The sequence below is a fragment of the Cryptomeria japonica genome, chromosome 2 (assembly GCF_030272615.1).
Source record: "Cryptomeria japonica chromosome 2, Sugi_1.0, whole genome shotgun sequence".
In the NCBI taxonomy this organism is placed as follows: domain Eukaryota; kingdom Viridiplantae; phylum Streptophyta; class Pinopsida; order Cupressales; family Cupressaceae; genus Cryptomeria; species Cryptomeria japonica.
The window spans coordinates 64,642,769-64,786,947 of NC_081406.1; the positions used below are offsets into that span (position 1 = coordinate 64,642,769).

The 144,179-nt window shown below is 36.0% G+C and overlaps 1 protein-coding gene across 1 annotated transcript; it reads left to right on the forward strand.

Moving 5' to 3' along the window:
• Positions 1-105,798: 105,798 nt before the first annotated feature.
• LOC131060521 (protein PIN-LIKES 2) lies at positions 105,799-108,104 on the forward strand. The gene has a single exon (XM_057993760.2). The coding sequence runs from the start codon at positions 106,416-106,418 to the stop codon at positions 107,772-107,774; it is 1,359 nt and encodes a 452-aa protein (XP_057849743.1). The 5' UTR covers positions 105,799-106,415; the 3' UTR covers positions 107,775-108,104.
• Positions 108,105-144,179: the final 36,075 nt, after the last annotated feature.

The window sequence follows — 144,179 nt, forward strand, 5'->3', positions numbered from 1 at the left end:
TTGTGTCCTCAAGGTTTTTATACCCCTCTACAACTACTCCCAACCAAAAAAAAGAGGTTAGAGCCATTGGAGGAGTTAAACCAACAAAAATTCAAAAAGTGGCACAAAAGTTACTCATGACAACTTTTGACAAAGTTGTCAAAAATGTCATTTCTTGCACCCGAATGACTTGGGTCAAGAATAACACCTCTAAAAACCCTAGAAGCACATAAAACAACTAAAATCACTATGAAAAACCTATTCTAAGCATATTTAGTCCCCTTCTGTCCAAAAGTCCTAATTGGCTTATCAAGATACCAAAATAGGAGTTGGGCTCACAAGATGGGGTCTTTTATTAGAAACACAAAATACATAATTGAAAACACTAGGAAAAAATCCTAAGACATGTTTAAGGTCTTATCCTTCCTCCTCTAAGCCTGAATGATCATGTTGAAGGGGTGCCCCTACACCAGTGATACTTAGAATTACTTGGTGAACTTTGTTTTGCTTTGTAATCTTTGGTATCCTTGATTTCATGACTCATAGTGAAGGGAAATTTGCTACTTGCAATCATGGTTCTCCCCTTCTTGATCTTCCCTTTTACTTTGTCAATCTAAGTTGTAAGATCCTAATTCCACTGGGGGCTTGGCGCATCTTGCCTCCTTGACGTGGTAAAAGTCTTTCAATCTTATTTCCTTGAACTTTACCAATAGTATTGGTGTATGCTTATAATATTGCTAAAGTGGGGGCTAAATGTAGTGTCATAAAATTGTGACCCTAGCAATTTTTAACTGCATTAGGGTCCTCACGCATGCGAGTTCAAATCCTCTAGCCTGATCAAAGACCTGAGATTGCTCAACTTTCAGAAACAACTTCTTCCTTGGCCTCTACATAACCCTATTCACACTTTGCCCTAGAGAAAGGGGTAGGACAGGGGTGTGGTGCCCCTTTCCTTGCCCTATTTTGGGGTAGGACCGTTCCTAGGGTTGCATGGTTGATTGTGCATCAGGCAGGAAACTCCCTTGATGTTGGCTCATGACAAAAATTGGATCAACTAAGATGTATTTAAGGGGACATTTGTCCTCTTATTTGACATAAGTGGGAGTGGTTGAATTTGGATAGATTCAAGTTGCATAAGCGATTAAGCATTCAAGCCTTCTTTTGTAGCATTGAGCATTCTCAAGTCTTCCTTCAAGGCTAAGTGTTGCATTCAAGTCAAGGATTCAACCATTGAAGAGGAGATTGATTTCAACATACAATTCCACACAAGCATTTCTATCAACATTTCTACTACAACCTCCCTTGAGGTGATTTACAATTTAGTCTTTCATTTACATCTACTTGCAAGTAATTTCTTTCATTACTTGGTTAGTTCCAAAACTGAGGTTTGACCTAAAGGAAAATCCCCAATCCCAAACCATTTTCCTCTCTTTTCTATGTGTAGGTCGCAGGTGTACAACTGTAATTTCAGATTTGGGCTCTATTTGCAGAGGTAGAAAAATGCTTTATGTTTTGTGGATTCTTTGAAGGACTGTGTACGTTCTCGCCATGGTCCAGATAACTTTTCCTCAAATTCGCAGGGTGACTTCATCTCAACATATTACTACCAGATCTAGGTGCACAACTTCATCCCATATTCCGATCTCAAGTTATAATCAGTTCTTTGTCACTTTTTCACTACATAATTCAATCAATTTCCTTTCTATTTCAAACAAAGAAGAGAGGATCAACTTAACATTCCCAATTAATTAAAAATTCAATCTACCATCTTCATGTGGAGACACTAAATCTAGTGAATTATCCTCTCCTCTTCATAATGTAAAATAATGAAAAGTGTTTGAAGGGTAATCAATAACAAAACTCTCATCTTTCTTTGAGGGAAAGGGTAGTTTCTTTCTTGATCTATCATTCACCATTTTCCCACCATTACAGATTGACACATGCTTAGTCTTTGAATGTTGCACTGGATTTTTTGACATGTTAATAGAAGTGGAATTATCATAGTGTATAATAGTAGGTTCATCATAAACAACTCTGATATCTTTTAACATTTGCTTCATCCAAACTACCTGAGTGCAATTACTAGCAGCAATAATGTACTCATCTTCAGCAGTAGATAAGGACACGGAATTTTGTTTCTTACTAGCACATGAAACCAACTTCTTACCCAAAAAGAAAGCTACACTAGTAATTCTCTTTCGGTCATCAACATCACCAACCCAATCATCATCAGTGTAGGCACATAACATGAAATCATCATTACTCGGATACCATAAACAATAATCCACCATTCCCTTTAGATATCTGAATATCCTCTTAACAATAATGACATGACTCTCTTTCGGATCAGCTTGATATCTAGCAACCATGCACAAATGTCCAGTCTAGTCTGAGTAAGATATAGAAGTCCACCAATGATAGATCTGTACAAACTTTGATTAGCTTTCAGAGATTCATCATTCTTAGACAATTTACAGCCAGTCACCATAGGAGTTCCAACCGGTTTTGAGTCATCTAACCCAAACTTCTTTAGCAATTCCTTCACATACCTAGTTTGAGATATGAATACACCTTTTCTAGTCTATGTAATCTGCAAACCTAAGAAAAATTTCATCTCACCAACCATAGACATCTCAAATTCTTTTTGCATATCATTGGCAAACTTCATGCTCAAGTCATCATCAACAAAGACTTCAACAATCAGGATGTTTTCATTTTCTATCTTAAATTATATATTATTGTCAGAAGCACCTTTACTAAATCCCAATTTCAACTAATATTTATCTAGTCTAGCATACTAGGCTCTAGGAGCTTGTTTCAATCCATAAAGAGCTTTCTTCAACTTACATACCATGTCTCCATCATCTAATAGTGAAAATACATCAGGTTGCTCAATGGAAACTTCTTCAAGATCGTCATTCAAAAAGGCAGATTTGACATCCATCTGATATTCCTTAAAATATTTATAAGCAACATAAGCAAGCAACAGTCTAACAACTTCAAGTGTGGAAACTAGAGCAAAAGTCTCCTCATAATCAATTCCTCCTTCCTATGAGTATCCTTTGCAGACCAATATAGCTTTATTTCTGACAACTTCATCTGCTTCATTCAATTTGTTTCTGAATACCCATTTAGTACCAATAACATTTTTATCCTTAGGTCTAGGCACAAGTTCCCATGTATTATTCTTTTCAATCTGATCTAGCTCTTTTTTCATAGCTCTCATCCAACTTTCATCTTTACAAGCTTCAACAACATCTTTAGGTTCAACTTTAGAAATCAAGCATACTTCTTCATCAACTAACCTTCTTCTAGTTATTACACCTTTATTCTTATCCCCAATAATCTGATTTTCAAAATGATTCAATCTTACATACCTCAGAGTCTTCTAATTGTTCTGATTCTCAAGTTCTTGTACTCCTTCACCAAAAACAACAACATTCAAATTGACTATCTCTACCAGATCATTCTACTTAGGCTCTTCAGGTTGAATAGGGGCTAAAACAATATGTTGTCCATCATCATAACCACATCCTCTGATCTCCTTCCCAAGGTTCGCATCCACCTTCACATTTGGACTTTCTACTATCTTTCTCAGTCTCTTACTATATCATCGGTAGACCTCGCTCTTTATAGAATATCCCAAGAAGATACCTTCATCACTTCTAGCATCAAAATTTCCTATATCCTCATCTCTCTTAATATAAAAATTGCTACCAAATACTTTGAAATATCTCACAGTAGGAACATGACCAAACAATAGCTCATAAGGAGTCTTACCATATCACATTTTATGTGAACTTTGTTGAATGTGTAAACAACAGTACTAATAGCTTCTCTCTAGTAAATCTTCAGAACATTTCCTTCAGTCATCATAGTCCTTAAAGAATCCAAGACAATTTTTTCCTTCCTCTCTACAACTCCATTCTGTTGTGGGGTTCTAGGAGCAGATAATTGTCTTCTAATCGCATGCTTCTCATAGAATGAATTGAACTCATCAGAACATAATCCTCCACCTCTGTTAGACCTCAGACACTTCACCTTCAATCCAAATTCAGTCTCTACTTTAGCTTTAAATATCTTGAATTTATCAAATGCTTTTGATTTCTCCTTCAAAAAGACAACCCACATCATCCTATAATAATCATCAAATAGTAGCATAAAATATCTATCACCTTGCAAAATTATAACATTAGTAGGTCCACATAGGTTAGTATGCACAAGATCTCGCAGTCCATCAAATGTATATTATTTTCTCTTGAAATAAATCCTTGTTTTCTTACCCAACTGGCATTCCTTACATACCAGACTAGCAGGCTTAACAAACTTAAGCGGATCTCTAACAACATGTGTAGAACCAATCTTGATCATTGAATCAAAATTTACATGACACATTCTCCTATGCCACAACCAACTCTTAGTCTTAGTTCCAGATGCAATATCTATATAGGAGGAATTCAATATCTTACATTTTACATTCTTGAATTGTATATCATAACCTTTATCAACCATCCGTCCAACACTCAAAAGATTATGTTTCAAAACTTCAACATACAAGACATCATCAGTGTTATACTTACCATCAAAAGAAATAGAACCTCTCTCATGGATCACACATGCTTTTTTATCTCCAAATCTAACTATTCCACCATCATACCTTTCCATACTCACAAATTTTCTTTTATCACTGATCATATGTGTAATGGTGGAAAAATGGTGAATTGTAGATCAAGAGGAAAACTAACCTATCCCTCAAAGAGAGATGAGAGTTTCACTATCGATTACCCTTCATACACTTTTTTTCCATGTTACATTTGGAAGAGAAGAGGATAATTCACTAGATTCAATCTCTCCACACAAAGATGGTAGATTGAATTCTAAATGAAATGGATGGGAATGATAAGTTGATCCCCTCTTCCTTGTTTTAAATGAAAAGGAATTGATTGAATTATGTGGTGCAAAAGTGACAAAGAACTAATTATAAATTAAGATCCGAATATGGGATGAAGTTGTGCATCTAGATCTGGCAGTAAAATGTCGAGATGAAGTTGCCCTGTGAATTTGAGGAAAAGTTGCCTGAACTGTGGCAAGAACGTACATGGTCCTTCGAACAATTTGCAGAATGAAAAGGGTTTTTCCGTCTCTGCAAATGAAGCCTGAATCCGAAATTACAGTTATGCACTTGCAACCTACACATAACAAAGAGAGGAAAATGGGTTGGGAAAGGCAAACCCAAGTTTTGGAATTAACCAAGTAATGAAAGAAATTACTTGCAAGTAGATGTAAATGAAAGACTAAATTGTAAATCACCTCAAGGGAGGTTGTGGTAGCAATGTTGATAGAAATGCTTGTGTGGAATTGAATGTTGGAATCAATCTCCTCTTCAATGGTTGAATCCTTGACTGAATGGAACACCTAGCCTTGAAGGGAGACTTGAGAATGCTCAATGCTAGAAAAGAATGCTTGATCGCTTGTGAATTTCCCACTCATCCAACTTATGCAATGAGAGGACAAATGCCCTCTTAAATACATGTTAGTGGATTTGATTTTCATCACGGGCTGACATCGAAGGAGTTTTCCACTCAAGGCACAACCAACAATGCAACCATAGAAAGGGTCCCACCCCAAAATAGGATAGTGAAAGGGGTGTCACGCCTCTGTCCTACCCCTTTGTTCAAGGTAGAGTGTGGATGGGGTGTTGAAGAGGCCAAGGAAGAAGCTATTTCTGCAAGCTGAGCAATATCCGGTCTTTGATTAGGCAAGAGGATTGGAACTCACATGCGTGAGGACCCTAATGCAGTCAAAAATTGCTAGGGTCACAATTTTATGACACTTCAATTTAATGTGAACAACCACTATCAATTACCCATTCATTTTTCTCTTCGACTTTAGCAGCTAAAGCTTTCTCCTCAATAGTATAGCTAGTGGAATCAACAGGTACGTTTCCATCTTCCTTAATGGAAAGGAATACAGCTTCATCTCCTTTTGATTCTTCATATATAATACCTTCATTGTAAACATAATAATAGTTTTTCAGATTCATGTACTTTCAGTTAGGTTTGTAAAACTTATCATACTTCTCATATCTATCATTCCTATCATGCATATCAAGCATATCATGTCTGTCATACTTAGCCATTCTCTTTGGGAATCTAGAAGAAAAAACTGATGCAGAGGCCTATCTAAACTCCTAGAGACAAGCCCAACCAAGGTTAGGCTAGTGACCCCCCTAACTACACACAAGGGTCCTGCAAGGAAGGACTCTACACCTTGGATGAAACTACACACACATTCACTATGCTTAGGCCTACTCAAGATGAGTAAAAGGCCTCAACTCCTCAAACATGCTTTACCGGTGACCTCTACTCCTTGGGATTTTGAATTTTGCCAACACATGTCATCTAAAGACTCTTTCAAACACTAGCTTTCATTTAGCGAACCAATTCCTTATACCTCCTTTGTAGCCCTATTTGACGATAGAATGGACCTTAACTTAAAAATGTTCCACACACCCATAAATTTTTTTTAGCATTTCAAACACCCTTTTGGAAGTTGTATTGATCCCCAAAATGGTTTTTCCATATCTATAGATACAATGTATGTTCCCTTCAGAGGCTAAGAGACCTAATAGGGGCAATTAGCCCTATTTTCCAAAGCAACTACCTTTACTGGTACACCAAATGGAAAATCAATTCTATGGGAATGTGGGGGGTAGTTAGAAAACTCTAATTTTAGGGTTACATGCCTAGGATCCACCTCTATGACAACTTATGATGATTGTCCTAAAACTTGTCCTAGGTAGTTATATAGAGATGCCTACCTAATCTTGTTCTTTTCTCCACACAAAAAAGTTTCCCCTACTACACACCATGAAAAAACTAAATTAAAAAGGCTTATCCTGCATCCCTCTAAAGGAATAGTCTCCTAATAGACTGGAGTGCAAGATAAGGTCATTTTTGTTCAAAACCCTCTCCAAACCCTCAATTTATGGGTTACAGTCAGAATAATGGAGGGTTCTCTCTACTCCAAAATAGTTAAGACCTCAAACCTCCACAAAAAGAAATATATTTCATCTCTCTATCTACTCCATGGATGGTGGGGTTCTAACCAATTCATACAGACATCTACAACTCCTGCAAACACAGAATTTCTAGGAAAACTGTAGTATTTTGTGTATTATTGATTCTCAAACTCCCACTCCAAAAAAAACAACCTTGGGAATTATGCCAACAAGGCTTATAAAACTCTCCATTTTTTTCCCACCAAAATTGGAGTAGGTTGGATCCATTGAAAGGTTTCCCCCAACCAATTTACAAAAAGTTGCAATTTTGCACCAAAAGTTGCATTTTTGCAATTGTGCAAAAAAGTTGTCATACTCTCTAAGGTTGGGATCCACATACATGGACCAACCAAAGACACATAAAACATTTCTAAAACCTATCAAACACAAATATAGACCATCTATTACCCCTTTTTTACCACATTGTCCCAATTGGCTTCTCAAATTACCTAATTGGTGACATGGGCTTACATGGTGGGGTTTATTGCATACATGAATCAAAAAACACACTAAGACACCCTAATGATCCTATTCTTCATACTTAGGGTCATTAATAGCTTGTTGATGAGGTTCTCTTGTACCATACTCCCTGAGAGAAGAGATCTCAAGCCCACTTGAGATTAGAGTTTGTAAATCTACACCATGATGAGATATTTGCTCACTTGTCATCCAAAATGCCTCAGAATCTGGTTTGTCCTACCAAGCCACCAAGTACTCAATGTACTCCTTGTTCCTTGTCTTCTTTGTGACTCTAGTGTCTAACACTTTGATCAACTTAGGTGATTCTTGCCTTGGAATTTCATTGTCTACTGCAGCCTACATGGGTTCTTCTTCTTCATTGCCATCACCTTTGAAAAGTGTAAGATAGCACACATCAAAAATGGGTGATAATCCAAGATAAGGAGGAAGTTGGATCTCATAGGCATTCTATCCACACTTCTTCAATATCTGATGTGGTCCAATCTTCCTCTACATGAGTTTGGTGTATTTGCCTTTTGGGAGTCTCTCCTTCTTCAAATGTACCCATACCAAATCCCCAACATTAAACTATACATATCTCTTCTTCTTATCAGCATGAACCTTATACTTCACTGCAGATTGTTGGAGATGAGACTTGACTTGTTCATGCACCTCATTTATGGCTAATGCAAAAGTTTCACCATCTGCACTAATGGCTTCTTCATTGGGTAAATCTCTTAACTCTAACACTCCCCTTGGGTGGATTCCAGAAACAATCTGGAAAGGAGATTTACTGGTACTCCTATTTGTGGTGTCATTGTATGAGAATTTTGCCTATGACAAAATGTTATCCCACTTCTCTTCATGTTGCCTTTTCAAACACCTTAATAGGTTCCCAATGACCTATTGACAAATTCAGTTTGCCCATCCATTTGAGTATGGTAGGCTGATGAGAAAGCTAGGTTATTCCCCAACTTCTTCTGAAGAGTCCTCCAAAAGTGACCTATGAATTTCACATCTCTATCTGAAACAATGTTTAGGGGCAATCCATGTATCCCCACTATCTCTTTGAAGAATAGGTCTGCAACATATGATGCATCACAAGAAGTCTTACATGGAAAGAAATGAGTCATTTTACTAAACCTGTCCACCACTACAAAGACACTATCAATTCCTCTCCTTGTTCTAGGCAAACCCAACACAAATTCCATACTTATGCTCTCCCATGGCTTAGAAGGAATGAGTAAGGGCTGATACAAAACTACATTTGTAGACTTCCCCTTGGCTTTCTAACATATAACACATGTCTCCACAAACTTTCTTACATCTACCTGCAACGTAGGCCAAAAATAATGTCTCTTCGCAAGGTCTAGGGTCTTGTCAAGGCCAAACTAACCTGCCATAGCTCCACAATGCTTCTCCCTAACAATATTCAACCTCATGGAACACTTAGGAATACACAACTGCACTCCCTTGAACAACAATCCATCTTGTATGAAAAATTCAAAAAACTCAATATGATACCGATCACCAAAAGTTTCACATACCTTATAGATTTCTCCAAAGTCTTCATCATCAATATACATACTCTTCAAGGAATCAATACCAAAACTCTCCATCTTAATTTGGTTGACGGTTAAGACCCTCCTGCTCAAAGCATCTACAACTTTGTTCTTGACTCCCTTCTTGTTTTTGAGGGTGAATGTGAAGGCTTGCAGGGTCTCTACCCATTTCACGTGTCAGTGGTTTAGCTTCTCTTGGCTATTTATGAAAATGAGTGCCTGATTATGAGTAAAAACTATAAACTCCTTAGGCAATAAATATTGCCTCCATTTCTTCAAAGATTGTACTAGAGCATACATCTCCAAGTCACAAGATGAGTATCTTTTCTTAGCATCATTTAGATTTTGACTAAAAAAATCAATAGACCTTCCTTCCCGACTGAGAACTGCTCCAATAGCCATGTGGCTTGCATCACACTCCACTTGAAATATCTTATTGAAGTCTAGTAAGGCAAGGACTGGTTGTTTTGCAACCTTCTTCTTCAATGTCTCAAATGAATCATTTGTCTCTTTGGTCCAACTGAACTTGCACTTTTGTCCTCCCTTTATCGTGTCAAGCATGGGTGCACAAACATGACTAAATCCTCTTATGAACTTCCTATAAAAAGTTACCAACCCATGGAAACTTTGAACATCATTCATAGCTCTAGGTGTAGGCCAAGACAGTATAGCACTTACCTTCTCTTGGTCTATTTTCAACTCTTCTTGTGAGATAACAAAACCCAAGTAGATGATCTCCTCCTGCATGAACAGACACTTATCCAAATTGATCATTAGTTTCTCTTCATGTAACCTCTTGAGAACCATATCTATGTGTTTGAGGTGCTCTTCCCTTGTGTGACTGAAGATCAATATATCATCTAGATATACTATCACAAACTTTCCTATGAATTCCACCAAAACTTCATTCATTAACCTCATAAAGGTACTAGGGAAATTGGACAACCCAAATAGCATGACTTTCCATTCATACAACCCTTCATTAGTTTTAAAAATTGTCTTCCATTCATCCCCTAGCCTTATTCTAATCTAATGGTATCCACTTTTTAGATCCATTTTTGTAAAATACTTTGCACTCCCTAAGCAATCAAGTAAATCCTCTATTCTAGGGATTGGGAACCTATACCTTATGGTTATCTTGTTGATGGCTCTTGAGTCTATACAAAGCCTCCAAGTGCCTTCTTTCTTGGGTGCAAGAACTGTCGGTAATGCACATGGGCTTAGACTCTTGCCAATTAGTCCTGATTCAAGCAACTCTTCAATCTACCTTGCCATTTCTGCATTCTGTTCTAGGGTGAGCTTGTAGGCTGCTCTGTTTGGCAATGTAGATCCAAGGATCAGATCTACGCAATGACTGATGTCCCTTACCAGTGGTATGGACCTTGGCATTCCATCTGAGATGATGCCTTGATGCTTATCAAGCAACTATCTGACTATCGTGTCTAGGTGCTTTGGTCCTCCTTTCTCATCTGCAAATTCCTTGTCACCTTGGGACTAGGCATGAGGGCATAGCAAACTACACCTTTCTCTGCAATCTCCTTCATGAACTATTTACCTTCTACTATTAGCACTCGTGTATCTTTCCCTTTTGATTCCATATCTTCCTCTATCAGAGGTAAGATTTTTATCACCTTCCCATCTTTGGTGATTGAGTAGGTGTTTCTCAACCCATCATGATGAGATTTCAAGTCATACTGCCATGGTCTCCCAAACAAGAGATGGCATGCATCCATTTTGGCCATGTCAAATAGCAATCTATCCTTGTAAGATCCAATCTGAAACTCCACCCAAGCCTACACTTCCACCACTACTTGTTGACCTTGGGTGAGCCATGAGACCTTATAGGGATAAGGGTGAGGTAGCTTCCTAAGTTTAAGTTTTTCTACCATTTCAAGTGATACAAAAATTTTCAATGGATCCGGAGTCTATTAGAACCTTGCATACCTTTCCTCCTACCTTGTAAATAGTTTTGAAAAGAGATTTCCTTTGTGTAGGCTCCTTATCATGTACCTTCATGGTTGTTACTTCTCTCCTCATCATCAGAGCCTCTCGTCTTTCAGGATAGCCATAGCTATTAGGAACATTAACACTTTGATAAGTGTTTGCACTTGCCACACTTTGACAATCGGATTCATGCACCAAATTACTTCTCCTTTCTCCCATGGAGATAGAAGCCTTCTCTGGATATCTATTGGACATGTGCCCTTCTTGATTATAGTTGTAGCACCTAGGAGGTCCTCTGCCTTGGGATCTTCCTCTAGAGGGTGGTCTCCTACCCCTAAAGCATCCTCTTGGATTGTAGCCCCCTCCTTGGTTGTAACTACTCTCTCCTCTATTTCCTTCTTGGTTAGAGTCTCCCTGGTAACCAAAACCATTTCCTCTACCTTTGAAAGGGCCTCTTCCTCCTCTCTATTGTCTCCCTTTACCTCTTCCATTTTTCTCCTACCTTCTCTTTAACTTCTCCTCCACCTTGAGTTCCAATTGAAAGGACTTTTGGACTATCTCCGGGGTGTGGAGATTCAAGTCTTCTTGGATTGTAAATCTCAACCCATTGAGATACCTTTCTACCTTCTCATATTCACTCTCTTTCACCCTATTCCTCACACACTTCATGAACTCCTCGGTATAGGAACTCACGTCCATCTCCTTTTGTTTCATATTATGTCTCCTCCTATGCAATTGGATATTGTAATCCATTGGGACATAGGCTTCTTTCACCAAAGCCAACATCTTCTTCCATGTAGCTACTCTTCTCTTTCCCTCTTTCACCCTCTCATCCTAGATGAAAGTCCACCAAGTTAGTGCAGCCCCTTTCATCTTGGATTGGGCCATCTTCACCCTCTAGTGGTCTAGTATGTCTTCACTATAAAAAATATTATCCAAGGAGTCTATCCACTCCATCACTGTATCAAGTTCCATCTTGCTTGCAAATACTAGCAGATCCATCTTCACATCCATTGTTCTTCTCTCCATGAACTTAAGGACACTCATCAGGGGTCTCTGGTCTGCAAGTACCTCTAGCTCTTCATGCATACGAATCTCCTCTTCATCCCCTTCTTCTCCAAATTATCTCTCTCCCCTCTCCACTTTGTCTTTCAACCGATCCATCTCATTTCTCAAGGCCTGATTCCCAGCCCTAACTTCTCTTTTCTCTTCCATCTACTTCTTCACCAGGACATTCAATTTTGCATTGGTCATTCTAGAAGGTGCCTCATGGGATCCTTCTTCTTCTGATATCTTGTCTTCTCCTTCTCTTCCAAAGGACACTCCTTTGCTCTGATACCACTTGATGCAGAGGCCTACCTAAACTCCTAGTGACAAGCCCAACAAAGGTTAGGCTAGTGACCCGCCTAAATATACACAAGGGTCCTTCAAGGAAGGACTCTACACCTTGGATGAAACTACACACACATTCACTATGCTTAGGCCTACTCAAGATGAGTAAAAGGCTTCAGCTCCTCAAACATACTTTACCAGTGACCTCTACTCCTTGGGATTTTTAATTTGGCCAACACATGTCACCTAAAGACTCTTTCAAACACTGGTTTTGGTTTAGGGCACCAATTCTTTATACCTCCTTTGTAAACCTACCCCCTCGACTTGTAGCCCTATTTGACGATAGAATGGACATTAACTCAAAAATGTTCCACACACCCATACAAAAAATTTAGCATTTCATAAACCCTTTTTGAAGTTGTATTGATCCACCAAATGGTTTATCCAAATCTGTAGATACAAGGTCTGTTCCCTTCAGAGGCTAAGAGACCTAATATGGGCAATTAACCCTATTTTCCAAAGCAACTACCTTTAGCAGTGCACCAAATGGAAACTCAACTCTATGGGCATGTGGGGGGTAATTATAAACCTCTAATTCCAGGGTTACACACCTAGAATCCACCGCTCTGACAACTTATGATGACTGTCCTAAAACTTGTCCTAGGAAGTCACATAGAGATGCCTACCTAATCTTGGTCTTTTCACCACACAACAAAGTTTCCCCTACTACAAACCATGAAAACAATAAAGTACATAGGCTTATCCTACATCCCTCTAAAGGAATAGTCTCCTAATGGACTGGAGTGCAAGATAAGGTTATTTTTGTTCAAAACCCTCTCTAAACCCTCAATTTCTGGGTTACAGTCAAAAGAATGGAGGGTTCTCTCTACTCCAGAATAGTTAAGACCTCAGACCTCCACCAAAAGAAATCTATTTCATCTCCCTATATACTCCATGGATGGTGGGGTTCCAACCAATCTGTACAGACATGTAAAACTCCTACAAACACTCTCTGCACAAAGGATTTTCCAGTTTGCTCAGCACAGGCAATCCTCTAACTGCCTTGATTACTGGCTTTCACAATGTTGTCAAAATTTACATGTTAGAGTCTCCTATGCCATATCCAGTTAACATCAAACTTAGCCATAAGACATGTACTAATATTTGCATTCAGCTGAAATAGGTTACCTTTGGTCTGCATATCAGTGGCCATCAGTTCACCATTCTTTCCTTTAATTTTGCACACTCCATTTTTGAATTCTAGAGTGAGTCCATTATCATTCAGCTTAGCAACACTCAAAAGGTTGTGTCTGAGACCTTCTACCCAATACACATTATCAACACTACTTTTTTCATTCAGAGAGATGGACCCTCTACCTTTTACCATACATGGTGTATCATTACCAAAACAAACCACACCACCATCATACTCTTCTAGAGATAGAAACTTACTCCGATCACCAGTCATATGGTGAGAATAGCCACTATCAATAATCCACTCATTGGAATTATCAAAGTGGGAGACAAGAGCCTTTTTGTTTGACACATCTTCCTTAACTGCTACAAACACAATGTCTTCGATTTCTTCATCTTTTGATTCCTCATCAGTGACACCTTCATCAATTGCTACAAAATAGTTTCTCTGATCCTTTGAACTTCTTGAACTTTTCCAGTTTGTCCTTATTATAGTCATTAGGACAGTTTACAACAATGTGTCCTATCCTATTACAAGAAAAGCATTTCAAAGGGAGCTTACCTCTATATTTATCGGTTCCCTTAGGAAGTCTCTTGGCAAGAAGAGCTTCAAATTCCATCAAGATCTCCTCATCATCCATTTCTCTACTTTGTCTTGGTTCACCACTAGTACTAGCTTCTTTGCCCTTTCTAGATAGTGTAGCAGATGCTCTAAAGGCTGATTCAGTCTTCTGAATACTACCATCATAATTATTTAGCTCATATGTGGTCAAATTTGCAATGATGGAGTCCAAGGATACCTTTGTCTTGTCTATAGACCTCAACTCCTGAATAGTAGCAACCATTATTGCATAGACTGGTAATAAGGATCTCAAAACTTTGCTAACAATAGTGGAATCTTCTATTTTACCACCTACACTCTTGATGTCTCCAACAATAGTTTTGATTCTTATTCCATATTGTTGAATGGTCTCTCCTTCAACCATCCACATGTCTTCAAACTTTCCCCTAAGGCTTTCTTCCTTAGCTTGTTTCACATACTCATCACTGCCATAGATATTCTCAAGAGCATTCCATACTTCTTTGGGATTCTCTTTATCCTAAACATCAATAAACTCAATGTCAGATAAACTGTTGATTAGGGCTTCCATGACTTGCCCATTCTCCTGAATCTCTCTCTTTTGATCATCGGTAAGAGTACCGGTAGGGATAGCATAGGCATTCTCAACATAGCTCCAGTGTTGAGCGCCCATGCTTCTGATGTATATCTTCATTTTGTCCTTCCATATTTTAAACTTGTCTCTGTTTAACTTTGGACCTTCCCTCTTCATCATTAGAATAGGATCTTTTCCTCAAGCAGATAAGCTTACAACACAGACGACCTAGAAGATGCTCTAATACCAATTGATGAATAAATGATAAACAGTTAGTACCAAACTGATACTAAGAGGGGGGAGTGAATTAGTACAGGCAAAAACACTTTTCCTGAACCGGTTTGACTGCAAACAATGCACTTTGACTAGCAAGCACTAACACCGGTCTAAACTAGATTACTACCGGTAAAACACAGTAAGAATGTCAAAGACATAAACCTGTAACACTTAGCTTTCCATACAATCTAATACCTCATTTCCTCTTCACCCTTATATATAAACAAGTAATCTATCATTAGAAATATAATAACTACTAGTTCAACATATTTTACCAGTTTGACATAAAACACTAAACCATCACATGGAAGGCATCACACATGACACACTGATTTTTCACTTGGAAACCCAACTGGGAAAAACCACGGTGGGGATGAATACCCACAAGCTATTCTTGAACTCTTTTTAAGTCCTCTCTATTAGGAGCCTAGTCCGGTTAAAGACTTTACAATAGGTTCTGTTAGGAACCCATCCTGCTAGGGATCACCCAGTTAAGGGATGGCTAAATACCTGGTTAAAGGTTCAAACCATGTTAGAGGTTACCTCGCAAGATGATTTTAAGAACTCATTGAATTGAGTCACGTTGTTAAAGGATTTACACAAAAGCCTATTAAAGCTACCCAGTTAAGGGATTTTCCAACTGTTGAAGTGGTTAGAGGTCAACAGGTATTACAATGATCTGGTAACAACACTCAATGCCAATGCAGATCCACTTTAGTTCCTTCCTTCTGTAATCACACTCTGTAGGTATCTATTCTCTTATCTGGTCTGGAAAGAATCACGTATCTCTGCACTTGGATACACACACACAACATTTTCCAACAACCTCAACATGAAAAACAACATCGACCTTATAGGGAACAGATAGGTTGGTAGCATAAACCCTAAACCCTAAACATTTAGGTTAAGCAATTCAGTCGGTTCAATCCTAACCATTGAACACATTGCATTGAATACAACAGTCTTGAATAGATCTCGAGACGTTCTCCAATGTTCATTCTTCACCACTTCTTGGAGGTTGCTAACCCATCACGTGTTCTCCACCATTTATGGAGACTTCGCACATTCCCAAGGTAGATAGGATCAATCTCCTTCATGCAAGATCCTTCACACGCACAAGGTAGACATGGCAACACGATCTGTTCTTCATTACAATTCTAACTCATCACATGATGTCATCAGTTGAATCACACAAGCTTGGAACACTTCAACCAAAAACCCTGAAGCTTAGACTACCAACCAGTAGTCATACCATATGAAACCTTGATACAAAATATTCCATATACCGGTTCACATTCCAGCATACCGCTTCATGTTTTCACATATACCGGTTCACAACATCATACCGGTTCTCTTGCAAGTTGCTTACTTCAATATACAGGTTCACTCTTCAGCATATTGACATCAATGACAACATACAATATCATCATGTCATCATACTCTACACATATGCCAACAATCTCCCCCTTTGGCATTGATGGCAATATACAAAGATATCTTTTTGCTTTCGCTTCAAATCTTCTCCCCAATACTACAGATATCTTCTCCACTTCACATCTTCTCCCCCTTTGACAACAATGCCAAAGTGGAGGCATACACATCTATGTTCCACTATGCTACTCCCCCTAAGGAGTAGCATCCTTCAACACACCAATCCTGAAAAAGATTTATCCATATTGTCTAAGTGCAGTTCTTGAATGCTGCAACATATTCTGCTTCTGTTGTAGACTGAGAGATACAACTCTGCTTCTTACTCATCCATGAGACTAGTCTACCACCAAGAAAGAATGCACCACCAGTTGTGCTCTTCCGGTCGTCCACATTACCAGCCTAGTCAGCATCTGTAAACACTTTCACGTTGAAATCATTGCTGTATGGATACCATAATCCAAAGTCAATAGTTCCCTTCAGATATCTTAGAATCCACATGACTGCTATCAAGTGGGATTCTCTTGGGCTTTTCTGGAACCATGCAGTAATGCCTGCTGCATGTGCAATGTCCGGTCTACTATGTACTACATAGTGCAATTTACCAATCATTGATCGGTATTCTTTCTCATTTACCAACACTAAGTCATCCTCTTTTGATAATTTACAACTGGTCACCATTGGTGTACCAACTGGTTTGCTATCTTCCATGCCAAAGGTCTTCTTTAGTCCAATGAAGAACTTAATCTCCCCTATAAGTAACATCTCAAATTCCTTTTTCATCTCATCTGCAAAATCATGACTCATCTTGTCATCTCCTCCAAAAATTATATCATCAACAAATACCTCACAGATTAGAATCTAATCTCCTTCTTATTTCAAGTAGATATTGCTATCTTCACTTGTTCTTTCAAATCCAATTTTCACTAGATGAGAGTGCAAGTGTTCATACCATGCTCTGGGTGCCTGCTTTAGTCCATACAAGGCTTTATGTAGCCTACACACCATGTCACTATCTTCTGATAGGGAAAACCCATCTGGTTGCTCTATATACACCTCCTCTTCTAGTATTCCATTCAGGAATGCATATTTTACATCCATTTGGTATACTTTGAATCCCTTGAAGGCTGCATATGCAAGAACTATATGAACTCCTTCCAATCTGGCTACTGGAGCAAAGGTTTCTCTATAGTCCTCTCCTTCTTCTTGAGCATATCCTTTGCACACTAGTCTGGCTTTATTTCTAACCACTAAGCCATCTTCATTCAGCTTATTTTTGAAAACCCATTTGGTTCCTATGACATTTTTATGCTTAGGTCTAGGTACCAAAGACCATGTACCATTCTTTTCTATCTGGTCAAGTTCCTCTTCCATTGCCTTGATCTAGTCTTCATCTTTATGTGTCTCTTTGAATGTTTTAGGCTCAAATTCAGAGATCATGCAAGAGTTTTCTCTAACCTTTCTTCTTGTAAGAATTCCTACATCATTTTCTCCTATGATCTGCTTTGGATCATGATTTAGCTTTACATACCTAGGAGTGATCTTAGTTGTTTCCTCTTTCTTTTCTTCTTCATCCTCATCTTTAGCATCAGCATCTACCGGTGTAGGAGCACTACTACTGGTGCTAGGCTATTTTGCAACCGGATCCCAGAAGGTTACTATCGGTTCATCTCCTACTTGCTCACTGACGGTTTCCTTAGGTTTCTCAGAGGTTTCATCAACTCTAACATTGATGCTTTCAACAAATCTCTGAGTTCTATTATTGAAACATTTGAGAGCTTTACTCTTGGTGGAATACCCTAGGAATATTCCCTCATCATATTTAACATCAAACTTTCTTTGATGTTTACTCCTCTTGATATAACATTTGCTATCAAACACTCTAAAGTAGCTTACCACCGGTGTCTTACCGGTCCAATACTCATAATGTATTTTATCCTTACCCTTTTTGATGAGTACTTGGTTCATTGTGTAGACTGTAGTGCTCACCACTTCTCTCCAAAAGGTGTGAAAAACTTTTCCTTGGATCAACATAGTTCTAGCTGCTTCAACCATAGTTTGGTTGTTCCTCTCTACTAGGCCATTCTGATGTAGATTCCGGGGGGCAGACAGTTGCCTCTTGATGCCATTCTCTTCATAGTATTTATTGAATTCACCGAAAGTGAATTCTCCTCCTTGATCAGTTCTAAGGCATTTGATTCTCTTACTGCTTTCTCTTTCTACCAGTGCTCTGAAGGCTTTGAACTTTCCAAAGGCTTTAGACTTGTGCTTCAAGAATGTGACCCACATCATTCTTAAGAAATCATCAGTAAGAATCATAAAATACCTATCTCCCTACACACTCCTAGTTTTCATAGGACCACACAAATCAGTATGCACAAGATCAAGTAAATTGTCTGTAGTGAAAGATTTACCTTTGAAGGTTGAAGAAGACATTTTCCCCAATTGACACTCTCTGCACAAAGGATTTTCTGGTTTGCTCTACACAGGCAATCCTCTAACTGGCTTGATCTTACTGGCTATCACAATGTTGTCAAAATTTACATGGCGGAGTCTCCTATGCCATATTCAGCTAACATCAAACTTAGCCATAAGACATGTACTAATATTTGCATTCATCTCAAATAGGTTACCTTTGGTCTGCATACCGGTGGCCATCAGTTCACCATTTTTTCCTTTAATTTTGCACACTCCACTTTTGAATTCCAAAGTGAGTCCATTATCATTCAACTGAGCAACAATCAAAAGGTTGTGTCTGAGACCTTCTACCCAATACACATTATCAGCACTGCTTTTTCCATTCAGAGAGATGGACCCTCTGCCTTTTACCATACAGGGTGCATCATTACCAAAATGAACCACACCACCATCATACTCTTCTAGAGATAGAAACTTACTCTGGGCACCAATCATATGGTGAGAATAGCCACTGTCAATAATCCACTCATTGGAATTATCAAAGTGGGAGACAAGAGCCTTTTTGTCTGACACATCTTACTTAACTGCTACAAACACAATGTCTACACTTTCTTCATCTTCTGATTCCTCGTTAGTGACACCTTCATCAACTGCTACAAAATAGTTTCTCTGGTTTCCTCCTTTGAACTTCTTGGACTTTTCTGGTTTGTCCTTTTTTTTTTCAAAACAAGGTGGCGGTGCCACTTAATATATTTTATTATATAAAGTTGATTCAAAGAGCTCCCAGAGAAAAGAACCAGTAAGAAAAACTCTAATCCTTGCTCTACAATACATAGAAAGGTTATGAGATTTAAATCTCAAATATGCCAAGAAATACAATATCTTATAGTGTCTAGAATAGTGAGTGCCATAAAACATCCCCCAGTATTGAATATTTTTTGGAATGTATTGAACAAGATGCAATCTAAACCAAAACATCATGAGAGTTGTGCACATTTACATAGCAATCCACAATCTGTCTCACTTATGACTTTATCCAACTTAAAAATCTGGCACACTTCTCAAATCAATATCCCTTCACAATATACAGATGCAGCAAAACCATAGGACCCTACACTTATAATATCACACATACCAATTTATATCATTATGAAAAACACCATTGTATAGCTATATGTAATATTATCCTATACCCATATCCTCCAAAATTTTTGCCTTAAGAATTGGATAAGAATCAAAATCACAATTCGGACCCATCATATTAAGTTCCTCCTTGGAACTTCCCATATTTGCCAAATGATCTGCAACCCGGTTCCCTTCTCTATACACATGTGAAATGGTGAATTTTGTAAATGTATCAATTAGTGTCCATGCTTGTTCAAGTAAATATCTTATCTATCAATTATCAATATTTCTCTTTATGCAAGCATTGATTATAATAGCTGAATTGCCTTCAATGTGTATATATGAGATGTTCAGTTTTTTTACTAGTAGAATACCTTCAAGTAAAGCATATGCCTCTGCAAAGTTGTTAGTACCCGACAAAATAACAGCAGCTTTCAAAGCTAAAACACATCCTGTGTGATCCCTTATGCATACTCCTATCCCTGCATCACCTGGGTTCTCTTTAGAGGAGCCATCAAAATTTAGTTTGAAATGCATTGAATCCGAAGGACACCATTTCACTTTATTTCTATCAATTTTACTAGTTCTCACTCTCGGAAGACAAGGTGATACAGGAATAGAGATGCCCTTCCAGCAGTTAATAATATGACCATCCCAAGAAGTAAATTCCCTATTCGAATTGAACTGATTTGAAACTTGAGCATTAACCAATTCTGATACTAATTTTTCAAAATAATTGAAAACTTCAAAAAGAGGAGATGTTTGCTTTCTAAAAATACGCTTATTTCTTTCCCACCAAAGTGACCATACTACTATGGATGGGATCACTTTCCAAATACATGCAAAAAGAGAGGATCAGTATAAGACTAGCCATGACTAGAACAAATCCCATACATTATCTGGAAGAGGTGTGTTAAAGGAAATCTTATCAAGCATGAACATCCAACAATAGTGAGCAAAATCACATTAGAGGAGGAGATGATCTAACGTTTCAGTGTGTTCACCACAAAGTACACAAGCAAATGGATGTGCAATATTCAATTTAACAAGTCTCTCACTGGTGAGTATTCTTTTATGTAGAGAAAGCCAAGCAAACATCCCTACCTTGGGAAGAACACTATTATTCCAATAGAAATTGTAGGCTCTTTGTGAATAGGATTGAACAGACATTTGATGAATTGCCTTATACCCTTCCTTGATAGAGTACTTTCCATTCTTCATAGGGAACCATATCAATTTTTCCAAACCATTAGAGATAAAGATAATACGGTTCTTGAGAATCAAAGAAAAATTTACCTTTTGACCCGGGGGGATTGGGAGTAGAGTTGGCTTCTTCCAAATGACATGATTTGAAATCTTCTCAAGATCATCTATGTAATCATAAAGGTGTGAACCCCAATGAGTAGTAAATATAGGGATCACATCTACTAGGGACTCCTCCAAATTAAGAGGGGGGATACCACTCCATGAATCATGCCAAAAGTTGACTTCTTTCCCATTATGTACTTGCTATGATAAGTATCTAGTAATCACATTCCTAGAGTCCATCATGAAGTTCCAAACTGCAGATCCTGATGGAGGATCAAGGATAGTAAATATACGTGAAGGGGTAGGAGTATCTAAATACTTTGCTTGCATAATTTGACACCATAAAGCATGTGGTTTCTCATACATATTCCAAACTAGCTTTCCCCCAAAGGCCTTATTCCTTTTTGACAGATCGTGCAGACCCACCCCGCCCGTAGATTTGCTTGCCGTCATTTTGTTGAGAGACACAAGTGGGATCTTTTTCTCTTCTGAAAGATTACCTTTCCAAATAAAATTCTGAATAATTTTCTCTATATGAGAGACAATAGATTTCGAGGCTTGAAGGACTGAAATGTAGTAGTTTGGAATTGTAGCCAAAACAATTTTGACAAGAAGGATTCTCCCTGACAGAGATAACCATCTAGCTTTCAGTACAAAAATTTTTCTTTTTAATCTGTCAATCACAAAATTCCAAAAAGAAGGTTTCCCTACTCCCATAAAGAAAGGGATACCCAAGTACGATGATGGAAGATAATCCACTGGAAAGCCCAATGTCTAGATAATGTTGTTAGATACCATTTCAGAAGTATTGAATATGAATAGTTTAGATTTTTGCACACTGATTTTCTGTCCAGATCCAGAAATATATATGTCCAATATTTTCTTAATATGCCTTGCTTCTTGTATATTGGAACAGCCGAATAAAAGTGTATCATCTGCAAATAAGGTGTGGGTGATAGAAATTGAGGTATTAGGGATGCATACCCCTTTCCAAAAACCCAGACTCAACAACTTATTGACCAATCTACTAAAAGCTTTTGCCATGATAATGAATAGAAAAGGTGATAGCGGGTCACCTTGTCAAACCCCTTGGGTGGCTTGAAAAAAGCTAGAAGGATTACCATTAACAATAACTGAAAAATGTGCCCCAAAGAGGCAATTTTTGATCCATTTGCACCACTTATCCGAAAAGCCAAACTTTTTAAGCACTCTCAAAAGAAAGGACCAACATACTTTATCATATGCTTTCAACGTGTCTAATTTAGCTATAAAAGTAGGGGACTATGAAGAGTTAATTAAGTGCAGAACTTCATGGGCCACAAGCGCACCTTCTGATGTTTCCCTGCCAGGAACAAAACCTCCTTGTTGAAGAGATATTACTTTAGGTATCAAGGATTTTAACCGGAGATAGATAGCTTTTGTAAAAATCTTGTACACTGAATTACATAAGCAAATAGGCCTAAAATCTGGAAAAGATTGAGGGTTATTGGATTTGGGGATAAGAGCAAGATGGGTTAAATTGAAGTTCTTGAGAATAAAATCTTTTTGTCTTGACTCCTCCAAATCCATTAAAAGATCAAAGCCTAAAACGTCCCAACACTTTTGAAAGAATAGCATGGTGAAACCATCAGGGCCTGGAGACTTATCAGGAGCTATAAAAAATACCACCTCTTGTAATTCAGCAAGAGAGAAAGGTTGCATCAAATAATCATTATCACGTTGTGAAATCAGACAAGGAATGGAGTCTAACAATATGTCGACATTGGAATCCTCAGAAAGAAAAGGAGGAGAGGGAACAAGAAGATATTTATAGAAGAGTTCACCCTCTTCCCTAATTTCTTGTTCATTAGTTAATTTTCCCCCCGAAGAAGAAGCATTTATAGAAAAGATAGTAGATGTAGCTTGCTTAATCTTTGCAGAAGCCTAGAAGAATTTAGTATTTTTATCTCCTTCTTTTAGCCATAATTCCCTTAATTTTTGTCTCCAGTGTTCCTCCTCTCTAGAGCATAGTTCTTCCCAGTAGCTTTGTAAATGCTTCTACTTTAAGAAAATTTCTGGATTAATCCTAGTAGAAAAGATAAGTTCATTGACGTCCTTTAATTCCTTCTCTACCTTTGTTTTTTCTGCAAAGATATTTTTGAATACTTTCCTATTCCAGACTTTGATATTTGCTTTTACAAACTACATTTTCATATAAAGTTGAAACATTTTGTTCCCCCTACAGAAGGGGGCACTCACCCACCATTGACACAGTAGAGCATGAAAATGTGGGTGTCAAAACCACATTCTTTCAAACTTAAAAGAAGATCTATGATGAGAAACTTCATGTTTATCTAGACATAATTCGATAGGAAAATAGTCAGACCCAGAGAACGACAAAATTTTAGAGCTGAAAGTATATTTTTGAAGGATCCATTCATATGAAGTGAAAAACTTGTCCAATCTACTTGCAATTTGAAGGGAAGTTCTCCAGTTTGTCCATGTAAATTGACCATTAGAAGGTGAAATGTCAGAGAGGGCGTTATCAGACACAAAAGATCTAAAGTCTTTAATCACCTTAGGTGTTGTAGGATTGCCTCCCTATTTCTCATTTTGAGACAAGATGGCATTAAAATCACCTTCGAAGATGATTTTTTGAACTCCCTGTTGTTGGATCTAACAAGTTATAGTATTCCAAAGAGCATGTTTCTCTTGAGCAGTTGTTGGGCCATAGATATTAAAGAGAACAAAGGATATATCAAATTTTTCAATAAGAATAAGATGCCAATTTGTCCCTTGACTCAAAGTTTTTGCTTTGATTGTCTTAGTATTCCACAAGATCAAAATACCACCTGAAGCCCCTACTGTAGGAATATGTATGAAATCCCATAAAGTCCATTTTAAAAAAATCTTTTGAGTGGCTTCATCTAAAAGCTTTATTTCTTGTGGTAAAATGATGTTTGCTTGGGAGGAATCCAGCTGTTGCTTGATCCGCCCTCTCTTGTCAGAGGCATTCAAACCTCTGACATTCCAAGATAAAATCCTCATTGCATCCAAGAAGAACAACATGTCCTTCTTGGTCTTGTGTGGGGTGAAAACTTATCTACAATTGTGATCTGGATACTTGTTGCAATCTCTTCTTGGGTTTTAAGAATATTTGGCTTCCGACCTCTTTTTTTAGGTGTTTTATATAACAGAGGAGATGAAGAAATTGTTTGAACAAGAGAGAGGTGTTGAGCAAAATCAAAGTCAAGCTATGTGGAAGGCTAAAAGGTCTGATATGAATTATCTTCAACCACAAGGTGTTCAACATGACTATATTCTAACAAGGATGAGGGAATGGGTGGTGAAGTATTGAGAGCAAGAGGCATAGCATCAACAACAAGGACACCCTAAATTTCTAGTAATTCCTCAAGAGCAATTTCATCTATCAAGTTTGATGCAACAAAGATAAGGATATCATGTACCATTAATTCAATATTTGGAGAATCCAATGAGGATCCAAGAATGGGAGGACTGCATTGAATCACATGGAAAGGTTGGCAATTAAACATCAAGTTGTGAATCAGGTTGACCTTTGCATTCTGTGATATATAGAGCTCCCGGAGTTGAGTATCTGAGTTTCCCATAGAATTTAAACTCAAAAAAGAAGAAGTGGGCTGCCTAAAGAGAGAGGAAGCAAATATTTTCTTGTACAACCAATCAACTAGGATTGAAGAGCAATGGATCGTAAAAGATACTTTCTTGTATCTGCCTCCAATTTTTTGCATAGAACTTAAACTAGAAATAGCAATCTGATAGTGAGGATATTTCTTCAAATTGGAGGGCTTTGTTCTTTTTACTGCTGGAAGTAAAGCATCAGTCATAGAGCCCAAAAAGGATTGAGAGAGGATCAGAGAGAAAGGAGAAACATCTTGAAGCGACTGAGCACCCTAGAAAGCTCTTGCAATATTATCAACAATGTTTAGAGGTACGGAGCTCTCTATTGAGTTAATTACACTTGTTTTCCCATTTGTTGTAGAAGGAGGAGATGGAGTAGATTGATAAAAGGAGCATTTATGGTAATCAGTCACAAAATCCTTGCAGACCCTAACAACATCAATGCCCGAACCTTGACACTGCGAATTAAAATGACCCAATTTATCTATATGGTCATCAATATCTCTAGTACCCTGTATGCAAATGTCTTGATTCCATTTCCCTATGGAGGAAGTCATTATAATGGACTTGGGAAGTGGCTTTGTGAGGTTTAGCAGTAAGCATACCCTGACGGTTAAATGGGCAAGTTCATATGGGATAAGATCATGCTTGATAAAAATACCGATTTGGTTAGCCAAAATTTCCACAATATCTAGATAACAATATTCAAGAGGGAGCCTTGGGAGAGTAATCCAAAAAGGCATGAAAAGAGGGGGAACTGACTCCATGCTAAAATTTGGAACCCACGCCAAAGTGATAATACCAATACCCTTACAAAACCATCCCTTAAATCTATGAACACAATTTTTATATTCTTTAGAATAAAAAATGGCAATAAAAAAGAGAGACTGCTTATCCATCAAAAAAATATCCTTCAAGCCCAACCAATTTTGTTTAGCCCATAATGAAAGTTTCATAAAGGAAATAGTAGAATGAAGTTTACCAATGAGGGCTGTGGCGCGTAGCAGATCTATTTGAGGCTGAATAAGGTGGTCCGGTAAAACAATCTTATACACACCTTCAGATTTGCCTGATTTTTCAGTGTTAGCAGCAATCTTGTCCTTTGGTGAGACTAAAGCCTGACTACCCTCTTTAGCTGTTTCATTTAGACATTGCCCATTACCTTCTGCATCCAATTTAAGTCCTTGTGGATTGGCAAGTAATGTGGAAGGGGTTTTCTTTCTCCAACTCTGTGTAATTTGTTTTGGTTTGAAGGGTTCTCCTTGACGCAAGTTGTTTATTGGGAGTTTGTTTGGGGTTGAAAGGAATTTGGGGTTTGTCAACTGGGTATTGTTTGGCCAAGTCACATATGATGGAAGATTAGCAGGATTAGCTTGTGATTCAGATAAAGATTGATGTGAGAATGGTGGTGTCCCCTCACAAATGTCAAATGAGGGTTGTGGTGTTCGATCTAGTCAGCATGCAAACCAATGTCGCAGGAATCTTCTTTCTCTCCCCTTATCCTGATGCCTGCCTGGAAACTGCTGGACTCCATCAAAAGTGTGTCTATTCTTTAATATATCATCATGTAGCTGCCATGTAATCCACCTAACTCCCACAGGTCCAGGTCCTAGTAACCCTGGTTACATGTTTTGCTGCATCACTCTGAGTTACTCAATGCTCAACTTCCTCTCACGGTTTGCCCTTGATTTTTCCAGTTTCCTGTTGCATTGATATCGGTGCTTAATGGCTTCTCCAGTTTGGGTTTTTGTGCCTTCATCGTTGGTGCTAGGTTTTTGATAGACAATACAACTTATTATCTTCTGAATGTCACAATAAATCAACATCTTTCTTCTTCTCTTTCCTTTGTCTTCTTGTCATGCCACTTCACTCTTCAAGTCCTGGTGCCACTTCTATTGAACCCGAGTCTCAGTAGATCAGACCCTAAATTAGGGCTTGTAATACTTGAAATAAAACAAACCCTAAATAGGGTTACCAAAAGCTCTCAAATGAGGGCATTTCTGAAGCTCCAAAAGTAATAAAAATGAAAGCGCTGCCTCTTGGATGCTTCTAACCAGCCTCTACTTATTGCATATGGGTGTCTGAAAATCTTGATTTGCATGCTCCAGAACAAAGAATAGGATCGATCTCCCACCTGATATATTTCTTGATCCTTTTTTTGGCTCTCTCTTTCTTCGCAACCAAAGCCCAACTTCTCCCAACTAAAGCTCCACCTGAAGCCCCCCGATCCTCGCTCCACTCCCTTGGCCGAACCCTTCCCAGCCTCTAATGCAACTGCTCACCCCCGCCACGCCTGCACTTCCCTCCCCCCTTTTCCGGTTTGTCCCTATTATCATCATTAGGAAAGTTTACAGCAATGTGTCCTATCCTATTGCAAGAAAAGCATTTCAAAGGGAGCTTACCTCTGTATTTACCGGTTCCCTTAGGAAGTCTCTTGGCAAGAAGAGCTTCAAATTCCATCAAGATCTCCTCATCATCCATTTCTCTACTATGTCTAGGTTCACCACTAGTACTAGCTTCTTTGCCCTTTCTAGATAGTGCAGCAGGTGCTCTAAAGGTTGATTCAGTCTTCTGAATACTACCATCATAATTATTTAGCTCATATGCAGTCAATTTTGCAATGATGGAGTCCAAGGATACCTTTGTCTTGTCTACAAACCTCAACTCCTTAATAGCAGCAACCCTTATTGCATAGACCGGTAATAAGGATCTCAAAACTTTGCTAACAACAATGGAATCTTCTATTTTACCACCTACACTCTTGATGTCTCCAACAACAATTTTGATTCTTGTTCCATATTGTTGAATGGTCTCTCCTTCAACCATCTGCATGTCTTCAAACTTTCCCCTAAGGATTTCTTCCTTAGCTTGTTTCACATGCTCATCACCACCATAGATATTCTCAAGAGCATCCCATACTTCTTTGGGATTCTCTTTATCCTAAACATCAATAAACTCAATGTCAGATAAACTGTTGATTAGGGCTTCCATGACTTTCCCATTCTCCCAAATCTCTCTCTTTTGATCATCGGTGAGAGTACCGATAGGGCTAACATAAGCATTCTCAACAAAGCTCCAGTGTTGAGCACCCATACTTCTGATGTATATCTTCATTTTGTCCTTCCATATTTTAAAGTTGTCTATGTTGAACTTTGGACCTTCCCTCTTCATCATTAGAATAGGATCTTTTCCTCAAGCGATTAAACTTACAACACAGAGGACCTAGAAGATGCTCTGATACCATTGAAGAATTAATGATAAATAGTTAGTACCAAACTAGTACTGAGAGGGGGGGGTGAATCAGTACAGGAAAAAACACTTTTCCTGAACCGGTTTGACTACAAACAGTGCACTTTGATTGGCAAGCACTAACAACGGTCTAAACCAGATTACTACTGGTAAAACATAGTAAGAATGTCAAAGACATAAACCGGTAACACTTAGCTTTCCATATAATCTAATACCTCATTTCCTCTTCACCCTTATGTATAAACAAGTAATCTATCAGCAAAAATATAATAACTTCTAGTTCAACATACTTTACCAACTTGACATAAAACACTAAACCATCACATGAAAGGCATCACACATGACACACTGATTTTTCACGTGGAAACCCAATTGGGAAAAACCACAGTGGGGATGAATACCCACAAGCTATTCTTGAACTCTTCTGAAGTCCACTTTGTTAGGAGCCTAGTCCGATTAAAGACTTTACAATAGGTTCTGTTAGGAACCGATCCTGCTAGGGATAACCCGGTTCAGGAATGGCTAAATACCCGGTTAAAGGTTCAAACCCTGTTAGAGGTTACCTCGCGAGAGGATTTTAAGAACTCATTGAATTGAGTTACCCTGTTAAATGATTTACACAAAAGCCTGTTAAAGCTACCTGGTTAAGGGATTTTCCAACTGTTGAAGTGGTTAGAGGTTAATAGGTATTACAATGATCTGGTAACAACACTCAATGCCAATGCAGATCCGCTTTATTTCCTTCCTTCTGCAATCACACTCTGCAAGTATCTATTCTCTTATCTAGTCTGGCAAGAATCACATATCTCTGCACTTGGATACACACACACAACATTTGCCAACAACCTCAACATGAAAAACAACATCGGCCTTATAGGGAATAGATAGGTCAGTAGCATAAACCCTAAACCCTAAACATTTAGGTTAAGCAATTCAGTTGGTTCAATCCTAACTGTTGAACACATTGCATTGAATACAACAGTCTTGAACAGATCTCAAGACATTCTCCAACGTTCGTTCTTCACCACTTCTTGGAGGCTGATAACCCATCACGCATTCTTCACCATTTACAGAGACTTCGCACATTCCCGAGGTAGATAGGATCAATCTGCTTCATGCGCATAAGACTGATGTGGCAACATGATCTATTCTTCATTACAATGCTAACTCATCACATGATGTCATTGGTTGAATCACACAAGCCTGGAACACTTCAACCAAAAACCCTGAAGCTGAGACTACCAACCGGTAGTCATACCATATGAAACCTTGATACAAAATATTCCATATATCGGTTCACATTCCAACATACCGCTTCACTTTTTCACATATACCAGTTCACAACATCATACCAGTTCTCTTGCAAGTTGCTTACTTCAATATACCAGTTCACTGTTCAACATATTGACATCAATGACAACATACAATATCATCATGTCATCATACTCTGCACATATGCCAACATTTTGTGTATTATTGATTCTCAAACTCCCATTCCAACAACAACAACCTTGGGAATCATTACCAAAAGGATTATACAGCTCTCCAATGGTTTCCCACCAAATTTGGAGTAGGTTGGAGCTGTTGAAAGGCTTCCCCCAACCAAATTACCAAAAGTTGCATTTTTGCAATTGTGCACAAAAAGTTGTCATACTCTCTAAGGTTGGGATCCACATACATGGACCAACCAAAAACACATAAAACATGTCTAAAACCTATCAAACACAAATCTAGACCATCTATTACCCCTTTTTTACCACATTGTCCCAATTGGCTTCTCAAATTGCCTAATTGGTGACATGGTCTTACATGGTGGGGTTTATTGCATACATGAAACACAAAACACACTAATACACCCTAATGATCCTAGTCTTCATCCTTAGGGTCATGAATAGCTTGTTGATGAGGTTCTCCTGCACCAAAAATATCCTATCTTATTACAAGAAAAACATTTTAAAGGAAACTTTCCATCATACTTATCGACACCTTTAGGAAATCTCTGGGCAATCAGGGCTTCAAGTTCATCCATCTCTCTTTCTTTCTCTTCCATCTCTTTTCTCTCTATCTCTCATATCTATATATTTTGCACTCATCAGGATCATATTTCTGCTTACCAGATAAGATGCGAATGCTCTAAATGTAGTCTCAGACTTTCCATGTGATTCTCCAAACTCACTCAACTCAAATATAGCAATCTTTCCAACCAATATATCTCTTGTTATTGTAGTCACACTCTGGATCTCATCAATAGAAGCAACCTTATTTTTATAAGCAGGAGGCAAAGATCTCAGTACCTTAGCAACAATTTCATCTTCCTTAATGGTTCCACTGACACATCTAATATCTAGGACAAGATCGTTCACCTTAGCCATGAAAGAGTGTATGTTCTCATCATCTCCCATCTTCAATGTCTCATACTTTCCTTTTAAACTCTACAACTTAGCAACTTTCACTTGTTTATCACCTTCATATAGAACCTCAAGATTCTCTGAGACCTCATGAGCAGTTTGAAGTATCATCACATTTGTCATCTCAAAATCAGTCAGGGCACTAAGCAATGCTTCCTTCACTCTAATATTGTTTTCAACTTCCTTGATCACATCAGGAGTAGATGGTCCAATATGGGGAACAATATAGGTATTCTTTGTAATCTTCCAACAATCTTCACCAAGACATATCAATGCACTTACATCTGGCTCTTCCATATAGCATAGTTACTTTCATCAAATCTCAAACTATCCATCTTAAAGATAATGCCTTGAGTTGTCATCCCACATCTCCCCAAATGGTTAAGCTTCTACTAGATGATAAGGCTTTGATACCAATTGTTAGCAGCAATCAAGAAGGAAGACTGAGAGGGGGGGTGAATCAGTCTTCACTGGAAGACCAAACCTAATCACAAAGCATAGATCTGATAAACTATAGTAATAAAATAGATAATAAAATTAATAGCACAACACACAGCACCAAGATTTTGACATGAAAACCTTAGTTAAGGGAAAAACCACGGTGGGAACCTACCCATAATAAGATGATACTTTGTAGTAGTATGTGTAAATATTACAATGTGGAATGCACATTCTTTCAGACACACTTCCTAGAGCTCACTACTCAAATATAATGGCTCAAAAGGCTACAACCCTCAAGGAAGTCTCACTGACTTACAACAAGATTCAAACTACAATCTGGAAGAAATGAACTGAAAGAATAACATCTCCAAATGTCTGATTATAGTTCTAGTTAAGCACATATTTCTTCCTTGCAACATCAATCTCACCTCAAACTCAACACCGAAGGATAAATCACTTGTTCGCACATAAACCTCTCTCTAATAATGCAATCACAACATCAACACCCAAATTACATGAATATATCACCTATATATACAAGTCATCAACCTTGAGAACAAGATCGACTAAACCCTCAACCCTTAATTTCCAAAATTACATCACATGATACAAAGATCGACCACTAGACCAATATAATGATCTACATAGCATAATATGGACCTAAATCAAATTCCCAAATGCTCAACTGCATCAGAAATCACGCCAAGATCAACCGCATAACATGAAAATCATCACCAATTGATAAAAACTTGCACAACGATCAATGTGAATCACCAAAATAGATAGGACATGACTAGGAAACACCAGCAAGCACATTAGAATAATCGAGAACAATTAGACCAACACCACTTTTCAAACCTTCATCGGTCAACGTTTGAAAGCTCAAGAACATAACCAATCAGCAACTGTCACAAAGAAAGATAAATTTCAGGGCATCAAATCACAAACCATCTGAAATGAAGATACACAAGACCATCCCAAGAAATATCCCAAAATCTTAGCACAAGATTTGATCACACTGGAATATATCAAAGGATATACCAAACTCTGCAAAACAGTGATCAGCAAAATAACACTACAAACCAGATCATAAGATCTTCCCAAAATGCAATCACTGGAACAAATCACGGGAATATGTTGACATCAATGACAACAAAATATAAAAAATATATATACCCTTCAAACTACTTCCTAAGGAACACATAAAAATATATATACCCTCAGGAACACATCCGAGTCGGCCATAATAGGTTACATTTACCAAGAAAGGAAAATGAAACGTGTAAATAGGACGGCCCCAAAATGAAAGGAAAATCCTCCGAAAAATAACAACCAAGAAGCATGGATCAAACAGCAGGTTGACCAAGGACTCAAGAACATTGAGCAAGGCACCATGTAAATCCGCAAGCCAATAAATTTCTTTACACGAGAAGAAATCACCAACTAGCCGTTAAGCTCAAAAAATGCTTTGGGAACCAAGAACAACCAATCCAGAAGCAATAACTCACCAGAAAAGAATCCAAATGAACTTAAAAATCAAGAATGATGAACAAAAGCAAGCCTTGAAACTGAAAAATTGGATCCGCAATGAAAAAGAACCAGCTACCAAAACACACTAAAAGATCATAGAAACTACAATACTGAACTGAACAAGAACAAAACTGAAAGAAAATATTTTTGGTTGATGCAAGATTGCTCATAGACTGGGGATGCTCCTGTATCATAAACATGAGACATACCAACTTATATCTTGATGATCTTTGAACACTTGGACTACTTAACCAGTGTCTTTAAACTCGGATCTGCCAAGTGTGTAAAATAATGCCTCCAAAGACAGAAAACACTAGTATACACACAAATGTCAGCAATGAATGGAAAAGTTATAGGCTGAGATAATCCAAACTGTCCCACCATGCCAACTACTGAGTAAACTTAGCAATCTAGTGATGCATGGGAACATTATCAGGTTGTGGGTAACCTGCAATGAGAATGAACTATTAGAATTCATGAAATGTGAATCCCATAAGCCCGGTTATCTTCTGCAAGAATACCTATCACACAATAAGAGAAAATTGAACAACAAAGAGAACTAAAGACAATTAACAATAATTGAATGTATTGCTTTGAAATTTCTTAATTACAATGAAGGATATGACATCCTTATAAAGAAATCTAACTCTAAAGATAGAAATCCTAAATGGTGAAGTCTACAAGATAGACTGAGAGTTAAAATAGAATGCATGAATCAGTCATGTATGCACAAAAAATATAATAGACTAATTAATGCATGAAACTCTCAAAATTCTAAACATAGCTTCCTTTTCCTAGTTTGCATTATTCATGGAGATAAATATTAATTAATTATTCATAATTAATTAATTAACTAATAAATTCCAATAATTAATTACTAACTAAGGCATCGATTATTTAGCGAATTAATGCAATTAAGTGAATAATTAATATATGAATTATTTATTTTAACACCCCCCCCCCTAAATGCACAACTGGGAGAGAGACAAAGATATAGGAAAAAAACATGCAAAAATGAATGCATGATGGGTCTCGACCTAAAGCCTGATGAGGTACCCATGAACAAACATGCAAGTTTCTCAAAAATAGAGCAAAGGAGAAATTATTGAATGGGAACAAAACTCCTCTCCAAAAGAGAAATAAAAGACAAGAATGAAGGAACATGAAGCATGAAGAAGCTACAAACACTGTCATAGAATGACTATTATGATGCTTTAAAAAGAACCTCCAAAAATAGGAATGCTAGAGTGTCGATATGGTAAGTATTCCATCTCACTAACAATGCATGGGTAAATGGTCATGATGCATCTCATATTACATAGGAATAAATATGTAAGTGATCCATCTCATAGATAATGCATGGGTAAATGGTCCTGCATCTCCTAGTACATAGGAACAACTACTGAATACAAAGAACACTCCAATACAAAACCAAGGAAGCATTAGAAAAAATAGTAAAAACCCCTCATAATTCTGACAAGGGAGAGGTATGATAGGTACACTGAATCTGAATGCCATTCTCTATGATGAAAAAAAAACAAAGAGATTTGTGCCAAAAAGATGGAGCTTGGATCACATGAGGATAGAATAGGGCCAAGTAGGCATTGATTAATTAAGCAAGAAGAGACAGTGGGTTGGAAAGCAATCTGCAAAAATGGACCTGAGATCTAGATAGATTTGTGAATCACCTTTTCGACGATATCGCGTTTGCAAAAAATGTAGTGCGGATGCACAAGATATGCCCCCGGGATTGCAAACTATAAATTTTGACTTCAACTGGAAAAAATAACTTGCAAAATGAAAAAAACAGAAAAATATACCTCCATCTCTGGATTGGGCTCGAAAAGAGCTTCCCAACGGTATATGGTTTGCCCAATTTCAACTTCGTATGACCAAGTTATGGCCAAAACAAAAAAAACACCTCTTTTAGGGCACAAAGAGGGTCAAAGAAGGGCCATGCATGCTGACTATACTACTAACGTCAGCAATCAAAAATCAAAATCCCTTAAAAAAAAAAGGTTCAGTCGTACGTATTTTCATACCTCAAAAAATGTGCTAATGAAAAATCATGCCCCTGATGTCGAAAATAGGCAAATTATTTATCAAAATTCATGGAATGGACCTTCTGAATCCAACCATGAGGTCCTTTTGAGCCCAAAAAGCTCCAAATTTTTAGGTACCCTCTGGAATAGAGAAAAACCCTCGAACTTTGAACCCTTGCAAAATGGACTATATATATCGAATTTCAGTGAAACAAAAAGCAATCCTGACTTTCTCAAGCCTTTTGAAATTGATGGTGAGCTCCAAATTAACCCAAGGTGAACAATTTTTTGTGTAAATGCAAATAATCTCTGAAAAGGTGAACAAGAATCTTCAGAACTGGAGCTCTGATACCATGTTAAAATTCATGAAATGTGAATCCAACTAGCCCAGTTATCTTCTACAAGAATACCTGTCACACAATAAGAGAAAAATGAACAGCAAAAAGAATTGAAGACAATTAACAATAATTGAATGTATTGCTTTGAAATTGCTTAATTACAATGAAGGATATGACATCCTTATAAATAAATCTAACTCTAAAGAAAGAAATCCTAAATGGTGGAGTCTACAAGAAAGACTGAGAGTTAAAATAGAATGCATGAATCAGTCATGTATGCACAAAAAGCATAATAGACTAATTAATGCATGAAACTCTAAAAATTCTAAACATAGCTTGCTTTTCTTAGTTTGCATTATGCATGGAGATAAATATTAATTAATTATTCGTAATTAATTAATTAACTAACTAATTAATGTCAATAATTAATTACTAACTAAGGCATCGATTATTTAGTGAATTAATGCAATTCAGTGAATGATTAATATATGAATTATTTATTCCAACACCCCCCTGAATGCACAACTAGGAGAGAGGCAAAGATATAGGAAAAAAACATGCAAAGATGAATGCATGATGGGTCCCGACCTAAAGCCTGATGAGGTACCCATGAACAAACATGCAAGTTTCTCATAAATAGAGCAAAGGAGAAAATCCTGAATGGGAACAAAACTCCTCTCCAAAAGAGAAACAAAAGACAAGAAAGAAAAAACATAAAGCATGAAGAAGTTGCAAACACTGTCATAGAATGAATATTATGATGCTGACAAAAGAACCTCCAAAAATAGGAATGCTAGAGTTTCGATATGGTAAGTATTCCATCTCACCAAGAATGGATGGATAAATGGCCACTATGCATCTCATAGTACATAGGAATAAATACGTAAGTGATCCATCTCACAGAGATGCATGCGTAAATGGCCTTGCATCTCCTAGTACATAGGAACAAGTACTAAATACAAAGAAAATTCCAAGACAAAACCAAGGAAGCATTAGCAACAATAGTAGAAACCCCCTCATAATGTTGACAAGGGAGAGGTATGATAGGTACATTGTCCGAATGCTATTCTCTATGATGAAAAAAAAAACAAAGAGATATGTGCCAAAAAGATGGAGCTCGGATCACAGGAGGACAAAATAGGGGCAGGTAGGCACTAATTACTTCAGCAAGAAGAAATAGTGGGCTGGAAATAAATCTACAAAAATTGACTTGAGATCTGGATAGAGCTCTGAATCACCTTTTTGACAATATCTCTTTTGCGAAAAATGGAATCCGAATGCACAAGATATGCCCCCGGGAATGCAAACTGTAACTTATGACTTCAACTAGCAAACAAACTTGCAAAATTAAAAATCAGAAAAATATACCTCTATCTTTGGATCGGCCTTGGAAAGAGCTTTCCAACGGTATGTGGTTTGCCCAATTTTCACTCCATATGACCAAGTTATGGCCAAAACAAAAAAAACATCTCTTTTAGGGCACAAAGAGGGTCAAAGAAGGGCCTGTTGGCATTTGCAAGAAGATTGCATTAATGATATGTTATATTGTCATTGATGTCAATTAACCAATAATGATATTGTTGTAATGATGTTTTGTAACCGGTAGGAAGAGCTAGTGAAGGAAACTATAACCGGTAGGAAGAATTTGTGGAGTGAACCGGTATTGCTATGTATTGGAGAGCTTAACCGGTAAACCCTACCTATTGATTTGATAAACCCTAACTGATTAAGTTTGGTGAATTGGTTATATTGATTTATGATCTGATAATGAGCGGTAATGATTATGAGATGTAATATTATTGTATGAAAAGAATTTCAAAGTGATTTTGGCGCATTTTTTAAATGGTTTTTGTCTAGGGAATGAGCAAGTATATTGCATGTAATGCAAAGCGCGTGATGAGTTACTGAGTTTTATGAAGCGGTGATCAAGGAGAGATTGAGGTTTTCTTGATTGATGTGTAGATATTTCTATGTAATCCAACGGTCATACTTGAACTGACTTGTTTGTAATCTCTATGAGAGAAATAGGTTTTTGTTGTGTTATCAACCTAAATGATTTGTTTATAAGGTCAATGAGTTGTTTAGTTTCAGAGTTGGCAAAGTTTTAGTTGAGTGTGTGGTTGTTGAACCGGATGATGTACTTCATTTTGAGTAAAGGCAAATAGGAGCATGAAAAGGATCTGAACAAGCAAGTGTAGTGCTATTCAAACAGATCAGCAAACTCCTGTTGTTTTCTAACAATTATAGCAGATTGAAATCCCCTAATCGGGTAAGCTTTAACAGCTTGGTGCTATTCAAATCCTCTAACCTGGTTATCCATTAGCTTGGATTTGAAATCCTCTATCGAGGTTACTCCTTACAAGGTATTTCTTCTAACAAGGCATTATAGTCAATCCCTTAACCGGGTGGTCCCTAATAGGATCTGTTCTTAACAACACTTTTGTAAAGCTTTAACAGGCTAGGCTCCTAACAGGGAGAACTTCATAAGAGTTTAGATACTTATCTTGTGAGTCTCATCTCACCGTGGTTTTTCTGATTTGGGTTTCCACGTCAAAAATATTGTGTCAAGTGGTGAATGTTTTTGTGGTTATGTTCTTATTGTTGATTTTCTTAACTACTCAATCCACTTTGATAAGTCATGATAACCAGAAGCATTGTGAAATGAAGTTTTACTTATGTCAGTAAAATGTTTGAGTTTGAAGTTATTTATTGTTAGTTTGTTGTAACAGTCAACCGATTTATCTTGAGATTTTTTATCTTGACGGTGATATTGCATTGATAGTTCTAAGTTTACTTTGAGGGATTGATTTTGAGATTGGTGAAGTTAGTATCAGTTTTTCTATCTACTGATTCACCCCCCCTCTCAGTAGTTGACCAAATTCTTATTCTTTCATCATACCATCAGGGCCATGCATGTTGACTGTACTGCTGATGTCAGTAGCTGAAAATCAAAATCCCTTAAAAAAATAGGTTCGGTTGTACATTTTGTTGTGCCTCGAAAAAAGTGCTAATGAAAAAATCATGCCCCACATGCCCCTGATGCCAAAAATAGGAAAATTATATATCAAAATTCATGGAATTGGCCTTCTGAATCTAACCATGAGGTCCTTATAGGCCCAAAAATCTCCAAATACTTGGGTACCCTCTGGAACAAAGAAAAAGCCCTTGAACTTCGAACCCTTGCAAAATGGAATTCATATATCAGATTTCAGTGAAACAAAAGGCAATACTGACTTTCTCAAGCCTTCTAGAATTTATTTTGAGCTCCAAATTAACCCAAGGTGAACAATTTTTTTTGTTAATACAAATAATCTCTAAAAAAGTGAACATGAATCTTCATATCTAGAGCTCTGATATCATGTTAGAATTTGTGAAATGTGAATCCCACAAGCCCAGATATCTTCTACAAGAATACCTGTCACACAATAAGAGAAAATTGAACAACAAAGAGAATTGAAGATAATTAACAATAATTGAATGTATTGCTTTGAAATTGCTTAATTATAATGAAGGATATGACATCCTTATAAAGAAATCTGACTCTAAAGATAGAAATCCTAAATGGTGGAGTCTACAAGATAGACTAAGAGTTAAAATAGAATGCATGAATCAATCATGTATGCACAAAAATCATAATAGACTAATTAATGCATGAAACTCTCAAAATTATTAACATAGCTTGCTTTTCCTTGTTTGCATTATGCATGGAGATAAATATTAATTAATTATTCATAATTAATTAATTAACTAACAAATAAATGCCAATAATTAATTACTAACTAAAGCATCGATTATTTAGTGAATTAATGCAATTAAGTGAATAATTAATATATGAATTATTTATTCCAACATGAACCTCCAGAGAAGGTTGGCTTCCTCTTGATACTTCACCTAAAAACTACTCAAAACTAATTTTTTTAGAGGAAAAGGTAAGAAGGACAACATGAAACTGAAACTCTAGATCTAAAGTGATGCACCAAATAATGGTTTGAGACTTACACAACTGACTTAAACACAATAAAACTAGTAACACAAAGGTTTTCTTGCACAGCTCAATGATTCATAATCTTTGCATCAACAATTTATAAGAAGGCTAAATAATCACAATCCTGATAGGAGAAAGACTTTTCTCACAACTTAAGACTAATTTTATAACTAGCACAACTCATAACCTGAAAATATGTATGCATTCTTGTATAAAGATTCCAATGTGAGATACAATTACAAGGATAAGAGACATCACATGAAACTACATCAACATTAAGCATACAATATCAGAAAAATGAGAAGGCATAAACTGCTTATTACTAATAAAAAGGTGTTAGAATGTATCAATCTCTAAAAATGAGTTACAAACTTATCACTTCTACCAAATAACTTTGAAAAATTACAACTAGCATGAAATGACTGTTAGACAACTCAGATAACCGGTGAACAACTGAGACGGGGGGGTGAATCAGTTGTTAACAAATTATAGAACTCTAAGCATTAAAACCTTATTACCGAAATAGCAGATATAACAATCAAGCACAAATATAAACCACAAAACATTTACCAACCATCCACAAAAGATAACATCGATATTTATACATGGAAAACCCGGTAAAGGGAAAAACCATGGTGGGAAGCCTACCCACAGTTAGATAATACTTCTGCAATAAGTATGTGATTACAAAAAGAGGGGCCTACACATGCAGGAAGGCCAAGAGACTAGAGCGCACTACCCATCACAAAAGAAACCTCACTAACTACAAAAGAAATCCAAACTACAATCCGGAAAGAAGAGTGAATTACAAGAATAACATCTCCTATGCCTGAATATAGTTCTGGTTAAGCTCAATACCAAAGGTCTGAAACCTCTTTAACCAACCCATTTTGATCACCTGTGATCAACCAAAACCTTTGTATATGATTACAACCTTATTCGCACACAAATAATCCTATATCCCAAAAACCCATGATCTACAAAGAGATCTTACTTCATATTTATACTAACCTGGGACCTAAACAATTAGGTTGGCCACCTAAAAGATAATACAATAAATTCATAATATAAACCCACAATCCAATGATCAACCAAGTCAGCCTAATATCTAAACAACATAATCCAATCAATAGATCCAACTGGAAACGCATCGGGATCATCCATCAACACATTACATAAACCGGTCCATAACCTAGTAGAATACGATAGCATTAGGTCTAGTCTGAAATGCAACACCACCGATCAACAGGAACACGTACAAGATAACCAATAGCATCCTGAAATCATCTAGAAGCTGCAGCAACACCACTTATCAAGTGCATCAAAATATATTCAACAAAGCTTCACCGGTAAAACCCTTACCAGTGACCAAAAGGCTTACTAGAACAAATGATAGCTCCTGAGTCATCAAATCCCAAACCAAATGATCATGATACACATCTGAATAGCATGAATGACATATCCAAACCAATTCCACAAATCGAAGCATACTAGAGCATACCATATCAATATCATAATCCAACTACTCTACCGGAACCTACCAGAAACTAGTAAACAACCAAAACAGTCGGTGTTGCCATCAATGACAAAACATCAATGCAACACATAATTAATTCCACCAATTTGTCAACAATCTCTCCCTTTGGTATTGATGGAAAGACTAGATGTGAAACACATCCAAGTGGCAAGAAATGCCAAAAAAGTCTCCCCCAAAGGAAGATAACCAACAATCTCCCATAAGATGATATTACAATGAAGTTAACAAACTCCCCCTGTGAATGATATCCTTATTAAGCTCTGATCTCACTTTGACTGATATTTTGTTAAGCTCTTTTTTTCACATATATCTCTCCCCCTTTGACATCAATGCCAAAAATCTGACATAAACATCAAAGAAAAATCATAAATCCACTGAACCACACAGTTGACTACCCCCCTGACTAGTAGCACCAGCACATCAATCCGGAAAGAATAGTAGCTCTATAAATGCATATAGGACTGATGCCAATCAACATCACTCGGGTCTCTACTAGAAGGGCAGAAACCCCCAATCTATCTCTAAAGTACTCAAATGATTCCTTAAGCAAAGGTTTAGTGAAGATATTTACAATATGCTCTTTAGTGTTCACATAAATCAGTCTGACTTCATTTGCTTCCGTCTTCTCCTTCAAAAAGTTGTACTTGATAGATATGTGCTTTGTCTTAGAATGAAATATCAAATTCTTTGATATGTCAATAGCAACAAAGTTATCACGGTGAATAACTATTAGTTCATTACAATCCACCCTTATATCCTTCAACATTTGCTTCATCCATAAAACTTGTGTACAGTTAGTAGTAGTAGCAACATACTTAGCTTCAGCAGTAGATAAAGAGGTACATGATTGCTTCTTGTTGATCCATGAAACAAGTTTCTTTCCAAGAAAGAAAGCTCCATTGGATGTGCTCTTTCGGTCATCAACATCTCCAACCCAATCTGCATCTATATATGCATATAATGTAAAATCATCATTTTTTAGGATACCACAAACCATATTCAGTTTTTCCTTGCAAATACTCGAAAATCCTTTTCACCGCACTCTCATGATTCTATCTAGGATCACTCTGATATCTTGGTATAATATAAATTGCATTCATTATATCCGGTCTAGTCTAAGTCAGATATAACAAACCTCCAATCATAGACATCTCAAATTCATTCTTCATATTATGAGAGAATTCCATACATAACTTATCCTCACCTCCAAAAATGATATCATCAACAAAGACTTCAGCAATCAATATGTCATCATCAGTGATCTTATAATATAAATTACTGTCAGCATTACCTTTAGTGAAACCAAGCTTCAAAAGATATTTATCCAATCTTGCATACCAAGCTGTAGGGGCTTGTTTCAATCCATATAATGCTTTCCTTAACCTGCAAACCATGTTTTTGTCATTTGAAAGTGAAAATCTATCAGGATGCTCAATGTAAACTTCCTCTTCAAGATCTTCATTCAGAAATGTACACTTAACATCCATCTAATAAACCTTGTAGTTCTTATGGGAAACATAAGCAAGAAATAATCTCACAACTTCAATCGTAGCTACCAGAGAAAAAGTCTCATCATAATCAATTCCTTCCTTCTGAGAATATCCTTTACAAACCAATCTAGCCTTATTCCTCACAACTTGTCCATCTTCATTGAATTTATTCCTAAAAACCCATTTAGTCCCAATTACATTCTTATTTTTAGGTCAGGGAACTAAATTCCATGTATTATTCTTTTCTATCTGATCTAATTCCTCTTCCGTAGCTTTTATCCAACATTCATCTTTGCATGCTTCAATTACTGGTGTTGGTTCAATTTGAGAAATTAAACATACCTCATCAGGTTCCAACCTTCTTCTTGTTGTCACTCATTTATTCTTATCTCCAATTATCTACTCTTCTGAATGATTTAACCTAACATGCTTAGGAGTCTTCTAATTTTTTGTTCCTCTACTCTGATCTTCAGTTACTGTTGAATTTTCTAATACTGTCGGAGTAACTAGTTCAACATTTTGTTTTGGTGTAGGTGCTACCGGTTCAGTTATGATCATTTCCACTGTCGGTTCTCTCTCATAAGTTCTGATTTGACTTCTGTTCAGCTCATCCACCTTGACATTAGTTCTCTCTACAATTATTTGCAATCTTTTTTTATAACATCTATATGTTTTGCTTTCATTATAATAACCAAGAAATATCCCTTCATCACATCTAGGATCAAACTTTCCAATGGAATCATCTCTTTTGATATAGCATTTACTACCAAAGATTTTGAAATACTTAATTGTAGGTGTGTGACCAAATCATAACTCATACGGTGTCTTACCAGTGTCTCCTTTGATATGAACTCTATTGAATGTGTATATCACCTTTCTCACAGCTTCCCTCTAGTAGATATGAGGTAGCTTAGCTTCCATCATCATAGTTCTAGCTGCATCCAAGATAGTTTTTGTTCTTCCTTTCCACAACTCCATTCTGTTGAGGTGTCTAGGGTGCAGATAATTGTCTCCTTATCCCATTCTTTTCACAATAACTGTTAAATTCATCGGATGTGAATTCTCCACCCTGATCAGACCTTAAGCATTTAATCTTCAATCGCGTCTTTGTCTCAACTTTAGCTTTAAAGATTTTAAACTTTCTGAATGCTTCATATTTCTCCCTTAGAAAAGTAACCCACATCATTCTAGAATAGTCATCAATGATTAGCATAAAATATCTATCACCCTAAAAACTTTTGATTCTAGCAGGACCACACAAATCAGTATGAATAAGATCAAGAACATCATTATATTTGTCTTGTATACTCTTAAAAGAAGTTCTGACTTGCTTTCCCATTTGACATTCCTTACATACTAGATTATAGGGCTTCACAATCTTAGGTATATCTCTAACTGCCTTAGTAGAACTGATCTTTACAATGCAATCAAAATTCACATGACACAACCTCTTATGCCATAGCCAACTCTCATCAATTTGTGCAATCAAACATGTCTTCTCACCAAAGTTCAAATAAAAGATGTTAACTTTAATTTGAGTACCAGTTGTAATCTCCAATCTAGATCAGTTGATAATCTTGCATTTTCTATCCTTGAACTATAACTAAAATCCCTTATCCACCAATTGTCGTACACTCAAAATATTACACCTTAAACCTTCAACATATTAAACATTATTAGTATCATTCTTACTATCCAATGATATAGTTCCTCTTCCCTTGATCATGCATGCTTTTTCATCTCTAAATCTAACCAGACTGCCATCAAATTCTTGCAAAGATAGAAACTTCCTTTAATCTCCATTCATATGATGTGAACATCCACTATCTATCACCCATTCATCCTTGTCTTCAACTTTAGCAGTATGGGCCTTTTCTTCAAGTACTGGATCATCTTACTTGATAGCCAAGAATACCCATTCCTTTCCAGTGCCAAATCCACTAGCTGAATCTTGTGTCGGTTCATCATCAAAATCAATCACACCTTCCTCATCTACATAGTAACATGATTTGTCTTTGTTCCTCTTGTACTTATTCTTTTTCTAATAATCATGGTTAGGCCTAAAATATCTTCTAGCTCTTTCCTCAAATCTTTAATTCCTTTCAGGACATCTAGATGCAAAATGACCTATCTTATTACATGTGAAACATTTAAAAGGTTATTTTCCTTCATACTTACTTCCTATCAGACCTTTAGGCACTCTTCTAGAAAATAGGGCTTCAAGTTTCTCAAACTCTTCATCTTCTTTCTTTATTTCCTCCAGTTCCTTAGCATATAAGGCTTTCCAATCACTCTTGTCGGTAGATGATGTAGATGCATGAAAAGCAAGTTCAGATTTTGTAACTCCAAAAGGACCAAATTCCTCAAGATCAAAAGAAAATAACTTCCCAATTAAGGTATCCCTATTAACAAATATTTTTTCCATTATTCTCAACTCATTAATTGTAGTAGCCTTCATCTTATAAGTTGGTAGCAAAGCTCTCAATACTTTAGAAACTACTTCATCTTCACTCAGAGATCCACCACAACACTGAATTTCCAGAACAATTTCATTAACTCTCTCCATAAAAGTAGTAATGCTTTCATCTTCTTCCATATTCAGGTTCTCATATCTCACTTGGTAACCATCAAGTTCTCATTCAAAGTCTCCAGTTTATCCCATATAACCTTTGCAGTTGATTTGTCAGTTAGTCACATAACTTGTTGATTAGAAAGTGCACACGAAAGGGCTTCTCTATCTCTACAATCATTTTTAATGTTCTTATCCAATCCTGTCGGAGGAGGATTGCCAGATGTCGAATTATGAGGTATATATCCTTTCTCACTAATCTCCCAAATCTCCTTACCAAGACATCTCAAATGAATCTCCATCTAAATCTTCCATACTCTATAATTTGTTCTATCAAGCCTAGGAATTTCTCTCCAAAAAATAACTGCAGATGAACTTGATGAACTTGAACTATTAGAAGTCATAGGATCTTCCTCAAGGGGTTAAGCTTCTGTAGAGAGAACCAAGCTCTGATACCAATTGTTAGATAACTCAGATAACCAATGAACAACTAAGAGGGGGGGTGAATCAGTTGTTAACAGATTATAAAAATTTAAACACTAAAACCTTATTACCGAAATAGTAGATATAACAGTTAAGCACAAATATAAACCATAGAAAATTTACCAACCATCCACAAAAGACAACACCAAGACTTACGTGGAAAACCCGGTAAAGGGAAAAACCATAGTGGGAAGCTTACCCACAATCAGATAATACTTCTCCAATAAGTATGTGATTACAAAAAGAGGGGCCTACACATGCAAGAAGGCCAACAACCTAGAGCACACTGCTCATCACAAAAGGAGCCTCACTGACTACAAAATAAATCCAGACTACAATCCAGAAAGAAGAGTGAACTACAAGAATAGCATCTCCAATGCCTGAATATAGTTTTGGTTAAGCTCAGTACTGGAGGTCTTAAACTTCTTTCACCAACCCAATTTGATCACCTATGATCGACCAAAACCTCTGCATATGATTACAACCTTATTCACACACAGATAATCCTACATCCCAAAGACCCACGATCTACAAAGAGATATTACATCATATTTATACCAACCTGGGACCTAAACAATTAGGTCGGCCACCTAAAAGATAATACAATAAATTCATAACATAAACCCGCAATCCAATGATCAACCAAGTCGGCCTAAGACCGAAACAACATAATCCAATCAATAGATCCAACCATAAATGCATCAGGATCATCCATCAACACATTACATAAACCGATCCATAGCCTAGTAGAATAAGATAGCATTAGGTCTGGTCTGAAATGCAAGACCACCAATCAATGGGAACATGAATGAGATAACCAACAATATCCTGAAAGCCATCTAGAATTTGCACCAACACCACTTATCAAGTGCATCAAAATATCTTCAACAAAGCTCTATCGGTAAAACCCTTACTGGTGACCAAAAGGCTTACTAGAACAAATGATAGCTCCTGAGTCATCAAATCCCAAACCAATTGATCATAATACACATATAAATAGCATAAATGACAGATCCAAACCAATTCCACAAACCGAAGCATACCAGAGCATACCGGATCAATATCACAATCCAACGACTCTACCAGAACCCACCGGAAACCAGTAAACAACCAAACAACTGGTGTTGCCATCAATGCAACACATAATTAATTTCACCAATTTTCCAACAATGACTAGCAAGAACTAGCTTCCAAAATGAAGTTTAAACAATACGTATGCTTTTTCAAGACAGTTGCATGAAAATAGGAACTCAAACTTCTTTGGTCGAATGCAACAAAGAATCCTATTTTTAAGCCTCCCAAAAGACTCCAAAATGAAGAAAAGGTCAAGTTTGACCACTTCCATCATAAAGGCTTTCAAAAATGCATTAATCTCCCCAAACTAACTTCAAAACAACCCCTATATACCCTCTACATGTTTTCCAACTATTTCAACCTCCCTATATAAGCATTTTCAAATTTTAGATTAAATGCATAAAGGGAACTCAATATAAAGAGGATGAAATAAAACTAAGGCAAAATCCTAAGTCATTGAACACTTAGGGTAAATAAAACCTTAAATTGAATCAAGGAGATTCATTTGCATTCAATTTATTTTCAGTTTCCTCTATCATTGCTCCTTGTTGCCACCACTCTTGGATATCTGCAGCATTTTTTTGGACATTTTCTTTGGCAGAGACTTGCCACTACTCATGCTGCCACATGTAATCTTTTCTTCATAAAAAACAACTTGGTTTCAGACTGCTTCATGACTGGTAAAAACATGAGTAACATTGCTACTCTCTATGTGTTTCTATTTCAACAACTCAAGCTACATTACTGAGCCATTACAATCGAAATATGATCTCATCTTTGTATATTTTGTTTCTCAATATGTTATGCATTGAATTGTTGGACTTGAAAGAATAAAACACAATCTTACAGCCTCTAGGCAAGTCGTGATTCTTCCATCAGGTTTTTGATGGATTACTCATACCCTGGTTCTAACTGTGATAAGTCTTCAGGATGCCATGTAATCACTGTCACTTTGTATTATGGTGACCATTATTGCTCTAGACTATACACAATTTTATCTATTCATATCATGATGGCAATTTGATGTTCTTAAAGATTTGAGAATGCCCTGCGATTGTGCTTCATTTTAGTGTTCATGGAATCATTGTCCTTCTTTGGAATTCCACATACTTCTCTATCATTGTCTTTAACCCAAGAGTTTTCTATTTCAACTTACATTAAAGACTCATACTCCTTGAATCAAACCCCTTGTTTCAATTAACCTTGATTCATCTTCTTATTATTACGACTGTGACATCATCATTAGGTGCAAGAACTCTTACTACACTCTTTTTTTTTTTGGTTTAGTTGAGCAAGTATTTACTCTGTGCTTGTGATTATGAAAGAATAATCTCTATCACTATTTTAAGGCTCCTTATTCAAGTGACTGTAGCTTCATCACTTCTATGACTTTCATGAGTTGTTTTATAAAATCTATGTCATTTGATCTCTTAAGAAGATTGCAAAAGCTTGATGTCTTTAGTACACTACTTTGACAACAAAAAAGATTAATCTTAACTGATTCTCATTGTATAATGGATCTAAAGTCCACCCACTGTGATGAAACCTTTGTGTTTTGATGCCGAAGATTGGTGCTAAAAGATCTTGAGTTTGGTCATGAACGATCTCTACATTGCTCCACATATCTGCCATAATTATTGAACTTGTGAAAGGTCCTCAAAAAGGATTTTCCTTACACAATATCACTTGATCATTTGGTTAAAAAGTTGTCATGACTCTTTTATGCATCGTATCTTAGGCTCATGATAAGACATTATACCATTGGTCTATGGCCCATAAAAATAATACTTTCCCCATCCATGATTGCTCATTGCACACTAGTTTTTTACTGTCAAAGCTCTTTATGGTTGGGGCTGCACTATGATCTTCACTTGTTACTCAAAGTCTTTTTTTTTATCAATCTATGTTCATTGTTTATCATTATCTATATCACCACCATTTGAAAGTATCATTGTATGGTTTTCCTTATGTCATCATAGTTCTATTGGGCACAAACTTGTTATCTATAATAGTGATCTCATTGGCTCACTGTTGTGAATGATAAGTTCCTGCTTGATGAAGCAATAGTGACATAAAAGCATGTTGAGATATCAACCCTTGTGGGAACCTCATTTTACTCCACATGCTGTTATATCTGACATATCAATATGAAATATAAAGTATTCCAAAATGAACATGAAACCTGTACCTGCAATTTGAAAGTATCATTGTATGATTAACCTTATGTCATCATAGTTCTATTGGGCACAAATGATCTATAATAGTGATCTCATTGGCTCACTGTTGTGAATGATAAGTTCCTGCTTGATGAAGCAATAATGACATAAAAGCATGTTGGGATATCAACCCTTGTGGGAACCCCATTTTACTCCACATGTTGTTATATCTGACATATCAATATGAAATATAAAGTATTCCAAAATGAACATGAAACCTATACCTGCATAGAGAACAAACACATTAGATAAAAATAATGAATTCTTGACTTATTTTCTGCTTTCCTTTCTGGTTCGTGTAATTATTACATAGTTGAATTGGTATATCATGAGAGTTAAATATGCATTTTCTAACTTTTCATATGGATTAATGAGGATCCCTGAACTCTAACCATCTTCTCTCTTTTCTTGCAGGCAACCTTGGACAACGAAGACACTTCTGGAGCTGAGGAGCTTAAAGATGCTAGCATTCAACCAAGAATTCATCATTTTAGGCAATGACAGGTCCCCTCCTCTTTCTATATGTCTTTTCTATAAATATTTATTTACTTTTTATAATGTACAAATTTAGTCATTCCTATGGCTTGTGTGGGAACTTGTACAATTGAAATTCATGAATAAAGAAAACAAACTTTTGATGCAAAATTTGTATAATTTTCTGTTGTAAATCATTTGCATAATAGATCTAAAGTTCATTTGATAAAATCTCTTGTACAAATGCTTAGCATAACAGATATGTACCTTTCATTTTTCAATGCAAATGCTCTTCCAACTCTAGCTAATTGAGATGGAGGTTAAGGTGTAAAAGTTGTTGAAGAAAGGATTGATCAAATAAATGTGAAGTATCCTTAGTACTAGTACCAAATAAGGATGGTTAATGAATGATTTTTATATGCTCTGGAGCAATCAATAAGATCACAATCAATTGTAGATTCTCATTACCAAGGATTGATGACAATGAATTTTTGAGTGGAGCATGGTATTGTACAAAGATTAATTAGAAGAATAGTTATCATTATATCAAAATCAAAGGAGGCTCATAGAATAATCCATTAATATGAATGGAGGACTATATGAATGCTTGGTGGTTACTTTTGGGTTGACTAATAAACTGAATATAATTATGAGGTTGATGAATGAGGCTTTGAAGCAACTATTGAAAAAAATTTGATTTATTACTTGGATACAACTTTTTTTTAGTAAGATTATAGAGGAACATAAAAAACATATTAGACTAATATTGAAAATATGGAGAGAAGAAAATTTATACATAAATATGAAAAAAATATAGTTTCATTAAGATATAATTAGTATACTTGATATTTTTAATCTTATCTAAGTGTTTGAAAATGGATCATAAGAAGGTAGGATCTATTATTGAGTGGTCTACACTAGTGAATGTTGAGGAGGTAATATTTTTCATGATTTGGATTTTTTTTATAAAAATGCATCAAAAAATTTAGTGGTATTTGTATACCATTAATTGACACAATTAGAGAAGACAATAAATAGTTTATATGGGCATTAGAAGAAAATGTGAGGTTTAAGTTATTGAAGAAGAAAGTAACTAAACAACTAGTGTTAACATTGACATCTTTAAACAAGATATTTTAGGTTGATTGTGATATGAGTGGAAATATAACAGGAGAAATGTTGAGCCAAGAATGAAGACCAATAATATATTTTAGTGACAAGATATGCATTGCGTCAAGTTCCTGCCTATAAGTATTAGATATAGTAGTTATTGTTAGGTAGAGTAGCTGATTATTGTTATTAGATTTGTGGAAACATAGAGCATTAATGTATATGGTTAGTCATCTAGTTGATTGATCTTTGTTTCTAGCTCCCTTTTTTTGGTGATGTGTAGGAAGGCAAATGTTTGTAGCAATAAGAAAATTGAGCATAGAAATTTCATCCATCTGATTTTCAATCAATTTGGTCTACTTAAATGCTTTTTCTTTAAAGTGTGTTTGGATAGGTTCATAATTGTGTTCAAGCAATCACATTAGAATTATTAAACATGGACTATCAAAATTATTTACAGCATATTGCACCCCATCTTCGATGCAAAAATAATAATTAAAATAAGTTAATATAAGTAGTAAAAAAATTATTATTGTTTGGAGTTATTATATGTAGATTTTAAATATTTGTATCTATTTTTTTATACAATAACAATGTATTGTATATTATACAAATAATAGATACAAGAAAAAAATTGAATAAAGTATTAAAAAACAATCAAAACATTAAATATGATTAATTGTTAGATAGACAATACATAAAGTAGGTAAGCATTTTTTAAATTATATAATGTAATATTTTTTTAAAAACTGTATATTTAATTAGATAGATATGAACGACATCACAAATGTCATTCAAGGAGATAACATAATGCTAAAGTTAACATTTGTATTTATTATGATGTATATAACATTATATGTACCATTCAAGTCATTAATTGAGCTCACAAAATTTAAGGAAAAAATAAAAAATAACTTGATTTTTGCAATGGCTAATTCCCAACATGAATCAATAGAAAAAAAGATAAATGACATTTTTTAATTATTAAATTAGAAAAAAAAAATTATAAACTATAGAAATGTTGCTCAATTTTTTTAATTCTAGATAATGATTGGTTGAACTATTAAAAAAGTTGGATTGAATGAATGCATTAGTATCCTTCCATAGGCAAGTGGGAACTAATAAGTTGAATGATACAAAAAGGAGATACTTGGTCTATGATCAATACTTTTATGGCGTAATTCAAGCATTGAAGAAATGGAGACGTTACTTATTCCCAAAAGAATTAATGTTGTATATAAATCATCAAGCATTATAATATTTGAATAAACAAATTATTTTGAATTAGAAATGCATGAGGTTGAGTTTATGCAAAGCTATATCTTTGTGTTGAGCCATAGAAGTGTAAAATATAACAAGTTGTTAGACTCTTTGAGTAGAAGATAATGTTTTAAAAAAATAACAATACAAATAATTGGATTGGATGAATTGAAGATATTATATAATGAAGATCCTAATTTTGTAAAATAATAGAAATAATCAAAGAACCAATGTAAGTGTGGATATAGTTGAATGTAATGATCATTTGATTTAGAATTGTTTGTTGTTCAAAAACAATCAAATTGATTATTTGATTTAAAAAGATATATGTTCAAAGGTAATTAGTTATGTATTCCAAGAAACTCAACGAGGGAAAAAATGATTAAATAGAAACACAACAAAGGTTTAATACATAATTAGTAATAGATAAGATAGTGGCATTGGTGAATGAGAATTTTTTTTTACCACAAATATATAAGGATGCAAGGAGACTTCTTCAAAGTTGTGAGACTTGTCAAGTTACAAAGTAGAGATGTTTGGTTGTATCAACCATTACTAGTGTTGGAAAATCCTAACGAGTATGTATTAGAGCTGTCCAAAATAGGAGTAAATGACTATAAATTTGTAGCTATGAAAAAAAATTCTAAGCTGATTTATTTCATTCTATGTAAGAAAAACATTGATTTGGTACATGTGGCTAATTTATTTTTTGAGGAAATTATGAGATTACATGGGTTGCCAATAACTATTATTTCAAATAAGGAGATTAAGTTTGTTGGATACTTTTGGATGCCATTGTAGAAGAAACAAAAAAAAAACTTGAAGTTCAATTCAACATACAACCCACATACCGATGGACAAAGATAAGTTGTGAGTAGGAGTTATATGTAACTTATTTGAGATATTTGATTGGGCAGAAGATGAAAAATTGGATATGGCTTTAGTGCAATAAGATTTTGCATCTAATAATTCACTAAATAGGAGCATCAGAAAAATATCATTTATGGTTGCATGTGGTAGCAATGCAAGGAATGCATTTGAATTAAGGGGCATTAAGAATGAAGAGAAGATGAGTAGTGAACTAAAAGAGTTTTCATAACACACGAATTATATACTAAAATAAAAAAATATTGAGAGAAGAATGATAAATATAAGGAGAAAGTTGATGAGAAAAGTAGACATAAGAAGTTTTCAATTAGAGATGAAGTGATGGTGTATCTTAGAAAATAAATATTTATAGCTAGGACACACAATAAATTAAATCTAATTTGTTTTAATCTTTTCAAATTTGTCAAAAGGTTTAATTCAATAAATGCATGTATGTAGTGGAGTTACTAGAAAGTTGGGGTATATCACTATTAGTTAGTGTATACTGGGTTAGGTCTCGGAGACAACTGAGAGGGGGGGTGAATCAGTTGTCCAATAAATTCAACCAAAATTAACTTAACCAAAACTTAATGCTTAATACCAGTAAACCAAACTTTATGCCGGTAGACAATTTTATCAGTTAATTGCAGTATTGATAAAGATTAATGCTTGAAATAGAAAGACAATAACATCCACTACACATAACACAAATATTTGTACATGGAAACCATGTAAGGGGAAAAACCATGGTGGGAAGCCTTACCCACAATCAAGTGATACTACTACAGATAGTATGTGTGTACAATATAGATTCTGCACATGCAGAAAGGCCAGCTGCCTAGAGCTCACTTCTCAAACACAAAATGAGAGTCACACTGACTACAATTGGATGGTTAAATCCAATGATAATGTACTGCATAAAATAGCATCTTCATATGTTGGATTCAGTACCGGTTTAGTTCTGATTGCCTTCACAAAAACCTTCCTTCAACCTTCAAATGATGTCTGTGTGTATAACTCTGCTTATTTTTGCATATACCTTACTACAATTCCTTTTTCCCAATCGCATATCAATCTCATAAATGAGATCTTACATTTATACCATAACCTAAGACCAATTGAATAGGTCGGCTCACTAAAAGATATTACAATAAAATCAATTACAAATAAATTAATATCTGATGCATGATGTCAGCTTAAATGCATTTACAATAATAATAAATCATCTCCATAACGTGTCATGCTGATCTGGAATAGATATGCATGCTGGTGCATATCCTGGACCTATTTGTCGGTAACAGCAAATATGCAAACCTGAATAAACAAATAACCAAATCACCAAAACCAAGTGATCAAATAATGTCTTTGACTAATCAAGTAGTCTCCAAGTCATTCAAAGTGTTGGTGAACAATATAATCTGTTGGTGAACCAAATACCGATGAATGTGCATAAGTCTCTGACTTGCCTGTGAACATAATCAAAGATCTCCAAGTGTTGATAAGTGTAGACAAGTAATGACAGGTGTTGACATCAATGACAAAACCATATCAACATATCCAAAATACCAACAATCTCCCCCTTTGGCATTGATGGCAACACAAGATGGAAAACCATCAAAGTGCCAAAACAGAAATGCCAAAAACAAAAAACCAACAATCTCCCAAAGAGATTGTTAACCAGAAATGAAAATACAAATACAGAGAGTAATCAATCTCTCCAACAATTTCTCCCCAAATTAACAATATCTCCCCCAAGGGATAATGTGTTTTTCCATATCAATCTCTCCCCCTTTGACATCAAATGCCAAAGCATTACAAAAACTAGATTAAATAAAAAATACCAGCTCATTATACCAACTACTCCCCCTGAGAAGTAGCTCTCCTCATCAAAGCCAGAATAAAAGATTTCTCTATTAATTATGTCGGTTGATGACAAACATCAACTGTTTAAGTCTCTACCGGTGGGAGTAGGACTCCAAGTTGCTCTCTAAGATATTCAAAAGTCTCCTTAGTCAAAGGCTTTGTAAAAATATCTACAATCTGCTCTTTAGTATTCACATAAACCAATTTCACTTCTTTTGCTTCAACATTCTCTTTTAGAAAATTGAATTTGATAGAAACATGTTTAGTCTTAGAGTGAAATGTCAGGTTCTTTGATATATCAATTGCTACCATATTATCATAGTAAATATTTATAGGTTCCTTGCATTTTACCTTTATGTCCTTCAACATTTGTTTGATCCATAATACATGTGTACAGTTAGTTGTTGCTGCAACATATTCTGATTCTGTTGTTGATAGACTTGTACAACTTTGTTTCTTTCTCAACCATGAAATTAGTCTGCTACCAAGAAAAAATGCTCCGTCGGTGGTGTTTTTTTTGTCATCTACATCTCCTGCCGAATTAGCATATGTGTATGCACATAAGTCAAAATTTTCACCTCTAGGATACCATAAACCAAGATTTGTAGTGCCTTGTAGGTACCGGAAAATCCTTTTCACTATTAATTCATGTTTTTCTTTAGGATTACTCTGAAATCTTGAAACAATACATACTATGTTCATAATATCAAGTCTTGTTTGTGTCAAATACAGTAAACCTCCTATCATAGACTTGTATCTAGTCGGATTAACATGTGTTGATTCATCCTTCAAAGATAATTTGTCAGTTGTAGTCATAGTTGTGCTTACTGGTTTACAATTTTCCATGCCAAATTTCTTTCATAATTCCTTCAAGTACTTAGATTGACATAGGAATATACCTTTATCAGTCTGTGAAATCTGCAATCCTAAACGAATTTTATCTCTCCAATCATAGACATTTCAAATTCTTGCTGCATTTTGTTAGAAAAGTCTTTACACAATCCATCTTCTCCTCCAAAGATTATATCATCAACAAAAACTTCAATAACCAAGATGTCATCATTAGTCACTTTGTAGTATAGATTGTTGTCAGCATTACCTTTAGTGTATCCAAGCTTCAAAAGATATTTGTCCAATCTAGCATACCAATCTCTAGGAGCTTGTTTCAATCCATATAAACCTTTCCTTAACCTGCAAACCATGTCTTTGTTATCTGTCAAAGAAAATCCATCAGGTTTTTTATATTAACTTCTTCTTCAAGATCTCCATTTAGAAATGCACATTTAACATCTATTTGATATACTTTGTAGTTCTTGTGTGTTGCAAAAGCCAATAAAAGTTTGACCGCCTCAATTCTAGCTACCAGTGCAAAGGTTTCATTATAATCAATCTGTCTTTCTGTGAATATCCCTTACATATCAATCTTGCTTTTTTTCTGTTTACCTTACCATCTTCATTAAGCTTATTTCTAAAAACCCATTTAGTTCCAATTACATTTTTGTCTTTAGGTCAGGGAACTAATGACCAAGTGTTATTCCTTTCAATTTGTTTCAATTCATCTTCAATTGCTTTAATCCAATATTTATCTTCACATTCCTCATTAATTGATGTAGGTTCAATTTGAGAAATAAGACATACCTCTTCATTTGCCAATCTTCTTCTAGTCATAACTCCTTGAAATTTGTTTCTAATTATCTAATCTTTAGAATGATTCAGTCTTACATACCGGGATGTTTTTACTTGCGGTTGTTCTTCAGTAACTGTTGAATCTCCAGATGATGCCGGTGTAACTAGATCACCATTCTGTATTGGTGTATTCATAGTAGGTTCATTTGTGATTATCTCTGTTGTTGGTTCAGTGTCTGTGTACCTTGAATTTCCTCTAAACTGTTCATCAATCTTCATATTTTGCACTCTCAACAATTTTCTGCAAACTCTTGTTAAAACATATATATGCCTTGCTCTTAGATGAATAACCAAGAAATATTCCTTCATCACTTCTAGGATCAAATTTTCCAATATACTAATCTCTTCTAACATAGCATTTACTTCCAAATATTCTAAAATATTTAAGACTAGGAGTATTACCAAACCATAGTTCATGAGGGGTCTTACCGGTTTCACCTCTAATGTGAGCTCTGATGTGAACTCTGTTGAATGTATAAATTGTTGTATTGACCCCTTCTCTCCAATATATATGAGGTAGATTTGCTTCTGATATCATACTTCTGGCTGCATCCAAGATAGTTCTATTTTTCCTTTCCACAACTCCATTCTGCTGGGGTGTCCGGGGTGCTGATAACTATCTTTTAATCCCATTCACTTCACAAAATGTATTAAATTCCTTAGATGTGAATTCACCTCCTTGATATGATCTCAAACATTTGATTTTCTTATCGGTTTCATTTTCTACCATCACCTTGAATAATTTTAATTTCCCAAATGCTTTAGATTTTTCCCTGAGAAAAGTAACCCAACACATTCTAGAATAGTCATCAATGATTAGCATAAAATACATATCTCCTTGTATACTTCTAGTTCTTGTTGGACCACATAAATTAGTATGAATTAAATCAAGACCGTTGTTAGACTCCTCCGAAATACTCTTGAAATTTTCTCTAACTTGTTTTCCAAATTGACATTCCTTACATACCAGATTGTGAGGTTTAACAATCTTAGGCAAATCTCTTACCGCCTTAGTTGTACTGATTTTCACGATGCAATCAAAATTTACATGACAAAGTCTCTTATGGCATAACCAACTTTCATCAATATGTGCAATCAAACATGCTTTCTCATTGTTGTTCAAGTGAAAAATATAACCTCTAGTCTAATTACCTGTTGCAATTTCCAAACCAGTTTTGTTTAAGATTTTGCATTTACCATTCTTGAATTGTAACTGAAATCCTTTCTCAACTAATTGACCAACACTCAAAATATTATGCTTCAAACCTTCAACATAGTAAACATTATTAGTATTGTGCTTACCGTCAAAAGATATAGTGCCTTTTCCTTTGATTAAACAAGCTTTATCATCTCCAAATCTTACTAGACCTCCATTGTATTCCTGAAAGGTTAAGAATTTACTCTTATCACTAGTCATGTGATATGAACATCCTAAATCAATAATCCATTCATCCTTATCTTCAACTTTAGATGCCAGGGCCTGCTCTACCAGTTGAAGAGTAGGTGTCGATTGATCTTCTATTATAGCAACAAAATCCCATCAATTGTCTATCAGATCTTCATCAGAATCATCAATAACTCCTTCATCAGCATAATAACAAGATTTGTCTCTATTCTTCTTAAACTTTTATTTCTGATAGTCAAGGTTAGGCTTATATGTTCTCTTAGCTTCTTCTCTTAATCTTGCATGTCTATCAGGACATCTAGAAGCCATATGACCAACCTTATTACAGTTAAAACATTTAAAGGGTTCTTTACCTTCATACTTACTTCCAATTGGACCTTTAGGCATTTTCCTTGCAAATAGTGCTTCAAGTTCTTCATTTTCTATCCTTCTTTCTTCAAGTTCTCTTGCATAGAAGGCTTTCCAATCAGATTTATCAAATGATGATGATGATGATGATGTTGCAGATGATGATAATGCCTTGAAAGATAGATTTGTCTTAATAGTAGTAACAAGACCAAATTCCTCAAGCTCAAAAGCTGAAAGTTTTCCAACCAAAGTGTCTCTAGATACTGATGCAATAAGGCATTGTTTTCAATTCATTTATAGAAGTAACTTTCATTTTATATTCTGGTGGCAAATCTCTTAAAACTTTAGAAACAATCTCATCTTCACTTAAGGTTCCTCCACAACATTGTATACCCAAAACAATTTCATTTACTCTTTCCATAATTAAGAAATTCTTTCTCCTTCTTCCAATTTTAGACTTTCATACCTGACCCGAAAGCATTCAAGTTTTGCAATTTTGACTATGGAATCTCCTTCATTCAATGTTTCCAGTTTATCCCAAATAGCTTTAGCAGTAGATCTGTCTAACAATCCCATGACTTGTTGATCTGATAATGCGCTCAAAAGTGCTTCTCTTGCTTTGCAATCATTTTCCTCATCTTTAGCCAAGTTAGGTGGAATAGGTTGACCTTGAGTAGGAGCATTATAGCCATTCTTTGTAACATCCCATATGTCCTTTCCAATGCAATTCAAATGTGTCTCCATCCCGATCTTCCATATGCCATAGTTAGTTCCATTAAGTTTCAGACTGTCCTTCCTGAAATAGTCAAAAGACATTGGATCTCCTCAAGCTGTTAAACTTCTGCAAAAGACGACTAGGCTTTGATACCAATTGTTAGGTCCCAGAGATAACTAAGAGGGGGGGTGAATCAGTTGTCCAATAAATTCAACCAAAATTAACTTAACCAAAACTTAATGCTTAATACAGGTAAACCAAACTTTATGTCGATAGACAGTTTTATCAGTTAATTGCAGTACCGGTAAAGATTAATGCATGAAACAAAAAGACAATAACATCCACTACACATAACACAAACATTTGTACGTGAAAACCCTGTAAGGGGAAAAACCACGGTGGGAAGCCTTACCCACAATCAAATGATACTACTGCAGATAGTATGTGTGTACACTATGGATTATGCACATGTAGAAAGGCCAGCTGCCTAGAGCTCACTGCTCAAACACAAAATGAGAGTCACACTGACTACAATTGGATGGTTAAATCCAATGATAATGTACTGCATAAAATAACATCTTCATATGTTGGATTCAATACCGGTTTAAGTTTTATTGCCTTCACAAAAACCTTCCTTCAACCTTCAAATGATATATGCATGTATAGTTCTGCTTATTTTTGCACATACCTTACTACAATTCATTTTTCCCAATCGCATATCAATCTCACAAATGAGATCTTACATTTATACCATAACCTAAGACCAATTGAATAGGTCAGCTCACTAAAAGATATTACAATAAAATCAATTACAAATAAATCAATATCTGATGCATGATGTCGGCTCAAATGCGTTTACAATAATAATAAATCATCTCCATAACGTGTCATGCTGATTTGGAATAGATGTGTCTATCAGTGCATATCCTGGACCTATTTGCCGATAACAGAAAATATGCAAACCTAAATAAACAAATAACTAAATCGCCAAAACCAAGTGATTGAATAATGTCTTTGACATAACCAAGTAGTCTCCAAGTCATTCCAAGTGCCGGTGAACAATATAATTTGTCGGTGAACCAAATACCAGTGACTGTGCGTAAGTCTCTGACTTGCCGGTGAACATAATCAAAGATCTCCAAGTGCTGATAAGTGTTGACAAGTAATGATAAACCATATCAACATATCCAAAATACCAACAGACTGTTGGCAATTGACACTCATTGGATTCATCTGTTGTCATTGATGGCAACATGGTTACTTGGCAACAAGATTCATAAGGAATCTTACACCAGCATACACTGACACTAGGAGGCATTCACTGATAGACACCGGCATTGGAGTATCCAGGGTTACACTGGCACCGACACCGACATCCAACACTTCAGTGAAGCCGACATCAAGCTTGGACCCGAAGAAAGTTTTATTTGTAAAAATCATTTTGTAATTATTGTATAAAGTTGACATTATATATCTTTTATAATACATTGTAAGCCGGCATAAGGCTTATTGTTTGTAAGGGTATATAGGTCAAACTGCTAGGTCATTTTTAATCGAGTGACATAGGATAATAATAGAAGAATTGTATGATGCAAAGAATATGTATGTAGATCATTTGTATATTAATGTTATATCATGCAATGATATGTAGATAGTTTGAAAAAAATTCTTGGAGGAGAAGAGATACCAGTAGAAGTGTTCAGGGTTTATGAACCGGTACAGAGCAGAACTATAACTGGAACTCTTTTTGGCATAGCAGATGCATTTTGTGAGTTCATTATTACTATTTTATTTCAGCATAAGCTTGTAGTCAGTGAGACTCTTTTGTGATGAGCAGTGTGCCTTCCTGCATGTGTAGACCCCCATTTTATGTAATATCCTTTCATATGGCCAGTGAACTGATATTGTGGGTCACAAATCCCACCGTGGTTTTTCCTCTTTGAGGTTTTCCATGTATAAATTATGTGTGTTATGGTGTTCGTTTATGTGGATGGTTTATTTGCTTCAAGTTATATGTTTCTTCATTTACCGGTTTATATGTGTATGTTATAAAAGGGTAAAATCATATCTTACGGACAGAATACTGATTCACCCCCCCGCCCCCCCTCTCAGTGTTCTTGGATCCCAACAATTGGTATCAGAGCCTAGTTCCTCAGAAGAAGTTTAACAACTTGAGGAAGATCTTGAAACTAGAATCATTGAACATGGCTATGGAGAAGCAACTTGAGATGGCTCTTGAGGATTATGATGATGAAAGGATGAAGAAAATTAAAATTGCAAGATGAATTGAATTTTACTAATGAATTCATTCTTGTCCTGCAAGAAAGGTTATAATTAGCTCAAGCCAAGAGAAAGGAACTTTTGCAAAAACCTAATGATGAGGAGAAAAATGCACTTAAGGAACAATGTTAGAAACTAAGTCAAGCAAACATGCTCATGAAGAATGAAATGCAAGACCTGACTATGAGGTTATCAAAAGATATCGAGGATAGAAAGAAGAAGGAAGATAATCTTGTTATATCTCTGAAGAAAAAATTTGATGAGAGTGGCAGATTGACTTATGAGAATAATCTGTTGAGAACTAATTTGGCAAACTCCCGTAACAATGAACAAGAGCTTGAAAGACAAATAACAACTCTGGGAGATGATCTGACTACTACAATTGAAAGCTCCAGTACTGCAAATGAAGATCAAACAACCAGTATGCAGAACTCATCAGACCAAAGGAAACCAGTAAGGCAATCTAATGCTTATAAATTAAATGGTAGATGCTTTGTTTTGTAATAAATTTGGGCATATGCCTAAACAATGTAGAAATAGAGAAAATCAAAACTACAATTTTGTTCCCAGTCAATGCACAAATTGCAAGAAATATGCTCATAGATCAAAAGATTGTAGAATGAATGTCAAATGTCACGCACGTGGAAAGTTTGGTCATTTGGCTAATCAATGTAGGATATATTAAAGCAATTCAAAAGAACAATGTTACATGTTATGCATTAAACAAAATAGGTCATATTGCTAAGTACTGCAAAAGCAAGACTCAACCAGTTAGCAATGATAAAGCAAATGAGAAAGGAAAGTAGAAGGTAGATGAAATACAACAAGATTGATGAGCCTAAATAATGGCTCTATTTTGATAGATTTTTGATATAATACTCCTACCTAGGTCTTGTGATTAGATGACATTTGGATTATAATACTCTCCTAAGTTGATACCTTTTAAGTATTTTTGAAACTGGTTTGACTTATACCTAAGGATGTCATTTAATGGTTTTAAATGATTTATCTATGCAAATATCTAAAATCAATTTTAAATATGGTTTACATTATATCATGTTAGCATTAGTATATACACATGTTTGTTGTGCACACTAATATCATGATGCGGGGTTAGCAAAGGTGAAGTAAAGACTAAATGGCGGTTTAAAGGAGCACCAAGTATATAACCGCAATTCAGACCAAGTCAGAGGAATGTAGTAATGATCGAAACCACTTGACTGGTTCTTCAACAGACTGCTTTATGAAACATTTATAACTATTCTTAGTGGAGCTTAGATCCAGGAAGTGAGTCATGCTATATTTTCTCAGTAGCAGGACAGATGTTGTTCTGTTTTCCTGCGTTAGCTTCTTCTTCTCTTGTTAATAAATCATGTTCACCTATTTTGTAGGAATATGGTCAATCAGTTAGAAGTTTGTTATAAGTTTTCTTATAAATAAAGGGATTGCTCTCCTCTTGGGGATAGTAGAGAGCGACCATAATATTTGTAATACGCAGTCTTTTGGTATTTTATGTATTTTTCATAGTCAAGATGAAATAAAGAGATCAATATGATTTTGAATGCTTAAACAATTGTAATCTGAAGTTTTGGAGATACTCACTCAAGGGGGCCCACTTGGTGAGTAATCCTTTGTATGTTCCAGTTAGTTTTCATACTTCTGTAATAGTTGTTTCTGCAATTGTTTGTTCCTGCAGCCACAACAACAGAGTAGTTATTGGTGCTCGCCAAAACTTTATCATTTACTAGTAGTTGTTTAAAGTAATTTCCAGTTGTAAGATTAAGTATTAGTTCATTGAGATTCCGCATGTTTAATTTAGAAGAATTTACTTTCCTACAGTAATATAGAAAGGTTGCAATATGAACTTGGTGCAGATACAGTGCTGGCCCATTTCAAGTTTATGTCCCTGGTTGATAAATAAATTAGACTTTACCACAGGAAAGTTAGCTATTCAAGGATATTCAATCTTTGAATTGTGTTTTATTACCTAGTTGTCATTCTAGTTGTGAGGACCAACATTTTTGGTGTTGTTATCAGGGATGGTGCCAAGCTAAGAACCTATTGTAACCATTAGTTTCTATTTTTTCTTAATTAACTCTTATAATTTTCTTCATTAATCTGCATGCATAGGAGGAGAAGAGATGCACTAGGAAGATGTCTTCTCTCACATTCCACTCAAGATATAAGATCATATCAAGCACCTGAAGTAAACCCTTTTGCAGAAACTTATGTGCTAAATATAGGTGTCTTTAATTTGTCAGAAGGAGACCTAGACTTCCTGAACGAATCCCCTGAACAAAACATTTTACCTCTAGTCATTTATTAGGAACCAATGGCAGCAAATCTTCCACCTCTGCCTGTAAACCCAACATTTGAGTTTTCCATTCTTGACCAGCATGATAATGCAAATTTCAAAAACATGACAACTTCTTCACTTCCAAAATTCATGGATTGGTAACAGAATATCCAGATACCTTTTTGTTTGAATTTGATATCCTTTGCAGAAGTTATGATTATACCACTGACTCTCATAAACTCAAGTTATTCCCTGCTACTTTGAAAGAAGCTTCCTTGAGATGGTTTATGAATTTAGGAAGAGATGTAATCACTACCTGGGAGGAGATGAAGACAAACTTCTTGGATAAGTATAAAGACTATTGCAGGGGAATGGACCGACATGGTGATGATATCTTCAAGATGACACAAAAAGAAGATGAAAGCCTGGAAGACTATTTGGAAAGGTTTTTATTTAGTGTTAGGAAATCCAAGCATAGTACTCTAAGTGAAGATTCTATGAAGTTTATCTTTCTAAGTGGAATCAATGAGGATTGTGTTGACTCCTTACATCTAATTGGAGGAGGAGATATTACTCAAGTTCAATCATCGAGATGACATCAAATAAATCTGTCAAAAGTACTCCAGAGCTGTAGCCAAAAGGGAAGACACTATAGGCCTGGTTCTTCAATTGCAAAGTCATCTTCAACAATTTCAATAATGGAAATAACTCATTTGTTGAAGGATTTTAAAGAGGATATAATTAATAATATGGCTACCCAATTGGATACACTTCAGGCAAAGAAGAAGCATGAGGAGGTAGAGGCTATGCTTGTTGAATTTTGTCCTCACTGTTGACTGTCCACCCCAACTATAATGATAATAATAATACCTCTAATTGAAAACTCAATCCAAAGTTTGGACATTCATATGGTAGAGTTTACTATTTTCATGGCTGGTGTTCATTTAGTTATCAATCTAGGAACATAAAACTTGAAATGGGTCTGCAATATATATGCACTAAGCTCCTTAAATTATTATTCTACATTACTGCAGTAACTAAAATTATGCAGAAAGGAAAGGCAGAAATGGAAATCATAAAAGACTACATGAAAGCTTCACAAAACACTGTTGGAATGATCTAATGAAAATAACAGAAATCACACCGTTCTGTCTTGGCTGTAGGAACAGTCAGCGGATCTATTTCCAGTGGTTGCAGGAACAATCTAGTCATGAACTTCTACTACAACTAAGTAAAAACTAACTTCAATGATCATAAACATAGGATCACTCACCAAGTGGGCCCCCTTGGATGAGTGATATCAAACTTCCAGCAAAATACTTTTAACAGATCAGAACAACATATTCTTTATTCATTTCTTCCTGAAAATGATTACTTATTCTAAAAGAGAAAATTCAGAATGCTTGTCAAAACTCTGCTCAATTCCTTTCCATCTTGTCTAACTCTAAGAAATAAGGAAGAGCTTATTATAAAGAAAAGATCAAATACAATGGACAACTCAAATTACGCCCAGAAGAAGAGGTGGATTATTTCAGATGAAGGAGATAACTGAGAGCTTGGCTGCAGGAACCGTGGATCCTGAAACTGAACCACAATCTTTGCACGCCAAAGCAATATTTTGCAAATTCAATATGCACTAGAGTTTAACTTCCATGGTGAAGTACAACTACTCTTATTATGCCATACATTGCGCTTGCTCAAATCCCCTTTAGTTTGACCTCCAATTATCTGAACGTGATTCTCCAGTCCTTAGGCGCAAAAGAAAATCATCTACCGCAGCATCAATTATTATCTGTACTAAAACAAAAATAACATACAAGGACATGCATATGTATCTTACTCAATTAATACATTCATTAACTCACATATGACATTATCCTAAATAATCCGTATATCATAGGGACAAATCATTTGGCTACAGGAATAAATTGGCATGGTTGCAGGAATTAACCGAAAAAGTTCAAACATGATTTCATAAGTTCAGATTTAAAACATGGATTACATATAGTCAATTCACAATACTTTACTATCACAATGCAACCCAAAAGATTCCAAAAACCTAAGAGTCATGATAAAAAAACATGTCAAAGCATCAACTTATCATGCCCCCCAACTATAAGGGTTTGCTGCTCCTGCAACAAAAGGAAAATTTCTGATTTTTGCTGAAACTCTGAAATCACCAATAGTGTTTTGTCTGGTTCCCTTGGAAGGCAAATTCCAATAAAATCCTTTCATTTTCTGCAACCTGGACCATCTAGTTGTTTCTTCTACAATTGCATCATAATTTTGTTCTATTGGTTGGCATGCCAAAAGTGGCCACATAAGGATCGGAGGCTGAAAGATCAATGGCAACCAGTTGTTGGCTTTCTCCCTGCCTAGCTGTATGTATCTAGAGACTCTTTGTATGGCTGCATGAAAAATCTTTAATGAGTAAGGTTCTCCTAGTTTTAAATGACCTGGTAGATTATTCCAGCATTGAGTTAACCCTTCTAGTGCGGTTGTCCTGTGGGTCTGAACCAAATGTTCATACGCTTGATAGACTTCCTCTCTCATTGGAAGTACTATCTTACTAACATCATTTCTTATTAGCAACTTTTTCCAATCATAATATAGAACCCTGGGTGCTTTTGATTCACTTCTCAATGGTAATGGACAGTCAAGCTCAAATTTTTCAAACTCCCTGGCTTGTGGTCCTATGATCATCTCATTTTGGATCCATGACATTAAAGCTCTGAGATGGATATCCCCAATATACAATAAAGGATTCCATTCTCTGTCTTGGGGTACAACATAGTTATGTAAATATAATTTACATAACAAATTCCTTATAGCATGTGGAGAGGTTTGATAAGCATGATAGAATTCTTCAGGTGTTTCCAAAGATGGATTAAGATCCCTAACAATGCGGTTTAGTCTAAAATTCAAATACCGCTCTTCAAATGTACTACATAAATTCTTGGGGGTGCCCTACACTACATCATCTTAGGAACCATACCATAAATCACTTCTACCTTAGCTTCTAATTCTTGAATTCTATTATCTATCTTTTCAATCTCTTTTTACTGCTTATTAATTATCCCCTGCAACCTATCCTTCTCTATTTCCCATTGCCTAAAAAATGTTAAAGCAATTGATAAACTACTTAGGGATGAAGGAGGTCTAATAGGTCCTACCTTAGACCGTGGAATTTCTTCAATAAACTCCTCATTCTGAGTTGACATATCTCCCACATTTTCTTCAGGTTGTTGTAGAACATCATCAACACTCTCTTCACATTGCAATGCCACAGAAGAAAGATTTGCTAGCTTATCCATTACAACTTCTTGCTGAATTTCTTCTTGGATTTCTTCTTCTACAGGGTTTTCTTGAATTTCCTCTTCCACGGGGTTTTCTTGCATTTCTTTCTCTGCAGCATCTTCTTCTTCTGAAGTTTCTACTGCAATAACCTTTGCTGGATTACTCACAGGTTGAGTCCTTTGTGTCCTCCTTCTTGTTCTCCTTACATAGACTTTTGAAATGGTTGCAAGAGTTTTTGTTTTTGTTCGACGCCTCTTGGTTGTAGGAGGAATCTGCGTTTCCTACGGCTGGATAACAAATTCTTCATCTGATTCATCATTTTCCAATTCTTTTCCTTCCCTTTGCAAAATAGGTGAATCTCTTTGAAGAGAAATAAAGAGTTGTTCTTCGATTGACTCTACTTCAATATTTTCTTCCATAATAATTGTGGCTCCTTCAGCAACCAACAAACCCTCATCTTCACTAGAAGGATCTTCTGTAACAATCTCTTCTTGAGTCGACGAATTATTCGCAATAGGGGCATCATCAACCCTAAATTGCAGAATATCCTCAAATACACCCCATTCTATTTGTGAAACATCTCTCAGGGACTGTTGTACAAGCAACTTAACCAGTCCATGATGGCTAACAGAGCGATTTCCATTCTTTCAAGTCTCCTTAGCACTTATAGAAATGAGATGGTATAAGAAATTAGGGACATTAACTCGTCGGCCATGACGCAAATGACTAAGTAACTTAAAATGAGGTGAATGTAGATTTGAATACCGCCCTTCACATGTAATATATTTCATAACATACAAAGCTACCTGAGGCCAATGTGCTGGTAAAGAAACCCTTCTATTCCCTTGTCTATCCACCATTAAGGGTCTGTCAGTGGGAATTGTGAACTCTGCCCTGGCACTCTTTGCGTCTTTTGATTCTGGAAAGAATTCTCCTTCCTACAGCAACCCTGTGACCTTTGCAATTCGCTGCTCCGTAGCAATTACCCTCAACCCTTTAACTGTATCTTCTCCTTCATCAAAGGAATGCATAAATTTTGCAACTATTTCATCGTTGTAATCCCTGATTTTCAAGAAATAATCCAACCAGCCATGGTTTCGGAAATAATGCTCATAGACAACATCCTATAGCAACCCTTCATGGATCATTGGCTCATGGAAAATTAGATCAACACCCATCTTTTACTCTGATACTTCTGTAGCTTCACCAAAATGTTTGACAGTTTCTCAAAAAACTAAAATCTACATATCTTAATTTTGGCAACAAACCTTATTATTCACTTGCGTGAAATAATAATCATCATAAGTAATGTCAGTTAGGAAATCAATTTGGGGTATCAAAAAACTTATAATAAATCTTATTGCAAAAAGGACCCTGAAGTACCCCCCCCCAACTTAACCTAGCACATGTCCACACAGGCTGACGAGATTTCGGGTTTGAAGCGGATTTAAACAGGATAAAATCATAATGAACTAATAAATGCATAATTAAAATAAAGTACAATATACACGTACCTACAATTGGGTGAAAATGATGGCGAAATGAAATGAAGTGATAGGTAAGAAAGTGGAGTGGAATGTAGTGGATGGAACTTTATGTACGGAGAACAATATTCCCATGGAAATATTTTATTATGATACGGTAAATAAGTTCACTGCAGAGGCTGCACGAACATCACCTTTATCAATATGCTTCAGTGCAACAGGAAGCTCATGAATTGATACCGAATCATTGGCAGTTGTTGCAGGAACCTTGTCATTTGCTGCAGGAACTTTTATTTCACTTTGTGGAGCAAACTGCTGCAGGAACTCTTCTCTTGTAGCTAGCTTGTGATAAAGTCATAGTCGGTGTCCATTCACTAAGAGTTTAAATCGAATAGGATCTATTGTGGACAAATGGACTGCTCAATTCTGAAAAACTTCTTCTACCTCATAAGGACCTAACCACCTTGTTTGGATTTTTCCATTAGCATCTTTATATCTGGAATCATACAGGAGTGCCCAGTCACCAACTTTGAATTTATTTTCTCTGATATATTTATCATGCCATCTTGCTCTTTGGTTTTGAATCAATTTTGTTTGTTGAACAACTATCTTCCTCCATTCATCAAGAGCATTTAACTGTTGAATGTGTTCCTTCTATGCTTCAGACAATGTCATATTCAGTTGTAGAGTTGTTCTCAAGGTTTTATGCTCAAATTCAATAGGCATCATTGTTGTTTTGTCATAAAGCATCTCAAAAGGTGTGAATCCAATTGGTGTTTTCCATGTTGTTCTATATGCCCAAATTGCCTCTGAAAGTCAATGAGACCAATCTTTCTTGTGGATAGACATTGTTTTTGTAAGAATAGTCTCAAGCTCTCTATTGGTAACTTCTACTTGTCCATTAGACTGTGGATGATATGGAGTAGATTTCCTGTGTCTTATATTGTATTCATTGACCAAAGCTTTTATCAATGTTGATGTAAATTGAGGTCCCTGGTCTGAGATAATTTCCCTTGGTACTCCATACCTTGTAAATATTTCTTCATAGAGAAAATCAGCCACCTTATTATCTCTTGCATGTTGCATAGCTCTAGCTTCTACCCATTTTGTTACATAGTTTTTAAATACCAAGATATAAGATTTGCCATTAGAAGGTAGATCAATGGGGCCAACAAAATCTAATCCCCACTTGTCAAATGGTGTAACAGATATTTGAGGATATAGTGGCATCTCATCAGATTTTGTAGGTCTACCCATTCACTAACATCTGTCACATTTTCTTGTGTACTGAGTTGCATCCTTGTGTAATGTAGGCCAATAGTATCCGATATTGAGTATTTTTAGTGTTGTCCTTTTGGCAACAAAATGACCTCCACATGGCTCATCATGACATGCATGCAGGATGTCATATGTTTCATCTTCTCCGACACATCTTTGCATGACTTGGTCAGGTCCAGTATAAAATAGACAATCAGCAATCCATGAAAAGTTAAAACTTTTTTGGACTAGCAACCTTCTTTCCTTAGGAGAAAAAGAAATTGGCATCTTAGCTGCAGCTAAATAGTTGGCAATATCAACATACAAAGAAGTATGAGCATGTATGAGAAACAAATGCTCATATGAAAAAGTGTCATCTATCATTGTAGAATCTTCCTAAAATTGAAGACATGAAAGATAATCTGCAACAACATTAGACTTCTCTAGCTTATCAACAACTGTGATATCAAATTTCTGCATCAACAATAACTAGTGAGCCAGTCTACCGGTGATTGATGGCTTATTCATGAGATATCTAATTGTAGTATGATCTGTATGCACAAATATGGGATACCCTATAATATAGTGTCTAAACTTGTTAAGGGCATATATAACAACTAGCATTTCCTTTTTAGTAACTGTATAATTCAATTCAGGTCCTTGCAAATTCTTGCTGATATAATATATTGCATTTTCCAACTTGTCAACTTTTTGTCCCAGCACTGCTCCTACAGCATAATCAAATGCATCAATATGGATTTGGAATGGTAGAGACCAATTTGGTCATTTTAGAACTGGTGCTTGAGTCAAAACATGCTTAAGCTTTAAAAAAGATTCATTGCATGCTGAGGTCCATTTAAATTCTGCATCTTTAGTAAGCAGTGAATATAAGGGACTTGCAATTTTGCTGAAATCTTTGATAAACCTTTTGTAGTATCCAGCATGACCAAGAAAACTTCTCACATCTTTCTGCTTCATAGGGTCATTAATATGCTGAATAACCTCAATCTTTGTTGGATCCACTTGTATGCCTTGTACAGGTATATGATGACCAAGGACTATTCCTTCTTCCATCATAATGAAACACTTCTCACTATTTAGAGACAAGTTGTAGTCTTCACACTGCTGCAAAACTTTCTTCAAATTACCTAATGCTTGATCAAATTCAGAGCCATAAGTTGTAAAGTCATCCATGTAAATTTCCATAATATCTTGAGAAATATCAAAAAAAAACACTAATCACTGCCCTTTGAAAAATGGTTGGAGCATTACACAACCCAAAAGGAAGAACAGAATATGCATACATGCCCCATGGGCAAGTAAATGTTGTTTTCTCCTGATCCTCGAGAGCTATATGTATCTGGTTATAGCCACTAAATCCATCCAGGAATGAAAAATATCTCTTACCAGCAAGAGAATCCAATACCTGATCCACAAATGGCAGTGGAAAATGATCTTGTTAGGAAACTTACAGATACTGAGAGGGGGGGTGAATCAGTATCTAACCGGTATTTAGAATTTCTTAACTTAAAACATGCAAAACATATTGTAACAGTGTACTGGTATGCAAGAAATAATGCAATAAACAGAAATAAAAGAAACCACATGAAAAATCAAACCATAACACAATGATTTAACAAGGAAACCCAGTGTGGGAAAAACCTTGGTGGGATTTGTGACCCACAATATTCACTTACTGGCCAATAAGAGAATATTACTTACAATAGGGGCTTGCACATGCAGGAAGGCCAACTGCCTAGAGCTCACTGCTCAAATGGGAAGTCTCACTGACTTACAATGTGGATTATACAAATCCAATAACTTGTACTATTTTACAATAGCATCTTCAATGCCAGATTCAGTACCGGTTCCTACTCTGTTCTTTACATATACCCCTTAACCTATATTTTGCATAATAGGTCTGCTTAATCTTTTCTCCTTACTTTTTCGCTTACATGATCACTTACTTACAAAATGTCTACAATGATCTCTTTTATATATAAGAGTCATTTTACAATGATAGCAAGTCGGCTTACAAAGTTTTTCAAATAATAAACAAAATATAATATATCAAAAATCCTATCGGCCTCTATGCCGATATGCTTCCTTTCTCTGTGTCGGTGCCGGTGTCCTGAGTGCCGGTGTAATGTCTTGCCAGTGTAGTGCCTTGCCGGTGCCATAGGATTGTGAGGTTGCCATCAATGACAAAACCTTCAATCACATACAATGTCTCATTGGAGTGTGCATATGCCAACAATCTCCCCCTTTGGCATCGATGGCAACACTCATGAGAAATTTCAAAAGTGTATCAAAAAATGTGAAGTCCAAAAATGTTACCAAAAATGTGTGCTCCCCCTGAGCATATGATTCCTGTGATATTTGAATTTTCTTATACCACTACTCCCCCTTTGGCATCAATGAAAAAACCTTCAATCACATACAATGTCTCATTGGAGTGTGCATATGCCAACAGATCCTTCCTTGTGGCTAAGTTCAAGGCTCTATAATCAACACATACTCTCCATTCACCTCCCTTTTTAGGAACTATCACCAAAGGTGGTACACATTGATTGTCAGAGATAGGATAGATAAACCCAGCTTTCAACAATTTCTGCAATTCTTCTTTAACTATCTCCTTCAAGGCAGGGTTGACTCTTCTTTGAGGTTGTCTGAGGGGGAAACACTCATCCTTTATGTAAATACAATGAGTACAAACTGATGGATCAATTCGATTCATATCCTTGTAATCCCATGCAAAAGCATTTCTATGGAGTTTCAGCAAGTCCACTAGGCTATCCTTTTGAGTATCTGCTATATTCTTATTGATGTTCAAATATTTATTCAATTCCACCTCTATCTTGATAGTAAGATCAATTTGATTTATATCATAAAAATGAGAATAAGACAATTCCTGCGGCAACAAGGTATGCAAGATATCAGTGGCTATAGGAAAGTCCAAACCTACAATATTCAGAACCAATTCCTACAATTCTTGGTCTTCTATTAATTCATTTATCAAGACCTTATAAAGAATTGATTCTTCATCATATAACTGCATGAGTGGAACTCGATTAATCATCATAAGGTGATTAATAGAGTCAATTTCTTTAGATTCCTCTCCCAAAATAGGCCAAACAACCTGCTGCTGCTCAAGCTGAGGTTGTGTTGGGAATACAAGGCTAATGTTTTTGTAGAACTACCATCTAAAATAGTCATGTCTCCTGATCTACACCCAATATATGCATCAGCTATGGCAAGCCATGGTCTTCCCAAAATGACTGGATATCCCCCCAATGTTGCTTTTGGAGATAAAATCATAAAGTTTGTAGGATATTCTCAGGAATCTAGAATAACTATTATATCTTCTATGATACCATCGGGTCTTACTACAGAGCCATTAGCAAGTTAGAGAACTGTGGGTGTAGCCCTTAAACTATCAATCTCTAGATGTTTCATTACTTCCCTTGTCATTACATTAATGGCTGCCCCTGGATCAACTAAAACATTTTTTATTTGATCACCATTAATGACTATACTCACAACAGGACTACCTGGATCAGAATACTTTGGAATAGCAATTTTTCCTAACATAATATCAGCCAATTGACCCATAACATGAACCGTTTGTGGATACTTTTTCTTTCTGCCAGGTTTCTTTAGGCATGCTTCTCTTAATGCCTTACCATATATAGGGACATCCTTTATTGCTTGCAACAATGGAATTTTAACACAAATGTGCTTCAGTTGATCAAGAATATCAAAGCTTTGTTGTTGTTCAGTGGAAACTTCTTTGTCTTTCAATCTATGGGGAAATGGTGGTAATATTTGATTTTGAGGTATTATATCTTTAGGATCAAAGATTGGTTGCTCTTCTTGTACCTCAGTAATAACTGGATGAGAGGGATTAGGTAGAGTTTTTTAGGGTTCCCATAGATACTGAGAGGGGGGGGTGAATCAGTATCTGACCGGTAATGAGATTTTCTTAAAATTGAATATGCAGAACATAAAGTAACAGTATACCGGTATGCAAGAATTAATGTAAATAACAGAATCAGAAACATCCACATGAAAAGAACACCATAACACAAGATGTTTAATGAGGAAACCTGGTGTGGAAAAAACCTCAGTGGGATTTGTGACCCACAATATTCACTTACTGGCCAATAAGAGAATATTGCTTACAATAGGGGCCTGCAGATGCAGGAAGGCCAACTACCTAGAGCACACTGCTCAATAAGAAGTCACACTGACTTACAATGAGAATTATGCAAATCCAATTATCTGTACTACTTTACAATAGCATCTTCAATGCCAGATTCAATACCAGTTCTTGCTCTGTTCTTTACATATACCCTTGACCTACAATTTGCACATTAGGTCTGCCTTATAATTTTCTTTATGCTTCCTATCCATATCATACAAATGTCTACAATGATCTCTTTTATATACAAGAGTCATTTTACAATTTGCCAAGTCGGCTTACAATAATAAACAGAATATTACATATCAAAAATCTTGTCGGCCTCTGTGCCGATATACATATTTTCTTTTGTGTCAGTGTACATATTTTCTTTTGTGCCGGTGTACATCTTCTGTGCCGGTGCCGGTGTAGATTGATCTTGCTAATGTCGGTGCACTGTCTTGTTAGGTTGCTTATGTAATGCTTTGCCGGTATAATGTCTTGCCGGTGCCATAGGATTGCAAGGTTGCCTGTGTAATGCTTTGCCGGTATAATGTCTTGCCCATGCCATAGGATTGCAAGGTTGCCTGTGTAATGCTTTGCCGGTATAATGTCTTGTTGGTGCCATAGGATTGCAAGGTTGCCATCAATGACAAAACCTTCAATCACACACAATGTCTCATTGGAGTGTCCATATGCCAACAATCTCCCCCTTTGGCATTGATGGCAACACTCATGAGAAATTTCAAAAGATATCCAAAAAATGTGTAGACCAAAAATGTTACCAAAAATGTGAGAGCTCCCTTTGAGCATGTGATCCCTGTGTTTTGAATTTTCTCATCCTACTACTCCCCCTTTGGCATCAATGACAAAGGTTAGTAGATTTTGTAGTTGCACCAATCCATAACCTCATCCTTGTAGTTAGGTAGTTATTATCTGAAGAATATCTCCCAAAATTAAGTTTATACCATCCATAAACTTCTTGATGTCTTTTATTGCTATCTCAGTTCTGTATACTGTACCGGTGAGATGTTGCAAGTGCTCTACCAGTGTTTTGCTTCCCTATGTTAGTGCCTCTGAGACTTCCTTCCGCAGAGATGCTAAATAGTCCAATCTTGGACTTAGTTTAGATCTCAAGAATTTTGCCTTGTTTATTATTTTCTCTTTCTCTCTTTCTAATTTGAGCAATTCTTCCTCAAAATTTGTTATCTTTTCCTCAAAAACTGATAATGTATCGGGTGAGTTAACAAAATTATCTGCAAGTTTATTGATCTCTTCCTGTACCTTGCTCATCTTTTTGTCTACATCTACGGTCAAAAAGTTTGTCTTACAGGTGTCTTTGTACAGAGTTTTGTACTCTTTCAATAAATTGCACAATTCCGGTAGAAGTGTGTCAAATTCCTTGTTACACTTCTTTATTCCTTCCTCAAAGAATTTATTTTTCTCTTTTTCTAAAATTTCCTTTACCGATTCTACCTTTGTTTGCTCAAAATTTCTAGAAATATATTTACAAAGTGTATCCAACTAGCCTAAAGAATCTTTATTGTCTATATTACAATTAGGAGCTATTGATTTCAAAAATGGAATTGAATCATCTATCACTTTATAAGCTTGTGAACTATAATCAGTTATTTTCTTGATAGATTCAAGTAATACCTCAGTCACATTTGATGGTGACCCAACAAACTGAGTGCCGGTGGAAGTGACCATGCTAGTATTGACCTCTGGTAGGTCTATTTGTGTCTGCATTTCTTTAAGCACTGGTTTTTCTGCTTCATTTCTTACCGGTGGCATCTATTCTGGAGCCTTTAGCTCTGTTGGTTTCTCTATTTGTGTTCCAGATTCCACCTTTTTCTCTGTATCTGCTGCCGGTTGCTCTATGTTTCCTGTTGTCGGAGGCTCTTTGGCTATACCTGATTTATCTCGTGTATCCTTATCTACCACTATGTTGATCTTCTGAGTATCAACATTCACAGTATATAGGACTTCAGGATTAGGATTATTATCCTCTGTATCCATACTCTCAGTTGTCGGTTGATCTTCTGTAGTTGTTGTTTTTACCAGTGGATTATTTAAAGGAGGTGGGGGTAAGTTGTCTCTAATCTTGATACTTGGTGGTCCACCAACTTTACCTTTCCCTTTGTCCTTCTGATATACCAGAATGGGCTTAGGATTCCTATATTCTTCTTGTTTTTCTTTTTCAATCAAGAATATATCCCAACCATTTTCTGTTTCCTTTGAAACTTCTATAACTCTACCTGCCATTAGTGAAATTTGCTGGTGTGCAGTGGAAAAAACTGTCCGGTTGGCCTGAGCTATCAGATCATCAATTTCCTTAGGTGAGTTAACCGGGTATACTGCAAGTAATTTTTCTATTTTAATTTTCTTATCCAACTCAATTATTCCTTGCCTTCTGGCCTCAAGTCTTTTGTATAGATCATCAAGAATTTCATTTAGGACTTGCATCAAAAACTTTTTATACATGTCCATGTGTAATATAACACTCTCCTCAACTTGTCCTTTCTCATCATCTGATAGGGTGTCATAGATTTTCCCTATGTTTTTGAATTTACCTTCCTTTGTGATCTCATTCAGTAATATGTCAAGAGGGGCCAAGTCAGTTTTTGTCTTCTTCTTCTTTTTGGGGATCAGCTTCTTCTTAGGTGTGACTTTCTTGACCAAAGATCTCATGGCTTGTTGCTTTTGTCTTGTCCTTCTAGGTGAAGGAGTGGTTGCCAGTGAGGGGTCTCTTTTCCTGACAACTCTTTTAAAAGTTGTTGGCATATCTCCTTCTGAGGAAGTATCTACTGGTGATAGATGAGTTTCAGGTTGTTGGGTTGCCAACTCATCTTCAGTTATGCCAGTTTTCTTTAATACATCTTCCTTTATGGCTTTTGCTTGTCTGGATCCTTTTCTCACAAATGCCTCAACCTTTTTCACTCTCTTCTTAGATTGAATTTGACTTTCTATGGTCTCAGGACTACCAAATACTTCTTCCTTTGGTTCATTGGGGGCTTCCAGAAGTGCTTTGGCATAAGTTTCCACTATGTGGTCATCTGTTTCATACCCCATCTCTGTTACCCAGACTGTCCTTGGGATGACTGCTTCCATCCAGATCTCATCCTTTTTTATTACAAAACATATATCATCCTTGTATTTGTTGACAATTTCCTGTGATAGTCTGATTCTTTTATTCATTCTGACCTTTAGTGCTTGAAAATACTCATTGATATTCTTCTCTCTGTTTTCACCCATGTTGAATAAGTCAAATAATTGTTTTCCTACCGGTATGTCAAATCCAAAATCCTTGTTGTCTATACCGGGAGCCTGTTTGGTTATATGTAGCATTAAGCATACAAGTAAATTTCCAAATCTAAAGGTTCCTTTCTTATCCTTCTTGTTTTTTGCTAAATTGTCAATTAACTCATCCTTTAACCATTCACAGATATCAATTTTTACATTGTCCTTAACCATGTCATAAGCACTTTTTATGCATAAACTGGAAACTGAGTTAAGCCTATTAGCATGAGTTGCTTTGTAACCTAAAATCATGCTAACAAATCTAACATTTGTATCGGTCACATCATTAACCCTCAATGATCTCTTGTCGGATGTTGCACCAGTTAAGTTTGTTACTAAGTCATTGGAGACCTTCTTGGTTTTGTCGGGTCTGCTACCGGTGGAGGGTAACCCTGTTACTGCTTTCACAGCTTCCTTTATAATTTTATGCACTGAGTCAAGCCAAAAGAATGAACCATGTACCCTGCTCAGAACTATCCTAACCACTTCCTTGGGGAATTCAGGAATGTAGAGGATTTCAGTGAATCCTAGGGTTTCAACAATTTTATGTTCAGGTTTCACATTTCCAAAATTGTCACATATAACAGTCTTATACATGTTTTTAATTTCTTCATCACCTAATTCCTCTATGTTGCAATGAATATACATTCTAGGGTCTTCTGCATAAACAACACCTTTTGGAATTTGGGAAAAAGCACCTGTATTGTCATCTTTCTTAGCTACCTCAGGAACTAGCTGAAACACGGGCCTAGGTCGTTTTATAACCTCGACTATTGTAGGGTTTGCTATGAATTCAGGTGCAGAGGAGGATGCCATGATGATAAATACCTTTTTCTGCCTTTGGATGGATTGATTGCTAAAGTGCTTTGCCTCTTTGCTCGGAATGCCTTAGCTCGGAAATCTTCACGCTCTCTGAAAGTTTAAATTCACGGTGAAATGAAATGGAGCCAAAACCTTATTTTATAAAGTCTTTTATGCTACCTACCACATTAATTGCTTGCCGGTAATGTATTAGCTCAACTTTATTTGTCGGTAATGAATGATTTTCAACTTCTTTTCTCTAACCGAGGGAATAATAGCACGTGTCATTAGATTGCCAAACCCTCAAGATAATTTTCTTCAATTTAATGAAGAACATCCTGCCGGTGGAGCATTGCTCTGTCCTGCCGGTGGAGCATTTGTTGGTTCTACCAGTGGAGGAGTATCCCCAATATTTAGATCACCTTTTCTAATCCATTGCTTTGAGAATTCTTGCTTAACCTCTTCAACCTTTTCTTTACCTTTCAAACTAGTACTTTTGTTATCTACCGATGTACCTTTACTTCTACAAAATTTAGCAATATGACCAATCTTGTTACATGCATAACAAGTTACATTATTCTTCTGAATAGCTTTCCCATAACCTATGCTAGTTTGTGTCCTACATTTATTTGATAAATAACCAAATCTTCCACAAACATAACATCTTACATTCATTCTATAGTTTTCAGAGTTATGACCAATTTTGTTGCATTTGGAGCATTGACTGGTGGGAGGATTGATATTCTAAAAATTCCTAGATCTACATTCATTTTCCCTATGACCATATTTATTGCAGTTAAAGCATTTTCCATTGAATTTGTAAGTATTAGAAGGTCTTACCGGTTTGCTGTGATCCTGGGTATTTGCAGTACCGGAGCTTTCTCCAAATTCAAATCCAATTCCAGAAGTGTCACCTTTGGGTTTTTGATTCTTCAATAAGGTACCAAGTTCTTCTGAGCTTTTCTTGAATTTTTCTTTGTGTTGATTTGCAGTTTCCAATTCCCTTTCCAAGATTTCTTTTTGTCTCATTAGTTCATTCGAGTCATTCTGAGTATGCATCAGATCTGTTTTCAACATGTCATTTTCATAGCTAAGTCTTGTGTTCTCATTTGCTGCATCACTTAGTCTTCTGGTCAATTCTTCTTCATTCTTCTTTCTATCCTCAATCTCTTTGCAAAATCTCATAGTCATATCCTGCATTTCATTTTTTGTTGTCATGATCTCTTGTTTCAATTTGCTTATCATATCATTTAGTGATTCCTTTTCATCATTCTCATTTTGCAATTTTTCACAAAGTTCTCTTCTCTTATTTCTTGTAACAGTAATATTTTCTTGAAGTGCCTGAATAATGTCCTGAGCTGCTTTTAAATCATCTTCTAATTTGATATTTTTCAACTTCTCTGCATCATAGTCAGTAAGAGCTCCTTCAAGTTGCTTCATCAGATTTTCCATCTTTACCGGTGTCAAGATCTTCCTCAAGTTGTTAGGCTTTTGAAAATAGAGGACCGGGCTCTGATACCAATTGTTAGGGTTCCCACAGATACTGAGAGGGGGGGGTGAATCAGTATCTGACCGGTAATGAGATTTTCTTAAAACTGAATATGCAGAACATAAAGTAACAGTATACTAGTATGCAAGAATTAATGTAAATAACATAATCAGAAACATCCACATGAAAAGAACACCATAACACAAGATGTTTAACGAGGAAACCTGGTGTGGGAAAAACCTCGGTGGGATTTGTGACCCACAATATTCACTTACTGGACAATAAGAGAATATTACTTACAATAGGGGCCTGCACATGCAGGAAGGCCAACTGCCTAGAGCACACTGCTCAATAAGAAGTCACACTGACTTACAATGAGAATTATGCAAATCCAATGATCTGTACTGCTTTACAATAGCATCTTCAATGCCAGATTCAGTACCAGTTCTTGCTCTGTTCTTTACATATACCCTTGACCTACAATTCGCACATTAGGTCTGCCTTATAATTTTCTTTATGCTTCCTATCCATATCAAACAAATGTCTACAATGATCTCTTTTATATAAAAGAGTCATTTTACAATTTTCCAAGTTGGCTTACAATAATAAACAGAATATTACATATCAAAAATCCTGTTAGCCTCTGTGCCGGTATACATATTTTCTTTTGTGTCGGTGTACATATTTTCTTTTGTGCCGGTGCCAGTGTAGATTGATCTTGGTGATGTCGGTGCACTATCTTGTTAGGTTGCTTGTGTAATGCTTTGTCGGTATAATGTCTTGTCGGTGCCATAGGATTGCAAGGTTTCCTGTGTAATGCTTTGCCGGTATAATGTCTTGCCGGTGCCATAGGATTGCAAGGTTGCCATCAATGACAAAACCTTCAATCACACACAATGTCTCATTGGAGTGTCCATATGCCAATAGGGTTGTCCCAGATCGGAGGTGAATATCATCTAGTGATAAAGAATAGGCTGGGTATTGATTAGCATCAACTGAATAAGCTTGTTGTTGTTGCTAAGATTTGATATTTGGATTAGGCAATGGTTGAGTAGGCAACTTGGCTTAGGAGGTGTAGTTGTAACCGCAAGAGGAGGCATTAAAGTCGGAGGTTGTGGCTGCTAAGAAAGGGGCTGATATCCAGAAGATTGGGATGGCCATGATGGGTTTCCCTTCCATTGAGAGGTAGGTTACCAATTCCCTTGAAACTAGTTCCCTGGACCCTGAGGTGGATACCAGTTTCCCTATGGCTGCTGCCACTAGGGGATTTGATTAGCAAATTATTGTCCTTGACCTTGTGATCCATACCAATGTGGATAGTTACCAAAATTTTGAGAATACTATGGTTGCTATTGTTTATTTGGTGCATAAGAATTACCACTAGAACCATAAAAGGAAAGTGGATCGGGTGGCATACCTTGTCTTTGAAAATTTGGTCTTCTTTGACCAACATAGAAGACTTGTTCATCCTCACCTTGAATTGGTTTGAAATCAGGTACTTCAACATTTGCAACCATCTTACATCTGCAATCTTTCTTCTGCTGCTTACAATGAGGATAGAATTCTGCAAGAAATGCATCAGCTTCCTCATGCTTCTTCTTAGCTACCAATGTATCCAACTGAGTAGCCATATTGTTTATAATGTCCTCCTTGAAATCTTTTAACAGATGGCTAAGTTCCAATCTAGAAACTCCAATTCCAGATGCTGATGATGGTGCCCTTGGCTTAAATCTCCTATTCTTCTTAGAAGTAGATCTGGAATACTTCTTGCAAATTTGTCCTATTTCAGCCCAAGTAGATTGTGTAATGTCACCTCCTCCCATGAGATCTAAGGAATCAGTGCATTCATCACTGATACCCCTCAAGAATATCAATTTGAGGGAATCTTCATTCAGAGTACTATGCTTGTACTTCTTGACACTAAACAAAACTCTTTCCAGATAATCCTCAAGGCTCTCATCTTCAGTTTGTGTCATTCTAAAGATATCATCCCCATGATGATCAGTGCCTCTACAATAATCTTTGTATTTTTCAAGAAACGATAGTTTCATCTCATCCCATGTGTTGATTGTGCTACTACCCAAGCTCATAAACCATCTTAAGGATGACTCCTTCAAAGTGGTTGGAAAAATTTTGAGTCTATGGGCATCTGTAGTATAGTCAAAACTCCTGCAGAGAACATCAAACTCAAATAGAAATGTATCTGGATCCTCTGTCACCAACCCATAGAATTTAGGAAGTGAAGATGCTGGAATGTTCTTGAGGTTAGCATTATCATTCTGGTCAGAGATGGGAAACTCAAATGTTGGACCAGGTGGTGGTGGTGGATTATTCCCAACAGAAGGTGGGTTCCCTCGCATTGGACTTGTGGGGGTTGTTACTATAGGAAATTCTTCTTCTTGTGGACTAAAAAGGAACTGAAGACTACCTTCTGGAGATTCAAACTCAGGGTGATTCAAATTTTGTGGGACTTGATATAGTACAGCAAAAGGGTTTATATCTGGGAAATTATCTTCTGTATGAGTAGGATGAGTGGGCAAAAATCTACCTCTGGCATCTCTTCTTCTATTATGCATGCAAATTCATGAAATTTCAAACAATTAACTAGAAACTAAAATAATCATAAAAGGTTCTTAGCTTGACACCATCCCAGGCAACGACACCAAAAATGTCTACCCCAACTATAATGATAATAATAATACCTCTAATTGAAATCTCAATCCGAAGTTTGGACATTCATATGGTAGAGTTTACTATTTTCATGACTGGTGTTCATTTAGTTATCAATCCAGGAACGTAAAACTTGAAATGGGTCCACAATATATATTCACTAAGCTCCTTAAATGATTATTTTGCATTACTGCAGTAACTAACATTATGTAGAAAGGAAAGGTAGGAATAGAAATCATAAAAGACTACATGAAAGCTTCACAAAACACTACTGGAATGATCTAATGAAAATAACAAAAATCACACTATTCTGTCTTGGCTGCAGGAACAGTCAACGGATCTATTTCCAGTGGCTGCAGGAACAATCCAGTCATGAATTTCTACTGCAACTAAGTAAAAACTAACTTCAATGATCATAAACACAGGATCACTCACCAAGTGGGCCCCCTTGGATGAGTGATATCAAACTTCCAGCAAAATACTTTTAACAGATCAGAACAACATATTCTTTATTCATTTCTTCCTGAAAATGATTACATATTCTAAAAGAGAAAATTTAGAATGCTTGTCAAAACTCTGCTCAATTTCTTTCCATCTTGTCTAACTCTAAGAAAGAAGGAAGAGCTTATTATAAAGAAAAGATCAATTACAATGGACAACTCAAATTACACCCAGAAGAAGAGGCGGATTATTTTCAGATGAAGGAGATAACTGAGAGCATGGCTGCAGGAACCATGGATCCTGAAATCGAACCATAGTCTTTGCACGCCAAAGCAATATTTTGCGAATTCAATATGCACTAGAGTTAAATTTCCATGGTGAAGTATAACTGCTCCGATTATGCCATACATTGCGCTTGCTCGAATCCCCTTCAATTTGACCTCCAGTTATCTGAATGTGATTCTCCAGTCCTTAGGTGCAAAAGAAAATCATCCACCGCAGCATCAATTATTATCTGCACTAAAACAAAAACAACATACAAGGAAATGCATATGTATCTTACTCAAATAATACATTAATTAACTCACATATGACATTATCCTAAATAATCCGCATATCACAGGGACAAATCATTTGGCTATAGGAATAAATTGGCATGGCTGCAGGAATTAACCGACAAAGTTCAAACATGATTTCATAAGTTCATATTTAAAACATGGATTACATATAGTCAATTCACAATACTTTACTATCACAATGCAACCCAAAAGATGCCAAAAACCTAAGAGTTGTGATAAAAAAACATGTCAAAGCATCAACTTATCATCGACAAAAGAAGAAGGACTGTAGATATAAACTATTACCTAAAATTGATAGCCAACAAAGTTCCCCATATTTCAAGCCTGTCTATGGAGATGATGAACAACTCTTTTATGTTGCACAACAAAGGCCTTGGCCTCCAAGGCAAGGTATGCCACAAGATCCATTGTCATTTTCTAATCCTTACATGAATTTCAATACACAAAACAATCAGTGGCAACCTCCATATTCCCAAAATTTTAGAAGTTATACTCCTCAGTCTTGGAATAACTCTCAAAACACATGGCCTAATTATCAGAGTCCCTCATCTCAATGGAAGCAACCACAAGGGAATTGGTCTCCCCCTCAAGATAACTGGAAATAGTCACCACAATGGAGGGGAGGACAACAATGGGCAAACCAGTCATTAGGTTTCCTGCAACCACAACAACAGCCCCAACAACCAACTTTAATGCCACCAGCTCCTAATGCCACTCCATCCAAGCCAACCCAGCTGTCAACTCATCCTGTGCCAAATCCAAATAACAAACCACACCAGCAACAACAAGTTTTTTTGACTAATCCTAATAACTATCCTGCATACTCTCTCAATATAAGTGATATTCATTTACAGTCAGGGACAACACTACCTACTCCATTTCCTCCAGTCATAACAGAGTTACCATCAGAGGAGACTGCTTAGGAAACCATACCTGATAAATTCGGAAACCTCGAGCAGGTTCAACAATCTAAAACTTCAGATACACCTATAAGAATTCCCCCATTTCCTCAAAGATTACAAGTAGAAGTGTCTAGGTAGCAGGATGATATAGCTTTTGATCTTATAGATCAGCTAAAACACATGTGTCAAGATTCCATTGTTTCAAGCTATTAAAGATATTCCCATTTATGGAAAAGCTATTAAAAAGGCATGTTTGAAGAAACTCGGGAGAAAGAAAAAAGACCCAAAAACAGTGCATGTAGTAGGACAATTGGCTGATATTATGTTAGGAAAAATTGCTCCCTAAATATTCTGACCCGGGTAGCCCTATTGTAAAGGTAGTTATTAATGGAACTAAACTTAAAAATGCCTTGATAGACTTAGGAGCCGCCATAAATGTGATGAATAAGGATGTCATGCAGCAACTCAGCATTGCTAGTCTTAGATCAACTCCAATGGTCCTGCAGCTTGCTAATAGCTCTATTGTTCGGCCTAAAGGGATGGTTGAAGATATTGTTGTCACATTAGATTGTTGGGAATATCTGGCTCATTTTATAATCATCTCTCCTAAGGAAACATTAGGTGGATATCCAATTATTATGTGAAGACCTTGGCTTACAACAGTTGATGCATATATAGGTTGCAAATCAGGGGATATGACAATTTCAGACGGTATTACTACTAAGACACTTGCACTCTTCTCCAACACAACCACAACTTGATCAAGAGTGAATAGTATAGCCAGACATAGGAGAAGAAGTAGAGGAAATTAATTTTGTTCAACAACTAATGATGTTAGCAAGGGAACCATTCATAGCATTTCAGGAGGATGATACGGTACTCTCTAACATCATAAGAAATAATTATGAAGTAGCTCAACCATCATTAGGTATACCAGTAAGTCCTCTGCACACTCTTCTTCCATCTATAGGCTCTTTAGATTCTCTTGCAGCCACATATATGTTTCACACATTTCTACCATGAGAGATTCAAACCTCTTGTCTGTCTGAAATATCTAATGTTGAGTTAGTAACTCAAATAGAGGTTGTTGCAGGAAGAAATTTGAATATCAATAGTCAATTAGCACCAGATCAAAGATTGTCATTAACAGAATTACTTAAAGCCCAACAACAAGATTTCGCATGGGATTATCATGACATGAAAGGATTAAATCCTACATTGTGTACCCATAGGATTTATATAAGAGAGGATTGTAAACCAATTAGACAGCCTCAGCTAAGGATTAATCTTGCTTTAAGGGAAATAGTTAAAGAGAAACTACAAAAGTTTCTTCATGCAGGATTCATTTACCCTATTCAAGACAGTCAATGGGTTTCTCCTCTAGTTATAGTTCCAAAGAAAGGAGGGAAATGGAAAGTTTGTGTGGACTATAGGGAGCTCAACACTACTACCAAAAAGGATAACTTCCCACTTCCATTCATAGATCAAGTGTTAGATTCCCTAGCATGTAAGCAATACTTTTTAATTTTTGGATGGGTTTAGTAGTTATAATCAGATCAAAATAGCTCTGGAAGATCGGGAAAAGACCACCTTTACCTGCCCTTGGGGCACATATGCCTATTCAGTCCTTCCTTTTGGTTTATGTAATGCTCCTACAACCTTTCAAAGGGTTGTCCTCAGTATATTTTTAGACATATCCCATGATTGTATGGAAATTTACACAGATGACTTTACTACTTATGAGACTACATTTAAGGAGGCATTACAAAATATGACCAAAGTGTTGCAGCAGTGTGAAGATCACAATTTATCCCTAAATAGTGAAAAATGTTTTATGATGATGCAAGAAGGAATAGTGTTGGGGCATTGTATTTCTCAATCAGGTATTCAAGTAGATCCAGCTAAAATTAAAGTATTACTTGCTCTTCCTACCCCTACCAAACAAAAGGATGTAAGAAGTTTTTTAGGCCATGCAGGGTACTATAGGAGATTTATCAAGGACTTTAGTCAAATAACAGGGCCATTGTATTCTCTATTGACAAAGGATGTTGATTTTGAATGGACAGTTGCATGCGACGAAGCATTTTCTAAACTAAAAGGAGCCTTAACCCAGGGCCATGTGCTTAAAGGACCTGATTGGTCAATTCCTTTTCACATTCATACAGATGCATCCGATTTTGCAATAGGAGCAGTTTTAAGGTAGAAGCAAGGAGTTTTGGAAAATGCAATTTATTATATCAGTAAAAATTTGCAAGGACCAGAACTGAATTATACTGTTACTAAAAATGAAATGTTAGTTGTCATCTATGCCCTTAATAAGTTCAAACACTATATAATTGGATATCAAATATTTGTGCATACTGATCATGCAGCCATCAGGTACCTCATGATCAAAAGCTCCATTATAGGTAGATTGGCAAGATGGTTGTTGTTAATGCAAGAATTTGATATTACTATCATAGATAAACTAGCGAAAGCAAATGCAGTGGCAGATTTTCTATCTAGGATTCAAACACCAGACAATACTGAGGTCATTGATGATTCTTTTCTAGATGAGCATTTGTTTTCCATCACTTTGAATATTCCATGGTATGCTGACATAGCTAAATACCTCATAGCTAACAAGATACCCCAACATTTCTCACCCAAAGAAAAACAGATTGTTGGTAGAAAAGAGTTTCAACTTCTCATGGATAGCATATTGCTTATTTTATATAGGGCCAGATCAAGTTATGAGGCATTGTGTAAGGGAAGATGAGACATATGATATACTTCACACCTATCATGATGAGCCTTGTGGAGGTCACTTTGGAGCCAAAAGAATAGCTCTCAAGATATTAACTACATGGTATTATTGGCCAACCTTGCACAAGGATGCAGTCAAATACACCAGGAAATGTGACAGATGTCAAAGAATGGGAAGACCAACTCGGTTTGATGAAATGCCTCTACACCCTCAGGTGGTTGTTACACCATTTGACAAATGGTGGTTGTTACACCATTAGACTTTGTTGGGCCAATTGATCCATCATCAAATGGTCGATCCTACATTCTTGTTTGTACCGACTATGTCACTAAATGGGTAGAGGTCAAAGCCTTCAAGCATGCCAAAGATAATAAGGTAGCAGAATTTTTATATGAAGAAATCTTCACTCGGTATGCAATTCCTCAAGAAATAGTAACACATCAAGGGGCACAATTCACTTCCACTTTGATCACAGCCCTAGTTAATGAACACAATGTCAAGCATAGTAAATCCACTCCTCATCATCCTCAGGCTAATGGACAAGTAGAGATCACTAACAGGGAGCTTGAATCAATATTGACCAAAATAGTAGCACTCAACAGAAAAGATTGGTCTAGCAAATTATTTGAAGTTGTATGGGCCTATAGAACCATCTGGAAAAATACAACAAGGTTTACACCATTTGAAATGTTATATGGGACAAAATTAATGATGCTTGTAGAATTTGATCATAAAACCTTGAGAATAGTTATTTCCTTAAATATGTCTCTTTCTGTAGCACAAGAGGAAAGGCTCCTGCAACTTAATGCCTTGGATGAGATAAGAAAGTATGCCCTACAACATACTGAATCTGTTCAAAACCAGGGCATAAAGTGGCATTATCGCTATATCAAAGATAAATCATTCAAGCCAAGTGATTGGGATCTTTTCTACGATTCGAGGTATAAAGATAATTTGGGAAAATTACAAACACAGTGGTTAGGACCTTATGAGATAGTTGAAACATTATCTAATGGTGTTGTTAGATTATCTACAATAGATCTTGTTAAGTTTAAATTGTTAGTCAATGGTCATTAGTTGTGCTTGTACCATAAACCTCTCAACAAAGATGACTTTCTATAGTAGTTTTCCATTGCCAAGCATGCAGAGATTCCTGCAGCAACTGGCAACGACTTTGCCATCACCACTCCATCTTAAAATCTTTGCCATGTGATCATAATAAATACTTCCACATTTGGAGGAAGTACTTTTTTGCATAATAAATATTCCATTCTATATTCACTCATTTCTTTCCTTTCACTCCATCCATTTTCGCCTCGTTTTCCATGCATGATGGCTCAATGTCTTCAAGTTGCAATCACTTGTATGTGATGTCAAGTACACTCATGTGTATTTATTTTTGTTGCATGTATATAATTAAACCATATTAACTATAATTATGATATTTTGCATAGTGCCTTTTTTCGATCCCCCTCTGCATGTGTGGACACCTGTTAAACCTTAGGTTGGGGGGGGGGAGTATGCTAATAATGACTCTAGCAGATAATTCTTATGTCCTCTCAGATTGCATTTTATTTTTCAAATTTCTAGTTTGAGGTGATATCTTGTATTCTGCTTTTTTGTCTGCTTGGAGCTATTTTTAGATTGCAACTAGGTTCCGACCAAGTAAAGGTACATTGAGTATATTGTAGTGCAGAACTTAGTGTAGAAATTGGGTTTATTTATGCCATGATAAAGTAGAAAGTTCTATCACTACAATGGGTGGTCCACCTATTCATCATGAGCTGACAGTCCATGAAGTCCTTCTTTAGGACCAAGATTGTGAGCCAATATTCTATAACAGTGGATGGCTGGATTATTTTTTCAAGCTGACAGAGTTTAATGAGGAAATTGTAAGGTAATTTACCTGCACACTTTCAAATGGAGAAGCCCAGGTAAAAGGTTTGAGAGGGGTGGTTACAGAGGAACGGATAGCAGAGGTAATTGGGTTACCAACTGACAAGGAGAAGTACTCAGAATCCAAGGACGCACGTAGTGCAAGAGCAAAATTTACACATCCAGGAGACCCCCCATTAGTAGTAGATAGACACGGAACTAGGCGAGAATCTCTTCCACCTGAATGGAAAGTTGTAGCATTGTATGTTTTAAAGTATTTAACCTATGAAGGAAGGTTCTCATGCCTGCATTCCCATCACTTCAAGCTTCTAAGTCATCTACGCCATGGAAGAAGGATGAATGTTCCAAGCCTATTGTACAACCTTCTTTCCATAAGTGCAACATAGACCCAGAAAGGTAGGCCTCACTTTGTTTCTCATCATTGCCTAATTAAGATATTAGTTGAAAGATCTTTGAGAGATGTCTCTCCAATGCTTTGGAATGAATTTGTTGAAATTAGAATGTTTAGGGTAGAGAACGTGGTTATAGAGGAGCCACTTCCATCTCAGGAACAAGAAAATTTGGAAAACCTTAAAAAACCTAGTTCCCCTCTTGAACCCTTATCCTCCATGATATCATCAGAACAAAATATTCCTGTAGCAGAGGAACCCTTACAAGAAGAAGCTACAGTAGGGGTTCCTTCTCAAAGTCTAAGAAAAACTAGGGCTGCCACATGAAAGAAAAAGGGAAAAGAAAAATAGGTTGACATAGAACATAAGGAAGAAAAAGGTAAAAGTGAGAATTTACCCCCTCCCGTGGCCAAGAAAAGGAAATTTTTAAAACCAGTTTCTCTAGTAACCATTGAAGTGGTTGAAGAGTTGGCTACAAGAAGTAGTTTTGCAGCCGAAAAAGGAAAATCTCAGAGAAGCAGTGGTAGGCTCCGTAAAAAGCTTAAAAACCAAGACCAATCAACATAGCCAAATATTACCATCCTGATCGAATCCCCAGAATAAGAACAACACACTCCACTTCACAATAATGTCCCTCCTTCTCCACCTAATGAACCCCAAAGGGAACAAGAAAAAGAGGAAGAATTGCAAAATAGGGAGGAAGAATAGGAACTATCGCTAGAAGAAGAGGGGGAACTCCAAAATATTGAGCAGCCTTAGAAAGAAGTAGGTTTTGAAAGGCTGGACAACTTAGCATTTGTTGTAGAATAGGTTATTGAAGTAGGGAGAAAAGTTGAAAAGAAGAAACCTAGGGAACCTATTCATAGGCCACCTACTTCCCTTACTAGTCATGCGGTGGAACTTTCTCTCTATGAGGATTGAGAATTGGAAAAGGTAAAAATGTAGATGATAATCGACTGGCAGAAGAAAATTATTGAACAAAAGGATGAGGAAATCTCTCAGCTTAAAGCTAAGGTGGAAACGGTATCCACCATGGTACCACAACTAATGCAATGTTGAGCTCCTCCTCATGTTTACTCTCTGTATTTAAGAGAAAAACATATCAGTTTCCAGATGATGATAATTGTCAGGGATTTAAGTCTCACATTATAGACACCAGAGGAATTCTACAGTGCTTATCAGACATCTCCTACAGCAATTCAAAATCTACTTTGTGAACTTTATGTACATAACTATGTCGTTCCTAACGATGTTGATTGGAACCCTCTCCTCTACATTGGAGATATCCAATTGAGAGCTCTTATGTCATGGATGCAAAATGAAATATCAAGGGGAGAGCATTTTCAGGTGCCTAACAGGGAAGAAATTGAGCTTTCACTAAGGGCTAAATCAAGGGAACCTAGGCGACTTTATTTTGATTGGCAAAAGATTGTATACGAGCCAGATTATGCAAAGGATGTCCTACCCTTAAGGGAAGAAGTGTATAAGGAATATGAATAAATGGCTCCAAGGGAAGGACAAGTAGCAATAGGACATATAGTCCAATGCTAGAATAGCTTGCCAGATGAGTTAAGGCAATCTGGGCCACACTCTATGCAAAACTACCATGCAACTTTAAACAAAGCACCCAAGTATATGCACTTGGGAAGAACAAAGGGACGTCATTGGCTGCCTCTCAGTTTTCAACCTCCAATCCTCCTATGGCCATTGATGGGATGCAGGGACAGTGACCCAGCATACAGTGAAGCATTAGAACGTACTAGGTGGAAGAGATTGGAGAAAATGAAAGGATTCTACTAGAGCTTATCTACAGGTGGTTCTAGACAGGTTACTCCAGGCAATTTCCGAATCAATGCCAGAATCCAAAATTTTCCTATTACTAAAGGATCAGCAAGAAGTTAGGTTAGGGGAAGATGATGAGCATAAATAATGACTCTATTTTGATATATTTTTTATATAATACTCTTGCCTAGGTCTTGTGATTAGCTGACATTTGGATTATAATACTCTCCTAAGTTGATACCTTTTAAGTGTTTTTGAAACTAGTTTGACTTATACCTAAGGATGTCATATAATGGTCTTAAATGATTTATCTATGCAAATATCTAAAATCAATTTTAAATATGGTTTACATTATATCATGTTAGCATTAGTATATACACATGTTTGTTGTGCACATTAATATCATGATGCAGGATCAACAAAGGTGAAGTAAAGACTAAATGGTGGTTTAAAGGAGCACCAAGTATATAACCACAATGCAGACCCAGTCAGAGGAATGCAATAATGATCAAAGCCACTTGACCGGTTCTTCAGCAAACTAATTTATGAAACATTTATAACTGTTCTTAGTGGATCTTAGATCCAGGAAGCGAGTCATGCTATATTTTCTTAGCTACAAGACAGATGTTGTTTTTTTTTCCTGCGCTAACTTCTTCTTCTCTTATTAATAAAATCATGTTCACCTATTCTATAGGAATGTGGTCGATCAGTTAGAAGTTTGTTATAATTTTTCTTATAAATAAAGGGATCTCTCTCCTCTTGGGGATAGTAGAGAATGACCATAATATTTGTAATACGCAGTCTTCTGGTATTTTATGTATTTTTCACCATCAAGATGAAATAAAGAGATCAATGTGATTTTGAATGCTTAAACAATTGTAATCTGAAGTTCTGGAGATACTTACTCAAGGGGGCCCACTTGGTGAGTAATCCTTTGTATGTTCCAGTTAGTTTTCATACTTTTGTAACAATTGTTTCTGCAATTGTCTGTTCCTGCAGCTATTGGAAACAGTTCCTGTGTTTGTTCCTGCAGCCACAACACCAAAGTAGTTCTTGTTGCTTGCCAGAAATTTATCATTTTATAATAATTGTTTAAAGTAATTTCCAGTTGTAAGATTAAGTATTAGTTCATTGAGATTTTTCGTGTTTACTTTAGAATAATTTCCTTTCCTGCAGTAATATAGAAAGGTTGAAATATGAACTTGGTGCACATATAGTGCTGGCCCATTTCAAGTTTATGTCCCTAGTTGATAAATAAATGAGCCTTTGCCACAAGAAAGTTAGCTATTCAAGGATATTCAATCTCTGAATTGTGTTTTATTACCTAGTCGCCATTCCAGTTGTGAGGACCAACAAAGATCGCACCAAGAGATGGGTTAGAAAGTTTGAAGAACCAAGTGGAGATGGATCTACACTGGTAACTCCACTGGTAGAACAGAGCATTCCTGCACCGACAGGAAATTCCACCGATAACTGAGGCATACGCCTTACGGGTTGGCAAATCTATTGCAAATCTTGCATATTCCCCGGAGGAGATCTGAAAGAGATCTGGAGAGTTGTCTTAATCATTGATGAAGGTTTACCCGACATAAAACTATGAAGCCGACATCCGGTAGGGTACATCATGAAGCATTTATGATAGTGAAGGATTAGGGTTTACTTGTTGATAAAAGGAGAAAGTGAATTCATTTTCACTCACCTAGCATTCAAGCAATCCAGAGAAAAGAAAAGGCGATTTTCAAGCGATTAAGAGCAAGCAAAGGCATTTTGAAAGGATTTCCAACAATAATCGGAGAAGCAATCAAATATTCACACCGACGATCATTTTTTAGGTATTTCTTCAAAATGGCATCCATATCATCTGCTCCTACTTTCATTGCAAATCCTACTATTGTTGAAGTTAAGGATAGGCTGACCCATTTTCAAGGAAGTTCCCCAGATAGCTAAGAAAGAAGACTTTGTGGGGGCATTCTCTAGGGTTCCCGACGACGTGATGTATGTTGAAGATGTAAGGGCATACATTCACTGCACATTGGAGGATCCAGGTACAAAAGAGATTAAGGGCATGTATCAATCTGTGATACTGGGAGACTCCTGAACAATCAAACTGGAATATAAGATCATCGAGGATCTAGGGTTAACCGGTATTCTGTACATACTGGAATTCAAAGATGAGGTGATCAGATATGTTCTGTGCAGGGTTCACAATGAGTTCATCTGGTTGGATAGGCCCTACATGATCACAAAGGAAGCAATTCAAGCAGTCACCAGCTTACCCAAAGTCAGACAAGAACCTGGCAAGAAGATTTCCACCACTGTGGTTGAGAAGCTCACCAGCGCAACCCATGATGGAAGATCTATGAGAGTTAGCACCATCAAGGACTTAGATGTGAAATTTGTCAACATGATAATTGGCTATAAGGTAACTCAATCAAGTCGATTGAACTCTGTTAGTAGTTCTTGCATCAATGTTGCTTATCAGATGTTAAAGAATAATGAGAAGTATGATTTATGTGAATGGCTGAGAAGTGAGTTAATGATAAATCTTGGAAAGATTAAGAGTGTTAAGAAAGGAACTTTTAGGTTCAGAAATCTCATTGTTTGTTTAATGCTTTACTTCATGAATGAGATACCCAGTCTAGGGAAGAAGAGTTGGGCTCATGACATATCGAAAGGTATGCAAATCAAGGAAGCAATCATCAATCTTGGTACCGGCAGGGATGAAAATCTTTGGGGCTATTTAAAAACATTTCAGGAAAACATGAGATAGAGGGAAAGAATATCAAAGCACATTGTGGAGAAGTACTCCACTGATATTTGTTTTATGGTGAAAACTGATGAAACTCTTATGGAGGCAGTATAACCTAGGATCATATGGATCAATGAGCTTGGATATGAAGTGGATAATAGCATTTTTGAACTTTATGCAAAAATACTACTTGAAGCTCCATTAGATGATAAGACAAAACACTTTGGTACTGCTGAAGAAAAGGCTCTTGAAGTCAAAATTGACTTCGACAAGAAAAGAAGAGAGAAGAAAATAGATAAGATGTATGCATATATACAAGATGTAATTCATAAGATAGACACTCAACTAGGTTCTGGATCCAAACAGGCAAAGGAACCGGCAATGGTTAGTGCTCCTGAGGCAAAGAGGCTTGAAACTTTCATTTCTTTTATCACTTCTAATTTTGATCCAGAGGATAATTAACCTCTAGCATTCAGAAGAGTACAAAGAAAGAAATTTGACCAGCCTCCGGTAGAGGAGAAGAAGGTGGAGCCAAGGAGGAAGCTTGTGAGAAAAGTAACAAAACCTACTGCACCCCCACCTCCGACAAGGAAACCTATTCAGAAGAGGAAAGTAGTCACATCCACTCCGACAACCCACAACAACAAGAAGAAGAATGATGATGATATTGAATCTGGTAAGGATACAATGACTTGTGTTGAATTGATTGATGAAATAACCAAGGATGAAATTTTGAAGAATGTATCCATTTATTATGAAGGTTTAGAGGATAATGAGCAAAATGAGATTGAAGAGGCAATTTTGTTATACATGGATATATATAAGAAAGCCTTAGTAGAAATTCTAAAGGAAATTCCTCTATCACTGTACAATAAATTAGATGCTAGAAGACTTGATGCAGTCAAGAGGGATAGAGAAATTAAGGAAGTAGAACTTTTGGGTATGTGTGGATCAATAAACAATGAGGAAATGAAAAGATGCATAGATGTTGCTAACAGAACAATTTTTAGTAGCAAACCCCGACAAATAAGCCTAATGATGGACAGGGTAAATGAGGTAGTAAATGAGACCAAAGATGGTTGGACCAAATTCTTCCAAAAGAATCCTGATTTTCTCACCTCCCAAGAAGAATTTGTAAAAGCAACAACTTCCACCATCCCGAACAGATCTAAAGGGAAAGGTATTTTGGATAGTTCAGCTCCAATTTTGAATAAATCGATAGTAACTATAAGTATATAGACATCGTCGGCAGTAAAGGAGAGTGTACAGTCAATACTGGCATAAACAACTTTTGAACAAGGCAATGTACAGGGTACTGACAATATTGTGGATAATACTCCACTGATAGTTAATATTGATTCCCTGACAAAGGTTTTGGTAATTGACACTTCTCAAGTTGAGAAGAAATCAATCACTAAGATGAGTCCCACTAAGTTAATGATGATGGCTACTCAGAAACTAATAAAGGAGGGATCGACAGATAAAGGAATAATAGATCACTCAATCATAGTTTTGTATAGATTAATTCTTGATTGTCAAATTGAAAATGAAGCAAGCCCTTCTAGCAAGCTTAAGGCATTAACTGAGCATATATCTAACAACTTTCAATCTTTGCAGCAAATTTCAGACAAGAAGGCACTTGAGAGATTTACTGTGGCTAAGAGAGCCGCTTTTGATCAAATTATTGAAATAGAGAAAAATAAAATTGAAGGAAAATTGATTCTTATTGAGAATTGTTTGAAACAGTGTACAAATATCTACAGGGTCTGTTGTAACATAGAAACTCTTACAGCAAATGTAGATAGCAAATTAAAGGAATTACATGGTAAGGTTGCCAATATTGCAAATTCTTTTGATGGATTAACATCACTAACAACATCTGTTGATGGACAAATTTTGTCTTTAAAGAACCAATTTTTTTCTTTTGAAAAGGAAAGAGACAAGATCATTCGAAGAGCAAGAAGTCTTAGAGGATTGGTGAGTCCTAGATTGGATTCACTTAGTGTACATAAGAGGGAATGTATGGATATGTTTGCTAAGCCCACACCAATAGAAGTCAAAGAGAAGGAAACATTTCCACACTTACTAAGTGGACTTGTATCCATATCTGAAACTTTCAGAACTGGTTGGGATACATACTTACAATTGCTAGACAAGGCTTACCCGGAAATTTTGAAATTGGTCAAGCTCTGATAAAGTAATCTGTATTCATTAATTCTTTCAAATTCTTTCACTAGTCTTTGGCATTGATGCCAAAGGGACAATGTATATAATGTGAAAAATATCAGACAAAAATATGGGAAAGATTTAGGAAGGAGTGTATTGCTCAAGAGGAGCATACTTTAGGTTGAACCGGTAGGGAATCCATTTTTCACATGAGTGTTGCTATCAATGCCAAAGAGGGAGATTGTTGGCAATTGACACTCATTGGATTCATATGTTGTCATTGATGGCAACATGGCTACTTGGCAACAAGATTCATAAGGAATCTTACACCGGCATACATCGGGACTAGGAGGCATTCATCGGTAGACACCGGCACCAGCACCGACACCGACAGACACCGACACCGACATCCAGCACTTCAGTGAAGCCGACATCAGGCTTGGACCCAAAGAAAGTTTTATTTGTAAAAATCATTTTTTAATTACTATATAAAGCCGACATTGTATATCTTTTGTAATACATTGTAAGACGACATAAGGCTTATTGTTTGTAAGGGTATATAGGTCAGTCCGCTAGGTCATTTTGAATGGAGTGACATAGGAGAATAATAGCATAATTGTATGATGCAAAGAATATGTATGTAGATCATTTGTATATGAATGTTATATCATGCAATGATCTGTAGATAGTTTGGAAATTATTCTCAGAGGATAAGAGATACTGGTAGAAGTGTTCAAGGTTTATGAACTAGTACAAAGAAGAACTATAACTGGAACTCTTTTTGGCATAGCAGATACATTTTGTGAGTTCATTATTATTGTTTCATTTCAACATAAGCTTGTAGTTAGTGAGACTCTTTTGTGATGAGCAGTGTGCTCTAGGCAATGTGCCTTCTTGCATGTGTAGGCCCCCATTTTATGTAATATCCTTTCATATGGCCAATGAACTGATATTGTGAGTCACAAATCCCACTATGGTTTTTTCTCTTTGAGGTTTTCCATGTATAAATTATGTGTGTTATGGTGTTCATTTATGTGGATGGTTTATTTGCTTCAAGTTATATGTTTCTTCATTTACCGGTTTATATGTGTATGCTATAAAAGGGTAAAATCATATTGTACCCGAAAAACACTGATTCACCCCCCCCCCTCTCAGTGTTCTTGGATCCCAACATATACTTGCATCAAAATTATGAAGGAGAGTTAGGGGATGGTGGTTTAAAACTATAATGGGAGACTAAAATATTGAAAAAAAGAAGAAGAAAGATTAAGGATATTTAAAACAATATGAATGATAGGAGAACTAGAAATTGATATTATGAGGAGTATTTGGTAAAGTGGAGAGAAATTATAGAAGAAGACTCATCTTGTATTTCTAAGGTCAAGGTAAATCATCTTGGTTTATATATAACCATTGAAAAGAGAGACTCACTTTTCAAATTACCTTAGACATTTGATTTAGGAGAATACCAGGGTCTAAGATAAATCCTGCATCACTCATAAATATTTTATTTTACAATAATTTTTTTTTTGTTGATATTTTAATAACACTATAGTCATCATCCATGCACAAGAAATTGTGTTGCATTTGCCCAAACTTTCATATTTCACTTTTCAATTGGGATTACATGTTCTATATTGATCTTAAAACTTAGCATCCAATTTCCAAAATACTCTAATATATTTTCTTGATTACATGCTACACTTGGCATTGAGTTTTGCAGCTTCTTGTGATTAACTAAGAAACTCCTAAGATTTCAACTTTCTATATAAACACTTCTAACCATGAATGGGAAATGAAGCAAATAACTAAGACAATTCATGTCTCAAAATTAGTATTATGTACTGCAATATCATTTTAATGATGCAAATCACACAAAATGTTGATTTCTAATCAAATGGCTAAGGTCTAGCATGTTGGAAGCCTATTGTAATAAATAACAATTTAATTATGGTTATGAATGTAGGAAGATCATATTGTTGTTTTTCTATTTATTATTTCATTGAGTTTTGTTGTGTGACTATTCATTAGGCTACATAATTAGATGATCCTTAATTAAATCCCCATCTATGGCTACATTAGTGGATGCAAACCCTAAGTAGATGTGGGATTAAGATACACAATAAAAAATAGATTTAAAAATGAGTCCCTAAAGGTTAATCAAAGGGTGGCTTAGGTGGAGAAAGATAAAAGCTATCAAAAAACCAAAATATCTAAATAAAGATATAGCTCTGGAGGATAAATAAGAAAGATAAGTCAAACCATCATTAGATTTGAAAATAAGATATAATAAAAAAAAATTGCATATAAAAAATAACTAATGAAGGAGATTCTCTTGAGGAGGAAAGCGGATTATGTAAGAGTAAATGAGCTCACTAAAATATAAGGGAATAAAATTCCTTTTATATACATCTACGATAATTAACCAAATGTAAACAAGAATCACATAATTAACCTAAATTTCAATATAGAGATAAGAATTAATAAATTGAAATGATATTTTAATAATAAAATGTTAAAGGATAAGGCACTTAGCTTTGGAACTACAATGAAGAAAAATTATTGATGCCATATAAAATTAAATTGTCCAACTAAAAAATTGATGATTACAATTGAAAGAATTATTTGGGTTCTAACTAGTCTCTAAATTTTTTGTATTTCAAATTTAAATCCCTTAAGATCAATATTAGGTACCACGAGAATATTTTCACACATGGAATCACCTTGTAACATGTGGGATTCACTTGGTAGAAGGTGGATAACTAGAACTTGAATCACCTCAATCTTTGATATTTGAATATACACACAAATAAATTGTATTTAGCAATACCTTAGGGGAGGTTGCAAATTGTGATGGTCGAGTTCTTCTCTTTCAACCTCTGGAATAGATCGACTTAATGACCTTAGAAAATTACTTGTGGATGATATTCTCAAGCATGTAGATGGCCTATATGTAAATTTTGGATGCAATGGGTTCCTTTTAGTTTTTAGTGCTCCAAATTAAAATGTTCCTAGAATAACTTATCCCGTCTATATGAGCTTCTGGATTTGATTATGTGATCTTTTTTGCATCAAGATTTTGGATCACACTTTGTGATCCATCATTAGGATGAAATCAAAGAGAGAGCACAAGGAGAAAAATTTACATAACCTCTCTCTTTGCTTTCATCCTGATGATGGATCATAGAGTGTGATTCAAAACATTGATGCAAAAAAGCTCACACAATCAAACCCAGAAGCTCATATAGACATGCAAATGGATTGTGGAAATCTATTGATATTGATATTGATAACTTATCATTATTAATCACTTATTATCATTTAATTGCACATTAAATTCCTTTAAATACAAACATAACCATTAGTCATGCAAACATGTACCAAGCTGGCTCACAAGGACCAGTGGAAAAATACTCGCGACAATTTGAATTTGAACATTTAAAATTTCAAGGTTAATGTTGATCCCGTCAAGTTCCATCATGAGTGTATGAAATCAACTCATTTAAGAAATTTTAGATCTCGAAGTGGGGATCACATGCATTGATGTGTGTAAAATGGTAAGTGTAATAAATTGCTAATATGACAAATATGTGAGATTGTGCACGACTCAAGAAGAGGTAAAGTCACATGTATGGGGCTAAGTACAAATTGGAACCATATAAAAATTAGGAAATGAGCCAAACTCAACACAAAAGTATCATTTATCGATATATAATTATCTTGAAAATTCCATTAAAAATTCCCAAACATAATTTTTTTTTTACATAAGTACACAAACTTCACCATTTTATAAAATACACAATATATTTAATATGAAGAAAGGCTAGAGATAGTTACCCACACACCATTCCAAAAAGATACAATCTAAAGTCAATAATAATGTTGGACCTTTTGAATTAATAATTAAAATAAATCAAATAATCTAACTTAACAAAGCTATAAAAGAAGACAAACCAATAAAAATTATAAATTTATTATAAACATAATTTAATGGACTGAACATGATAAAGTAGATTCAACCAATATAAAACCAACAAATATAAATGGGTGGTATTTTATAATAATATTTATTTTAAAAGTTATTTTTGAATAATAATTTATATGTTTATAATAAACTAAGAATATTGATGATTTGTACATCCAATATAAAATAATAATAATAAAAGAAGAAGAAGAGATTTGTTTCCCACAAAAAGACAATTTGATTCAACTTTATCACAATCACCAAAGGTCCCACACATACACGTTGAACACTTCAGACTGTGCAAAATAATAGGATAAAACGCTTAGTAGTAGACAAGAATAGTAGAGAACACGTGCAATGCAATTTCATTTCTTATCAAATACAAAAGCTTATTTGGACTTTCGTGTTTCACTGGCTACGTAACAAATTGGAAAGTAAATCTAAATTTCGTGCAATAGCTAATTGAATGTAAAGCAAAAGTAAACACGACAATGTCATAAAGTAAAAAGTAGATGTGCCGAAATAAGAAACACAAATTAATTGCTTCCATTTGTATATTTAAAGCTAGGGGAAGAGTACCAGTAGCTGTCATAGCTAATTTCGCACATGGATCTTAAATGGTACATCAGATTTTGATTTATTTTTTTAGTTATCTTTGTATGCAACTTAACTGCTTATAGCTATTGATCTGGCTTATGGGTAGTAACGATGCAAGCTATGGAATCAGTTATGCGCACAAAGGTAAAAAATTACACATTTCAAAGTGTCGCATGATACCTAACTAAAGATGTTCCAGTAACCGTCAACTCAAAATTGCTAGTACTTGTTGACAAATGTCCCAATAGTGGTGCACAAATGTTCCAATAGTGGTATACAAATGGGACACATGTTCCGATAGTTGTGCACAAATGGGCCAATTAGTTACAAAAAATGATCGACTATTGGTGGCTATTGGTGGGTCAACATGACAATAAGGTGACTGTTATTAGAACTATGTTATCTATTGGTTTTCTTCCCCTATAAGATTGAATGAATTTACTTTTGTATTGAATTATATTTGTATGTTAATATTTATTATGATAGATAGGTGAATGCCTTTACATTACATTTTTTAAAAAAAATCTGTTTGTGATATAAATGTATGAAAAATAAAAAATATTTTTATATTATTTTAAATATATAATATATAATAAAATAAAAATATAATGATATAATAATATAATAACAATAATATAGTTAATAGATATTTTTGTTTTGGTCAAGAGTTTAATAGAAATATAAAAATATAATATAATAATATTTATAATAATTAGTAAATGCATATTACATTCATATATGTAAAATCTTCAATATGTTTGTGACATTTAAATGTATGAAAAATTAAAAAACTCATTTTATTTTATATTATTTTTATCACAAAATTAATACATCAATATTCATAATAAATATCTATAAAAATATAAATATTTAATATTGTTTTAAATATATAATATATAATAAAATAAAATAAAAATATAATGATATAAGAATATAATAACAATAATGTAGTGATGATGGTTAGCAAGTTTGGGTTATGACAAGTGTCATTTAATCATTACATCACAGTTGGTAGATTTTTATCCAAGGTCTTTAATGTTAAGGCTATGAAAGTTGTTTTATCGACTGAATGCAAACTGTGGGGAAAAGAAAGGGTCAAGTTTCAAGTTTTTTGTGTTACAGTGACGGTTCCATGGGTGGGGACAGGGTTGGGATCGAGCCCAACAATCACACTGAGTTCAAAAGGAATAGCATTGTTTGGCATATCTATAAAGAGAGTGGGGTGGCTTTGTTTATTGAAAGCATAAATGGGTATTGATGAAAATATTTTGATTCAGTTTGCTAGGTCTTGGGTAGACAAAAGGGTAACTGTGGGGGGAATTTCGTTTGAAATTAGTGAAGAGCTTATTGGAAAAGTGATAGGACTCTCCATGAGAGGGATAAAATGGAAGAAGCAGAGTAGGGTCACAAATAGAAAAAGCCTTGCCTAATTCTTTAGAGAGGACGAGGAACCGGTTGAGCTCCATGGTGGTTTTGCTCGAGTTAAATTACATGACCCTTGGAATGAGGTTTGTCTCATGTTGATGAAATTTTTTACTTTAGAAGGAAGATTTAAAGTTTATTATTATTATCGTCTTCCTCTGCTCAATCATTTTTGGAACCACAACCTGCTTTCTCTTCTATTTTTTATGCTTACTTCTCTTGAAACTTTTATTCATGATGCTCTGGAATTAGCTAAAAATCAAGGCAACAAACCAATTTCCCTCCACCAAGGCCTAATCATTCACTTGTACCATTTCCACCTCGCCCTCTGTTTGCTTAAACAACTCTTGGTCTCTAAAGCCTCTGAAGTCCCGTGCTCCGATTCTCTCCTCGTGACTACAATTCTTGACTCCTTAGGGACTAGCAAAAAGAAAAGACTGCAAATTCCTCCCACTGCTAAAGCCCTCTCTTGCCCTGGTTCCACGACTACCCCCACCCTGAACTTGGGAGCCAAAGATAAAACCCCAACTTATACCTCTAACATCGAGAAAAATAGGAAATGCTAGAGACCCTCACCCCTGGCCAAAAAGCACAAAATCAAATTTGGAGGGGGTGGTTAGTGAAGAGGACGAGGAGGGTGCCAAAGATGATGGTAAGAGTGGAAGCACTTGAGGACACTTCAATAGGTTGGTCGGCTGCTTGATGAACAAAAATGGAGGCAAGAAATTAGTTGATTATGAGGAAGAAACAAAGGAGGAGGAAGTTGCCGATAATGATGAGGATTTCAAGTATGAAGATGAAGAGGAGGACAACACCTGGAAGGATGAAAGCTCAAGCAAGCCAAACAGTGACAACTCTAAATAGAATGAACCCCTAGACCTAACCCAAGATACAATGCCAAAGAGGAAGACATCCGACAGGGGGAGAGTGAGCACATTTGTGTCAACTACAGGACTATGACAAAATCTTTGAGGAAGAAAGTGTTGGAGATATAATATAAGATGTCAGTGTCTCTAAATTTAGCATGAAGGTGATGCATAGCTCCGCTGCCTCCATGTGCTTCATGTAGAGGAAAATCTTGGGCACTAATGTTAAAAAAGAAGGGAATTACAAGGATCTCTTTAAGTTCCTTACTGATGATTGGAGCCATGTGCTCAAATAGCCATTGGGTAGTTGGTTTTATTTCTCTAGGCCTTTTGGTTCTTGTTATTAAGACTTTATTTCATTTGGCTTACTGGTTAAGACTCTTTATGGTTTTTTATATTTATTGTTAAGTTGTTGTTAATCTATGTGTTGTAAATGTTAATGTTGTCGAAGGGCTATTAGTGTAAAGGGTCAACACCCTTGTTTTATTCATTTTTAATATAAAAAATAATAATGTAGTTAATAGATTTTTAATATTTTATATAAGGGAAGGAGTCTTGTAACCACCCATGTTCCAATGGCCATTCATTTGGATTTTGCTAATTAGAAGCCCACTAAAACTTAAGTAGGTGCATTCCATGCGAGGTATCAGATCATTCAAAGGGTGAATCATTTAAAATTCAAACACTTTATTTAGCACAACTACATTAAATTGGCCACTTGAATGTCGTAAACATAGAGCCAATTGTATTATGATAATGAAGAACCTATTATATCAAAGGATCAAAAGATTTGTGCAACATATTTTGTAGACTATTCTTAACACTAAATTTAAGCATGTAGGAGCGCATTCTTTTGTAGGTGTTTGACGCTTTTTGTTTCAGCAAACTTAGACTAAAACACAAAAAGTAAGAGAATCAAGAAGCAAAGATAAAATGTACATGCCAATGTTAACAAATTAAAAAAATTTCTTTGCTTCATAGGGAGTCATTCCTTCCCCTAGTTAATTGTACTTAATATGTTTCCAAAAAAGAAAATATTTGCCTTCTTAGGATGCCATTAACATTTCGCCCCCAACACAAATTCATTCTCTTGATGACAATCCTAGACTATTCTAGACTAACTTCTCAAGTTCTTATTGTGACTAACACATTTGATTCTGTGTTAAATCAAAGTTTTTATAAAAAATAATAGCTTGGTATTAAAAAAAAATTGTTTTTGTAAAGAGTTTAATGGAATATAAAAATATAGTAATAAGAATATATTAAAACATAATAATATAATCACAGCTCAATACTAATTTAATATTAATTACAATATCATAATATAATATTAGTTATAATTATAATAATTTTTTTAGTGGAATAATGAACAAATATGGTATTTTTTAGCGTACTTTAGCTATATTCCTCCAAAGATGGGTATGTTAGTAGTTTAAAGGATCGTAGTTAAGTAGTAGGGTTATTTGTTTTTTTAAGTTGGGATAACTTTTAAATTTCTTCAAAATACATCTTAGTGTTAATAGGTATGTTGAAGCAACAATCTCATTTTAGTTGAAGGATATACATTAGTCTTGCAAATGATGTTGGTTGTGTATATTACGAGAATGCAAAAGGAAGATGGAGGAGGAGAGGTAGATGTTATGCAAGAGGAGATAGAAGGTGAGAAGCATTCAAGTTGGAATATGGTGAAGGAATGTTGGAGGAAGAAAAAGGTGAAGTGTTCAAGTTGGAGGAACATATGAGGGGGATAGAGGAGAGAAGGTGGAATGATTGTTTTGCAAGAGGAGACATGATGTGAAAATAAGACATGTGTTCAAGCTAGAGGAGTATAGGTAGGAGACGGGAGTGGTTTCCCTACCAATAGAGTAATTGTTTAAAGTAATATCCTTGTTGGTGTAAGGGGTGAAGTCTTCGTTATCAACCTTAGTGTAAAGGGTCAACACCCTCGTTTTGTTGTTTTTTAATATAAAAAAACAATAATGTAGTTAATAGATTTTTTGCTTTGGTCAAGAGTTTAATAGAAATGTAAAAATATAATAGTATAATAATAATAACTTGGTATTAAAAGTTCTTTTGTTTTTGTAAAGAGTTTAATGGAATATAAAAATATAGTAATAAGAATATATTAAAACATAATAATATAATCACATCTTAATAATAATTTAATATTAATTACAATATCATCATATAATATTAATTATAATTATAATACTTTTTTCAGTGAAATAATGAACAAATATGATATTTTTTAGCATACTTTAGCGATATTCCTCCAAAGATGGGTATATTAGTAGTTAAAAGGATTGTAGTTAAGTAGTAGGGTTTTTTTTTTAATGTTGGGATAATTTTTAAATTACTTCAAAATACATCTTAGTGCCAATAGGTATGTTGAAGCAACAATCTCATTTTAGTTGAAGGATATACATTAGTCTTGCAAATGATATTGGTTGTGTATATTACAAGAATGCAAAAGGAAGATGGAGGAGGAGAGGTAGATGTCATGCAAGAGGAGATAGAAGGTGAGAAGCATTCAAGTTGGAATATGGTGAAGGAATGTTGGAGGAAGAAAAAAGTGAAGTGTTCAAGTTGGAGGAACATAGGAGGGAGATAGAGGAGAGAAGGTGGAATGATTGTTTTGCAAGAGGAGACAAGATGTGAAAATAAGATGTGTGTTCAAGCTAGAGGAGTATAGGTAGGAGACGAGAGTGGTTTCCCTACCAATAGAGTAATTGTTTAAAGTAATATCCTTGTTGGTGTAAGGGGAGGGGTCTCCATTATCAACCTTCACTGAATAGTATATATTTATGGCATTATTGTTGAAGGAGCAATGTTAAATAGATAAGCCACTTTAATTTCATAATTTAAAGATTTAGATTCAAATCAACATGATGAAATTTCAACATTGCAATACATATAATAGCAATATTCTCGTAGTTGGATGACATCGTTGCAACTTGTTATGATGTTATTTTCATTGATCTTAGCAAGTCAAAATCAACTAAGAAGTGCAATTGCAACATCTCATCATACCTCAAACAAGCCAAATGATTATTCCACTCAACTTCAAACTACTTGTGAACCCACAACTTGGTCTATAATAATATTGCAAGGTTTTTTGAAAAAAAACTCACAGTATGGCCTTCAACCAAATCATGTTTTTTTTTAAAACTTGAGATATTATATTTTGGTTAGCCATTGAGCTATTCCAATAGTCATAAAATGAATAGTTTGGCCCTCCTCTTCTATATATTGATCTACACCCCTTAAGGTATTTGCCAATACTTACTATTTGCACTTTTTATGATGCTTGATTAAAACCACAATCCATCATATGATTGCTATTTCAGATTTTAATTCCACTTCAACTCAACTTCTCTCTCCTTTTGAGAGGAAATTTTCAGCTAAGCTTCTTTATTTATTAGTGGATATCTTCTTCATCATTTTCATTAAACATTCCTTCTTATTTCTCACTAACTATTAAATAAAATATAAACTCTCTATGTGTGTGTGTGCGCCCGCACACACACACACAAATGCATACAACTATAATCTTTTAAATTAAAATGGTCATGGAAGGATTGCATTTCAAGTATTTAAGCACAATTGGTGAGGATGATGGTATGTTCATTAATTACACCATCCACCAAGATTCGAGATGCATGATATAAGGGATGAGGCCAAGATCATGCCCCATGTGACTTTGGTGAAATGGATACCCCTAACCCTTTGACTCTTAATTGAAGTGGTACAAAAAATCACAACCGTTGCGCACGATCAACGGTGTGTAATGTTCATGTTATTAACTTTTCATGGTACGACATTGTCATTTTGGAGCTAGAATAGCTGCGACCATATCAAATAGCAAAGAAACTCATAAATGATATAAAATCCTCCATCAAAAAAAATTGAAATGACCAAATTTATCAATTGATATGTATTGCTTAAAATTCAATTATAAATTTTGAATTACCTTGACATCATACTTTTTAACCTTAAATAGAAAATGATATCTTTCATAAAATTGCCTAAGCTCACTTTCCAAATTTTCTAAAACACTAAATTTTCTTAAGATCTCAATCAATTTTATTTTTTACTTTTTCTCAAATTTTAGGAAGTTTTCTAATTATATTTTTTTAAACCACTTCATGTCTATCCATACATCTTAATTTACAATTGACCATATGTTTATTTATTAATTCAAAAAAAATTTAAATAGACAGTACGGTCACCTACCACTTAAGGACTCTCTCGTAAAACAAAAGAATTGAAAGTGTCACATAAACTTAAATCCAAGCACAATAGTTGGGGAACAATGGAGGAAAACACAAGCCAGCCAATATAAACCTCACAAACCTTACTAAGAACCCTAAAATTTAGCTTTAAATTAAATTATTGAGCACTGTGACATAGGGAATCTTACATCAATCTTACATGGCGACGATACAGATGCCAATCACGCTAATAAAAACAAAAAGATCAGTTCAATCTGAATATAGTATATGGGAGAACTAAATTGAATCTTATATACCTCAGAGATATATTGAATATCGTCTCTAAAGATTTCTAGAGGGGAATTCTGTGTGATTCGGGCATTTTTCTCTATAGCAGGCAGCACTTGCAGATTTCTGGAGACATCGGTAAGCTTTATACGGCCTATAATTACTGTAGCGTGTGGGATTTTGCTTATTTCAGTGATTTGTGTGCTTGAGCTGAGTATTTGCTCAGAACAATGATTTGAAATAAATTTCATTGTCTGTCGAAATTTGGGTTCACTGCAAACGCAGAGTTTTGATATTCAGTCGAGTATCAGCAAATTTTTGGTTACACTGCAAAAATAGTGGCTGTACAATTTAGGGTATACTGGGAAAACCGAAACCAGATCTACAGCAAGAGTTATGGCTTCTTATATGCTATCTGTAGGTAAAGAAATTGCTGGTAACCCGGGCAATTTGATGAGCTCTGTAGTGCCCTTATTGAAACTTTTATGCCTGAGTAGCATAGGGCTAGTACTTGCACATCCTAAAATGAAATTGATCCCCAGAGAGACCTTTGAACTTCTGAGCAAGCTTGTGTTTGCCCTGTTTCTCCCCTGCCTGATCTTCACAGAGCTGGGGAAATCAGTCACCTTGGAGAATATGAGAGAATGGTGGTTTATCCCAGTTAATGTTATGATTAGCACAGCAATAGGGTGCATTTTGGGCTACTTGGTAGCTCTGATATGCAGGCCACCTCCTCAGTTTTTTAGGTTCACTGTTGTAATGACAGGATTTGGAAACACAGGAAACCTTCCAATTGCCATAATTGGATCTGTCTGTCATACTAATGACCACCCATTTGGTCAACACTGTAATACAACAGGAGTTGCTTATGTTTCCTTTGCACAATGGGTTGCTGTGATTTTGGTCTACACCTTTGTGTACCACATGTTGGAGCCTCCTGAGGAGTTTTATGAGATTGTTCCCGAGGATGGGGAGATTGAGAGAGAGGAGATTAGCGATGCCACCGTGCCTCTGCTCTTTGAAGCTGAGTGGCCCGGCATGCATCACAAGGAGACAGAGCATTGTAAAACCCCTTTCATTGCTAGGATATTTAGGAGCATGTCTGGAAACGTGGAGTATAATTCTGCAGAGCTGGGTCGTCATGAGGAGGAGGGGCTTGCAGAAGGTGGTAGCCCTAAATCTGTGAGGTGTTTGATGGAGCCGAAGGTAGTGAGAAAGGTCAGGATTGTGGCAGAGAGGACTCCAATACAACATATTCTTCAACCACCAACTATAGCATCCCTGTTGGCCATTATAGTAGGCATGGTTCCCCAGCTTAGATCCTTTTTGTTTCAGGAAGATGCCCCTCTTTCCTTCTTTACAGATAGCCTTCAGATTATGGCAGCTGCTATGGTGCCCTCTGTGATGCTGGTTCTTGGAGGATTATTTGCTGAAGGCCCAGTTAAGTCAGAGCTTGGAATCAGGACTACAATTGGTATTATTTTCACTAGGCTTGTGCTTCTTCCAATTGTTGGTATTGGTGTGGTGGCGTTGGCTGGGAAGCTGAATATCGTTGTTAGTGGAGATAAGATGTTTACCTTTGTGCTTCTTTTGCAATACACTACACCAAGTGCAATCTTGCTTGGGGCAATGGCTAGCTTACGGGGTTATGGACCAAAGGAAGCCTCTGCACTTTTGTTCTGGCAACACATCTTTGCTTTGTTTTCTCTTTCAATTTATGTGACAGTCTATTTCAAATTATTGAATTTTGTGTAGCAACTGTTGCAGAGTTTTTCTACCTAAAAAAAAATATTTTCTGTAACTTTATGTGAATTTGATTGATACCAGCAAAGCGTGTGATCCACTCTTTCATTTTGCTGGTGAAGGTTCAAATTGTGTTGTTGGTCACTAGTGGCTTTGTTTCTTTTGAGTTGCAGTTTCTTTCTTCTGTAGATTTAGCCAGTTATATTTTCGTTAGATTCAAACTAATAATAATTGATGCTATTGTAGTTTCTGGTACTTTTGGAGTGAAACTCCATACAAAATGTTTGCAAATATATTGCTTTTAATGAACTTCAGATATTCTTATGGTTTTCTTTCTTATAATGAAGCTCAATTTTCAATTTCAGTCCTTATTTTTGTCTTGAATAAGCACTCGGAAGGTTTAATTGCTTGTGTGGGGAAGCACAATTGCTAATGTTTTTTGGAGTTTCATGTTTGATTAATTTTATTTTGTGTTAATATTTAATCTGAAAAGCCAGGAGATTTTATGTGCATGTTTTAATTAAATTCGAGACTTCATTTTAGTGTTATGGGATTTGTATTCTACAATTTCTGTTGCTTGATTGATAAATTGTTCTTTTACTGAGTTGTTTAAAAAATTTAAATAATTAATTTTTAGCTCACTCTTGGCTCAAATTTCAGTTTATTTGTAAGACTTTTGTTTGTAAAAGTTGTTGCTTTTCTTGTGTAAAACTATTTTTTAACGAGTAATGTTGATGAATAGAGTGAATCATGTTGAAACCTTGCCAGATGATCAGGATTTGGTTTTTACTTTTATCAAATATTTTTTACTTCATCCAATTGCTTATCTTTGTCAACTGTCCAGTTTTATCTGTGTTGTTAACTTGGGGATTAGATTTATTGAATCTCAGAACAGCATCAGATTGGTTGAACTCCAGTTTGATGGGATAATCTAGAATCTCAGTCTATACTTGGGATTCTTGAGGGAGGAGCACCAAAATTCTTATCTGTTGCATATGAGGAGATTTGGCTATGGTATAGGTATTCCATGTTAGGGTTCTATTTTTCTCTAATTTATACTAATGTATTTTTCACTTTTCTTTGTTTGAAAATTAAAATCCTTAACAGAGGAACCCACAAGAATGACAGCAATCCAGATCATAAGTGCCCACTCATGAATGTTTTATGAAATTGAGAAGTTAGTGATGGAGATTTTTCAAGACAAACTAACTGCAGTGCAGCTCTAAGCCTGACTGGAAGTCTTGGAATGAATAGATTCTAATGAAAGCAACAATAAACATAAAGGTATCTTATACTTTCTATGAGCTTACATAAATAAACTGAGAACTTCTTAGTCCTGACAGATATGCATGGATTTTGTTCTACCAATCATATAAAGGGTACTTTGCATAGACAGATTTAGCAGGGCAGATTCTACTTCCCGTGGTAGATGTTAAGTGTGTGGTTCTTACCGAGCAACATGCCATTGCATACATAAACAAGTGAAAAATTGAGGTAGTCTTAGATACACTGAACTATAAAGGGGACAGATAGGAAGTTGCCGAGAAAGGAGAATGGGACCAAAAGATAAATTTATAATTTGACATGGAAAACGGTCAGTGTATGTTTTCTATGTGCTTCCTCAGACTAGTTCATCTCTCTTTGTGTGATCCCAAACCTAGCTCTAGTCTGGGTTCATAAGACTTGAAATTTTTGTCTTGCTTATTGGCTTGGACAAAACTCTCATTAAATTGTATTGTAATACTGGTTTTAGGGGATTGGTAAATATCAATTTATTTATGGTCATGACAATGTATCAGCCTCACTGTTATTTAATTGTAATCGCCAGTCTCCTTCCAGTCCTTTATCTCTGCTGCTCTATAATGCTCAACAAGGTCAATGAGGAAACTGATAGGTTTCACATCCTCCAATTGTCTCAGGTGAATATCAGGAGAAAATATTCCTAGTATATAAGGATCATTTGTTCAAGAGTTTTTTTATGGGTAGAAGGTTCACAATATATGATTTAGATACAGGGTTCTAATTGTTTCATTTAGAGTCCTTTAATGTCATACATGCCGCAATTTTTTGAGTCTTCTTTTCTCTTTCAGATCGAGTTACTTCTATTTATAACTGGAAGTTTTTAAGGATTTCAGCTTTTTAGACCCATTGTCGTGTTAAAAATCCTTAGCAATAAAAAAAATATATGGTGTTTCTTTCTCGTCTTGCAAACTCAAAGCTTAGTTTTGTAGAGTATAATGATATATCTTAGATTTTTCACATCTTGTCCAAAGATGCCACTACGAGAAAGCCAACATATGTCTCCACTCTTGCAAGTTGTTGACCTCTTGAGAAGGGTTTCCCACTGCATAGGTATTTGCTATCATTCCTATTCTGATTTTTCTAATTTCCTCGTTTAGTTTCTATCTGTTTTCCTTGTGTACTCTCTCAAAAAATATGAAGCTTTCACAATGGATTTGTGGCTTGTGCTTGGTTTAGTGTGAAGCATATCCTTCAAAAGGCTATATAATTCATCTCGTAAGCCGTAAGTGCTCTTTTAGTCACAAGGTTATGTAGATATAATATTCTTGTTGACTTGTGGCATTATGCTGAAATATTGATAAATTTTCTACTGCTGTCCTTTATAAATTTGGTCTTAGGATTGCATGCAAAGGGATCCTTTGTGAGAGCATGGCTCAGTGCAAAGCTGATGTAAACCTGGAGGCTTTAATATACATAAAAATTCTCTCGAGCGAATTTAGAAAGTTTGGAAGGCAGCTCTTTAGATCTAGAATCAATAATGCTGGTTGGTCCAAAATCTGCTATTTTGTGAACGATCAAATACTTCTGAATTAAAAAGATTAGAGTATACTTGTGGCTTAACAATTCTATACTTATTTAGAAAATTCAAAACCTTCTACAATGTATTTTTCATCCTGCAAAGATCTGCTGCCCCTTGACACCACTAGGGAAATAAAGGAAAAAAGCATAGATTGGTTGGGGCTAGCGCTCGTTGAAGGGGCCTGTGTTGATCTGCCACAGTGGTCAACTTTGCTCCCTCTGTCCCCATTGGACCCTTGGTTTTCTTTCTTTTCCAACGCCTTCCAAATGATCCATTGCAAATCGGTTCAGTTGCACTAAATGGAAATCTAACAAGCACCAATTTCTTCTTCACTGATTAGCACGAGTGATAAACATCTAATGAACTTAAACCTACTTCTTTGGCATTCAATCATTTCAACTTCAATGTCCATGATAATTTGAATCGTCTGTATACCTGATAAATCTCAATCATCAACTTCTTATAAGTGTGCATGATTTGTAACAACCCATAATCAATATTTCTTAGATTTCACAGCTTTAAACTAGAAATCATTAGATAATAGAGAAGATGTAATACGCCGTTATCATTGTTTCTATAATAAACAATCAAAGATTGCCACATTGATAGATGTTGTCTTGGCAGATACAGATTTCTTTCCACACACAAGTGCGGCAGTCTCTTGGTAACAACCTTTTTGTAGCTGATTATTCATAGTTTGTCTGATGAAAAGAGACAACCCTTTCAAAGCATTTGTAGGAAACCTGCACGAATCAGTTGCATTTTACCTCCCATTGTCTGAAGATTTGTCATTCTTGCCATGTTCAAAGTTCTTATGTTTTCAGCAATACATTCCTGATTTGTTGATGGGTTAAGATCTGCGTGGTAAATATATTCTTAGTAGAGTTACGTTGTATTTGACTTCAACACTAAACATGTAAGCTAATGAACTTTTGAGGATCCCTAGGCTGTTGTAAGGCTAACAGAAAAATAGCACAACAACATGGCATGGGAGGAGAAGATTTATTTAATTAAATTGGTTTAAAGCAGGGAAAATGTGACAGAAATGCTGCAAATTAAAAAATGAGATGATATTCAGAAACAGCCAAAAAAACTGAATTTGTTATTTCATGCTGAATATGATTCATAGTCATACACATCAATAGAAACACAGAACATGCATTAAATATGAAAATGATTTCATCTGTAATGAAAGGCTAAAACTTTCAATACCATCAAACAATAATTCCAAAATTTTCTTAAGTATTATCTCAAATTTCAAATCTTGATATTATTGTTAAATATTTACACTCGCTAGGGGAGAGTGTACCATAGTGGATCACTCTAACTCCTAAAATGTTATGTGGATATTTCAAATCACTCTCAATTTAGTACAATGGCTTACTTGTCAAGTCCTCTACTTAAAAAAATTGGTTTCGAGTCCACATACTCAAATATGATGTCACATCAGCATGCTTTTTCGTTGAGGTATCCAAAATGACCCCCCCAAAAAGTAAGATCTATAGAATATAGGCCCACCTTGGTAATTAGTTTACAATATTTGTATTCTCTCTTTTCTTGAAAGGTGTTCAAAAAGTGGGAAAATATTAGGAAACAATTCAAAATTCTTGAGCCAAAATTTAAATAGCTAAAGTACATTATGATGACATGTAGCTCTTAAAAAAGGTCTTCAATTATTTAAAAAAAAGATCTCAATCAAATTTATGGCATTGGGAAGTTAGGCCCCCGTACATTAAAATTGTAAGTGTGTCTATGAAACATAAGAATTTGTAAGAGGTAATTACACATGTTGACCAACAATATTCACCAATCTATGATATGCCATTATGATTTTCATAAAATATCTTTGAAGACTTTGGATAAGAAAAAATGGAGTACCCAAGTTTGGAGGTGAAACGTGTGGAAATGAGGTCCTAGCCTATGGATGCAAACTAAGATCTCAATTGTGCAACATTGTCATTGGGAATATAAATGGGTTCAGCTATAGTCCTAATAGGAGGATTCAATGATTGGGAGCTATGTTCAATTTTTAGGGTTGGAGTTGAGATTGATATGTGATCTACATTAACATTGTAAGAGTATCTATGAAACATAAGAATTTGTAAGAGGTAGTTACACATGTTGACCAACAATATTCACCAATCTATGATATGTCATTATGATTTTCATAAAATATCTTTGAAGACTTTGGATAAGAAAAATTAGAGTACCTAAGTTTGGAGGTGAAACATGTGGAAATGAGGTCCTAGCCTATGGATGCAAACTAAGATCTCAATTGTGCAACATTGTCATTGAGAATATAATGTTAGGTCCCGGAGACAACTGAGAGGGGGGGGGGGGGGGGGGGTGTGAATCAGCTGTCAAAAAAATTCATACCAAAACAACTTAACCAACCTTAATGCTTAATACCGGTAAACCAAACTTTATGCCGGTAGACAGTTTATTAGTTAATTGCAGTACCGGTAAAGATTAATGCATGAAACAGAAAGACAATAGCATCCACAACACATAACACCAATATTTGTACGTGGAAACCCTGTAAGGGGAAAAACCACGGTGGGAAATCTTACCCACAATCAGATGATACTACTACAGACAGTATGTGTATACAAATGGGATCTGCACATGTAGAAAGGCCAAGTGCCTAGAGCTCACTGCTCAAACACAAATGGGAGTCACATTGACTACAATTGGATGGTTAAATCCAATAAGAATGTACTGCTCAAAATAGCATCTTCATATGCTGGATTTAGTACCGGTGTAGTTCTGATTGTCTTTACAAAAAACTTGCTTCACCTTCAAATGATGTCTGTGTGTATAGCTCTGCTTAATCTCGCATATACCTTCTTACAATTTCTTATCCCAATTGCATATCGATCTTATAAATAAGATCTTACATATATACCATAACCTAAGACCAATTTTAGTAGGTCGACTCTAAAAGATATTATAATAAAACAATTAAATCAATATCCGATTTAACATGTCGGCTTAATGCATTTACAATAACAACAAAATCATCTCTAAAGCGTGCCGTGTTGATCTGGAATAGATAAGCATGCCGGCGTATAATCTGGATCTATTTGTCGGTAACAACAAATATGCAAATACGAATATATCAATGAACATATCTCCAAGACAAAGTGTCCAAGCGATGTCTTCGACATAACCAGATGTTTTCCATGTCATTCCAAGTGCTGGTGAACAATATATCCTGCCGGTGTACCAGATACCGGTGACTGTGCATAAAGTCACTTGCTTGCCGGTGAACATTAGTCAATCCTCCGAAGTGCCAAAGTTGATAGGTGTTGATAGGTGTTGACATCAATGACAAAACCATACCAAAATACCAACAATCTCCCCTTTTGGCATTGATGGCAACACAAGATGGAAAAACCATCAAAATGCCAAAACAGAAATGCCAAAAACCAATAAACCAGTAATCTCCCAAAAGAGATCACAACCATAAATCAAAATTCAGATACAGAGAGTAATCAATCTCTCCCAAAGTAACAATCTATCCCCTTGAGAGTAACATGTGTTTTCCTTGTGTTTTTCCATATCAATTTCTCCCCCTTTGACATCAAATGTCAAAGCCAATACAAAAGCCAGGTTCAAGTACAAAAATACCAACCAATTTAGTATGCCAACTACTCCCCCTGAGAAGTAGCTCTCCTCATCAAAGCCGAAGTAAAAGATTTCTCTGTTAATTCTACCGGTTGATGAAAAACATCAACTGTCTAAGTTTCTACCGGTGGGGGTATGACCCCAAGCTGGTCTCTGAAATATTCAAAAGTCTTTTTAGGCAAAGGCTTAGTGAAAATATCCGCAATCTGCTCTTTAGTATTCACATAAACCAGTTTTACTTCTTTTGCTTCAACATTCTCTTTCAGAAAATTCAATTTGATAGAAACATGCTTAGTTTTAGAATGTAGTACCAAATTCTTAGATATATCAATTGCTGCAGTGTTGTCACAATAGATAGTTATAGGTTCCTTGCATTTTACCTTTATGTCCTTCAACATTTGCTTAAGCCATAATACCTGTGTACAATTAGTTGCTGCTGCAACATATTCTGATTCTGCTGTTGATAAAGATGTACAACTTTGTTTCTTACTCAACCAAGAAATTAATTTGCTTCCAAGAAAAAATGCTCCACCGGTGGTGTTTTTTCTGCCATCCACATCTCCTGCCCAATTTGCATCTGTGTATGCACATAATTCAAAGTTTTCATCTCTAGGATACCATAAACCAAGATTTGTAGTGCCTTGTAAGTACCAAAAAATCATTTTTACTGCTGATTCATGATTTTGTCTAGGATTACTCTGAAATCTTGAAACAATACATAGTGCATTCATAATATCAGGTCTTGTTTGTGTCAAATACAATAGGCCTCCTATCATAGATTTGTATCTAGTCGGATTAACAGGTGTAGATTCATCCCTTAGTGATAATTTGTCATTTGTAGTCATAGGTGTGCTTACCGGTTTAGAGTTTTCCATCCCAAATTTTTTTAGTAACTCTTTCAAGTACTTGGATTGACTTAAGAATATACCTTTATCAGTCTGTGAAATCTGCAATCCTAAAAAGAATTTTATCTCTCCAATCATTGACATTTCAAATTCATGCTACATTTCAATAGAAAAGTCTTTACATAATCCATCTTCTCCTCCAAAGATTATATCATCAACAAAAACTTCTATAACCAAGATTTCATCATTAGTCACTTTATAGTATAAGTTACTATCAGCATTACCTTTAGAAAAACCAATCTTCAAAAGATATTTATCCAATCTAGCATACCAAGCTCTTGGAGCTTGCTTCAACCTATACAAAGCTTTCATTAACCTGCAAACCATATCTTTGTTATCTGTTAAAGAAAATCCATCAGGTTGCTCAATGTAAACTTCTTCTTCAAGATCTCCATTAAAAAATGCACATTTAATATCCATTTGATATACTTTGTAGTTCTTGTGTGCTGCAAAAGCCAAGAATAATCTAACTGCCTCAATTCTAGCTACCGGTGCAAAGGTTTCATTATAATCAATTCTTTCTTTCTGAGAATATCCCTTACACACTAGTCTTGCTTTATTTCTGATTACCTTACCATCTTCATTAAGTTTGTTTCTGAATACCCATTTTGTTCCAATCACATTTTTGTCTTTAGGCCGGGGAACTAATGTCCATGTGTTATTCTTCTCAATTTGTTCTAGTTCCTCTTCCATAGCTTTAATCCAATGTTTATCTTCACATGCCTCATTAATTGATGATAGTTCAATTTGAGAAATAAGACACACCTCTTCATTTTCCAGTCTTCCTCTTGTCATAACTCCTTGATACTTATTCCCAATTATCTGATTTCAGAGTGGTTCAATCTTACATACCAGAGTGTCTTCGTTTGCTGTTGTTCCTCAGTTACAGTGGAATTTTCAGATGATATCGGTGTAACTGGATCTTCATTCTGTACCGGTGGATTCAATGTAGGTTCATTTGTCAGTATCTCTGTTGCCAATTTAGAGTTTATATACCTTGAAGTTCCTTTAAACTATTCATCAATCTTCACATTTGTACTCTCAACAATTTTCTGCAATCTTTTGTTAAAACATCTATATGCCTTGCTCTTAGATGAATAACCAAGAAATATTCCTTCATCACTTCTAGGATCAAATTTGCCAATATACTCATCTCTTCTAATATAGCATTTACTTCCAAATATTTTGAAATATTTAAGAGTAGGAGTAATACCAAACCATAGTTCATGAGGGGTCTTATCGATTTCACCTTTGATGTGAAATTTGTTGAATGTATAGACCGATGTGCTTACTGCCTCTTTCCAATATACATATGGTAGATTTGCTTTAGATAACATACTTCTAGCTGCATCCAAGATAGTTCTGTTTTTCCTTTCTACAACTCCATTCTGCTGTGGTGTCCGGGGTGCTGATAATTGTCTTCTGATTTCATTCACTTCACATAATGTATTAAATTGCTTAGATGTGAATTCACCTCCTTGATCTGATCTCAGACATTTGATTTTCTTGCCGGTTTCATTTTCTACCGTTGCTTTGAATAGTTTGAATTTCCCAAGTGCTTCTGATTTTTCTCTGAGAAAAGTAACCCAACACATTCTAGAACAGTCATCAATGATTAACATGAAATATCTATCACCTTGTAAGCTTTTAGTTCTAGCTGGACCACATAAATAAGTGTGAATTAAGTCAAGAGCATTATTGGATTTTTCTGGAATACTTTTAAAAGATGCTCTAACTTGTTTTCCAAATTGACATTCCTTACATACCGGATTGTGAGGCTTAACAATCTTAGGTAAATCTCTAACTGCCTTAGTCGTATTGATTTTTACCATGCAATCAAAGTTTACATGACAAAGTCTCTTATGCCATAGCCAACTTTCATCAATATGTGCAACCAAGCATGTCTTTTCATTGTTATTCAAATGAAAGATATTTCCTCTAGTTTGATTACTGGTTACAATTTCCAAACCAGTTCTATTCATAATTTTGCATTTTTCATTCTTGAATTGTAACTGAAATCCTTTTTCAACTAATTTACCAACACTAAAAAAATTATGCTTTAAACCTTCTACATAGTAAACATTGTTAGTATTATGCTTACCATCAAGAGATATAGTACCTTTTCCTTTGATCAAACAAGCTTTGTCATCTCCAAATCTTACTAGACCTCTATTATATCCCTGAAAGTTCAAGAATTTACCTTTATCACCAGGCATATGATGTGAACATCCTGAATCAATGATCCATTCATCCTTAACTTCAACTTTAGCTGTTAGGGCCTGCTCTACCGGTTGAATAGAAGGTGTCGGTTGATCTTCTGTTATAGCAACAAAAACTCATCCATTGTCTGTCGTCAGAATCATCAGTGACTTCTTCATCAGCAAGATAACAAGATTTATCTTTATTCTTCTTAAATTCGTATCTCTGATATTTAGTGTCACGTTTGTATGTTCTTCTAGCTTCTTCTCTTAGTCTAGCATGTCTATCAGGGCATCTTGAAGCCATATGACCAATCTTATTACATTTAAAACATTTAAAGGGTGCTTTACCTTTATACTTACTTCCAATTGGACCTTTAGGCATTTTCCTTGCAAATAGTGCTTCAAGTTCTTCATTTTCTCTCCTGCTTTCCTCAAGTTCTCTTGCATAAAAGGCTTTCCAATCAAATTTGTCAAAAGATGGTGCAGATGATGTTGATGCCTTAAAAGCTAAATATGTCTTTATAGTAGCAACAGGACCAAATTCCTCAATTTCAAAAGCTGAAAATTTTCCAATCAATGTATCCCTAGTTACTGATGTATTAGGCATTGTTCTCAACTCATTTATAGTAGTAACTTTCATTTTATATGTCGATAGCAATCCTCTTAAAATTTTTGAAACAATTTCATTTTCACTTAAGGTTCCTCCACAACATTTAATACCCAAAACAATTTCATTTACTCTTTCCATAAAAGCAAAAATCCTTTCATCTTCTTCCATTTTCAAATTTTCATATTTGACCTGGAAGTTTTCAAGTTTTGCAATTTTGACTATGGAATTTCCTTCATTCAATGTTTCCAAATGATCCCAAATAGCTTTAGCAGTAGACCTATCTGATAATCTTATGATTTGTTGATCCGATAATACGCTAAAAAATGTTTCTCTTGCTTTGCAATCATTTTCTTCATCTTTTCCTAAGGTAGGTGGATTAGGCTGACTTTGAGTAGGAGCAATGTAGCCATTCTTTGTAACATCCCAGATGTCCTTTCCAATGCAATTTAGATGTGTATCCATTCTGATCTTCCATATGCCATAGTTGGTTCCATCAAGTTTAGGACTGTCCTTCCTGAAATAGTTAGTAGACATTGGATCTCCTCAAGCTGTTAAACTTCTGCAAAAAGAGGACTCAACTCTGATACCAATTGTTAGGTCCCAGAGACAACTAAGAGGGGGGGGGGGGGGGGGGGGGGGGGGGTGAATCAGTTGTCAAATAAATTCAAACCAAAACAATTTAACCAACCTTAATGATTAATACCGGTAAACCAAACTTTATGCCGGTAGACAGTTTATTAGTTAATTGCAGTACCGGTAAAAATTAATGCATGAAACAGAAAGACAATAACATCCACAACACATAACGCCAATATTTGTACGTGGAAACCCTGCAAGGGGAAAAACCACAGTGGGAAATCTTACCCACAATCAGATGATACTACTGCAGATAGTATGTGTATACAAATGGGGTCTGCATATGTAGAAAGACCAAGCGCCTAGAGCTCACTGTTCAAACACAAATGGGAGTCACACTGACTAAAATTGGATGGTTAAATCCAATAAGAATGTACTGCTCAAAATAGCATCTTCATATGCTGGATTCAGTACCGGTGTAGTTCTGATTGTCTTTACAAAAACCTTGTTTCACCTTCAAATGATGTCTGCGTGTATAGCTCTGCTTAATCTCGCATATACCTTCTTACAATTCCTTATCCCAATCGCATACCTATTTTATAAATAAGATCTTACATATATACCATAACCTAAGACCAATTTTAGTAGGTTGGCTCTAAAAGATATTATAATAAAACAATTACAAGTAAATCAATAACCGATGCAATATCCAATTCAATATGTCGGCTCAATGCATTTACAATAACAACAAAATCATCTCCAAAGCGTGTCGTGCTGATCTGGAATAGATAAGTTTGTCGATGTATAACCTGGACCTATTTGCCGATAACAACAAATATGCAAATACAAATATACCAATGAACAAATCTCCAAGACAAAGTGTCCAAGCGATGTCTTCGACATAACCAGATATTTTCCATGTCATTCCAAGTGCCGGTGAACAATATATCTTGCCGTTGCACTAGATACCGGTGACTGTGCATAAAGTCACTTGCTTGCCAGTGAACATTTGCCGATCCCCAAAGTGCCAGAGTTATAGGTGTTGACATCAATGACAAAACCATACCAAAATACCAACATATAAATGGGTTCAGCTATAGTCCTAATAAGAGGATTCAATGATTGGGAGCTATGTTCAATTTTTAGGGTTGGAGTTGAGATTGATATGTGATCTAAGGTTAATGATAGAAAAATGATAACTTCCAACAATAACAGTAAATTATATTACAAAAGGCAAGCATTGTAAGCTAAATTTAGAAATGAGACTTAGAAAGGAACTTGAATATGCAAATTGGAGCTAAAAGAGTTAGACTGATGTGTTGGGCACCCTAGTTTGAAGGTGTCTGTGATTGATAGAAAGGAGCATAATTATAATTAGGAAGTCTTGTAGGTTTGTCCCCCGAAAATATAGCTGAAATTAATTAGACACGTGTTGGCCTCCCTAGTCCAAGTGTTTTCACCTATTTAGAAGTTGTCACAACCTATGACAATCTACTTTGCAATCTTGTAACAATTTCACAATCGAAATTGAGCTTGCACACATGAAAAAATGGGGAAGAAGGGTTGTGTTGTATAGGGGCTTGGCTAAGTCAAACCTCATGTTGGTGCTCCCACCTCTACAATAGCTAATGGTGATATAAAAGAGTGCTTGTCCTAGGGAGGACAAAGGCTAAACAATCATGGAAATGGTGAAATGACAAATATTACCTTAAGTATGAAACTTTTGGCACAAAGACTCGCACAAGGCTTGATGTTCAGGGAAAAATTTAAGAAACCCCCCCTTGGACAAGGTGTAAAAACTTGGCAAAAGTTGTATAATTCTCAAAGAAAATGTTAATTTTACTGGCGAATTTTTGCGGTTTATGGAGAAAAATAATAATCTCCATGGGCAAATTAGCCGTGATTGCTCAAAGTTTGTGAAAACTCTTGGCGAATTGTAATGTTTTTAAAACCCAAAAATATTTGCATGGGCGAATTGTAATGTTTTTAAAACCAGAAAAATATTTGCATTGACGATTTCAACTTATTTTCAAACCATTAAAAAAAAATATTGGCGATTTCAACCTATTTTCAAACCATAAAAATAAAATATTGGCGATTTCAAGCTATTTTCAAACCATAAAAAAAAAATATTGGCGATTTCAAGATATTAACTTTAAGTCATTAAAACACGTGGCACACAGTCGTCAACTCTCTGCAGCAACTTGGAGATAGTGGTAACTTTAACCCTTGTCGCATACTCACCAACATAAAACTGTTTATCTCTTAACCGCTAGCACTTCACTCACAAGCTCACGGCTTGATCAGGTCTTCAGACATTTAAATTCGCAAGCTGGCGATAACCATTAAACCTAACCACAAACTATCTAGTCGCTAGCTCGTGACCTAAAAATGCTAACATTAAACAAACATGAGAGCTAACGACAACTGTATGAAATGAGTTACTCGCTAACTCTCGTAGCTATAATGTATGACATCAGACCAACTCGAGACCTCGCGACCAAAGCAATTTCACTAACAATCTCTAGCTCGGTAACATAAAACGCTAACACCCAAAAACCTAGAGACCTCACGATGTAAACCCAAACCAACTTGTCACCAGATCGCGGTTTGATCACGTCTTCAGACATTTTACCTCGCGAGCTGGTGATAACCATAAAAATTAACCACAAACTATTTGGTCGCTAGCTCGCAATCTAAAATTTTTAAGGCTTGGATGCTGACTCATTCTCGAGGAACTAGTTTGAAGGTTTCTCCTGAGTCGAGGTTGATTAGACAAGCGAGGACGACAGTTTCAGAGGCATAAAAGGATTGGATAGCTTCTGAGTTAGAGATGGGAGATCACAGATTTCTCTGAGAAATAACAGCTCAGGTTGCTTGTTGTTAGGGATTCTGAAGCAGAATTTGTCCAATCAAGGAGGAATAAAATTAGAACAAAATTGTTCACAATAGATGAGCCTTAGCAGGATGCAATGGATTTGATAGGCATGATGATAACTTCTAGAGTCTACCGTCATGTTGAAAACCACCAAAATGATGATTTTTCACGTGAATGAGCATCACCAAATGAAGTGTGAAAATGTTATAAATACAATTGAGTGGTGACTTAATTGGTAGAAGAGAAAATAAACCTTTTTCATTTTATGAGAGTGGTTTTTTTCCTCAGAAAGGAAGATGATGTTTGAGCAGGATCGTGCATGGAGTTGTGCTTGTTGTGTGCTTTGTGATACCGGATGGGTGTTTCTTTGTTTTCTTCTGTGTGAGTTTGTTTATTGTCAGAGGGGTTGTGAAAGTGAGAAGGATTGCTAGAGGGGGTGTGAAAGCCTTTTCTTGTCAAGAAGGGCCAAGCATGGCACATCCTTTGCTTCTACTCTGCCATAGGATGGCAGGGGGTTTGAAGAAGGAGCCCGCAGAGGAATGAAAGAAGGATTTGTTTGGGTGGGGAGTGGCAGCTAGTCATCTTTGTGACGACATGGAAGCTGCGACCCCTCCCCAACAGATTACATTTACCCTAAAGCTTCAGTTTCCACTTTCCCTGATCATGGGCATGAAGGCTCGAGCTCCTCTTTCCATTTTCTCTATTCCTGGGCATGAAGGCTTCCTCCTCTATTTGGAAATGATCTGTTGGACAGAACATAACATCTCACATTCCATCAGAAATGAAGGCATCAGGGTGATAATGGCATGGCTCAAATAGTTTTGCAAGTTGTATAGTCATTGGGGTTCCTTTTTTGGTTCCAGTAGTGTTTCTAGACTCTAGGTGAAGGAAGCAAGTTGTATACTGTATAGTCATTTACAGAGCAAATGAAAAGCATTTAGTGTCAAGCTTTGTGTAGTTTCTTGAAGGAGTTATATATAAATTTATTTTGTGTATAATTCTATCTCTTTCAAATGATCAGAATCATGAGATTTAACTTTTTTCATTTGTTGCATTGTTATAGTGTATGTAATTTTTCATTTAATGCTTCCTAATCCTATTATGCCCAGGAATGCAAAATTTCTGTTAGTCTGGAATCATATTAAGGATTCACCTCATTGTAATTGGTGGGCAGATTATAGACAGTCATAGAACACCTCCATATATATTACATAAACATCCATAGCATATAAAATCATAAGAGTATTAAGAATGAGAGTATTAAACACCATAATAGATAGGAATACAACATAATTAGTAAAACATCAAGACAACATACCAATGCCTTATCCTAGGGCATAGAGTCACTTACAATTCAAGACAACCTGATAATAAACTTCAATAAGATTCATTTGCAGATAAATAGGAATGAAATTATGAATAATGCCATTACATACACAACCCAAATTTATATGTAAACTAAAAAACCCTTGACCATTCAATTCACAGTGAAAACATAAATTCAACACAAAGACAATTATGTGAAGATCTCATTGCTCAAACTGCAAATGATATTGATATTATATTCATAATGATATCAGAAAGTAAATTCACAATGCGATTCAACTATGCACTTATCAAATTCTTGAATAGTTGAGCTATTATAACTATATAAGAGTTTTCAAGTTCAACATCAATAAAAGTGGCCAACTGGCCATCCCTCTCTACCGATCAAAAAGAAAAAGTGGTCATCCCTCTCAAATTAATCTTGGAATCCTTTTATAAGATGAGGATTCAACAAGCTTAGGATTATTGTGAGGAATCTTGGGTAGCAACCTCAACCTGAGATTTCTTCTTTAGCTTTAGCATGGCTTGCCACTTGTCCACCTCTTTGTCTATTGGCCAACTGAATGCCTTTACCTTATACAACTTTGCAACTGAATCTGTCCATCTGACATCTGTAACTGCCCTGGACTCAACAATAAACTTTGCATGGTCAACCTCAACCTTGAACAGTGAATCAAGCATACCGTTAAGGAAATCAGCATCAACCTGTTCATTTACATGCTTGATTTTTTCTTCTTGCTCCAGAATCAAATCAAATTTTCTTGTCCAATCAGAAACTAATTTCAAATCTCCATTACTACCATACATTGAAGGCACCAATTTACTATAACCTTCTCCAAATGTCTGCAATTTTTCATTTATAAGCACATCCTTCCCTGTGAAAAATGCATAAGCTGCATTCATTACCTCCACCATGTCTTTAGTGTGACTGATCTTGGGAGGGAACTCATCACTATACATCATTGCAGTATCTAGCTTATCCATTAATCTGCTTCTTCTTGACCAAACATTGAACAAAGGTCCAAGAAAAGCGACAACCTCAGAGGATGTTTTACTTGCCTCTTTCAAAGAAATGTGCAAATCATGCACTACCATCAATTTTCCTTTCAATACATTAATCCTGTGTTTCAGAATTCCTGACACAACAGAGATAGCCTTGACATTTTGTTCCTTTTCAAGCTTTTCAATTTTCCCTATGTATTCCTCCATTTTTGTTGTCACATCAGCTGGTATTTCTTGTACTTGTTCTGTAATCTGTATTGGAGGGGGCTCATTTGCAATTTTTTCTTTCAACTCCACCAACTCTTCCTCTAGAGTGCCCTTCTTCTCAGTGTCTCTTCATATTTTTTAGACAATGCAATCAATTGGGTATATGTTTTTGTGTATCTTCTTGACAAATCCTCTGTTTTTGATAAATTCATGAAAGACACTTGAGTAAAAAATGAGGCAATCTCCGTGTCAATTGTGTTCTGCAAGTTCCAGATCATTCTATCGGCTTTCTTTTCTACTTGGATATTTAGAACGTGGGGCTTTTGAGTGGAAGGGGCCAAAGACCAAGCAACAAGTGTCTTTGACTTAGGATTAAATCCTGTTCCTCTTATTACATCTCCAATTTCAAATTCAGTTTTAAACATTGGGTCCTCTTGCTTCCTAGTCTGATCAATAATAAAAATAGACTGGATATCCTAGTTAGGCATCATAATCATACCAATACTCTTAATCAATTGTCTTGCCTGTTCCATAGATATTTGCTCCCTGTTAGGATCATATTCTTGCAGTGCCTTGATGATCTCTTGTTTCTTTTCTTCATTTGCTTCCTCTATGATAATTTTTTCTCTTAATTGTTTTCGTTTCAATCTTGTCAAAAAACTTTTAAATTCATCTGACTTAATAAAGTCATCATCTTTCATGAACTCATTTGACAACATCACATGCTCATCAAAGTCTTGAGCAAGGGCTTCGTTTATTTCTCCCTATTCTTCATTTTGCCCTACTTCTTTGAGATGTGTCCTTATTTGATGAAAGTATTGTCCTTGTTCTGTAACAATTGCTCTAGTAGGGTCTCTCCTCACAATTGTACCGACCTCATTGGTTTTTTGTTTCTTTACAGCTGGCACTCAGGTAGATTGAACTTCATCCCCACTCTCTACATCATCAGTAGACACAATAAGTGGCCTCTTGCCATGTGAAGAATGTCCATCTTGGGGGTCTTGCAGTTGCTGCTGAGCAGCCACTTCTGAATCTGGAATTTGAGGCATTTGTTCCATCAGAGTTTCACATAAACTCAACATTTTGTTAATTGTCTCTAGGTATGGGCTATCGGGGCAAAAACTTGAGAAACTAGGGTCAGCAGCCAACAATTTTTCTTCAACTCTCATCAATTTTTTTCATTTTCTTCTCCTTTCTTGTACTTCATCTTTTCTCAGCAAATTTCTAACCACATCTTCATCATCCAATAGTTCATGGTCCTTTATTGTGGCCCAAAGTGTCATTTTTGGCATTGCAACTTTAATAAATTGTTCCGGATCACATAATCTAGACACAACATTAACCAACCTATATTGTTTAAGGAAATTGTTTGCTTCATCAAAGGAACTCCTACCAATGGTAAAATCAGATGCAACCCAAAGCCTAGGAAGAAGAGAACCCTTCTTGTGTTTATCAAGGTATTCTTTTTCAACTAGGGTCAATTTCCAGATAAACTCCATAAAAGCAATCCTAATTGGAACAAATTTTGGTGAAATATGGGGACGCTGAGGACACCCATAGACTCTCATCATAGTAAAGTTATCAAAAAAATAAGTCCCCCCAGTTATGTGAAATAGACCAGTTTGGAACAAACTGGTAAGGTCTCAAAACTCTCCTAACATTAATTGACAATCGTTGCCTATTTATTCCTAGCATTTCCATAATTGGCGAAACAATCCAATTTTCAAAGAAAAGGAAAGAAGAATGGGGAGAACTACTATCCCAAACCTGGGTCCATCTTTGTATTGGCATTAAGACACCCAATTCTTCTTTGAAAAGCTCCAATTCTTTATCCATGAACTCAACATTATAGAACAAGATTAAATGCATCAACAATGAATAATGCTTGAATGTAGGGTTGGGTGCACCACCACTCTGAATTTCAACTAGAGCATTATGAATGTGTTCAACCACATAGCCCACATAATCGTAATCTTTGTTAACATCTAGGTGTTGAATGTCCATGGCCATAGTCAGTAATTCAGTTGACACTATTAAATCTCCATCAAAACCTAACACTCTGCATAATCCATAGATTGTACAATGGATATAATGATGGATAGGTGTGATGTCAAATGGTGATTTGATACTCTCTGGAATTATAACCGACTTCCTATTCACCCTAGGCATGTATCTGGGCATTGCATGCTTCTTGATAACACGTTTGTATTTGTCATAATCCTCTGCAATCCGCTCCAAATCTATATCTGTACATGCAACACCAATAATCTGGAAAGCTTCAACAAAGCTAGTTCTGTTAATTGAAACTAGGGCAGACTGATTCTTTCTTCTGATTACCCTAGATACTGGGCAATAGCGTTTGGCCAACTCTTTGATCAAATCCACATCAACATACACATCTGGCACAATTAACTTTGCCATATTTAAATCCCAAGGGTTTGACATCGGGACACCCTTAACCCTATTTTTCCAGAAATAATGAAACAGAGCAGAACTAGTCATATTAAGTGTGGTAGGGTTTCTGCATTGGCTCCATAATTCTCTCCATGCCAAATGATTTGTATTCAAAGCAATGGAATTCCTTGGCATCAAATCTACAAATTCTTCTTTGTATTTCTTAACCATCATTTCCTCAGTGGCACTGGCCTTCGAACCTCCAGGTCCTCCTGCTCCACTTGTCGTGGCCTTGGGCTTGGGCTTGGGCTTGGAACCTCCAGTACCACTCATTGCCTGGCTCATTTTAGCTGTACGAGAAAAACTTAACCAATTTTCTAAAATTTTCTCACACCCAACACTTTGAATTCTCCAACGTTGTTGCAGAGCTCAATTCACTGGATTACCTCGAAGATAGAATTCATTAATGCAATTATACAAAACCTCAGCTCGATCATGCAATTTATGGTATTTACTATTTGGGCGCCGTCACTTCTCTCAAGTCTCAAGTCTCATTAATTGCCACACTTGCATGAACTAGCTACTGTGGCATTAATTCAAACTTTAAATTGAAGTACTTGAGCGAAATTTGAATTCATGCCCTTCTATTTGATTGGTGATTGGCATTCAAAACTTTTACAGAACCCGGCAAACAAGTCCACGTGTTAGCGAGTTAGAAAAAATGCTACCAAATCCTCTTAATTGCAAGCTCGCAACCCCTTTTATGAATCCTCAAAGAATCTCGCGAGTGAGCGACAGTCGTTGATCTAACAAAACAACTTATTTCATCACAAGCTCGCAACTAGAAACTTGACTTAAACCCTTGCGATCCCACGACAACAAGACACTTAATCGCCGTCACATGCTCGCAACACTTTTTGACTTAAGAATTACAAACCCACGAGCATGCAATGACCACAAAATCAGACCAAAACTTACATGTCACCAGATCACAACTTAAAATGCTAAACAAATTCAAAACTTGCGAGCAAGCGACTTAACCACATCACATGATCGCAAATTAAAATGAATTAACCGCGAACACCTCGCAACCTTGCGATAACATAAAATCACACCCAGTCGCAACCTCGCAACATAAAATGGTATTTGGGTGCCATCACTTCTCTCAAGTCTCATTAACTGCCACACTTGCATGAATTAGCTAGTGTGACATTAATTCAATTAAACTAATAGAATGCATTAATGCAATTGTACAAATGTCAAAATCTCGGCTCGATCATGCAATTTATGGTATTTGGGCACCGTCACTTCTCTCAAGTCTCATTAATTGTAACACTTGCATGAACTAGCTACTATGGCATTTGATTGGTGATTGTCATTCAAAACTTTTATAGAACCCGACAAACAAGTCCACATGTCAATCCCCATATTTAATCGCACACTCTCAACCGGTTATAACAATTATCAAAGGAACCGACGAGTTAGCGAGAATGCTACCAAATCCTCTTAATCGTAAGCTTGCAACCCCTTTTATGAATCCTCAAAGAATCTCGCGAGTGAGCGACAACCGTTGATCTTCATCAAGCCCTTCAGTCGCAACCTCACAACAACATTTGTAATATTCTTTCTTTGCCTGCGAGTTGGTGACCACTGCAAATCTAACAAAATAACTTATTTCATCGCAAGCTCACAACTCAAAACTTAACTTGACTTAAACCCTTGCGATCCCACGACAACAAGGCACTTAACCGCCATCACATGATCGCAACACTTTTTGACTTAAGACTTACAAACCTGCGAGCATGCGATGACCACAAAATCAAACCAAAACTTACTTGTCGCCAAATCGCAACTTAAAATGCTAAACAACTTCAAAACCTGTGAGCAAGCGACGAAACCAACTAAGCTGTGATACCAACTACATCGCATAATCGCAAATTAAATTGACTTAACCACAAACACCTCGTGACCATGCGACAACATAAAATCACACCCAGTCGCAACCTCACAACATAAAATGGTCAAGTGCAAAACATCTTGCGAGGTAGCGACAACTAAAATCTCCAAGTACTCGCAAGCTCGCGACTTAAACTGACTTGATGATAAAGGACCTGCGAGCTAGCGATAACCATAAAATCTGAAAACTGTTTATCGATGTCTTATGTTAATTACCATCATAAACAGGCGCGGGGAGTGGCACACAGACCATTAATGACTTAGTACTTACTCGCTAACTATCGCGGCTAATGGCTATAATGCATGGCATCAAACCAATTCGAGACCTTGCGACCAAAGTGATTTCATTAACAATCTCCACCTCGCTAACATAAAATGCTAACACTCAAAAAACAAGAGACCTCACGATTTAAACCCAAACCAACAGGTCCAACACTCGCTAACTCACCACTTAAATTGTTAAACATGAAATTCATTTGCGAGTTAGAGATGAAACATTAAACATGTATGACCAACCGTTTGACCACACTTGACATTGACATGGACAAATAAATAGAGGACAACTCAGATTTTCAACACACGACAACTTCGGTTTACTAGCCAACTAAGACAAAAAACAAACACAAAACCCTAATCGCCATGAACATCATTTTAAGCATTTAATGTAGAACAGTAGAAAGGTTCTAGCAGTAACAGTTATGCAATATGAATAATTTTATGGAGCTTGTGACACAAATTGTTGCATTTCATGTTCAACATAATGTGGAACCAAATACCAATTTACTAATAATTCAATTGTTTAGTAATAATTCAAATTCACAATTAAAAATATGAAATAAGTATCCATTCTACTTCTGATTGACAAATTCAAGGACTACAATATCAAAAATCATCAATGACAACTATAGTATTGCAATTTTGCAAATTGAAATTGTAATATGACTCAAGAACTGTAGTATAATTATAAATACCTATAAATTGACTGCTAATTCACTTCAGTGACTCAGTCCAACTGTCCGAGGCTTCTATATCCCAAATGGACTCAAGATCCAGAAACTGACTAGTACTAACAGGTTCATCTTCATTCTGAGTCGGGTATTCAAAAACGTCTTCATCTTCATGCTGACTTTGAATCTGTGATCCATCATATTCATTTTTCTTAGCACTAGAACTAGCAGTAGCACCGCCAACTTTTAAAGTGTTGCACACCCCTCGTCTTTCACGCATGGAATTCCAGATTGCCAGTGCCCTATCATATGGAAAATCTCTAACATTATACTAGGTTACAAACAACCTCAAGCAAGTTTCCAAATTCTTGTCTAATTTGTTTCTGATCTTTGATTTCAAAAGCCCTAATGCACTGAAAACTCTCTCATCTTCCATCGACCTCAATATCATTGTTTGACATAAATCAACAAGTTTTAAATATTCTGGTATTGGAATACTCAATGCTTCACTTTGATCTATCCTTTTCCAAAGCCTTGTGATTGATCCAGGTTCAAATGGATTCTCCAAGTTAACCAACTGTTGTTTCATAACTAATGCAAACCGTTTACATTGTTTTCTAGGATGATCTAAATTTAAAATTTCTTCTATTGGCTGTCCATTGCAATATGCATCTTTTGAAAATGTCAATATCAATTCCTCTAGTTTTTTATGAAACATCTTTGTGTCATTTGGATTATCTCCAATTGAATACCAAAATTAAGGATACACACAACCCATGGCTTCAAGTATTTCTTCTTGAGGAAATCTTTCACGATTCTTAGTTGAAAGTTCATATGCAATAGACTTCAAATTATCACTAACAGATTTAACAATCCTGTCAAAATCTTCCTTTTTAATTGGTAGTGCTCTGCCTCTCTTGCCCATCTTAGATTGGTGCATTGGTATCTAAAATACTTTTACAAAGACACAACTCATTTTTTGTATTAAAATGTAAAAAAATTTCAGCATGATTCAAATATGTAATTATCTGCCACCTAAAAAAATTTGGGCTTCACCCTGTTAGATCTGAATATAGACCATCCAGGCTCAAGCATGTCATTTTACGTAGAGTGCTATACTCATTGATATACATAGTTCTGTCTTTGGATTTCTTAACAAGTTTGTTCATTGAATCCAGCATGGGGAGAAGACTAGCTAAAGTTAATAGAGTCTCTATATCACTTAACTTATGTAAGAGATCAGGAGCTTTGTCTACTGTGAGGCGTTGCTCATACATTAGTCTGATCAAGGATTGATATTCTGTTAGAACTCATCCCACTAGTCCATGCAAGGAGATCCATCTGGTCTCAACATCCCTGAAAAGCTTATTTCCTCCTGTTACTCCCTCAGCAAAAATCTGAAATTCTGCAAAACGTTTAGGATTTCAGCAGAAGTATGAGTGGAGCTCATGGACCAGATCTTCAACTTTTGACACTGTAGGGAAATTTCTTACAATTCTATATGCTAAATTCATTCGATGGGCCATGCAGTGAATGCCAACCAATGGTGCAATAGTAGTTTGTAATCTTGTGCAAAGACCGGTCCTTTGACCTTGCATTACTGCGGCTCCATCAGCTCCAACACACACCAACTTCTTGGCAATTGTCAAGTCATCCATACTAGCAATTTCATTCAAAGCTTTCTTAACTTCCAAATATAAATTTTTTGCTATTGAATTGCCCCTCATTTTACAAACACAGAGTAGATGAGCTTGGCGGACATGTTCTTTTACGGTATACACATGCATAGAAACCCAAGCAGTGTTATCTACCACAATAACTTCATCTATGGATAATGAAATGAAATTTGACTCTTTTACACTCTCTTGTAAATTTTGCTTTTCCACCTCAGCGAGACAATTTGCCATTTCCCATCTAGAGTTTATTGACCAATGTGACATAGGATAGTGAGGAACATTCAAAAAAGATAATAAATTACTAAATTCTAGGAAATCTTTCATAAGATGCCCTCTCGACATAATATGAAAAACAACACTCATCTGAATAGTCTTTGCCAGGTTTACATCTTTCGCTCCATGTTCAAGCCCAACCTTGATTGTATTTCCAAATCCACTATTACAAATCAGTTTCGTTTTGTGGTTATGCTCTTCATATTCCGTGGCATACTTAACATGAAGACATTCTTCCTTTGATTTCCATCTTACTACTCATGTTTCCTTTCCGTCTATGATCTGTTTTTTCATAAACCTTACCAATATTCTTTTCTATGGTGTCAAGCTTTAGCTGCATCTTCTTCTCTCTTTTAGTTTTCCAGCTACAAATCTTACACCTGCATTCTGTTGGTTGTTCATCATTGTTTGGGACCAGTTCAATGAATGGGTACTTTGCTACCCAATCAATCTTAAAACTCCTTGTCATCTCCCACTCTCGCCCCAGTTTTACTTTTCTTTTTCTTTTCTTCCTACCAACATCATCTTCAGTACTAGCATTTTCATCCAAGTGAATTATCTCATTGTGTGTATCCCTTAGAACATCTTCTGCCGTGTCGGTATTGTCATCCTCATTTGATGCATTTAACTCAATGGCAATCCCACCTTGTGGTGGTGGTGAGCTACTGTGAATGGGTTCTCCAACTGCAGAGGTTGATGGACCAGAAACTTTGCCAATTCCAAAAAAAGACTTTATGGTACTATCTTTAAGTTTAAGTTTTGGGTGTTTTGATGGCCTCCCAATCCCTTCAATTTCACCACCCTGAGGAGTCTTACCCTTGTCTGACATCCCAATCCCTTCACCACCCTGAGGAGTCTCACCCATGTTTGACTGTGACATCTTGAGTCTTGACCTCTCACTATGAATTAAAAGTTAAAACTAATACTATCAAGTATGAAGAAATGATTACTCACCTTTATGCCTTCTCAATTCTCCGAATCAGGAATCGGGAATGAATGCCTGGGCTTGTGTTGCAGGATTGTAACTCTGCGCTCCACCCTACAATGAACTTTGACTTTCCAACTCAATTTGCGGAATGCGAATCGAGACTCAAGACTCTGAGAGCTCCCAATCTACTAATCAGACACGAACAAATTGTAAGAAAGAGTGTAAGAAATAGTGTATTTATAGCAATCCATGATTGCATTTTTGGCAAATTGCGCGAGCGTGCAATGAACATTTAATTTAAGTGGGGCGAAATGGGTCCTCAAATGCTTATAATGTTTTAATTGATATTGGCGAATTTGGCCGACGCATGCAATGAACATTTAATTTACCATTGGTGAATTAGGTCCTGGGTACGTGGTCGTTTTACTATTGCTGGTGAATAGCGGAGGTGATCTAATACCCACGTCCGAGTGATTCTAGGTGAACATTACAGGCATGCACGTCAATGGTGTGTGGTCAATGGTGAAACCGGATTACAAATATTTGCATTGTTCTTCAAAATTCTGGGCAATTTGACCACAATTGTGCCCCTCACTATTTGCACGGAATTCGCCAATTGGCGAAGATTCGCCACTAAAAAACTATCTGTTGATGTTGCGAGGAATATATGAATGCATTCTTTCATCACGTAGAAACACATTGTGATTGATCATGGTTATTGTGACAAAGTTGTATTCTTGAATACTTTGCTCCTTGATTGTAGATTTGTGCTCAATTGAATTGCTTGTGCTTAATGGAAATTGAATCGTGTAGGTTGGGGTTTGAAATGAAAAAGGGAATTGTATTTATGTGAAACTTACACCTTTTTTAATTTAATTTTCAAGGAAGATCCACATTGGGGGAAAAATCTTAACTATTTGTAAAAGTCAACATTCATCTTTCAAAATTCAAGGCCAAATTGTCTGGACAAGGGCGACCAATACCTTAGCCTTAGTAGTTTAAGAAATGAACAAGGTTGTGAATAGGAGAACACACCAAGTTTATGGAAACGGTCTCAAAACTAAGCATAATTAGGTACAATCTAGGCACAACCACTAAAGTTGGTCTAAACTAAGTGTGAAATTGTAAATGGATGCAATTTACAACACCATAGGAGGATAACTATGGCATGTTGTGATAAATCCCTATCATAGGTGTAAGGAATATGTTATATTTAACATGAAGACTCTTCTTGGGATTTGCGCACCACTTTTGCATGATAGTAGTCCATGGTTTTTTTAAATCACCATCGTGGTTTTATTTGTTAGTTTCTCTATGTATTGAGTCCTAAGGATGGATTTTTCATAATGTATTTTGTAGGGATTGTTATGTTGTCAATATTACTCTAAAGCTTATTGTTAGTGGTCTCTTGGGAATGATCCTTAACTTAATTTTATTGTAGCTGAATTTTTTGTTGATTACGACATTGATTCAAATTTTGGAGGTTAGCATTTTATGAAAGGTTTTCCTCCAATACATCATTGTGTTGAGATGAATGATTTTATTGTGTTTTTGTTTCCTACAAATTATTTTAGTTCATATTTTAAGTTCATCTCTCCTCTTAGATTTATGTGGGGAGAATGCCATATGCATTTAAAATTTAATATCATATTATTTTAGGCCTGGTTGATAGCTCCTTTGTATAAATAGTTGTCTTGTGCAAGGTATAGACAAAGAATTTTATACCAACAACATTGTTGTATACATAATACTATATATATCTTCTTTCATCCAATACATATACATCATAAATTCTTCCACTCTTCATGAATTTGCATTTGCATTCTAATCCAAAGTTTATTATTCATATTATACAAATTCTATAGGTTATTCTTCCAATTTGTAGATTTATGATTTGATCCTCCTAGGTTTTACATCACTGGTATCAAATCTCGAAAAAAATAAAATTTTCATACTCATTTAAATGGACTTGTAGTGTAGTCATTATCATTTTCCTAAAGTGTTGGTTGGAGTACCTGTATTAAGGCAATAAGCCTATTGATTGATCTCTTTGTTATTAAAAGGATTCAACGTTGATTGTTCAACCAAGGTTTACTAGGCATGGCAATTAATATCTTTATGAGGGCGAGAGTGGTGCTAATTACAATGTTGCAAACTTTGTGTTTGAAACCCCTTGCCCCCATCTATTGTATGCATCTTGGGAGATGGTTTTTGGTGATGGTGGTTGATTTTTTTTTGTGGTATTTGTGTTGGCACACTATTATGTGTTTCATAAGAGTGAAAATTTTCCTTCACTGATTTTCATTTCTATGGAGATAGTCATTGTTGCTTCATCTCTATCGGTGCTTCAATTTTGGACACATCAACATGTTCCCATCCTAGAGTAGATACAACTTGAAATTTTATTGATGTATTTGAGTACTTGTATACATTTTAGCATTTCCTTAAATAGACTAGAGTAGTCATCAAACTCATTGGTGTAAGACTCCATAGTTTGATCTCTACATTGCCGTACTTGTTGAAACTTCAAGTATTCATCCTCATAATGTCTGACAAGAAAATAGTCACCCTGTAAAGCATTGATAGAGTCATTCAAATTTTGATGAGATTGCTATCTTTGTCATGTTTTGTGGTACTTACCTACAACCTATGATGTATTGTAACTAACATATTTAGCATTGCGAACAAGATCTTCACATCATTACTAAGTTTATTGACAAAAAAATATGATCTAAGTTGTTGAATCCAATTTTCTATTGCCATGTCATTGATTTCACCCTCAAACACTAGAACAAAACTTTTAGTTTGACCCTAAAAGGATTGTGATGATGCACTATAACTATTTGTTTGAGATGCACCATTATTGGTAAATGTTGAGTCATGAAGTCATAAAATCATATGAAAATCTCTTGTCATTGTGTTTGTAAGGTTGCATTATGTAGTTGTTGCACTTCTTAGAACCATATGTATGTATTCTTCCAACATTGATATCTACTCTCACTGATTGCAAGATTGTTTAGATGTTGATCTAAACAATCTTGCACATTGATGGCCTTCTAGATTAGCTCCATGGAGCACACTTTTTCACCAAACTTGACTTATAATTTAGGATATTATTATATTCTAGTCCAATCAAAAGACATATGTTAAACTAGATTCAAAATTTAAGGTGTTTATGAATACACGGCTATGCTTTTTAGGCTCTACTTTCGTGTTCCAAGTGAATGATGTCCATGAATTCATCAATTTTTTTTATCATTATATACTTGGATGACATCATCATATTCAATAGTACCTAGGAATAACATGTGTAAAATATCACATAAGTATTATACACACTACACTTGTTGGCATTGAGTTGTCATTGATGTCAACATAATGTCCAGATCGATAGAGATGATGCTCATGTTGATGACAGGATCATGCATGTCAAGAAGAAGCAACTTGATAGAAACGATTCAAGGAAGAGAGTTGAACAAAGAAGCAACTATTCGGACAAAGAACAAAGAGTATTAAGGCATTCAAACCGGTAAACAAGATAGATCGAGTGCTAAAATGGACAGATCTGTGCATAGAATGGTTTTGACCATTTATCCCAAATCGATAATGTTGGCAATTGATACTCAATTAGTTGGTTTCACTATGTTGTCATTGATGGCAACATGGTATCTTGTTTCGGCTTCATGTTTTGGTTTAGTAGTGTACCGGCAGGCACTTCACCGACAGACACTTTACTGACATACACTTCACCGACACCGACACCGATAGGATAAAATGATTTCTTTGGTTACCGGCAATGCAGGCCAACTGGTGCAGGAGAACCTCATCAAACCCTTCAAGGTGACATGTCAAACTTTGATAAGGGAGGATAAGGCATTAATAATGTCTTTAGGATGTTTTATATAGGTTTTCAATCATGCAATATATGTTTGTAATAATGAACCCCATCTTGTGAGCCAAACTCCTATTTTGGCATTTCTATGAGCTAATTAGGACTTTTGAACAATATGGGATCCAATATGTTGATTTTGAGTGTTTTAAGATGTTTTAGGAGGGGTTAAACTTTACCCAAGGCATTAGGAGGCAAAAGATGACATTTTGACAACTTTTGCAAAAGTTGTCATGAACAACTTTTATGCACTTTTTGCAATTTGTAATTTGAAACTTCTCCAACGGCCCTAACCTCTTGATTTTAGGTTGAGATTAGTTGAGGAATGTTTTATACAGCTCGAGGATCCAATTTCCAAGGGGTGATTGTACAGAGAAGAATTCTGATACAAACAAACCAATAAAATTCTGAATTTTCCTGCAATCCAAGAGTTTTGGTTCGTGGTACGATTCTATACGGATTGGGATCCATTCCCAATGATGTGAATTGATTTGAGAGGAGAGTTGACTCTATTTTGGTTTTTATTTTGAGACTTGATTGTGTGTGTTGCTCCTGATATTGAAGTTTTGTTGTAGGTACCTGAAAAACCAGGGTTTACATTGGGTTTTTCCACATTCATGGCCATATCTTGCACTTTCCCAATCTGAGGCTCATGGGATTTGGTGAAAGGAAAGTATGGTAAGTTTATTTTATAGTTCCAAGATTTTTTTGTAGGAGGAGCAAGGGAGAGAAGTGTTTGAAGTGACCCTAGGTAGACATCTCTATGTGGCTACCTAGACCTTGAACAAACAAAATCACCTTGTGTGCAAATGGGGATGCTTCCAGACATGTAACCCTGGAATCCCTGTTGATTTATGTTTCCAAACATTCCCATGGGATTTTAATCCACCGATTCATTCATCTGAACATAGTTTCTTCATTAAAGAGACCTAATTAGCTCTTCTAGGACAATCAAATTCCTACCAGCAAAGACCTTTATTTTCCAGACCTTGACCCTTCCTTTTGGGAACTTGTGTAACTTCCAAAAGGGTGTTTGAATCCATTATTTTTTTACCAAGGTGTTTGGAAAAATATGAACTTAAGGTCCCTTTACCTGCTAAATAGGGCTACAAGCGACTAGGCCTAATTGAGTGAGTTTCTTAAGGAATGAGTATGAACTCTGGCCATCGGTGTTTTGTTTGAACTTGGGGAGTTTTGTATGACCCAAAATCAGTGTGGAAATTGTAACCCTTGGAGGTACCATGTGTGTGTTGTAGGAAGATACCCCTGATTGAATCAGTAAAGGGTCTTGGAGATGATGAGAAGATTTTACTAAAGTTGTAGAGCCTTGCCTTGATAGGATCCCATCCATGTGCTAGGGGGTCAATGTCATACATTTTGAGGTGTTTGGTAGGTAACAAGGAGGGCTCTGCATCAAGTGGTATAAAAGCTAGTAACGACTTTGGTAAGGAGATAGAAAATTGAGAGATGTCAGAGGGACAAGAAGAAGAAGTCCCTAGAGGACCAATCACCAACATGGAATTGGCAAAGATTGTAAGAGAGCAGGCCACTGCTTGCAAGGCAATGCAAAGGGAGCTAGAGAGGTTGAGAGGAAGAGTAGATGGGAAGGAAGATGGAGGCACTGGTAGTTGTGATGAAGGGGATGAGGATGAGATCCCTATGCCGGAGGAAGAGGCGATTCCTCCTGATCAAAGGCACTTTCTTAATGCCCTCAAATCCATGGAGAGGAGAACCATGGAGCAGAAGATTGATTTGCCAACTTTCGCTGGGAAGATGGAACCAAATATTGTGATGGATTGGATAGACTCCCTGTTTAGTTTCTTTGAGTGCGAAGACATTCCAGGACACCAGAAGGTGAAGATTGCTAAGTCCAAGTTGAAGGGAGCAGCCTTAACTTGGTGGAACATTGTCCAAGAGGAAAGAGAGAAGGACAATAAGCCCAAGATTGTTTCTTGGAAGAGAATGGTTGCCTTAATCAAATAGGCCTACGTACCCAAAGACTATGAAATACAACTCCATAAGAGGAGACAAAATCTCAAGCAGAAAGAGATGGATGTGAACTCATATATAGAGGAGTTCCAAAGGATATGCATGAAGTCAAAAACAGAAGAGGAAGAGAGTGAGAAAGTTGCCTGATACCTAAATGGATTAAGGTACAACATTCAAGAAGAATTGAACCTTCTTAGCCCGGATACCATTGGTAGATGCCATCAACTTGCTATCAAGGTGGAAGAGAAGATCAAAAGGAGACAAGAGAAGAATAATAAAGGAAGAGGAAGACATCAGAGGGGTGGAAGAAATTTTTTCAGAAGCAAAGGATATGGCTTTGGAAATAAAAGTGAAACCATTCAAGAAGGCACTAAAAGAGAGAGCAGTTCCAAAAACAATGGAGGATACAATCAAAGAGGTAACTTCAGAGGAAGGAGACCACCATTCAGAGTGAGATCTCAAGGTAGAGGTCCAATCAGATGTTATAACTGCAATCAAGAAGGACACATGGCCAATAGATTCCCAGAGAAGCCTACTAGTTCCATAGGAGAAAGAATAAGTAACTTGATTTTAGAGGCCGACTGCCAAAGTGTGGCAAGTGCAAACACATACCAAAGTATCAATACCCCTAACAGTTATGGATACCCTAAAAGAGGTGAAGCCTTGATGATCAGAAGAGCAGTAACCACTATGAAGATGTCTGATAGAGAACCCCCATAGAGGAAGTCTCTATTAAATACCACTTGCAAAGTAGGTGGAAAGGCCTGCAAGGTCCTAATAGATTCCGGTTCAACTGAGAACTTTGTGTGTCTAGAGATGGTGGAGAAACTGAAGTTGAGGAGACTACCTCACCCTTTCCCCTACAAGGTCTCATGGCTCACACAAGGACAACAAGCAGTTGTGGAAGAGCAGGCTTGGGTAGAATTTTAGATTGGAACTTATAGAGATAGGTTGATACTTGACATTGCAAAGATGGATGCTTGCCATCTCCTATTTGGGAGACCATGGTAGTTTGATTTGAAGGCACAACATGATGGTGCTAGAAATACATATTCCATTACCAAGGATGGTAAGGTAATTGAGTTGCTACCTTAGTGGAGAGTGAGGAGGAAACCAAACAAAAGGAAGACAAGGTGTTGATATTAGGAGGGAAGCAGTTCATGAAGAACATGGAAAACGAAGGCATGGCCTATTACGCCCTTATCCCTATTCCAACAGTAACAAAAGTGGAGAAGTCTGAGGATAAGAAAGAGGAAAGATTGAGATTGATTGACCCTGCAGTGTAGTAGCTACTAGACAAATACAAGGGTGTCATCTCTGATGGCATGCCAAGGTCACTACCTCCCATGAGGGACATAAACCATTGTATAGACCTTATACTTGGATCCACATTGCCTAATAAAGCAACATACAAACTCACACCGGATTAGAATGTTGAGATGGAAAAACAGGTTGAAGAATTGTTGGAATCCAGATTGATTGCAAAAAGTTTGAAAAGAAGGCACTTGGAGGCTTTGCACTGATTCAAGAGCTATCAACAAGATTACTATAAGGTATAGGTTTCCCATGCCTAGGATTGAGGATTTGTTAGATTGTTTGGGGGGTGCTAGATATTTTACAAAAAATGATTTAAAAAGTGGCTATCATCAGATTGGGATTAGGACGAGAGATGAATGGAAAACTGCCTTTAAAACAAATGAGAGGTTATATGAGTGGAAAGTCATGCCCTTGAAAAGTGGAGACACTACTTGCTACCAAAAGAATTCATAGTTTTCACAGAGAATCAGGCCCTAGCTTCATAAACAGTCAAGAAAAGTTGAATCACCGGCACATGAAATGGGTAGAGACCCTACAAGCTTTCACTTTCATTATTAAACACAAGAAAGGAGTCAAGAATAAGGTGGCAGATGCTTTGAGCAGAAGAGTCCTAACTGCAAATAAAATTCAGTTGGAGAGTGTTGGAATACTCTTTGAAAACCATGTATGAAGATGATGAAGATTTTGGAGAGGCCTACAAGGTATGTACTTCATTTGATGAACGGTTTCATGTTGAGTATTCTGAATTTTTTATTCAAAATGGATTATTGTTTAAAGGTGCACAACTATGTATACCCAAATTCTCTATGAGACTGGATATCATTAAGGAAAAACATTGCGGAGCAATGGCATGACATTTTGGTCTTGACAAGACATTAGATTTGGTAAAAAGACACTATATTTGGCCCAAACTATAGATAGATGTTAGGAGATTTGTGGAGACGTGTGATCTGCCAAAAGGCAAAAGGAAAGTCCACCAATGCAAGTTTATACCAGCCTTTACCCATACCTTCAAGACCATGAGAAAGCATAAGTATGGATTTTGTTTTAGGATTGCCTAGGACAAAGAAGGGATATGATAGTGTTTTTGTAGTCGTGGATAGATTCAGTAAGATGACACATTTCTTGCCATGCAAAACAACTTGTGATGCTTCTTATGTAGCAGATTTGTTCTTTAAGGAGATTGTCTGAATACATGGCTTACCTTTAACCATAGTCTCTGATAGGGATGTAAAATTTGTTGGTCACTTTTGGAGGACCCTTTGGAAGAAACTTGGTACAAATTTATCCTTCTCCTCAACCTACAATCCCCAAACAGATGGTCAAACTGAAGTTGTAAACAAATCACTAGGGAATCTCTTAAGGTGTTTGACTGGACAACATGGAGAAAGGTGGGATAGTATATTGTCTCAGGCAGAATTCTCCTATAATGACACAATGAATAGGAGTACCGGTAAGTCACCTTTTCAAATTGTCTATGGCATCCACCCAAGAGGTGTGCTGGAGTTGAGAGAGATACCTCAAGGAGAACCCATTAGTGTAGATGGAGAAACCTTTGCTACTGCTATATAAGAGATCCATGACCAAGTGAAGACTCATCTTCAATAGTCTATAGAGAGATATAAAGCACACGCTGACAAAAAGAAGAGAGATGTTCAATTTGATGTAGGAGACTTGGTGTGGGTTCACTTGAGAAAGGAAAGACTTCCAAAAGGAAGATACACAAAGCTGATGCAAAGACTGGCCCCTGCCAAATCTTGAAGAAATGTTCAAATACCTATAAACTTCAACTACCATATGATCTTGGTTTGTCAACTATTTTTAAAGTTTGTGACTTAACTCTCTACTGTGTGTGTGAAAAGTGGACCTGCATCTATATCTGGAATACACAACACTTCAATTAAGTCATTAGATGCATGGTTAGTAAATCAATAATCAATGAATAATAAACCATTATAAAGCGACCCATTGCCTTCTAGTAGATGCAAGTTTAGATTTCTCTAAGATTGCTAAGCTATCCAGTGACTAGACAACACCTAAACGAAGGATTTTTTAAATCTATATGAGCATGAATATGAACTAAATGGATGCAAGATTTAAGCTAGATATGCAAGATTAATCTAACATGATTTGAGTAATATATGAATATTTAAGCTAAATGATTTAAGCAATATGAAATAATTAATATGCAATATCTCAATGCAAATTCTCAATGAACCTAGAGAAAAAACAACATAATAACAATATATTCTCCAGGATTTTTAAATGAGAGATGAGAACCTGAATTTATAGAAAATTTAGAAAAAAACCAAAGGCTGAGATCGAATGGTGATGAGCGGTCAAGATTTTCCAAAAGGAAGCACAATCCAAGTGAATTGATGTGATTGGATGCTTTTCTCAATTTTAAAGGAAATTGAACTAAAATTAAGATAAAATCAAGAAAAAAACTGATTTATTCTTGTGTGGGAGAAAAAGTGACACTAAGCAAACATGCCCTAATCTCACTTTCAACCACATACTTGTGGAATACGAAAGAGCCTAGAGGTATCACACAATTGGATACTTCTTTTTGTGGAAGAGAGAGCCACGGGCTACCTATTAGGATTTCTATTCCTTTGTTGTAATTGAAAGATAAAATGATGCAAGCTCAATCCCTAACCCCAAAGTGCAAGTATGAACTAATAACAAGATTTTGCAGAATTGAACTTAAATAATGGAAAGCTGTAAACACAAGGACAAGACAAGAATGTAAATGCGTACCTGGTGTTAAAATCTAAGTGAAAATTTTCGGGATGGGGGCGCGGGCGCCACTGTCCTGATTCTGCCCCTGAAACTACTCCGGAAACTGCTGTTTTGCACTTTGGAAAAAGCTGTCAAAAATGCTGAAAATGCTGTCTGTCAGGAGGACCAAGGCGCCCAGCGCCCCTGTCCTGGCAGGACCAGGGCGCTCCACGCCCCTGTCCTGGTCTTTTGCTCTGAAACTTGGTGTGTTGTTTGGTCTCCGTCTGCTTCTTCCGGATCTGTAACTTGCGGCGTTGTCCGAGTCCCGAAACCTGCACTTATATCTGAAAAGGTGTTTGGGTGGCTATATAGGGTTTTGCCTTAGTCAAACCCCCGCTTTGGTGATTTCCACCTCCACGAATAGCCAAGTTGTATTGTAAAATGTATTGTGTGTGCAGACCTAGTGTGTGTGCAGGGTCCTAAAATGCAAGAAAGCAAACTAGAGCAACCTAGAAAGTAAACCCTAATTGCTTGTAAATGATAATGTAAATGCTCTAAATCAAGATGCAAAGTGATCTAAAGCATGAATAAAGGATATTTGAAGCTTATGCAAAGACATGAAAACAACATGAAATCATACCCAACCCTCAAGGGAGGAGTACAAGCCAATCTTCAGTCGGTAATCTCCTATTGTTCTTCAATGTCTTCCAAGCCCTAAATGGATGAATGAAATTGATAAATGCTTGATAGAAAGATGTTGGATGTTGTTGAAGTCTCCAAAGATCCGCTCTTTCGCTGCATATGAAGTTCCTAAAAACCAAAAATCGAATCCCTTCAAATGAAGAAAGAGAGCTCTTATGTATGAAACCCTAGGTCTTAATTTCGACTTTTGGCCGACCTAGAGATTGAATATCCCGCCAATTTCTTGGGGTTAAGCTTTATTTTATGATTGGATCGCGCTCCTAAAATTTCGAGAAAAATGTCCGGGACCATGTTGCACTCCGGGCGCCATGGTCCCGACAACTTTTCACCAAATTTTCAGGGCCGTCGGATATGATGATTTTAGAGAGAATCCCAAAGTTACAGGTGATTTCGAGATGTTTTTACCCCCGAAATCAAGCCCCCAAGTTCAAAATAGGACCTAATTAGGGTTTTTGATTAAATGATTTATTGGAAGAATAAAATGAAAGGGGCACACTTTAATGAAAGGGCCCAACTTTATGATATGGGAGATGATAAAATAGAACCTTAGACCTAATTAATTTAATTAATTAAGTGCTAAAGGGGAAATGCAATGCAAAATGCAAAATGCGCTAAGGCGGGTGCTAAACTAGGTGTGAAATTGTACCACCCTAGCAAGTGCGTACAATTTACGACGCTACAATTCTCTATTTCATTCAATTTTGAGATTTAATTGTTTTAATTTCTTTCTTTGAGATTATTTATAAATTTTTATTTATTTTTCAAGATTATCTCCAATTGATTTCTTTTCTCAATTTTTAATTCTTTTTTGTCAATTAATTCCTTTTTTGATTTATTTCCTTTTTTGAAGATTTGTGCTCATAATTTCCAATTCCTCTTTCTTGATTTGTTTCCTTTTTTGAAGATTTATGGCAATTTTTATTTATTTAATTAAATATGCAAAATATATTTAATTAAAATAAATAAGATAATTGTTTAAAATGATTTACTTTGAATGTTCAATTAATTAAATAAATATTTTAATTAATATTGAGTGATTAATTTTGCCATGTGACAATGATGATTTTAGAAATTAATTGTGTGCTCAAGATTTATTTAATTGCCTTTGGTTAGGACCTTGGTGACGTTGTCGAGATTAGGGGCTCATGGTTTAGATGACCATTTTTAGGGTATTACATTTGCCCCTCTTTGAATTAATGTGCGAGCAGTGCGTTGGCTCAAAGAATATGTGATGTCTAGGAGATACTAGTTCTAAACTTGATTGATCATGAACTAGATGAAGAGAAAGGTATTTAGCTTGATTTGAAGCGATGAAGCTAAACGGAGTTGATTAAAGCGATACCGATCCCGAACTTGATTGAACTAGGAACAATAGAGAGTGAAGATACGAAACTTGAACTTGATTGATCAAGAAGCGGATCTTATTGATCTAGAACTTGATTGAACTAGACACAGTGAGTGAAGATAAAATA

What these genes read in the sequence shown, in the direction of transcription:
- LOC131060521 (XM_057993760.2), top strand. Translation starts at nt 106,416, where the DNA reads ATGGCTTCTTATATGCTATCTGTAGGTAAAGAAATTGCTGGTAACCCG.